This window comes from Bubalus kerabau, chromosome 9 (assembly GCF_029407905.1).
Source record: "Bubalus kerabau isolate K-KA32 ecotype Philippines breed swamp buffalo chromosome 9, PCC_UOA_SB_1v2, whole genome shotgun sequence".
Lineage (NCBI taxonomy): Eukaryota > Metazoa > Chordata > Mammalia > Artiodactyla > Bovidae > Bubalus > Bubalus kerabau.
Genome location: NC_073632.1, coordinates 24,518,102 through 24,662,280, shown reverse-complemented (window position 1 = coordinate 24,662,280; position 144,179 = coordinate 24,518,102). Strand labels below are relative to the sequence as shown.

Sequence of the window (144,179 nt, the reverse complement as noted above, 5' to 3'; positions counted from 1 at the left end):
CCACACACAGAGTGGCATGGCTTACTCTCAGCACCCAGCCTGGCACGATGCCTATTCCATACCCTTTCTGCCAGTAGGGTGTGAGCACTTTCACTCCAGGACATGATTTTCAGCCTTTGAAATGTTTGTGAAAAGTGTATAATAACATGGGAATTTTATGTTATAAAGTAAAATGGAAGAAAACATGAAATTCATCTTAAAATACTATTTCCTTTTGCCCCATTGAAAAGTTCACCCTTCCTCCAAGTGCTTATTTTCATCATGAAGCAGATAAGTGTGTTTTAAGATATATCACCTTTTAGTAGAGCTTTTGTTTACAATTGCATTTTGAATAAAACATAAGCTCTTTCATGTAAAGTCTTCCTTTTTCTACCTCAGCCCCTAATATTAATTCATTGCCTGGCACATAGCAATTATCCAATATAAGTTCACTGAGTGTATGAACCAAGAAAAAACGCTGCCACGAGGCTAATTTAAAAATTAAGGTACACTTTCATTGTTTGTGTATTTCAAATACCATTTTTAGAGGCATGGATCTAGCTTTAGTTTTTTAGGCCTTCAGTGGCCAGCTGGCTTGTTTTTATGAACCCACATAAATTATACTAAATAACATCTATTTTTCTTTGGAGAAGTCTATTATAGCTCAGAATCATGGGTCTCTTTGTCACTGCATCACCAATCCAAACACATTTAAGCTCCTTAGCCTAACGTGGAGCTTAATGTTTCTTCTTCCCAATCATTTCTGTTGCTTGTCTATTGCACTCCTGGTAGGGTTATATTACCTCAGACAGTATTGTCAGACACGGTCTCCCCAGAGCCTTGCAGAAAAAGGCTATTGCTTTGCTAACGTAGGATCAAATGTCTCTTTATACACAGACTTGAAAAGCACTGTCTGTTTGGGTACCACATTACATTGTGTATGCAAGTCCAATTTGCCCGCAGTTTTCAGCTGCTCATCTCCTTTGGTGATATTGATTTCTAGAGCGATTCTGCTTATTGATTTCAGACTGTTTTCCTGAGGTCTATTTTTGTTTGTTCTCTTCAGCATTTATGGTGTACGTCCTAACTTAGCTTCACATTATTCTATACACCCTTTAAGAAAGTCTTACAACCACTTTGAAGTAGGTTGTTTTTTTTTTTTTTGCCTTTTGCAAATAGACATGAACAAATCACAGGAAGGAAAGACAAACCTCTCTGGAAGGAGTGAATTTTTGGCACAAAGAAGATTAGGAAAATGTATCAGGGAAGCCGGGGTGGGGACAGTGATTACAAAGAAAAAATATGTCCTCAAATGCCCTTGGGTAAATCTCAAATCTCAGTTTACAAATTGTAAAGGAGAAGGATAAGAAAAAGTTTTGCCTTCCCTTATTCACTACCTACCTTACAAAGTTATGTTCAAGTGAGATAATGAATGTAAATATTTCACAAAGGTGAGTCTAGCTCAAAATAAAGAAGCAGGGAGTGTGTTTGATATGTTTCCGCGCAAATCTAAATAAGAAAGTGTTAACAATGCAATAATCACTAATGCTGATGGCCAGTAGAAATTTTCTTTTTTTTTTTTAACAGTTTCTTTCAAGCAAAAGAATCAAGAATTCAAGCATGAGAGTTCTCTGTGTACTTAGTAAAAATGCATGAGATTCACAGAGTTAAATATAGCTCCTCTTCGATGTGTCCTACCTCCTACAAATTAAAATGATCTGTGAGGACTTAAAAGTACCAGATCAGACACAGTTTGAATCTCAGCATCACAGCTTATTGTTGTCGTTCAGTTGCTAAGTCGTGTCCCACTCTCTGCAACTCCAACTATCTCCCAGTTTGCTCAAACTCACATCCATTGAGTCAGTGATGCTATCTAGCCATTTCTTCCTCTACCTCCCCCTTCTCCTTTTGCCCTCAATCTTTCCCAGCATCAGGGTCTTTTCAAAGGAGTCAGCTCTTTGCATCAAGTGGCTAATTATAGTAACCTGAATACTCTTGGAAGAATTACTTACCTATAGTTTCCTTATTATAATATAATGCAGGGTATGGTGTCAGCATCTGTTCCAAGATGAAATGAGACATGCAGCCCAAGGACTGAAAGCAGGATCTGCTTCCAATCAATGCATGCTATTATTAGTTTTCCTTTAAGATACATTTACTGTGAGTATTCCTTTGATAGTTAGCTACCTATCACTTGAAAAAGAGCCTTCTTCTCTTTTCCAGGTTTGTGTGTTAAATGCTAGAAGTAAAAAGATAAGTGAAATTGAATCCTTGCAATCATTAGCTAGGACGTGAACCTTTTCATTTGTACATCTCCCTGAATAACACTATCTGGTACATAGTCATACTCAATAATATTTTAATTAAATGAGTTAATGTCTCATAGTGCTTTTGGCTGAGCAGCGGAGACGATTATATAAAAAAATTTGCAAAGTGCACTGTAATAAGTGTCATGATTTAGGAGTCTACTGTCTCAATTTCATTTTATTTCATCATAATGTGCCACTGTTGCTTACTTGAATTTCTTTGTTTTTATTTTCCTTTTTATGACTTTACTGCTATGGGTTCTTAGGCTTTTCCAACATTTGCAGTCTTTCCCAATTTTGTACCATGTAAACAGTTCATTAATTTTGTATTTATTCCCTCTGCCTGATGTTGAATAAAGATAATTTTATACAACCATTACTAACACCCATCTTCACTCTGTGACTGCCTCCTCCTCACCTATTAAATGCTGCATTTATCATATGCTTTGATCTCTGGCCTCTGAGCAAGTTTGAATATTCACAACGATGATTTTACCAAGAGCAATTTCATAAGCATATTTTCTAATAATATACTTAGGAAGAAATATAGGAGACCTACATCAGCATGTGCATGTTGTGTGAATGAGTGTGTGTGTGTGTGTGTGTGTGAAAGAGAGAGAAATTCAGTCAAATTAAATCTGAATCAAATTTGAAAGATTTATATTTGATAATAATGACATAATAAAATGGTTTAGAAATTACTTTCTAAAGCAGAATATACATTAGAAAAATATTCGAAAAAATATTCAAAAAAATAATAATTGACTAATGTTTTTTGAGTACATAGTCAGGTACTGCTCTAAGTTTTTTATGAGTAAAATCAACCTTTGCATGAGATGAGTCTAGAACTTTCTTTCATCCACAGATGTGGATGAAATCTGAGGCACAGATCAGTTAAGTAACTTGAGCAGAGTCACAAAGCCAATGAACATATGGCAGAGTTTGAACTCCAGTCCCCACATCCTGGCACCAGGGCTCATTTTCTTCCAGAATGGGACTTTTGTTTGTCATAACTTTGCCTGCCAGAGGCCTTTCCTCCTGTCTCTGTTACTAGCACTTTGATTGTGCCGTGGGCACCATCCCAGACCCACTGAAGAAAGTCTCAGTAGAACTGTTTATCAAGCTTCTTGACCTCTCTTTACAAAGAGAGATGTGCATAACTTGAGAGCAAACTTTCTCCTTCAAACTTTTATCTTGACTGGAGGTCTATAAAGAATGAAATTACTGGAGTTCATTCAAGATAGCACCCTGAAGAAACTCTATTAATTCCAGCCTTTAAAGTCTTTGGAGTTTCTCTGATTTTTGACTGTCCAAAGTCTGGTTCTTCATTTCTTCCAATTCTTGGAGATTGTTGAATAAGGCCATGAATTCTGATCATATAAGTTATTCAGTGCCCAACGCTAGTGTGTACAGGCTTGTGCAAAGGCAGCTTAGTCCTTGACATCCACTCAGCAAGCTCCTTTTTGTCTAAATTAGTCATGGTCTGTACCTATTGCTTGTGATTAAAGAACCCTAATGAGTAGAATACAATGAAGGATACAATGGATATTATAAACTGAATTGTGGTCCCCCAGTGTTTTTGAAGTTCTAACATCCAATGGGATGGTATTTGAAGACAGTTTTTTTAGAGAAGTAAAACCTCATTTCAGGTTGAGAGAGGTCATAAGTATAGGGCCTTAATCTGATAGAATCAATATCCTTATAAGAAGAAGAGACACCAGAGACCTCTCTCTCTGCATGAACATAGGGGAAAGGCTACTTGAGGACATATAAGAAGGCAGCTGTCTACAAGCCAAAAAGATACATCTCACTAGAAGCTAACCCTGACAGCACCTTGATCTTGGACTTTTAGCTTCCAGAATTATAAGAAAGCAAATTTCTGTTGTTTAAGCCCATGGTACTTTGCTATGGCAGCCTCTCAGGCTAATATAGTGACCTTGAACCCTTCCTGGATTGGTGGGATGTGCTGTGTCTTCTGGCTATCCAGAGACTAATGTCTACCATGTAAGGCTATTTTGGTTATCCCTCTCAGAGTGTATCATTGTGTGCTAAGCGATGAGGAGTCAGAGATGAACAAAGTAGATGCAATTTCTGCCCTCATGGAGGTATACACAATATTATATATAAAATAGATAATTAATAAGAACCTACTATGTAGCAGGGGGAGCTTTACTCAATATTCTGTAGTGGCTTACATGGGAAAAGAATCTTTAAAAAGAGGGAATATATGAAACTGGAGCCTATTATACAGAGTGAAGGAGTCAGAAAGAAAAATAACAATATAGTATATTAACGCATATATATGGAATTTAGAAAGATAGTAATTATGACCCTATATGTGAGACAGCAAAACAGACACAGATGTAAAGAACAGACTTTTGGACTCTGTGGGAGAAGGTGATGGTGGGATGATTTGAAAGAAAGGCATTGAAACATGTACATTACCATATGTGAAATAGATCACCAGTCCAGGTTCGATGCATGAGGCAGGGTGCTCAGGGCTGGTGCACTGGGATGACCCTGAGGGATGGGATGGGAGGGAGGTGGGAGGGGGCTTCAGGATGAGGGACACATGTACACCCATGGCAGATTCATGTCAATGTATGGCAAAACCCACTACAGTACTGTAAAGTAATTAGCCTCAAATTAAAATAAATTAATTAAAAAAAGAATGAATGTATGTATAACTGATTCACTTTCCTTTACACCTGAAACTAACACAGTATTGTACATCAACTATACTCCAATATTTTTTTAATTATGTAGTGTTATCTTCATAATTTATTAAAGTAGCAAAAAAATTTTATGAAGTAGCAAAGTGAAATTCTCAATTGCTGTCAATTCAGAATTCCTCTGACTTCTCTCTATGTGTTTTCCCTGTATGTGAACAGCTCCTCTCTTCCAGGATGTGTTTCTTTCTGGCACCATTTGTCAGTTCTGGCTTCTTACTCTCTACTGGCCTCCCTCTTACTTGTTTTCATTTATTTTCAAACTTGCTTCCTCTGATCACTTTCCCATTTCTACTTGCCCTCCTTTTTGGTTATAACATGATAACGTAGGTGCAATGTATATTTCAAATGACTTGATTAAGAGGTATATCCATTCTTGTTCATTTAAAAGCTGATAAAGTCATTTAGGTAAAATTCTATCTGATAGAAAAGGGCAAGCCAAGTCATATTTGATTTTCATTCTTATTGACTAGTGAACCATGAATTAAAAATAATGTTTCCTCAGTCTCATAACAACCTCAGAGCTTCACTCTGAAACCACTGATATTCCCACTATCATGAATTTAGAAAGTTAAATTTAGTTGCCACTATTAAAAATTGTTTAATGCCTTACTTAAAAAACTCTCAAAAACCTCAATTTCTGAATCTTCTTGAGGAACCACATCCTGAAGAGGCCCTTGATGATGGTCAACCAGCAGCTGCTTTGTGTGATATACAGCCTTCCCTTTCTCTTTATCCAACAGGTTTTATTAGATTGCCTGCCTCTGCTTTTATCCAACTGTGTCTCATGGTTGGCCCCATTAAGTATGTGACATCCTAATACTGATCTACCCAAGAGAATATTTTGTATAGTATATAAAATGACTGCTTAAAGAAAACCACTGCACTGAGTTAAATCTTTCAAGATTATTTTAATAGAGTAAGAGTTATTTTAAATTAGAATCAATTTGTATCAATATTAATTAATCACCTGCCAAATTTATGGCACTTTCCTGTTTTCTAAATGCCACCAGAGAGTGTCAAACAATCCCTAACTAAGAGTCTGGACCTAATGTTATCTTGCCTCAAGAAGGACTCTCTTCAGCATCTCAATCTTATAGCTAATTCTGCTCTGCTTTTCCATCCCAAGTTCCAAGAGCTAAGATCTTGCATTGTTTCTGGTGCCAAGACCACAGTTTGCAGCTCCATCTAAGCAACAAGCCTCTCCCTTCCTGGCCTTCTGCCTTTACAACAATTCCAGGATTGATGGCCCACCTACTCTCACCAGTTCTTGTAGGGACTAGCTTCTTGCCTTTGAAGTTATGTACATACACTTCATACACTATTCCTTAATGGGAGTTTAGGCATCTTTAGTGCTCCATGTTCTTTCACAAGTGGAGCTGGTCAATGCATAACGCCAGATGAAAGCAAAGTATAGCATTGATTCTATTTTGTGTAAAGTTGTGTGGGAGCCTGTGACTATAGTTTTATTGGAAAGGCGGTGTCTCTCCCCCAAGCTGGATCTTGAGACATTTGGATCTTGACACAATGATACAGAAAGTCATCATACAGAAATGACCTTTATTTGTACAGAATCCCACATGGCTTCATTAAATACATAATGTCCCAAATGTTAGATAGCTCCAGAAAAAGATACAAAGGTGGGTAGGCCGTCAGGTAGACCTCCAAGTAGGCCTTTAGAAGGTCTGGCTTGCTTCCTGGGCCAGCAAGATAAAAGCCTTCCCTAGTGATTAGAATAGCAGAAGAAAGAAGCTGCAGGACACTTCCTTTCTTTTTTTTTTTTAATGCAGTGACAAAGCTCAGAGTTAATGTGACAGTATATAAAGTTTTTCCCTATGGTTGACTGGCATGTTTTTGTTCTTTTTTACATCGATGAGCAAGGAGTTAGAGAAGAGGCAGAAATATTTTTAAGACTGCCTTCTCTTAGAGCTACAGGGATCAACCAAAATCAGTAACATAAGCATAGGTCAATACTTCCTCTGACATCCATAACAAAGTAAGTATACATATTGTGTTCACTTTACAGGTGAGGAAGCTAAGGCTCTGAGACATTAAGCAAATTGCACAAGGGCATATGCCCAGCAGGAGGACATACAGGACTTGAACTTGGCCTCTATTCCTTATTGATAGGAATCCTGAATAGGAACACCTGTCTGCCTAATATTTCATTTTCACTACTGTGGAAGGAACCAATGTTCCTACCTCAACCTACTAGGAAAGCCTATTCTGTAAGTTTTTCTTCACTTATCAGTCATTCATACTAACAACTATGTCTCCATTCTGGTCATTTCATCAAACTAATGTTGTTTGGATACAATATTGGACATTAGAAAGAAGATGACAGGAATGATTGTAATGTTTCTGTCTAATTTCTAGAGACCAAAATGAGAATATTCTTTGCTTAAAGTCATTAACTGTTTGCTTTAGGAGGTAGTGGAGAGATTGGATTGCAGTTTCTTAACGATAGGAGTAATTGTCCTGGAACAGAGCAATGAGTTCATTTGTTCATTCAGAGCAAAGATATATTTGTAAATGATAAAATATTTTATTTATTTTGCTACTTGTGAAAACAGCCCATTGAAAGGGACTACTTATAATCTGTAAGCAAAACTTCCCTGCAGCTTTTAGGTATATCTATGATAGGTCTTGCTGCTGTTTAGTTTCTAAGATGTGTCTGACTCTTTTGCAACCCCATAGACCGAAGCCCACCAGGCTCCCCTGTCCATGGGATTCCCCAGGCAAGAACAATAGAGTGTGTTGCCATTTCCTTCTCCAGGGGAATCTTCCCGACCCAGCGATCAAACCCATTTCTCCCGCACTGGCACTTTCTTTACCACTGAGCCATAAGGGAAGCCCATGATAGATCTGCACTATAAGAACTGTTACAGTGAAAGTCAAATTTAAAGGATGTTTTAAAATCTAAATGTAAATCCCTGAGTGAATTTTGTCCATTTTGTTCACAGTTGTTACCAGCACTCAGAATATAGGATGGTGCATTTTAGGCAATAAATGTTGAATAAGTGAGTAAAACTTCAGAAAACTATTAAGTCATAGGCTGTTGGAGCATGAGTTGTTCACTAGAGCATGCAGATGAATAATTAAGTCCTGTGATGGGATGTTATTATTCAGAATTTATTTTTTCTTTTACTGCAGTTAGCATCAAGCATACATCTGACTTAGCCAAAATCAGTATTGGTTTCCAATGCAGTTAAGCCTCTCAGAGAATCCTCTTTCTACTCACATTAGATGTCCATTTCCAATATGGTCCCTCCTTTCATTTTACTTTATAGTTTCTAAGTGTAAAATATGTTTAGAAGAAAGCATTTCCAATTCATATTAAATGTGGTATAGACACCATAACTTTTTATGCTTTTGGTAGAGATGAACATATAAATGCAATACAAGAGAAACAAGAAAAAGAAACACTCCTGGTTCATTTTCATCTAAGAGAGAGGAAGAATGGATGCACTGCGGGAGCACCAAGTACATGGTGGCCCCTCTGTTGCTGCAGGGCAAGCAGACGCCTGTGCAGTCTGCATATCTGACCACTCTTGGGACTGAGTTTGTGATACCTCAACACATTTATTCATATTATTTAAAAATATTTAGTTCTATGTATTAGAGTGTCTCTCTGGACAATAACAGCTACTCAACTCAAAATGGTAGTGTTGAGCCTTAAAGGATTATTTACTAAATGCAGATGTTTTAATTCAGTTCAGTCACTCAGTCATGTCCGACTCTTTGCAACCCCATGAATTGCAGCACGCCAGGCCTCCCTGTCTATCACCAACTCCCGGAGTTCACTCAAATTCACGTCCATCGAGTCAGTGATGCCATCCAGCCATCTCATCCTCTGTCGTCCCCTTCTCCTCCTGCCCCCAATCCCTCCCAGCATCAGAGTCTTTTCCAATGAGTCAACTGTTTGCATGAGGTGGCCAAAGGACTGGACTTTCAGCTTTAGCATCATTCCTTCCGAAGAACACCCAGGGCTGATGTTTTAATTACAGGTTCATTAAGTTTCAAGGGAGAACTTTGAGAAAGAACAAAAAGAGTCCTCAGGATGTCAGGTTTTTTCATTTTATGATAAATCTAACAGGAAGGATTTATCATGCTGAGATAGTAGAGGTGATCATACAAAGATTCAAAATAGAAAGCACAGAAATTCATTATGTAAGGTATCTAAGTCCTTCAGAGATTTATAAACACTAGTGCGTAACCTGCGGAAGGTGAGCCACCGCTTTCTGTGCAGGTAGCCTGGTGCGTGCATGCTTGGTCGCTCAGTTGTGTCCAACTCTTCTGGGACCCCATGGACTGTAGCCCACCAGGCTCCTCTGTCCATGAGATTTTTCAAGTAAGAATAATGGAGTGGGTTGCCATTTCCTTCTCCAGGGAATCTTCCTGACCCAGAGACTGAACCTGAATCTCCTGCATTGGCAGATTCTTTACCACTGAGGCACCTGGGAAGCCCAGTCAGCTGGGCTTAGTGGTATTCACCCACTAAATGAAGGAAACTAAAATTTATGAGAAAATAGTAGAAATTACATTATGGTCCTCATGCTATGTGGCTTACTCTGATGTCACATTCTGTGCAATTTCTAAATTGCCAAAATGGAGTATATAGACAATACGTAACTGTTTATCTTGACAATATCATTTTATATAATATATGCATCTTCAATTGTTTTAAGTCAGAGTTGTTTATGGATCAACTGCTTTCCTATCTTCTATGATACAGTTTATAACAGCAAGTATCCAGTAGGTGCTTAATAAATATAAATTTGTGGAATCAACAACCTTTTCCGACCAATCCATTGTTACTCTATTTTGATTTTATTTGAACATCAACACTACTAATGTGGCAAAAAATTAAAAGTACTCCCATGAGCTCCTTTAAATTTTTTCACTCTTGTATTCTCAGTTCTTCTGAGAACATCAAGATTACATCTAAAGCTTCCTGAATCAAGAACATGGAGCAGCACTGTGTTCTTTTTATTACTGAATGTCTATTTGGGAAGGGGGAAAGACAAAACTGTCTGTTCAAGGTGAATCTTGTTCTATTACGTGTTATGAACGTTTCTGAGTCTCTGCTAAGGCCCATGAATTCTTTGATAGCCTCCTCTTTGTTACCTGCTTCTAAGTTATCTAATTCTGATATAGCTTCAGAAACATCTTCCTGATATTTTAAAAGTCTTTACTGGGTGCTGAAGTTTTTCCTATATGACACCGGTGATAAAGACCCCACCCGCCAAGGCAGGAGATTTAAGATACATAGGTTCAATCCCTGGGTTGGGAAGATCCCCTGGAGGAGGGCATGGCAACTCACTCCAGTATTCCTGCCTGGAGAATCCCCATGGACAGAGGAGCCTGACAGGTTATGGGCTTCATGGGGTCACAAAGAGTCAGACACCAGTGAAGTGACTCAGCATGCAAGCACACACTGGATGCAGGGTGGAGGACTTCAGGGGGCTTCTCACCTGTTGGACAGGTCCTGAGGAAGGAGCTTCTCCAGAAAGAACTCACTGCATTATCTCTGGAGGTTGATCCTGTGACCTTTTATGGTGACCCGTTTCTAAACCTCATCTAGTTATCTCAGGCAGGTGGACATCAGCATCACTTGACAAGACAAGGCGGAAAACAAAAATGAGAAGAAATTAAGGGATTTAGGAACTCATTTCAAAACTATCAATAAGGCAGAGAGGTTGTGGGGCTTAGTGAGGAAGGTGCTAGGTCTGGACCAAAACACTTAGGCTTGAATTCTGCCTCTGCCACTGATTGGTCCTGGTGTCCTTGGACAAGTTCATTGAGCTTCTTTAAGTCTCACCTTCCTTATAAAAACCACTTTCCTTATAATAACCACAGAGTGTTATGGCCTCTAAGTGACATAGTCTATGCAAAGTCCTGGTACTATGTAGTATTAAAGATATAAGATATCTTATATACAAAGTCCTAGCTTGTATTGTCTTTTATGAACCAGACGAACCACTGCCTGCTTAGTCAATTCTCACCCACCTAGGCATGATTCTTGCAATTTCTGAAAAACATGTCTTTTAATTACCAAAACAAGTTGAAGGTTTCCAGTTTCCTGATGAAAAAGGCTGAGCACTGAAGAATTGATGCTTTTGAACTGTGGTGTTGGAGAAGACTCTTGAGAGTCCCTTGGACTGCAAGGAGATCCAACCAGTCCATTCTAAAGATCAGCCCTGGGATTTCTTTGGAGGAACTGATGCTAAAGCTGAAAGTCCAGTACTTTGGCCGCCTCATGCGAAGAGTTGACTCATTGGAAAAGACTCTGATGCTGGGAGGGATTGGGGGCAGGAGGAGAAGGGGACGACAGAAGATGAGATGGCTGGATGGCATCACTGACTAGATGGACATGAGTCAGTGAACTCCGGGAGTTGGTGATGGACATGGAGGCCTGGCATGCTGCGATTCATGGGGTTGCAAAGAGTCGGACACGACTGAGCGACTGAACTGAACTGAACTGAATTTCCCGATAGCTCTAAACCTGGCTTTCATTATGTTCACCAAAAGCAAACCTTGCACAAGATGCACCTACAGATTCATGGGTGCTTTTAGTTGTTACATAAAACCTGAACAAAGGAGATGCATGAATAATGCCAGCATTCCTGTTCATCAGCTTTGTCCTCAGAGACATTTACTATCTTCACAACATTTATTGGAAAGTCAGAGCACTGCCTGCAGTTTCTCATCTTCCTGGAGAAATGACTACGTTCTATGTGTTTAATTGCTCTGTAAGACTTTCCTTTCTCTCCTGGGAGGGGGAAAACAAGTCCAGCACGTAAGCCACGTTGAGCCCCTGTTTCGGAAACACAGTGCTGGGGGAAGGAAGTGCCTTTGAATACTTCACAGGCCCAGCAGCTCTGAAGCTCTCCAAAGACAGTATTCTGTCTAGAAGGCATCTAAAATGGCCTGTTAGCAAGATCTAAGAGAATGGCACTTCCCTCTGGTTGTATTTAAAAATATGAAGACTGCAAAGGGAGTTGGCTTTTCAAAACACAGCAGAGAACATTCTGTCTCTTACTTTCCCTAAAGTTTGATTTGGTTGTGTTGAAAAAAAAAAAAAAAAAAGAGAGAGAGAGAGAGAGAAAGAAGCAAACCTATTTTGGGGATGGAATGTTTCCTTTCTTTCTTTTTTTTTTTTTTTTTTAAGATTGCTGAGTTCTGTAGTTATCCGTTCACAAATCTAACACCATGAACCCATCCCACTGCTGTCTTGCTGAAATCCTTTTAATCCCCCATCCCTTAATGGGTACATTTGAACAAAAGTGGTTTACTTTATCACCTCCCTGGTTTTTCTCACCAAGTTCACCCTATTTGAAATCCTTTTCTATTTGTTTCCATCTATCAAGTTTTCAAAGATTTAAGTTCTTCCCAAACTACTCTGGGACTTCCTGGGTAGCTCAGCTGGTAAAGAATCCACCTGCAATGCAGGAGACCTGGGTTCGATCCCTGGGTTGGGAAGATCCCCTGGAGGAGGACATGGCAACCCACTCCAGTATTCTTGCCTGGAGAATCCCCATAGATAGAGGAGCCTGGCTGGCTACTGTCTATGTGGTCATAAAGAATTGGATACTACTGAGTGACTAAGCACAGCACAGCTCAAATCTACTCTAAAAATCTCGAGCCAAGGTGGGCCCTTCTTCATCTGAAACTTGGTACTTGACTTGCCTGTATTTTTCATTTCACAGCTATTTATCACATACTACATTAAGGGGTGAGGCTTCCCAGATGGCACAATAGTAAAGAATTCACGTGCCAGTGTAGGAGATGCAAGAGATGCAGGTTGGATACCTGGGTGGGGAAGACCAGCTAGAGTAGGAAATGGCAACCCAATCCAGTATTTTTGCCTGGAGAATCCCATGAACAGAGGAGCCTGGTGGGCTACAGTCCATGGGGTTGCAAAGAGTCAGACATGACTGAACACACACACACACACACACACACACACACACATACGTTAAGAGACAGGTCTGAGATTTTTTGCAACACTATTAAATCTGCCACACAGTGCAATTTTATCTTCCAGTCTGAATGGTAGTTATCTAGGTCCTACTCTACCTTATACAAACAAAGTTTCTTAGCATTTGTTATTTTTTGCTATTTATTTATTTGGCTGCACCAAGGAAAGTAGTTGCAACACGGGGGATCTTTGACCTTTGTTGTGGTATGTGGAATCTTTATTGTAGCATGAGGGCTCTTAGTTTAGTTGTGGCCTGTGGAATCTAGTTCCCTGATCAGGAATCAAACCCAGGCTCTCCACACTGGGATCACAAATGTTATTCACTGGACCACTAGGGAATTCCCAGCATTTGTCATTTTTTAAATGGGTGGATATCACTTCATATTGTCCAAGTTTTGTTTATAAACCTCATTTTTATTGTCTATTTGGCAAAGGGTCAAGAGGATTGGACACACACTCTGATTTGTTGCTTAACTAGTTTCCATGGTATCCATATAAAAGCTGATGTCTCTTAGAATCCTTGCATCTTTGGAAAACCTGCCAAGACGTTTGGTCCTGCATTGATCATAGGCTCAAACCACAGGTCTGTGTGTTCTTCTAATGAAGATGTTATATTTACCCCCAAACACATAAAGAGATATTAGAGAATCAGAAGGAATCATGAATGTCAAGCTAATTAACTATTAAGACTTTGGGGCAATAACAATAAAATCAGGGCTGTAAGCTTTAATCAGTAGAACTAATTCATTGCTCTGAAAGAGAGTGCTCCATACTAGTGTGTCTCAATATAGTTCTTGTTAACAGTATTTATTTGTCTATCTGGATAAGTTATTAATGATTCAAAGACGGAGATTTGATGGAAACATTTAGCTATATAATTATTAAGTAAATCAGTATGAGGATAAATTTATAAGTTATATTGATTGAAAGCTTGCAACCTGGATTTTGTTTTTATTATCCCAAAGCCCTAAGAGTTAATTAACTTGACATTCATGATTCCTTAGACTCTCTAACATCTCTAATTTTTAGGGTAAATATAACATCTTCATTGAAAGTGTCTGGAGACTACCAACTGACCCAACCCCCATGTTGGGCTGGAAGGAGTCAGCAGCCCAAGAACTGGCAATGCCTCAGATATGACTGCCTCTCACCTCAGCACCTGGAGTGAACAGTTCACAGTCTAAGCACCCCCCTGTCTCCAACTTCACCTCCGTCCACCCAAATAAACCCTCATAGCCTAACTATCACTAACTTTCTGGAGGTAGTAGTACTAACTATATGGCCTATTTCCTGGTTATAAGAGTATTTGAGAGGCGCTGGACACCCAGACTATCTCTTCCTCCACAGAGGTTCTCTTCCTGATGCAGTCTGATGGATGGTTACTGTCATTGCCTCTTCTCTCTTGTTTTTCTCCACAGCACACATCACTAGATGAAAAAGTTATGGTTCAATAGTTATCTGTTTCCCCTGACTTGAATATAAATTCTACGGGGACAGGTGTGTGTGTGTGTACATGTGTCTGTGTCTATGTGTGGAAAGGGTGCGGGGGGTGGTCGGTGAAAGTCAGTATTCTGAATCTCCAGTGTTTAGAATAGTGTCTGCACATAGTAGGCACTGGACAGATACTGAATGAATGAATGAATACATGTATCAACATTTCCCTGGAGAGTTTGTCTGCCGATAAAGTCAGGGTTCAGCAGAGGAAGGCCTTTCTCGGTAATTCTTGAAGTCCATCTCATCCATTTCAAGATGCTCCTTAGTTATTTTTTTAAATGCCTGTGTTTGTTTCAAAAGCCAGTCCCAAATTTAAACTCTTTGGGCTCTATGGTAAGAAACAAACCAAGAGAAGGGCAAGCTTTAATGTTTGTAAATGCTGATTGCAGTCTTTTTGAAAATAACTAGACATTTAACCATTTATCTGTCTATTCGGCCATATATCTAGTCAACAAATTTTCACTGATCACATATTATCTACTGCAAAATGTGTTAGATGCTGCATATATCATGGTGAGCAAAGCCAGAATAGTAGCTATCTTCATGGAGAATTTACAGACTAGTGAAAATGATTTAAATCGCCAACCCTGATACAATGACTCAGCAGATTGAATAAGGTTACTTAAAGTATATTTTGCATTTTGATGACAAAATAATTTTGTACTGTTGTATCATTATCCCTGTCATTCTCTAACCACCCTAAATAATATCTAGCACAGACCTTTTATTTATTATATTTCTAAACCTATAACACCTCATATTTTTCTTTTCACTTACTGAGTGAAAGAGTCATGTCTGATTCTTTGTGACCCCATGGATTATACTGTCCATAGAATTTTCCAAGCAAGAATACTTGACTGGGAAGCTATTCCTTCTCTAGGGGAATCTTCTTGATTCAGGGATCAAACCCAGGTCTCTCGCATTGCAGGGAGATTCTTTACTATCTGAGCCACTAGGGAAACCTTGGTATACTCATTTACTGAGTAGTTATGTTTACTATTATTTTCTAATAAGCTGCATATCTCTGTCATAAATTTACCAAATTATTTTGTAATTATTTGCTTATTTGTCAGTATTCTCTTGTTCAGTATTCAAAATAACATATATTCTTATTAATTATTAAAGCTCTAACACAGAAATCACTCTCTAGATACATAGGAAACTACATAAATGTTAATTGATTCATGGATAAATCAATAAATGATTGAATGATGGAATTTCAGCAATACAGAATGATGGGTAAAGCTTGAAATTAGATATGGTCATTCTTTAACAATTTTAATCATTTTTCTTAGCCACTCAGTTGTGTCTAATTCTTTGCAACCCCATGGACTGTAGCCCTCAGGCTCCTCTGTCCATGAGGATTCTCCAAGCAAGTATACTGGAGTAAGTTGCCATGCCCTGCCCCAGGGGGTCTTCCCAACTCAGGGATCAAACCCAGGTCTCCTGCATTGCAGGCAGATTCTTTCCCACCTAAGCCACCAGAGAAGCCCAAGAATACTGGAGTGGGTAGCTTATCCCTTGTCCAGGGGATCTTCTCAACCCAGGAATCGAGCTGGGGTCTCCTGCATTGCAGGTGAATTCTTTACCAGCTGAGCTACCAAGATATGGTCATTCTTTGACAATTTTAATTATATTCAGTAAATATGCATTTAATATTTAATATGAATTTTATCTTCCCAGTTTTCTTATAATTTCTATGCTTATACATATATGAGAAATTTGAGCTTCTCTACCCTAGGGCTGGTGGCTCCAATTGTAAGTGATGGTAAGAGAAAAATACACTAAACATCTAAAATGCTGCAACATAATCTCTTAATATACTTTCAAATCTCTATTTCTGAATTTCATCTCCATTTCCGCAGAGGGTGATTGAATTTTCATTATACTAGTCCAAAAGACACTGCATTGTATGTTTAAGAATGACCCTCTCTATGCTTACCAAATTCCTTTGTTAAGGTTTCTATTTTGTTCAGTTTAGGACCTAGTCAACTACATAATTTAACCAATATTTGCTGGAGACTGAGATACAGCTGTCACCATGAGGGGCCACGGTGAGAAAATGTATCAGATAAATTTCACATCAGAGAAAATATTTATTTCAGAAACTTCCAACTTATTTAATATCTTATAACATGAATGTCAATTTCCATTGTCAATTTTTCCACCTGAGAAGCTGCCTTTTGGTAGGTGAATTAGCTGTCATTATTTACGTTTGTCAATTTTCATATAGTATAAGTAATGTGGCTATTTTACACAGTATAGGTAATGTAGTTTGTTTAAGTGCTGTCGGATTCTTTAGCTACTCCATGGACTGTTGCTGGCCAGGCTTCTCTGTCCATGGGATTTCCCAGTAAAAAATACTGAAGTGGGTTGCTGTTTCCCTTCTGAGGGCATTTTCCCAACCTGGGGATCCAATCCATGTATCTTGCATTGCAGGTAGATTCTTTGCTACTGAACCATCAGGGCAGCCCAGGTAATGTAGTCTCAAAATCAGTCAAGCCATTTCAGTCACTCAGTAGTGTCTGACTCTTTGCAACCCCATGGCACAGCATGCCAGGCTTCCCTGTCCATCAAATTCCCAGAGCTTGTGCAAACTCATGTCTATTGAGTCAGTGATACAATTCAAGCATCTCATCCTCTGTTACCCCTTCTTTTCCTGTCTTCAATCTTTCCCAGAATCAGGGGCTTTTCCAATGAGTCAGTTCTTTGCATCAGGTGGCCTAAGTATTGGAGCTTCAGCTTCAGCCTCAGTCCTTCCAATGAATATTCAGGACTGATTTCCTTTAGGATGGACTGGTTGCATCTTCTTGCAGTCCAAGGGACTCTCAAGAGTCTTCTCCAACACCACAGTTCAAAAGCAATTCTTTGGTGCTCAGCTTTCTTTATAGTTCAACTCTCACATCCATACATGACTTCTGGAAAAATCACCTCTTTGACTAGGTGGACCTTTGTCACCAAAGTAATGTCTCTGCTTTTTAATACACTGTCTAAGATGGATCATTGAAAAAGCAAGAGAGTTCCAGAGAAACATCTATTTCTGCTTTATTGACCATGCCAAACCCTTTGACTGTGTGGATCACAATAAACTGTGGAAAATTCTGAAAGAGATGGGAATACCAGACCACCTGACCTGCCTCTTGAGAAATTTGATAACAGGTCAGGAAGCAACAGCTAGAACTGGACATTGAACAACAGACTGGTTCCAAATAGGAAAAGGAGTATGTCAAGGCTGTATATTGTCACGCTGCTTATTTAACTTATATGCAGAGTACATCATGCGAAATGCTGGGCTGGAAGAAACACTAGCTGGAATCAAGATTGCCAGGAGAAAAATCAATAACCTCAGATATGCAGATGACAGCACCCTTATGGCAGAAAGTGAAGAGAAACTAAAAAGCCTCTTGATGAAAGTGAAATAGGAGAGTGAAAAAGTTGGCTTAAAACTCAACATTTAGAAAACAAAGATCATGGCACCTGGTCCCATCACTTCATGGGAAAAAGATGAGGAAACAGTGGAAACAGTGTCAGACTTTATTTTTTTGGGCTCCAAATTCACTGTAGATGGTGACTGCAGCCATGAAATTAAAAGACACTTACTCCTTGGAGGAAAAGTTATGAACAACCTAGATAGCATATTGAAAAGCTGAGACATTACTTTGCCAACAAAGGTCCATCTAGTCAAGGCTATGGTTTTTCCAGTGGTCATGTATGGATGTGAGAGTTGGACTGTGAAGAAAGCTGAGTGCCGAAGAACTGATGCTTTTGAACTGTGGTGTTGGAGAAGACTCTTGAGAGTCCCTTGGACTGCAAGGAGATCCAACCAGTCCATTCTGAAGGAGATCAGCCCCAGGATTTCTTTGGAAGGAATGATGCTAAAGCTGAAACTCCAGTACTTTGGCCACCTCATGCAAAGAGTTGACTCATTGGAAAAGACTGATGCTGGGAGGGATTGGGGGCAGGAGGAGAAGGGGACAACAGAGGATGAGATGGCTGGATGGCATCACTGACTCGATGGATGTGAATCTAAGTGAACTCCAGGAGTTGGTGATGGACAGGGAGGCTTGGCGTGCTGCAATTCACGGGGTTGCAAAGAGTCGGACACGACTGAGCGACTGAACTTAACTGAACTGAACTGAAGCTGGTCATAGATTTTCTTCCAAGGAGCAAGTGCTTTTTAATGTCATGGCTGCAATCATCATCTGCAGTAATTTTGGAGCCCAAGAAAATAAAGTCCCACTGTTTCCATTGTTTCCCCATCAATTTGCCACGAAGTGATGGGACCAGATGCCATGATCTTCATTTTCTGAATGTTGAATTTTAAGCCAGCTTTTTCACTTTCCTCTTTCACTTTCATCATGAGGCTCTTTAGTTCTTCTTCACCTTCTACCATAAGGGTGGTGTCATCTGCAAATTTGAGGTTATTGAAGTTTCTCCCCGAAATCTTGTTTCCAGCTCGTGCTTCATCCAGCCTGGCATTTTGCATGATGTACTCTGCATATAAGTTAAATAAGAGGGTGAAAATATAAATCCTTGATGCACTTCTTTCCTAATTTGGAACCAGTCTGTTGTTTCATGTCCAGTTCTAACTGTTGCTTCTTGACCTGCATACAAATTTCTCAGGAGGCAGGTCAGGTGGTCTCGTTTTCCCATCTCTTGGAGAATTTTCCACAGTTTATTGTGATCCACACAGTCAAAGGCTTTGGCATAGTCAATAGAGCAGAAGTAGATGTTTTTCTGGAACTCTCTTGCTTTTTTGATGATCCAACGGATGTTGTTTGATCTCTGGTCCTCTGCTTTTCTAAATCCAGATTGAACATCTGGAAGTTCTCAGTTCACACATTGTTGAAGCCTAGCTTGGAGAATTTTGAGCATTAGTTTGCTAGTGTGTGAGATGAGTGCAATTGTGTGATAGTCTGAGGAATCTTTGGCATTGCCTTTCTTTGTGACTGGAGTGAAAATTGACCTTTTCAAGTCCTGTATTCACTACTGTTTTCCAAATTTGCTGGCATATTGAGTGCAGCACTTTCACAGCATCATCTTTTAGGACTTGAAATAGCTCAAATGGAATTCCATCACCTCCACTAGCTTTGTTCATAGTGACGCTTCCTAAGGCCCACTTGTTAAGTCTCAGAATAGTTAGAAAATTACACAGAAAAATTAACTTTATTGCTTCTTATACTTCCTGCTCATGTACTTTTGATCTTTTTAATGGAAACTATCAAACATAAAAAAGTATATAAAATAGATAGCATGGATAGTATGGTAAATCCCCAAGAGCCAATAAACTTATTTTCATGATTATTAACTTTTGACCAGTGTTGTCTGTTCTGTACTGACACTAATTTCTCTGCCTCTTACTCCTGCTACACTGCACATTGTGAAGTAAATACATGATTTCATCCCTAAATATTTGCATATATAACTCTAAAATATAGGCACCAACTTATTATTTTGACAAAAATCACATTATACTAAAATTTTTAATAATTTCTTAATTTTAATGATCATATTTTCAATTGTTTCATAAGCATCATTATCTTTTTCTTTGTTTAAACCAGGATATCTTGTGGCTCAGACAGTAAAGAATCTGCCTGCAATGTAGGAGACCCGGGTTCAATCCTGGGTTGAGAAGATCCCCTGGAGAAGGGATGGCAACCCTTTCTAGTATTCTAGCCAGGAGAATCCCATGGACAGAGAAGCTTTGTGGGCTATGGTCCATGGTGTCGCAAAGAGTTGGACACAACCAAACAACTAACAACTTACACTTCCCTTCATAAACAAGTTACACACACTGAAATTGATTAATGTGATCCTTAATTTTCTTCTGCGTTATAGGTTTTGTCTCTTGTAACTATCTTCTCTTGCAATCTATTGTTAAAGAAACCTTATCATTTGTTCTGTAGAATTTGAAAAGTCTGGATTTTGCTGACTGCATTGCTATAGTTACATATTTCGTATTTTCTGTCCCCTCCTTTTTTTTTAAATAAATCAGTGGCTGGATCTAATAGGATTTAGGTTCCACATTATTATTTTTTTTTTCCAAAAATGTCAGTTTTGTCTTCTATCATGAAACATATAATGTCTGATTATCTCTATTGTTTGTAATGTCAGGAATTCTTGATGCTCAGTTTTCTAGATCAATTCATTTATTTGTAGCTGTGAAAAAGGAACATTGTAAAATCTAACTTTTTTCATTTATTCACTGAAATATTTCTATAAAGAAAAACATCTTTTTTACTATTTGTTCACTAAGTGGAACAATTGGTATGGGGAAGTCAGCTTAAGCTAACATTTATATGCCTAATTTGTTTACTTACCCATTTTCAATATAATAAATTAGTTTATTAACATCTATCCATAGCAACTATTTTGCTTTCTGTTTCTGGTGTCTAAAAGAACTAATAAGTTTAAGCATATTTGGTATTTCCAATACATTGCAATTATTGTTACTGTTAATCAAGATATCCCAGTTTGGGCCAATGGGAAACTTTTCAAATTGCCTTTGAATCTCTTAGACAGAGCCCTAGAAGACTTTGATGGGTTCCTTGCTGTTTGATATAACAAGAGCATATGGAGTACTTTATGTCTTGGTGTTGAAATTAGCCCTTACTCCAAATAACTCTTGTTTCTTTCAATGGGAAATAATGTTCAAAAAATCTAATCTACACACTAGGGGTGCTCATAATAATTAGTTTATATTTATTTCCAGCCTCTTCAGTGGACAGAGAAAAGGAATTGAATGCTTGTATTTTTAAAGATAAACTAATAAAGAATAAGTATTGACAAATTTAAATGACACTATAGAATTTTTACTTAATCCCTTCTATTTTACATCCGTTTCTCCTTTTTCCCACACTAATCCTGACAGCCACTCTGGGAAAGAGTGAATTTGAATATCACATGCTTTACTTTATCCCATGCTACATACATGATATTCTCAGAATAAAATGCCAGTGTTGCCAGCAATAATATGATAATTGAAACAGTTAATTTTTAATACTTTGTTTGCCTTTAGGGTATGTCTCTTTATAGATGACATCCAATTACTCAGTTTCAAAGGCAATTGGAAAAGGTGGTTTCTATGTGGTTATGCTACAAACTAAAGAAATATTTGGATTTATTTGTTTTAGTTTATAATTTTAGGGATGGCTTTTCAAATTTAATTTTGTTTTATTTGTATTCATTAATGTTTTAGAGTCAATTAAAAAATAAATAATGAAGCATAGTTGCTAACAAGGTCATTTCTATTTTCTGAATTCATCTACAGCTAACCATTAAAATATGCTATAGTTTATCCTTTCATTTTTAATGTTAGTATATATTTCAGATTATATATATATATATATATATATTATATATGTGTGTGTGTGTGTGTGTGTGTTTCATCTCTTCTCAGAAATATATTATTTTAGTAGAATTTAGTACTTTGGTAGTCCTCTTTCACTAAAATTTTCTATTTTACTGGCTTTCTTGAATTGTTTTTGCATTTTAACAAGAAGGGCTGTTTTGTTTTGTTTTTTCCAATGGTAATTTTTATGGTAGTCCAGTACCCTTAAAACATTCTTGCAAGTGAAAATGTCAACCTTCTAGTTTTGTCCTATTCTTTTCAACCCCTTGGGCTGTAGCCCGCCAGGCTCCTCTATCCGTGGGATTTCCCAGGCAAGAATACTGGAGTGGATGGTCATTCCCTTGTCCAGGGATCTTTCCAACTCTGGGACCCAACCCAGGTCTGCCACAATGGGGGCAGATTCTTTGCCATCTGTGCCACCAGGGAAGCCCTTAGTTTCCTCTTTTTTTATTTAAAGTTTCACTTGGATAATCAAAATTAAACTAAACTAGTAGCTTCCTTTTTCCATTTGAGCCTAATATCACAGTAGATATGGTTCTTTTGCTTTCAGCTGTTCTTTTTTTTTTTTTTTTAAGCTGCCCTCTTTTTATTAAATGATTCAGGTAGATTAAAGAAATACTTAGCTTCTACCTCTGTTTCCCCAGGTAGAACACAAATATGTAACTTATTTTGCTATCTTTAATATAGCAGATTACTGGGAATTTACTGTAGAAGGAAAAAAAATCAATTTATGATTTAATTTTCTCTTTTACACATTTCCAGTGTAAGGAAAACTATTTTATAATATGTTATAAACAGAATCAGAAAAGAAGAGAATCTAAAGGAAAAGGACAAAAGGAAATATATACCTATTTGAATGCAGAATTCCAAACAAATCATATAAGTTAAGAAAGCCTTACTCAGTGATCAATGCAAAGTAATAGAGGAAAACAACAGAATGGGAAAAGCTAGAGATCTTTTCAAGAAAATTAGAGATACCAAAGGAACATTTCATGCAAAGATGAGCACAATAAAGGACAGAAATGGTATGGACCTAACAGAAGCAAAAGATATTAAGAAGAGGTGACAAGAATACACAGAAGCACTATACAAAAAAAAATCTTTATAACCCAGTTGACCACGATGGTGTGATCACTCACCTAGAGCTAGACATCCTGGAATGTGAAGTCAAGTGGGCCTTAGGAAGCATCACTACAAACAAAGCTAGTGGAGGTGATGGAATTCCAGTTGAGCTATTTCAAATCCCAAAAGATGATGCTGTGAAAGTGCTGCACTCAATATGCCAGCAAATTTGAAAAACTCAGCAGTGGCCACAGGACTGGAAAAGGTCAGTTTTCATTCCAATCCCAAAGAAAGGCAATGCCCAAGAATGCTCAAACTATGACACAATCACACTCATCTCACACACTAGTAAAGTAAAATTCTGCAAGCCAGGCTTCAGCAATACGTGAACCGTGAGCTTCCAGATATTCAAAGTGTATTTAGAAAAGGCAGAGGAACCAGCAATCAAATTGCCAACATCTGTTGGATCATTGAAAAGGTGACAGAGTTTCAGAAAAACATCTACTTCTCTTTTATTGACTATGCCAAAGTCTTTGACTGTGTGGATCTCAACAGTGGAAAATTCTGAAAGAGATGGGAATACTAGATCACCTGACCTGCCTCCTGAAAAACCTGTATGCAGGTCAGGAAGCAACACTTAAAACTGGACATGGAACAACAGACTAGTTCCAAATTGAGAAAGGGGTACTATCAAGGCTGTATATTGTCACCCTGCTTATTTAACTTATATGCAGAGTACATCATGAGAAATGTCAGGCTGGATGAAGCACAAGCTGGAATCAAGATTGCCAGGAGAAATATCAATAACCTTAGATATGCAGATGACACCACCCTTATGGCAGAAAGTGAAGAGGAACTCAAAAGCCTCTTGATGAAAGTGAAAGAGGAGAGTGAAAAAGCTTGCTTAAAGCTCAACATTCAGAAAATTAAGATCATGGCATCTGGTCCCATCATTTCATGGCAAATAGATGGGGAAACAATGGAAACAGTGAGAGAATTTATTTTTCTGGGCTCCAAAATCACTGCAGATGGTGACTGCAGCCATGAAATTAAAAGACACTTGCTCCTTGGAAGAAAAGCTATGACACACCTAGACAGCATTTTAAAAAACAGAGACATTACTTTGCCTACAAAGATCCATCTAGTCAAAGCTATGGTTTTTCCAGTAGTCATGTATGGATGTGAGAGTTGGGCTATAAAGAAAGCTGAGTGGGGAAGAGTTGATGCTTTTGAAGTGTGGTGTTGGAGAAGACTCTTGAGAGTCCCTTGAATTGCAAGGAGATCCAACCAGTCAATCCTAAAGGAAATCAGTCATGAATATTCATTGGAAGGACTGATGCTGAAGCTGAAGCTCCAATACTTTGGCCACTTGATATGAAGAACCGACTCATTTGAAAAGACCCTGATTCTGGGAATGATTGAAGGTGGAAAGAGAAGGGGATGGCAGAGGATAAGATGGTTGGATGACATCACCAACGTGATGGACATGAGTTTGAGTAAGCTCCAGAAGTTGGTGTTGGTTAGGGAAGCCTGGCATGCTGCAGTCCATGAGGTCTCAATGAGTTGGACATTACTGAGCAACTGAACTGAACTTAACTGATATCAGAATAAAATAGATAGCTTGTAGATTCTTGGTGGTCAGAAGGTAAACATCCATCTGAATTGGTCCTTCTTATTACAAATGTATAGGTAATTACCTTCTCCTAAATGTTAAAATCCTCTAAATAGTTTTACACTTTTGGTATTTGTCAGATGACATCCAGGTTTTTTGCCTTTGTTCTTGTATTCTTAAAAGTTAATCTCATAATTAACAAGAAGCAATTATAAAGTACTTTATAACTCACAAGAGATACAGAATAATAACTGAACTCTGCATGCCTTTTATAACCTGTATCTTTTTATGCTGAATAAAATAAAATTACCCTGGAAACTAATGGATAGCTCCACTGTGATGAGTTCAATAATTTGAGCATTAGGGTGAGGGATCTCAAAGGAGGAAAGTATAAAAAGCATCTGAACTGATACACAGGGATAGAGATTGTGTACCATTCAACAAAGTTCCTTTAGGAATGGAGCATATTTACATTTTTATAGTTTATTGAATTGTAGACTCCTAACATTTGTATGGTGGAAGAGAGAGACACAAAAGCTCCCCCTGTGCTTCTGCTGAATTCGGATATTGTGTGTGTGGTCTAGTCAGAGTCACCATCATTTGGTTCCTGCCATGTATTAAAAGCTAAAAAGCAGATATTAGACTTCTGATGGCAAACACACAAAGTGCATTCTGTGATTCTTTTCTTTTCAGAATGAGAAATAATTTTTTTGATCTGTTTAGTTATGTAAACAACAGGTAACAGAGCGTAAAAATACCTATAGAAATAAAGAATATATTTTTCCCTGTGCTTTCACCATGTATGCTGTTTGAAGCATAATGTGTGTGGCACACGTGAGGCATTGGTTAGAGGAAACGTTTATGCAGAAAACATCTGCCTCTACCTCTGTCACTGTCTTACACATTTGGGAAGGAGACAAAAAATCCCTTTTTGGAAGACATTTTCTGTAACACTTCAGTGTTTGCACTAACAATTTGGTTCTCATCTTTCCCAAATGTTAACCAAAGAAATGTTTTGGCTGCTGCAGCTAAAAAAGCAGAGCGTTTTCATCTTGAACGTGAATGCCGTTGTGCTTCATTCCTGAGCAGAGATTTGCGTTGCCAGTGTCCTGGTCGGCACCGAGAAGGAGCTGAATTCTTCAGGGCTCCTGTTATCTTGGGTTGCACGAGAATGGAAGGGGTTAGAGTCCTGAACTTTGGGCATATCTGAGCCTTAGCAGGAAGCTGAAATGCCCCAGGCTCCTTGACTAAGTCCTTCTGGGCTGGTTAAAACAGGAATTTCCCAGACCCTACACTCTGTTCCTTTCGGTGATTTTTAATTTTTTTTTTTTTTCTAAAAGCCACCTACTCACAGTGCAGTCGAAATGAAGGTGATGTTTTCAGAGAACAACATGCTCTGTAGCTGGGAAGTTCAGCAGCCCAGAGATGGAGCTCACCCCGGAGCAAGCTGGTACACAGGGAGGCAAAGTGCCGGACGCTAGTGACCAGCTCCTGGGTTTACCCTCTGGAGACTCGAGTCATCATTTTGCAACTCCTCTCACATTACGGCCTTTGTTGATCGTCCCACTGACTTGACTTTAGGTTATCTCCATAGCTCATTGCTCCAGCCAATGGCCTTCTTTGGTTGACGATGTCACACATCAAGCACCCTTCCTGGGACTTTTCTCTCTGTTTGGAGAGATAGACAGGCAGGTTTGCCCCAGGTCTGCCACTGGATCTTCCCCCAGACACATCCTTTGGTCAATTAATTCTTACAGAGGCCTTCTTTCCACATCTAAAGTGGTCTTATGCACTCCTCAGCATACCATCTCGTAACAAGTTTTCATATTATTGTAATATTAACTTATTCATTTATTTAGTTATTTTGTAAACTTAAGCCCCACCCTACAACATAAATTCCATGCTTTGTTAAAGGAAAGTCTACATCTAACTTATGCATTTCTGTGTCTCCATTGCTTAGATAATATGCACTCAATAAATATTTGTTGAATTGTGTTTTTTGCCTTTTTGGAGTAAGTGTAGCTCCAAAAAAGTCATTTAAAAATCAGTTCAGTTCAGTTCAGTCGTTCAGTCATGTCCGACTCTTTGTGACCCCATGAATCGCAGCACATCAGGCCTCCCTTTCCATCACCAACTCTCGGAGTTCACTCAAACTCATGTACATTGAGTCAGTGATGCCATCCAGCCATCTCATCCTCTGTCGTCCCCTTCTCCTCCTGCCCCAATCCCTCCCAGCATCAGGGTCTTTTCCAATGAGTCAACTCTTCGCATGAGGTGGCCAAAGTATTGGAGTTTGAGCCTCAGCATCAGTCCTTCCAATGAACACACAGGACTGGTCTCCTTTAGGATGGACTGGTTGGAACTCCTTGCAGTCCAAGGGACTCTCAAGAGTCTTCTTCAGCACCACACTTCAAAAGCATCAGTTCTTTGGTGCTCAGCTTTCTTATAGTCCAACTCTCACATCCATACATGACCACTGGAAAAACCGTAGCCTTGACTTAGATGGACCTTTGTTGGCAAAGTAATGTCTCTGCTTTTAAATATTCTATCTAGGTTGGTCATAACTTTCCTTCCAAGGAGTAAGTGTCTTTTAATTTCATGGCTGCAATCACTATCTGCAGTGATTCTGCAGCCCCCAAAAATAAAGTCTGGCACTGTTTCCACTGTTTCCCCATCTACTTCCCATGAAGTGATAGGACCAGATGCCATGATTTTAGTTTTCTGAATGTTGAGCTTTAAGCCAACATTTTCACTCTCCTCTTTCACTTTCATCAAGAGGCTTTTGAGTTCCTCTTCACTTTCTGCCATAAGGGTGGTATCATCTGCATATCTGAGGTTATTGATATTTCTCCCAGCAATCTTGATTCTAGGTTACTTTAGGTATTGATTTTAGTTGTCAGTATATAACTTATGTGAATATCATATGCTCTTTGGCTTATTTCAAAGTAAAATCAATGAGTCACACAGTAATTGATGCAGTTTGATAAATACAGATTGTAAGAACTCATTACCTGCATTTTAAGTGGGCTTCAGTTTTTCACGGTTGACTGTGTGGATCATAACAAACTGTGGAAAGCTCTTATGAGATGAGAATACCAGACCACCTTACCTGTCTCTTGAGAAACCTGTATGCTGGTCAAGAAGCAACAGTTAGAACCCTGTATGGAAAAATTGATTAGTTCAGGGTTGAGAAAAGAGAAAAATAGGGCTGTCTGCTGTCACCCTTTTTATTTAACCTATATGCTGAGCACATCATGAGAAATGAAAAGCTGGATGAGCTACAAGCTGTATTAACATAGGCAGGAGAAACATCCACAACCTCAGATATGTGGATGTGAAGTTGTTCAGTCGTGTCCAACTTTTTGTGACCTCATGAACTGTAACCTGCCAGGTTCCTCCATCCATGGGATTTTCCAGGCAAGAGTACTGGAGTGGGTTGCCATTTCCTTCTCCAGAGGATCTTCCTGAACCACGGATTAAACCTGGGTCTCCTGCACTGCAGGCAGACTCTACTATCTGAGTTACCAGGGAAGCCCCAGATATTCGGATGATACCACTCTTATGGCAAAAAGGAGAGAGGAACTAAAGAGTCTCTTGATGAAGGTGAAGGAGGAGAGTGAAAGAGCCAGCTTAAAACTAAACATTAAAAAAAAAAAGAAAAAACTAAGATCTTGTCATCTGGCTCCATTACTTCATTGCAAAAGGAAGAGGAAAAGTGGAAGGAGTGACAGATTTCCTCTGCTTGGGCTCTAAAAAAACTGCTGATGCTGACTGCGGCCATGAAATCAGAAGAGATTGCTTCTTGATAGGAAAGCTATGACAAACCTAGGCAGTGTGTTGAAAAGCAGAGCTATTACTCTGCCGACAGAGGTCCATATAGTCAAGACTGTGGTCTTCCCAGTGGTCACATGTGGTGTGAGAGCTGGACTGTAAAGAAGACAGAGCACCAAAGAATTGATGCCTTCTAATTGCGGTGCTGGAGAAGACTCTTGAGAGTCCCCTGGACAGCAAGGAGTTCAAATCGGTCAATCTTAAGGGAAATCAACCCTGAATACTTATTGGAAGGACTGATGCTGAAGCTTCAGCTTCAGTATTTTGGTCACCTGATGTGAACAGCCAATTCTTTGGAAAAGTCCCTGACGCTGGGACAGATTGAGGGCATAAGAAGAGGGCATCAGAGGTTGAGATGGCTGGATAGAATCACTGATGCAATGGACATGAACTTGGGCAAACTTCAGGAGATGGTGAGAGACAGGGAGGCCTGGTGTGCTGCAGTCCATGGGATCGCAAAGAGTCAGACGTGACTGGGTGACCAAACACCAATAACAAGAACCCTCAGGAGGAGGAAACTCTGGGAGAAGCTTCTTCTGGATTCCTCAGATTTAATTCCCCCTATTCTGTGACTTTCTAGAATTGATCATTACACCCTTGAATAAGTTGGTAGAAGCAACTAGGGTTTCTTCCCTCCTTCACAAAGGGTTTTTTTTTTTTTTTTTTTTTTTTTTTTTTATGTTGATGTAAATGTTGTTCTAAATTGTGAATTAGCAGGGTTGAGTGTTTAGTTGGTAATTTGGATATGTGACCCAAGTGACCAGATGGCACCTGAGTGACTTATAGGAATCTCAATTATACCCCACCTCATGAAGGGAGGTTATCTTCAGGCGCCTTTTCTTTCCAGCTCTATGTAATAATCCCCACTTTTCAAACATGCAGCCATGCTTCATCAGAAATGGTGACTAGAAGCAGCTGACTTAGCACCATATTAGACTCACAGGCCCCTGGGGTGAGTGCTGTAGTCCCTTCCTTCCTGTGAGCACTGATATTGCATGAAAGTGTGAGTGATGCCACCCACCTGAGACCCACTCTCTTATTCTCCTGGCCCAAGTGTTTGGGAAATGATAATGAGTTGGTTAGAGCATTTGCTTAAAAATGTGGGTGTTGTTCTGCCCTTTGTCACTAGGAATAGATGAAAGTTTCATAAAAGACTAGCTACAAATATGCAACCAAATCTATGACCTGATCATGAATGATACCTACCTTCTCATCTAAGATATCTATTTGAATAACTAAATTCCAAAATTTCTTGTGAATGTAACTGCCATAGAAATCTAAATAAGTTGACTTATAATTTTGGAAGACATGAAATTTTCCTTTTAACCACTAATTTTGCCTATCCCCAAAGTTTGGCAAATTAAATTAAGGCATACGTTTTATCAAGAAATGTGACTTGGGAATTAACACAGTATTTAAATTCTAAATATTTGTTGGCAAAGAAAATCTCCAAAGTCTTAGTTAAGATTACGCTTTTGAAAACTGGAAACTTTATTTCAAGTTCTGACTAAACCCCATGCTAGATATATGAATTTAGGAAAAATATTTAACTTATTTAATTTTACCCACTTCAGCTTTAAAAAGAACTCCCCTCACTTCCAACACTCTAAACCAGAGACCAAATCCAGAATATATTAATAATGGGATCCCTCCACAACTTTCTCCCACTTTCCAGAACACTTCTGCAGCTGTATAATCAAACAGATAAAATCTGTATAACCAAAAGACAAAATTACATTGTCTTACTATATGGGACCTCTGACAACTACCCCACAATGACCAAAGCAACTGCTCTATCACATCTCGATCACAAACATCACTATGGGAACATCACTATGGGAACTTCACTTTGGGAACTGTGACACAATGAATCATTGTTCTGTACACCTGAGACTAACACAATATTGTAAACCAACTATATTGCAATAATAAAAATAATAATTGTACCTGAACTGTTATACTTTGCTACAATGCATTGATCCCATTGGTTAATATGAAAGAAGTGTATGGTTTCATGATTGATTATATTTCAACAGGTGAGAAGGGATGGAAAAGGGACAGCTTGATGCAAAAACTGGGTCTATGAATAAGGAAATAATTTAGCCAGAGAAGCAAATCATCAATGGGAGAAATCCTTGGAGTTGGAAGGACCTATACAGACAAAATGATTGATGACACAGGATGAAACAAATACTGGCTGTTTATTTGTATTTTCTCTGAGCATAATTTCTCAGCTTATTCTCAGAAGTCAAAATAGGCTGGTAGAAGTCTTAGAAGATACCAGGTGAACTAAGAAATTAATTTTCATTGGTCTCTATATCATGAGTGATTCAGTGAAGAGGTCCATCTGGCTTAAATTAGGCAATCTATTTCAGAGTACCTAAGAAGAGCTCTGAAAAATACATTTTGTAATCAGAAAAATATAAAACTGCTGCTACTTTGGAAATAAAAAGGACTAGTCATGCTTATGAAACATCAGTAATTAAGAATGATTTCTTTAAAATTGATTGGCTATTCATTGAGTTTGTGCCTTTCTGTATGGAAGCAAATCTGATAGCTCCCCTTACTGCTATCATGCCAGTGTTCACATCACATACCACAGTCATACGGTAAAAAAGGAACTTTTCAAATTGAAATAAACTGAAAAACAGTTAACTCTATGTAGTTCTAGTCTCCAGAATAAATTAAACTTTGAGACTTTCCCGGAAGCTACTGACTTCTTAATAAACAATTTTGTTCCTGACTTTCACAGTAATGATGCCAAAATGTGGAAAAGCCTTAGCAAATACTATATATATTTGAAAAAACCCTGCTTATTTCCTACCATCAAATGGCTAACTGTAAGCTGTAAGGTAAATTTTGCTATGTTACAGGGATCTTTCTCTTTAACTTTCTTTGTCTTTTTTTTTTCCTTCTGTTAAATTTGGTGTTCAACTTCCTCTAAAGCCTAGACTCCCTGGTAAAACTTTTTCATAAGGGGTCTACTTTGCTCTTCTAAACAATCTTGCCTCTCTAACTCTTCCTTTACGTGGAAATTGTAAAGATAATAAACATAATAGTTCAATATTTTACAATGTTCTAAGAGAATTATATACTCTAAGGCAATATGGGTGTTAATATATGTTAGAGGAGAAACATGATTCATCCTAATGCAGGATGTTAATGGGGCTTGGTTGTATTATTCCTTTATACAAGTAGAAAATTAATGGTCAATATAATAAAAACAAGATACCTTTTATACCAGTTTGACAAACTTTACTATAGGACCTAATATCAGAATACTTGCAGAAATGTACCATTATTATTGATGGGTACACTTAATATAGGGATATTCATTCTCATTTATAACTGAAGCAATTTTAATCAAAATCCCAAGTAGATAATTTAGAAACTTGACAAACATATTTTAAGATTTATATAAAAGAATAATGTATAACAAATAGATAAGTCAATGAAAAACTAAAACAAAGAATGAGGAATTGCACAACCAGATAAAATAATTTACTCAAAAATCTATGACAATAACATTCTATAACAGTATTCTTTAACAGAATATTCTATAACAGAATGATTTGAGGCAGAAACAGAAAAAACAGAAAAGTAGAGCAGAATACTAATCTCAGAAACAGAGCTACATAAAATTGGAAATCCATTAATGGTAAAACTAATGCTACAGAAATTGAATAGAGTTTGTGAAACTGGCTCAGATATGAAGAATATCAAAGTGAGGTTCTTATTTCATACCATATATAAAGAGGTTTACATGTAAAAAGTAAAAGTATAAAGCTAATGGAAGAAGATTTGTGAGAGTATCTTTATATACTTAGGTATATAGTATCTTTATGTATTCTATACTTTCACAAATCTTCTTCCATTAACTTTATACTTTTACTTTTTACATGTAAACCTCTTTATATATGGTATGAAATAAGAACCTCACTTTGATATTCTTCATATTTGAGTCAGTTTCCCAAACAAATTAAGATTGCTGGGAGAAATATCAATAACCTCAGATATGCAGATGACACCACCCTTATGGCAGAAAGTGAAGAGGAACTCAAAAGCCTCTTGATGAAAGTGAAAGAGGAGAGTGAAAAAGTTGGCTTAAAGATCAACATTCAGAAAACAAAGATCATGGCATCTGGTCCCATCACTTCACAGGAAATAGATGGGGAAACAGTGGAAACAGTGTCAGAATTTATTTTTGGGGGGGCTCCAAAATCGCTGAAGATGGTGATTGCAGCCATGAAATTAAAAGATGCTTACTCCTTGGAAGAAAAGTTAGGACAAACCTAGATAGCATATTAAAAAGCAGAGACATTACTTTGCCAACAAAGGTCTGTCTAGTCAAGGCTATGGTTTTTCCAGTAGTTATGTATGGATGTGAGAGTTGGACTGTGAAGAAAACTGAGCGCCGAAGAATTGATGCTTTTGAAGTGTGGTGTTGAAGAAGATTCTTGAGAGTCCCTTGGACTGCAAGGAGATCCAACCAGTCCATCCTAAAGGAGACCAGTCCTGTGTGATCATTGGAAGGACTGATGCTGAGGCTCAAACTCCAATACTTTGGCCACCTCATGCGAAGAGTTAACTCATTGGAAAAGACCCTGATGCTGAGAAGGATTGGGGGCAGGAGGAAAAGGGGACGACAAAGGATGAGATGGCTGGATGGCATCACCGACTCGATGGAAGTGAGTTTGAGTGAACTCTGGGAGATGGTGATGGACAGGGAGGCCAGGCGTGTTGTGATTCATGGGGTCTCAAAGAGTTGGACACAACTGAGCGACTGAACTGAACTGAACTGAACTGAAGTATCTTTATGACATAAGAGTGAGGAGTTATTTTTTTAGAAAATCCAAATAGCATGAATCAGAAGGTAAAAAGTTGATTTGTTAATATTTAGATGAAAGCTTTCAGGTCAATAAAGGACTGCACAAGCAAAATTAATATATAGATAACTATGTAGGAGAAAGGCAATGCCAAAGAATGCTCAAACTACTGCACAATTGCACTCATCTCACATGCTAGTAAAGTAATCCTTAAAATTTTCCAAGCCAGGCTTAAGCAATACATGAACCATGAACTTCCAGATGTTCAAGCTGGTTTTAGAAAAGGCAGAGGAACCAGAGATCAAATTGCCAACATCTTCTGCATCATCGAAAAAGCAAGAGAGTTTCAGAAAAACATCTATTTCTGCCTTATTGACTATGCCAAATCCTTTGACTGTGTGGATCACAATAAACTGTGGAAAATTCTGAAAGAGATGGGAATACCAGACCACCTGACCTGCCTCTTAAGAAACCTGTGTGCAGATCAGGAAGCAAAAGTCAGAACTGGACATGGAATAACAGACTGGTTCCAAATAGGAAAAGGAGTATGTCAAGGTTGTATGTTGTCACCCTGCTTATTTAACTTATATGCAGAGTACATCATGAGAAACGCTGGCTTGTAGGAAGCACAAGCTGGAATCAAGATTGCCAGGAGAAAAATCAATAACCTCAGTTATGCAGATGATACCACCCTTATGGCAGAAAGCAAAGAACTAAAGAGCCTCTTGATGAAAGTGAAAGAGAAGAGGGAAAAAGTTGGCTTAAAGCTCAACATTCAGAAAACAAAGATCATGGCATCCAGTCCCATCACTTCATGGCAAATAGATGGGGAAACAGTGGAAACAGTGGCTGACTTTATTTTTCTGGACTCCAAAATCACTGCAGATGGTGATTGCAGCCATGAAATTAAAAGAGGCTTACTCCTGGCAAGGAAAGTTATGACCAACCTAGATACCATATTCAAACGCAGAGACATTACTTTGCCAACACAGGTCTGTCTAGCCAAGGCTATGGTTTTTCCAGTGGTCATGTATGAATGTGAGAGTTGGACTATAAAGAAAGTTGAGCGCCGAAGAATTGATGCTTTTGAAGTGTGGTGTTGGAGAAGACTCTTGAGAGTCCCTTGGACTGCAAGGAGTTCCAACCAGTCCATCCTAAAGGAGATCAGTACTGGGTGTTCATTAGAAGGACTGAGGTTTAAGCTGAAACTCCAATACTTTGGCCATCTGATGAGAAGAGCTGACTCATTTGAAAAGATCCTGATGCTGGGAAAGATTGAGGGCAGGAGAAGAAGGGGACGACAGAGGATAAGATGGTTGGATGGTATCACCAACTTGATGGACTTGGGTTTGGGTGAACTCCAGGGGTTGGTGATGGACAGGGAGGCCTGGCATGCTGCAGTTCATGGGGTTGCAAAGAGTCGGACACAACTGAGTGACTTAACTGAACTGAACTATGTAGGAAAAAATATTTGCATTCTTCAAAACCAAAATGGAATTTATCTATTTTATGTATGGAATCCTTCCAAAACCAAGGGATAATAAGGAAGTATAAATATTAAGTATAAGTAAAGTATTAGTCACTCAGTCATGCCCAACTCTTTGTGACCCCATGGACTGCAACCCACCAGGTTCTAATGGCCATGAGATTTTCCAAGCAAGGATACTGGAGTGATTTGCCATTTCCTTCTCCAGGGGATCTTCCCAACCCAGGGTTTGAGCCCAGGTCTCCTGCACTGCAGGCAGATTCTTTATTGACTGAGCTACAATGGAAGCCCAATAAGGAAGTATATCTAATAGAAAAATTAAAGGAGTCAAACTGTTAGAAAATTTTAGCAGGCAATTCGTGGATGGGGAAACATGTAGTTAAAGTAGATACTAAAACTCAGTAACAAACTTAAGAAACTCAAACTGAAATGAGATAACATGAACACCTATTGGATTCATAAAAATAAGAAGGTAGGAAACAGCAATTGTTGACAAGAACTGTAGCAAAGATAATTCTCATGTCCACCTTGTGGGAATGTGAGTTGGAATAAATCACATTTTGGGGGGAAAATTAGTTTTCAGAAATCAGTATGGCAATATTTGGCAGAAATAAGAATGCTTGTAATCTAGGTCCCTATGATAGCTCTTCTGGATATATAAGCCAATGAATTCACATACTTATTTTAAGGAATATAAACAAGAATATTTGTTATGCTTATATTCAGTGTGGTGTAGAGGCAAACTGCGTATTTTGAAGGTATATTTCATGTGAGGAAGGAGTAAGTAAAATGTGGCCACTGCATTTTTATAGTATGCTCTGCAGTAATTTGAATCAATACATCAGCATACCAAATATGCATACAACATGGTTAGATTTCAAGTTTTAGTGAAAAAAGCAGCAGTGAGATTTACAGCACAGTACAATTCAAAATAAAACAGTACTCAGTCATATCTAACTCTTTGAGACTCCATGGACTGTAGCACTCCAGGCTCCTCTGTCCATAAAATTCTCTAGACAAGAATACTGGAGTGGGTTGCCATGACCTTCTCCAGGGATCTTTCCAACCCAGGAATTCAACCCAGGTCTCCCACATTGCAGGCAGACTCTTTATGGTTTGAGCTACTTGAGAATCCAATATAAAATGGTGCTACTTATTATATAAAGATATATGCATATATGGGCTTCAAGGAGACCCTAGTGGTAAAGAACCCGCCTGCCAATGCAGGAGACATAAGAGATTTGGGTTCAATTCCTGAGTCAGGAAGATGCCCTGGAGGAGGGCTCAGTAACCAATGCCAGTATTCTTGCCTGGAGAATCCCATGGACAGAGGAACCTGGTGCTCTGTAGTCTATAGGGTTGCAGAGAGTCAGACATGACTGAGCCACTAACACTTTCATGGGGCTTGATAATGAGGAACAAAAAATGAAATAAAACAAATGGAGGAATGACACATGGGCCAGTGATGAGAACATGCGATGAAATGAAGAATATGATCATCATCATACACCTCAATATCTGAGCGCTACACTCTCCTCATCACAGATCACTTTGACTTTCACTGTTTCAACTCATCTAATGTGTTAACGAGAGAAGCCCCTCCCTTAATACTCCCCAATTGACTCTCTTTCTCTGTTTATCTGTGTCTCTGTTTCTCTGTTTTTCTTTCTCTCTGTCTCTCATCACGGATAAACATAATGTGGATTTATACAAACACTGTGTATTGTCTGGTCCCAAGAGATAACTAAGCATTGGAATTTCCAATCACATAATTCAGTTCAGTTCAGTTATCAGTCGTGTCTGACTCTTTGCAACTCCATGGACTATACACACCAGGCCTCCCTGTCCATCAGCAACTCTGGGAACTTGCTCAAATTCATGTCCGTCAAGTCAGTGATGCCATCCAAGCATCTCATCCTCTGTCATCCCCTTCTCCTGCCTTCAATCTTTCCCAGCATCAGGGCCTTTTCAAGTGAATCAGTTCTTCCACAGGTGGCCAAAGTATTGGAGCTTCAGCTTCAGCATCAGTCCTTCCAATGAATATTCAGGACTGATTTCCTTTAGGATGGACTAATTGGATCTCCTTGCAGTCCAAGTGTCTCTTAAGAGTCTTCTTCAACACCACAGTTCAAAAGCATCAGTTCTTCAGCTTTCTTTATAGTCCATCACTCACATGCATACATGACTACTGGAAAAACCATATCTTTAACTAGATGGACCTTTGTTGGTGAAGTAATGTCTCTGCTTTTTAATATGCTGCCTAGGTTGGTCATAGCTTTTCTCCCAAGGAGTAAGTGTCTTTTAATTTCATGGCTGCAATCACCATCTGCAGTGATTTTGGAGCCCAAAAAAATAAAGTCTGCCACTGTTTCCACTGTTTCCCCAACTATTTGCCCTGAAGTGATGGGACCAGATGCCATGGTCTTACTTTTCTGAATGTTGAGTTTTAAGCCAGTTTTTCACTCTCTCATTTTCATCAAGAGGCTCTTTAGTTCTTTGCTTTCTGCCTTAATGGTGATGTCATCTGCATATCTGAGGTTATTGATATTTCTCCCAGCAATCTTTATTTCAGCTTGTGCTTCATCCAGCCCAGCATTTCTTATTATGTACTCTGCATATTAGGTAAATTGTCAGGGTGACAATATATACCCTTGACATACTCCTTTCCCGATTTGGAGCCAATCTGTTTTTCCATGTCCAGTTATAACTGCTGCTTCTTGACCTGCATACAGATTTCTCAGGAGGCAGAAATCTGAGAATGGTCTCAAATGGTCTGGTATTCCCATCTCTTTAAGAATTTTCCACACTGTGTGGTGATCCACAAAGTCAAAGTCTTTGGGATAGCAACAAAATAGACATAGATTTTTTTTTCTGGAGCTCTCTCACTTTTTTGATGATCCAATGGATGCTGGCAATTTGATCTCTGGGTCCTCTGCCTTTTATAAATCCAGCTTAAACATCTGGAAGTTCATGTACTGTTGAAGCCTGGCTTGGAGAATTTTAAGCATTACTTTGCTAGCCTGTGAGATACGTGCCATTGTGTGGTAGTTTGAACATTCTTTGGCATTGCCTTTCTTTTGGATTGGAATGAAAACTGACCTTTTCCAGTGCTGTGGAAAACTTCTGAGTTTTCCAAATTTGCTTGTATATTTAGTGAAGCATTTTACAGCATCATCTTTTAGGATTTGAAATAGCTCAACTGGAATTCCATCAGCTCCACTATCTTTGCTCATAGTGATGCTTCCTAAGGCCCACTTGACTTTACATTCCAGGATGTCTGACTCTAGGTGAGTGATCGCACCATCATGATTCTATGGGTCATGAAGATCTTTTTTGTATAGTTCTTCTGTGTATTCTTGCCACCTTTTCTTAATGTCTTCTGCTTCTGTTAGGCCCATACCATTTCTGTCCTGGATTGTGCCCATCTTTTGGATGAAATGCTCCTTTGGTATCTCTAATTTTCTTGAAGAGATATCTATTTCTTTCCCATCCTTTTGTTTTTCTCTATTTGTTTGCATTGATCACTGAGTAAGGCTTTCATATCTCTCCTTGCTATTCTTTGGAACTCTGCCTTCAAATAGAATCACATGCTTGGATTCATTCTTGGGCTCATGCTTGAATCATTGGTTTGGGCTCTTGCAAACCATCAGAAGTGATGTGAGGGTTCCTGGTTGAAAGAACCTTTGGAGTCTAGTTAAGATAGGCTTTAATTGTCTCCCTGAATAATTTTATTGTTCATTTCCATTCCTGTGGTAAAGAGGGAGTGAACATTATACTGACCTCCTTTAGAAGGTGTTTATCACTATTATTATCTTCATATGACCTCAGGATGACAAGGTCTGTGTGGTTGTATACATTGATCACTAACCAGGCTCTTTTTGGCATAAAACTCGTTTTTCTTACTATTGTACTTTATATTAAAAATATAATCCCTCTAACTCTGCCAACTCTCCAAGACCCATTTGGGCTTTTGAACTTGGATGTGCTACTGTGCTCAATTACATATTCATCTAACTTTCATTGATATGAAATTAACAGTGAGGGCATTTTTACATAGAACTGTCCCCAAATAGATAACTGTTCCTAATCTCTTTTAATGCTCTCTTAATTGTTTTTAACTGATGACTTTTTAGAATCAGATACAGAGTATCCAATTAACCTTAACAGGAGATGACCCTCTTTAATCTGAAGTGCTAGGCTCTGTTCTGAATTTCAATGAAGAAAAGAAGGAAAAGAAAACTTCTCTTCTCTTTAACATCTTAATGCAGATACATGCCTACATTTTTTGCCAGTTAATAGGAAAGAGAAAACCAAGGATTTGAAAATAAGGGTTTATAAAATAGATCCCAGGAAATTCAGTGCAACATAAATTCTGGCTTCTTTTTGTGACTTTATAAATTGGAAGGATGATTACCTGATCAAGCTTGATCATATAAAATAGCAAACTTTTGGATCTGATCTACTTCCATTTCCTTGAGAAAGAAACAACGACTTACTGCATCTGAGTTTCCTTAATTATAAACTAGGCATCTTTTCAAGTTTCTTTGAAAGATCAAATGGGATAATACATTAAAATATTTATATATACACATATATACATATAGCACATATCAAGTACATATGGTACAATAAGTAGCATGATAGTTTTTCATCCTTTCAGTGTCTTGATATGCATATTAATTTGCCACTTTTGAGAGTTTATGTTGTACATCAGAAGTGTGAAGTAAAAAACTGTTAATTAATGAAAAATTTTGAAAAGTGACACTTTAAGTAATGGAATATCTCCAAAATTTACTTTTATGGTAGGTCATTACTTAGAGAACATGGTGAAACCATCCAATCTCTATATATAAAATTCTGAGAAGTTCCTATCAATCTCTCTGATATTTAGTTAATGATTATTACCACTTGTTTAAAATCACACTATAACAAGAATATCTCAGAATTTACTTAAATCGCCTTGTGAATAGTATGTTTTATTCCAGTGAGTTTTCTTAAGAGCATGAAATTATTTCCACTAAGTTTTGATTTTCTTTAAAACAACCATTACATGAAAATGAGTTACTTACAAATAAACTAGAAACTACTTGCATCAGACATGAGCTATTTGTAAATATTAAGTAAATGAAACATATTACAGGAGGAAAGCAATACAGAGTCAATATTTAAGCACTTGCAAATATAGAAACAGTGGAAACAGTGCCAGACTTTATTGTTCTGGGCTCCAAAATCACGGTAGATGGTGATTGCAGCCATGAAATTAAAAGATGCTTACTCCTTGGAAGGAAAGTTATGACCAACCTAGATAGCATATTCAAAAGCAGAGACATTACTTTGCCAACAAAGGTCCATCTAGTCAAGGCTATGGTTTTTCCAGTGGTCATGTATGGATGTGAGAGTTGGACTGTAAAAGAAGCTGAGTGCTGAAGAATTGATGCTTTTGAAGTATTGATGCTTTTGAAGTGTGGCGTTGGAGAAGACTCTTGAGAGTTCCTTGGACTACAAGGAGGTCTAACCTGTCCATTCTAAAGGAGATCAGTTCTGGGTGTTCATTGGAAGGACTGATGCTGAAGCTGAAGCTCCAATACTTTGGCCACGTCATGTGAAGAGTTGACTCATTTGAAAAGACCCTGATGCTGGGAGGGACTGGGGGTAGGAGGAGAAGGGGACGACAGAGGATGAGATGGCTGGATGGCATCACCGACTCGTTGGACATGAGTTTGGGTAAACTTCGGGATTGGTGATGGACAGGGAGGCCTGGCGTCGCAAGAGTTGCAAAGAGTGGGACATGACTGAGCGATTGAACTAAAATATACAAATATATGCTAGGAAGTGATTTTCAATAAAAATGTGCAGTGCATGTATTTACAATTTGAGGAAAACTCCTGTTGGATTGGACCAGTTAATTGCCATAATGAATAATAGGAAAATTTTTGCTTCCTGGATATCAATGGGATATTTTCATATAATGAGCTTCCTAGTAGAAGGCATGATTTCTTAATAGTCTTTGACTGACAAAATAACTATTTAAATTTTCCAAATCAAAGAGCATTTTTAAAAAAGCCTCTTTATCTCTTTCCCCTTACCACATTTATTCAGGATTCTCAGCACCAGAAATTTATTCTTTCCCTTCAAGGTCTGGAAACCCCTTGTTAAGATACAGGTGTCCCTGGTACTAATCAATAATTATTCATTAGCGTCCCACCATTGGCCATGTCATTAATTGCATTCATCTAACTAGACACTTTTGGAGAAGGCAATGGCACCCCACTCCAGTACTCTTGCCTGGAAAATCCCATGGACAAAGGAGCCTGTAGGCTGCAGTCCATGGGGTCGCGAAGAGTTGGACAAGACTGAGAGACTTCACTTTCATTTTTCATTTTCACGCATTGGAGAAGGAAATGGCAATCAGCTCCAGTGTTCTTGCCTGGAGAATCCCAGGGATAGGGGAGCCTGGTGGGCTGCCATCTGTGAGGTCACACAGGGTTGGACACGACTGAAGTGACTTAGCAGCAGCAGCAACTAGACTCTTCAGGTCATGTTGAGAAACACTTGTTCACAGGTCTCTTAGATTTCTGCATGTCTTGAAAATGAAGTTGGCTGGCTTTGTTCTGGACAATCCTTTCAGAGAAGGTTGTATAGTAAATTGCCTTTGGAGATAATGTCTCTCATGCTTTCAGTCCAGTATAGTAAAGATGTTGTGTTCTATCAGAACAAAGGTCAGCAAAGTTTCCTTGTAGCTCAATGGCAAAGACAGGTTTCTTCAACTTGGAGCTTCTCAACAAAACCCCATTGCGTGTACAGCATCCACCCAGGTTACTTTATATCATTTTCATATGACTTGAGGGTCAAAAGGATCTGATGCAACCATTACATTTATGCCACTTGTTATGCTGTGATAAAGTCTGTTGTTTCCGATCCAGTAGCTCATGTTTTCTATCAGCATCCATGAAACTGAGGCAGGCTAACTTGTTGACTTCCAAATATGATAATACCACAGACTTTCACAGTCTTGTCAGGCCATAAAGGAGATACATTGTGATGGGAGGTGAAGCAAGGAATAGTTTTAAAATATAGCGCAGTCTAATGAGATGGACTTTCAGTGGTTTCCCTGGATACAGAAAAGGCATAGAAAGTGAGAGATATTGAAAACTCAAGGGCAAGAATTTGAAGCAGCAATGTTTATTCATAAAAGGATGGAGGGAGAGTGCATGAAAGGATGACCCATCTTATTTATTTAAGTTAGTAATCAAATGTTTTTTAATTCCTTACCAGGAGCTTATTATGTTCTGACACCCTGATATTAGAATATGAAAATATAAACGTTCTATTACCAGTTTATGTCCCTGAAAAGGCATGAAATAATTTATACTAGAATAAGCAAATAATTTTTGTTGTTGTTGTTAATGAAGAGAATATTGAAATATTGGGTTGGCCAAAGGTTTACTTGGGTCCCCACATAAGCTATTACAGAAAAACTCAAATGAACTTCTTGACCAATCCAATAAAACAATGCCATTAAAAAAAATGAGGAGTGATTCAAGTTGAACTTCCAAGTGAATAAATATTAATCAAAATGCTTGCGTGTTCTAAGCATTCCCCACCCTTTCACTTTAATCAGCTAGAGCATTTCCTTTGAAATCTGAGTCAGATTCTGTGCTGCACTGCTTGGAAGTCCTCCAGTTGATCTCCAAATCCCTCAGAAATACACCCAGATTTACTCATATTGACTTACAAGACCCACCACAGCCTTGTGCTTTGTTGTCTCTGACTTCATCCACAACCACTGTCCTCCTCACTCTCTCCTCTCCAGCTGCTTGGGTGCCTTTTGCTTCATCAAACATGACAAGATTTCTTTCATCTGGAAGTATTTGCACTTGGTGTTTCCTCTGCCCTGGCCACATCTCCCCTAGATATCCCCCTGCCTCCCAGGTTTCTTGTTAAATTGTACCTTTTGAGCAAGGCCTTCCCTGAGCACCGTGCTGCTAAGTTGCTTTAGTTGTGTTCGACTCTACTGGACCCCATAGACGGCAGCCCGCCAGGCTCCCCCGTCCATGGGATTCTCCAGGCAAGAATGGCAAGAACACTGGAGTGGGTTGCCATTTCCTTCTCCAATGCAGAAAAGTGAAAGTGAAGTCATCCAGTCATGTCCAACTCTTTGCGACCCCATGGACTGCAGCCTACCAGGCTCCTCCGTCCATGGGATTTTCCAGGCAAGAGCACTGGAGTGGGTTGCCATTGCCTTCTCCACCCTGAGCACCATATATATTAATACAATAGCACTATTTCCTTAGCTTCACTCTCTGTCCTTTTTATGATCTATCATTGTTTTCATCACACAAAACACTACAAGGCATGATATGTGTACTCGTCAATTTGCAATATGTAAGTATACGAACATCCACATCCACTTCTACATCACTTCCTCGGCCATATGAATGGGAATCTAAAAACCTGCTTCATTCACACATGTGATTAAGTTACATTTATCAGTAAGCAGTCAATCATTATGTCCTCATTTACATTTTGGTGTAAAAATTAGCTCTCAACAAGGGGTCTGATATTTGACAGATAAAAGTGAGTGAGGTTGCTCAGCTGTCAGACTCTTTGCAACCCCGTGGACTATATATAGCTTGCCAGGCTCCTCCATCCATGGGATTTTCCAAGTAAAAATACTGGAGTGGGTTGCCATTTCTTTCTCCAGGGGATGTTCCCAACCCAGGGATCGAACCCTGGTCTCCTGCACTGCAGGCAAACTCTTTACATCTGAGCCACCAGGGAAGCCCCCATTCAACAGATAAAGTGACCATAAAGTTTCCTGTTCAAATAAAACTTTTTCAGATTTAAAGGACACAATTATAATCTCATTAGGACAGAGATCATCTTGGATTGTCCTAAGAAAATCAAGGTGCAAAGTCATCCTGTTTATACGTGATTCAGTGTGAGAAATTCAGGGAAGCCGCTTCTCTCAAAATTGGCCCACATTACCAATATCTGCCCTTCTGCCCACAGAAAACCTTTCCTTTAAGACTTATCGCATACTTCCTTCCCTCCATGAAACCTTCCTGTGTACTCTTACACTCTCAGGCACCAACAGAGATAGCCATTGTCTCTTCCAGAGCTTTTGTACATACCTTTGTTCATGAGTGAGCCCTCATGACCCAGGCCAGGGCCTGCTACTGCTACTGCTAAGTCACTTCAATTGTGTCTGACTCTGTGCGACCCCATAGACGGCAGCCCACCAGGCTCCCCCGTCCCTGGGATTCTCCAGGCAAGAACACTGGAGTGGGTTGCCATTTCCTTCTCCAATGCATGAAAGTGAAAAGTGAAAGTGAAGTTGCTCAGTCGTGTCTGACCCTCCGTGACCCCATGGACTGCAGCCTACCAGGCTCCTCCGCTCATGGGATTCTCCAGGCAAGAATACTGGAGTGGGGTGCCATTGCCTTCTCCAAGGCCAGGGCCTAACTCCCATTAGATACTCAGTAAGTCTCCATTGACTGGATGAATTCAGAACTTGAGGCTCACTGGGTCCTGCATGTCTTTACATAAGATGGGACATATTTATCCAGGAGTGGGCCCTGGCTTGGATATCAAATCACAGCTACCACTCACAGGTTGATAAAGAGATGGGAGTCAGAGATCTTCTGATGCATCACATGATCCTGATTTTATTATGCTGTATAAAGATTCTAAGATTTATGTCTGAGATAGTGACTATATAACACAATTCCATGGGAAAGGAGAAGTGTTTTGGGTTTTTATTTCTTGGTTGTTGTGTGTTTTTGTGTGTGGAGGCGGAGGGCAACTTTACTACTCCTTTCTAGCAGCCAGTTGAGTTGCCTATTTTACTTCCCTGTGGAACATGGCAATTAACCACTGCCTAAAGCCCTCCAGTCTGGCCTCTAGGAACTCTTTTAACACCATTACTTCTTCAATTTTCTCTGTTAAGCGAGTCTTCACAGTTCATTAACTGAGTACCAATCTTCTTGTAGCTGTTTTTGCAGGTTTTTCTTAAACCTGTAACATTTTAACCTTTGGGCATTGGAAATTCATCATATAGCTTTTGGTTCCTATTTTGTTGATGTCTTCATTTTTAGAAAATTTTCCTTAATCGGGACCTCATTAATTTTCAGGAGGCTTCTTTCCATTTCTAGCAAAAGGAAAATTCTTCACAAAAGAAATCAGTCCACAAACACTCATTTGACAGAAAAAAGATTCTGAAAAGTAGAAAATCTGTAGCGAGAGGTACAGAATTGGAGAAACTATGCAGCAAACATACCAAAGCACAGATCATCGAATAACTGCTGCGTATGTTGAAGCAGGCACATTATTTTTATGATTTTAATTAAGTACTCATATACTTTTTATAAATTTTTTTCAATTAATGATTTCAGACAATTTTATACATTTCATGCTTTCTGCCTTTACAAATTCTTCCAGAAATACTATATATATTGTGGATTTGTTCACCCTGGTTTCAGACTAAAGAATTTATCTAAGAGAATACTATTGAATATACTTGATAAACACTTTGTGGCTTATAAATAGCTGATAACTATTCCATAGAGACCCTATATTTAAGAGCTTTTTCACCTCATTTGAGACTAGGGATGCTCAAGTCAGCCATCACTGGCCTACAAGACTATGGAGTACATTTGCCTTTAAATTCAGGGCATGTGACATATTTCTTTTGGAAATGTCTTAAAGTCTTAACTCATACTAGAATAGCTAGCCCAGCCATAACAATACAATGTCTTGAAGGCAGTAAGGTAAACTCTCAAATGTGTCTCAGCTGAGGTATCATGTCTTGTCTCCAACTCTGGGATATCCATAGGAATGGGTAGACTCGCCACTTGAAGCCCCTTTGTGGATGAAAACTTCCAGGGCTTAACCAAAAAGGAAGGAAAATCAACCTCACTTTTATCTTATTTCCCTTTTTTTTTTTTTTTTTTTTTTTAATTTCTCTCTCTCATCATGAGTGGGAGGCCACTCATGGGAGGCCTCCCCTGCCATCTTATTTTTCTCTTCCACTTCTCCTCTGAGGACCTCTCTTTGCCATTTATGTGTCAGACTAAATCTCTCCCACCCAGTTCTCAATTTCCCCATTGCTCATGTCATTTAAAAAAATTCTCTTTTGAGACTATATTCAAAGGTAGTTTTTAAGCCAAGTAAGCATAGTTATCTTTCAGTTAATAACAGCTCATTTATTATCAACCTTGTGTGATTTAGGCCAGTGGTTCTCAAACTTGAACATGCATCAGAGAGAGCCACCTGAAGGCTTGTTAAAACTCAGAGGTTCTATTTTAGGAGAGCCAGGGTGGGGCATGAAAGTTTGTATGCCATACAGGTTCCAGCCAGTACTGATGCTCTTAGTCCAGGGATCACATTTTGAGAACCACTGGCTTAGGCAGTGCTGTGAAGAATCCTCATTACAGTTGGTTTGGAGAGATAGAAGTGCTATCTTCAACTTCTACTTAGGTTTCTGGTTTATTGCATTATTATCAAGATGTCCAACTTGGGGAATCTGAAGGCTTGGCTAGTCTGGAATAATATTAATCCAGTGTCACTTCTGGTGTATGAACAATGGCAGTGTGGACTAGTATGTTAGTTGGGAATGTATTTTTTTAATACTTTGAAGTGGAAACTATTAATACTTGGCCATTGCAAAGGATTGTCTTTCTCTATTTTCATGTACCTACTGTGTGCTTGCTACTTAAATTTGAGAATCTATAGAATACTGTTTAGAAAAGCAGGGATTTGTATTATTTGGACCAAAGCTAAACAAAAGAAAAAATAAACAAAAATTCAGATAGCTTGTCTTTTATCTATCTTTGTACTTAAACTAAAATAAAGAAGGGAGTGTAGGGGAAGTATTAGGCTGTGTCTTTTTTACGTAAATTCAGCTTTTCAGCAACATCACCCCTCCTTGGAAACCATAGCCTGTGGGCTCAACATTATAGCCTTTATGGTCTGGTTTCTCAATCATCTCCTGTTTTTCTCTCCCTTTCTCTTTCTCTCTGTTATTTATGTATTTCTATGGTGACTCAGTTTTCAGTAACTTAATATTTTATTGTAATTTCAGAAATCTGGATGAGGCTTTGGAATTAGGTCTCTCAACCATTAAACTGTCATGTGCCACAAGGGACATCAACACTCATCAAATACCAGCTGATAAATGCAAACTGAGCTACTTGTTGTAAAATAATAAAAGTAAGTGTTAGTCGCTTAGTCGTGCCTGGCTCTTTGCGACCCCAAGGACTGCAGCCCACCAGGCTCCTCTGTCCATGAGATTTTCTGGGCAAGGACACTGGAATGGTTTCCCATTTCCTTCTCCAAAATAATGAAAAGGAAGTACTTAAAATATTTGGAGAATCATGGAGGAATGTATATTTCTAATGTTCTCTGGCAGTGCAAGATTGGCAATTTTCTCTCTTTTATTGCATCCTAATTTTTAAATATAGCTTAATTTGGAATGGATTTCAGTACTTAATAGCTCAATTAATTTACTGACTAGGGCCAATAGGATAGAATGAACTCTAGTTTCTTATTTTTAAAAAGAAATTTGTTTCCAATAACACCAAGAACTAAATATACTACTGTAAAAAGGACCTGCTAACTAAGGCTTATATCTGGTTACTGCTTAGTCCCCCTTTGGGTTGTTTAAGGGGCATCCATGTCAACATTACCTTTCTGAGTGGATAAATACAGTGCTAATCTGTACAGCTTTCAGTTTAGCAAGTTAAAATGACCTCAGTCAATGATTTAAATGATACGCTTCCCCTCATCAGTCTGCTTAATATCATCCATTTTCCAACCAACTAAATTCCCTCAAGTTTTCAAATTATCCTTTCATTTTTAAAAGACTCATGAGTTTAAGGTTTTAAAAGAATAGCAGCACAACCACCATCATCTATCCCAAACTGCGATTATTAAATATAGCCACTCTTGTACTCAGATGGCTAGCGCAGAGAAAAAGAGGGAGGCAGTGAGAGGAAATTGGATGTGTTAAGAATCTTATCCATTAGTCATACCTTTTTTTCACCTTGTTCTTATCACCGCGTGAGGCCTTTGCATGCTCGTTTTTGAAGACAATGACTAAACAAAAATTGAGGTCCAGCATATTACTGTTAAGGAAAAGCAAGTTTTAATAAGCTGAATTACACCAAAATTTTAATTTTTTCTGTTTATCTTGTAAATTTGCCAAGGTCATGGCTACAAGTTAAAGCTGAGAATTTGTGTAATCATCTAGATTATCAACCTGAAAATTTTTCCAGTTAGTTCTGTGGGGAGAGTTTAACTTGAAAATTATTTTTAATCCAAAACTACCATTCCATTGCTGTGTAATCAGTCTAGGGGATCCATTCAAAAGGTCCCATAGTTATTATCTCCTGTTGAGGACAGGCATAAATGCTGTATGTATCTCTTCTCATAGTTTGTCATAATTTAAAAGTGCTACTAAGGTGATGAGACATGTATAAATTAAGCATAGCAATACAAGTTTGCTTCAAAGAAATAAATGAAATGTCTTTTTTTTTTTTTAAATAAAAGAAAGGATTAAATTTTTAGGTCCATGAAAAGGATATGGGGCATTCCCTACTTTACTTTCATATACATACTTGTATGAGGCCTAGAAATTACTATAAAATCATTCAAACTTCATTTTGTGATCCTATTTAATATAAATAAATAAGCAAACAAATTTCTTTTACCATGTAACATATTTGCAATCATGTTGAAGTTTAGTGTCATGAATCAAAACTGAAAACTGGAAAACTAAAAATAGAAAATATTTTTTTAAAATCAGAATAATGATTTCATGCTCTTGTTTATTTAAGAGAAAGAAGGTGAAGTGGAAGCAAGCTTTCCTACAATTTCTTTCTGACTTCTATTTTCTCTTTTAAAAGAAATGCTAAAAATATATAGAGTCATATTACTAAATCTCTCCAAGAAAGAAATGTACACACAACAATACTGTTGCTCTTGAATTCTTCAGTGAGAATTGAGAGGGTATATATGTATAACTGGAGAAGGCAATGGCACCCCACTCCAGTACTGTTGCCCAGAAAATCCCATGGATGGAGGAGCCTGGTGGGCTGCAGTCCATGGGGTCACTAAGAGTCAGACACGACTGAATGACTTCACTTTCACTTTCCACTTTCATGCATTGGAGGAGGAAATGGCAACCCACTCCAGTGTTCTTGCCTGGAGAATCCCAGGGATGGCGCAGCCTGGTGGGCTGCCGTCTATGGGGTCGCACAGGGTCAGACACGACTGAAGCGACTTGGCAGCATATGTATAACTAATATACTTGGCTGTACAGCAGAAACTAACGCATTATAAATCATTTATACCCTAAGAAGTTTTTTTTTTTAAAGAGTTAAGCAGATATCAATAAAGTAAAACTGAAACTTTAAGTGCACTGCTATGTATTTTCTGTCTGAGATAACACATCGTAAGCACATAATGAGTGTCTGCTAAACTGAGTGAATGTCCAGACTTAGTTTCTAACCACTAAAACCTGTAGGACGCAGGGAAGAAGCAAAGAGAGTTGGTTGAAAGAAGAAAATGGCATTTCACACAGATAAGAACATATCACATAGTCCCATTTAGGAAACGGTCTTCTACCCTTCAAATTCCCTCTCTTTCAACCACTCATCACAGTAATTGATGTCTCTTTGCAAAGATTAGATTTGTTGAAGACGGCCTTGACCAGATGGTAGGACTGAGGCCATAATGATGATGAGTCTTCATCGAATTAATTCTTCACTTATTGTAGCCCCACACATCTGCCCTTTGCAATCTAAAAATTTAAAACCATTCCTCTTTGACCTTCTTGAATAACAACACTTCAGTTGATACTTAAGTAATGATTCTTACCATGGTTTGTTCTTGATGAGCTTTAAGTTGCTGTCATGACCCAACTTTAATTGCCAAACACAGGAGCCAGTTCAATAGACAATTTGACCTGTTTTCTAACTTCAGAAAGGATGGCTCAAGGTCATCCTCATTTGAATTATCATTTTTGGCAGATGTCTTCCAAAATTAAATTAGTTTAGAATATCAACTATAATTGAGGAATTTTTTTTGTGACAATATTTTAAAGATATGCTCACAGAGACTCTATTAAGCTTGCTTATTTTGTGGATAATGTTTAATTTTTTGTTGAACTGCCATATATATATATGTTATAGGGCCAAAGCAATACTTCCATACTCTGTGTCTCTAGAACTTTGGCAGGAGGATTCTTCATTCAAGTTTCATATCCTGGAGTAGAGGAAGACACGTATTCAAGCAAAAGTCCTAGTTCTATCCACAGGAATATCTACAGTCATCTTTATGAAGACAGTTGTCTATTTTTTCAAGAAAGATTTTCATGTAAGCAACCAAAATTATAAGAGAATATAAACTTACAATTCTTCAGTTTGGCATTTAAAGTATCTTTTCATTAAGAGTTCAAAAATAATGTGCTGCTAGTGAATGTAAACTCAAGCTGTTAATTATAGTAAGTTTTGCCTGGAAAATCCCATGGACAGAGGAGCCTGGTAGGCTGTAGTCCACGAGGTCACTAGAGTCGGACACGACTGAGTGACTTCACTTTCACTTTTCACTTTCATGCATTGGAGGAGGAAATGGCAACCCACTCCAGTGTTTTTGCCTGGAGAATCCCAGGGACGGGGGAGCCTGGTGGGCTGCCGTCTATGGGGTTGCACAGAGTCGGACACGACTGAAGCGACTTGGCAGTAGCAGCAGTAGCAGTGTAAACAAATTAAAAACAAAATAAACTATGTGTAATCCCACTTGTAAAGCAAGAAATGGTCCATAGAATTTTGTCTTACTGTGATACTCACCATTATCATTTAAAGCACCCCATTTCTAGTGCTATTTTGACTTTGGCAGTAACAAGGTTACAATAAAATGAAATCTCATTCAATTAATTAAAAACATATTGCAGTCCAACATATTGTATTAACCTTAAAGAAATAAATATGTAAACAAAAGAGGATACAGAATGAAAGACATTTATGAGAGGTTATTTGATCATTCTGCCATGTTATTATCCATGGAAAGAGTATTGCTGCTCAAAAATATGAGTATTTGTAGTCCAAGGAAAATCTATCACCAGAACAGGAGACCAAGCTTCTAAATATCTTTGAGGAGGACAGTGGTAGATGGTCTATTTCTGGGTGTTTAGATAGTACACTCATCAAGCAATCTTCAGATTTTATTTTGACTATCCATGTAGCTGTTCCACAGAGAGAGACTATGCTAACCATTAAATGTAGACATTTAGTCTACTTGAAAGAAGTGTTTTTTTTAATTATAAATGAATATAATATAATTCTGATTATGTACATCCTTTCCCTCGAGCTTGCTTAGCTTGAATTTATCCCAGAGAGACTTATTAATTCTCAGTTCTTGGTAAAATACAATTTCTGGTCATTCAAAACTGAGAATGAAATCTTGGACATAATGATCTGCCTTTGGAGGCAGCTTCCCAGATATTAAAAGATGGAGTTATATTAGTGATAGAAGGGGTGGCAGAGAGTGTACATAGTGGAAAATACTTGAGGTGTAAAATCAGGCATCCCTTTCTGGCATTTTATAGACCACAACACTATAGTATAGTTGTGGGGGGAAGGCATAAAATATGATAATCTCTATAATCTTGGGAAGAAAAAGCAACAGATTAGTTAAATAGCCAAATCTTCTAGCAATGTAGTGCTGTTCAACATTGCATTCACAGTGTAATCACCAAAGCGGCCAGTGCTTAAGAGGTAGGAGCTTCATCACTGAAGGACTGACATGGACCTAACTAGATGCCAGTTCTAGGGCTGCCAGGGGAACAGAGAGGGGAGAAAAGCCAAAGCTGAGATTCTGAAGGAGGAAGCGGAGAATGACAGTAGATGAGAAAAGTTGGAATTTGAACTAATCACCAGTGTCATAAGGCTCAGTGAAGCGTATTACTGAGGGAAGGATGTTATTCAGAGTGGACTGGGAAAGACTCAAGGGCCTCATACTCTGGAGGTTCACATCCATCTTCAGCAGAAACTATGACCTTCTTTTTTAAAAAAATCATTTTTAATTGAAGGATAGTTGCTTTACAGTGTTGTGTTGGTTTCTGCTACATTATCAGCACGAATCAGCCATAGGTATTTGTATTCCTCTTGAACCTCCCTCCCACTTTCCTCCTGAAACTATGACCTTCTAATGTGCAACTGTATCCAGTCACAAGTCACTTGGGGCATCATCAGGTATGTGATAGCAAATTTCAATGCCAATTCGAGTGGGCCATAGAGTATCTAGAAATTTGGTCAGCCTTTATTCTAGGTGTGTCTGTGAGCTTGGTTGGGGATGAGGTTAACATTTCAATTAGTACTCTGAGTAAGACAGATTGCCCTCACTAATGTAGGTGAACCTCATTCAATTAATTGAAAACCTATAGGATCTTCCTGCTGAGCTGTGGGGTCAGGACTTCAGGCAGAGACTTGACAGTGACATGCCTCAGTGGGCCTGAAATACAGGACATGGATCCAAAGAGGATTATTCTTGAGTTCTAAGATGCCTTGCTAAATTTTGGACTTGCTTAGGACCCATTACCCCCCTTTTCCTTCTTACTTCTCTCTTTTGAAATGGGAAAGTGATAGCTTACAGTGAACAACGTCAGATTCGTGATCTCCGAAGAAGAAGATTTAGCTTTGGGACCAGGTTCCAGACTTGACCACTCAAGAGCTTTTGTGTAGCAGAGTTTTATAGAAGTGAAAAGGGACAAAGAAAGCTTCTGACACAGACATCAGAAGGAGGACAGAGAGTGTCCTCCTTGCTAGTCTTATAAAGGCCTCATATACTTTTATCAGGCCCACTCCAACAGCATACATCTTAAATTAACAAGTTTGGAACTAACAATAGAAAGGTCTTACCAGACCCACTCCCACAATATAAGTCTTAAGATAACAAGATTAGTCAGAAAATTCTTGTTAAGGGGAAACATGTCCTTGAGCAAGATACATTGTTATACTGACTAAGACAAAGAGATGTAGGAAAAAAAAGTTTGTCCTCTTCTCCTCCTTGTGAACCCCAGACCCCTGTCTCCTTCTTGAGGTCCCTAGACCCCTTCCTCCTCAAGGTCCCTAGACTCCTTATCAGCCCACCTAAGGATGAGCTCTCTCAAAAGTATAGACTTTCTGATGTCTGTCCCACTATTGTATTTTGGAAGAACACAACTTATCTGGTTTCACAGGTTCATAGCTGAAGGGGAGTTTTGCCTGAAGGTAAATAACACCTTGAGTTTCACCCTTACCAAATTTAGATGATATATTTAGATGATACTTTGGACTTTAGAGTTAAAGTTGTAACAAGTTAAGACTCTGGAACAAGTTAATTTGGACAAGGCAGGGGTGGAATGCTTTGGACTAAATTGTATTCTCTCAAAATGTGTGTGTTAAAGCCTCAATTCCCAATTTGGAATTAGTTTCCATATAAGAAGATCCCTTAAGCACTTTCTCTCTGTCATGTGAGGACACAGTGAAAAGTTGACCAACAAAGAGACATCAACAGATTCAACCCTGCTGGAATCCTGATTTTGGACTTCCAGCCTCTATAACTATGGGTAAATACATTTCTGCTGTTACATTACTCAATTAATGGTATTATTTTCATGGAAGCCTGAGATAAGGCAAGGATACATTGCCCAGTAGACAGCTGGACAGAAAATACTGAAACTCAGAGAAGAGAAAGAGCATAATGATGTAATCAGGGAAGGAGGAGAGGTATTATGTAATGGTATATCAGTGCTCATGTAGTCAGAAAAGTGAGAGAGGTAGAGTTTCCAGGTAGGTAATTGGTTCAAGGGAAAGTTTTAAGCCAGGAGAAAGCTTCAGATACACTTGAAAAAAGTAAGTCAAATAGCTAGCTAAAGGGGAGAGTTTTTAAGGAAAAACATAAAGGGCTTAAAGGTAGTTTAGAGCCACTGTGTAATGATTCATGTATGAAGATGATGCCTGCATTTCTGAAGCACTGTGCATTACCTGGTTTTTACCTGTGGACGTAAATTTCCACTGATCCTGTGCTCTTCCATATTACATTTTGAAGGTAATATGGTTGGACCATTAAAATTTTTCCAAATCCCAAGGTACTCTGATCCAATTGCACGTTTTGAACATGCCTGACATAGATGAAAGACAGAGTCTGTTGCTATATATAAAAGGGTATTTACTAGTAGAAACAGATATAAAAACTGTGTCCTTGATTTTATTAATAAAACTATTTAATTCAGAGATCACCAAAGTGGGTTCACAAACTCCTCAGGCATATACAATATGAAAGCCAGTGCCAGAAAAATAGCCATGCTTTTATTTCTGTTCATTTAATCTCACATTTTGGTGAATATTCTGCAAAATGACTAACATTAGCAATTCAGTTCAGTTCAGTCACTCATTCGTGTCCAACACTTTGCGACCCCATGAACTGCAGCACGCCAGGCCTCCCTGTCCATTACCAGCTCCCGGAGTTTACCCAAACTCATGTCCATTGAGTTGGTGATGCCATCTAACCATCTCATCCTCTGTCATCCCTTTCTCCTCCTGCCTCCAATCTTTCCCAGCATCAGGGTCTTTTCAAATGAGTCAGCTCTTCACATCAGGTGGCCAAAGTATTGGAGTTTCAGCTTCAACATCAGTCCTTCCAATGAACACCCAGAACTGATCTCCTTTAGGATGGACAGGTTGGATCTCCTTGCAGTCCAAGGGACTCTCAAGAGTCTTCTCCAACACCACAGTTCAAAAGCATCAATTCTTCTGCATTCAGCTTTCTTTATAGTCCAACTCTCACATCCATACATGACTACTGGAAAAACTATAGCCTTGACTAGACTGACCTTTGTAGACAAAGTAATGTTTTTGCTTTTTAATATGCTGTCTAGGTTGGTCATAACTTTGTTTTCAAGGAGTAAGAGTCTTTTAATTTCATGGCTGCAACCATCATCTGCGGTGATTTTGGAGCCCCCCAAAATAAAGTCAGCCACTATTTCCCCATCTATTTGCCGTGAGGTGATGGGACCGGATGCCATGATCTTAGTTTTCTGAATGTTGAGCTTTCAGCCAGCTTTTTCACTCTCCTCTTTCACTTTCAAGAGGCTCTTAGTTCTTCTTCATTTTCTGCCATAAGCGTGGTGTCATCTGCATATATGAGGTTATTGATATTTCTCCCGGGAATCTTGATTCCAGCTTGTGCTTCCTTCAGCCCAGCATTTCTCATGATGTACTCTGCATAGAAGTTAAATAAGCAGGGTGACAATATATGGCCTTGACGTACTCCTTTTCTTATTTGGAACCAGTCTGTTGTTCCATGTTCAGTTCTAGCTGTTGCTTCCTGACTTGCATACAGGTTTCTTAAGAGGCAGGTCAGGTGGTCTGGTATTCCCATCTCTTTCAGATGCGACGGCACAGGAGTGACCAAGAGGAGCTACCACACTCCCAAACTCAGGGGCAGCGGCCTAGAGGAACATTAGCAATTATGTGCATATAATTATAAATAAGTATATGCTTATGAGCCTATGTTTAAGATACTTACTAACAGATCTGTACAACATAAAAGTTTGAAGGCCATTGCTTTAATCAACTGTATTATTCTGCAGGTGAAAGACTTGAATGATTTGAATGATCTTGAGTGGCATTTCTCAGGATTTGAAGAGAGCTGAAGAGCTGAATGATAAAGTCAGACTCTTTCTCAGAGAGCTCCTTCTGAAGACTCACAGGTCTGAGAGGACAATGAAAAGCAGGGTAAGCACTTAATCCTCTCTCCAACTGATAGATAATGAGGGTTTGACCTGGAGAGGGGCTCAATAAAGACTGAGAGAAAAAGGACTGAATGAAGAAATAATTAACAGCCAAAGTATGCTGGGTGTGTTGACGGATTGAATGAGAAGTGTGAATGGAGGACTCTAAGGTTTTTGACCAGATAAAGTTATCTGCAACAGAAAATGCAATTAGGAAATGTTAAGAGGTAATATATAATTTGTGCAGTTATAATGAGAAGCTCATGTGTTTGGTAGGTGAAGCTACACAGAGAAGAGCTGGGATCTGAGGGTCAGAGGAGCGGTCTGGATTGATGTAAGAATTTGAAAGTCAGAAGAGGTAGAATGAAAGGGTCTAGGAATTAAAAAGTGTGAGGATATAAAGTGAAAACCAGTAGCAACAGGAACAAGCACACTGGATATATTAAGAGTATTCTTACGTCAGAGAGGCAAAGGCAAGGCACTTTTATTTATCTGAAAATGATGTGGCTTGAATTTCTTAAGTGAACGGTTGAGGTAGAAAATGAAGACTCATAAGTGGTGATATTTTTTAATCTTTGAAGGCATCTGTTATGCAACATGGCATCATTGAGATGTGAAAGTAAACTTTCATTATGAAAAATTAATGGAGTGATAATTTGTGTTTTACAAAGAATAATAACTTTAATGTTGAAATTAAATTAATTATATGTGAATCTATCTTATAGAAAATATTGGCCATGCTTTGTTAAGATAAATGAAAAATAGCTTAATCCAAATTTTATTTTATCATATTCTGAGAAAAGTATTATGTATTGAAAAAACAACAAATACATTATTTCATCTCAACTAATTAAAAAACATATCATTTTTTCATATTTTGACTCTTCTAATAGTATTTTCCTTCATCCTGAATGTTCTCCCTGAACATTTCATCCTAATTGAACTCATCCCAGGTTGAACTCAACCTGCAACACCCAATTAACAATTTCTTCAGAAAGCTTTATTGGCTTCCTTATATGTTATCTCTTGTATCTATACTTTTATAGAGCATTTTCTTTTATATATTACCTAATTTATCATATTTTACAGTAATTATTGTTTTCTTTTGTTGTAGACTGCATTTACTTATTTACTTAACAGAGTAGTTTTTTCCTTTTGACTCTTGGATACAGAGGATTGTGCTAATAATATTCTTTAGTTTAAGGCATATCATCATCATTTTCCCAGTTGACTCTCCTCTCCTTATGCATAGATGATATTCTCAAGTATCTGTGACATGTATTTTCTTTATATTATTCCAAACACAATATAGCACAAAATATGCATATTGTAGAGGTTTCTTCTTTTGCCTCTAAGCACTGTATTTTCAAAAAAATATATTCTTATTATATTACATATATTGTTGAATCTGCAACTTTGTGAGTTCCAAGTATTCATAGCATGCCCCTTCCACATTTTTCTGAAGGACGCCTGTTTTACCCCTAGTTTGGAGTTAACACAGAGACTGATGAAATACATGTTTTTGAATATATCCTCTTATAGATATAGTTGAAATATTTTTCAACAGTTGGATTACTGGGCTCTAGAATATGTATAATTTTAATGTGAATAATTATTATATTAGCCTCAAAACTAAAACTGGAATAATAAATATCTTATATTGTTACATCTCTACAAATACATGATAACATAGGACTCTAATTTTTGCCAAACATGTTAGCTGTTTTGGTTTTATTCTTCTAATCATGAATGAATTTGAGGATGGCACTTGGATTATCTTGTGTTGACTTATTTTAGAGTTCTGTTTTCTCTCCAGTTGATTTGTAGGTGCTTAGATATATTTCAGATATTGTGTGTTTGTCAGTAGTAGACACTGCATGTGTCCCAACTCAGTACGTCTCCTGTCTGTTAGCTTTGTTCATAATGTCCTTCATTGAAGAAGAAATCATTAATTTTATGTAATCATCATTAAATACTTCCCATTATATTTTCATATACTGTAGAAAATGTATTCACTACATTTATTTTAGAAAATCCAGCCAGATTTCTGACTAGTACTTTTTGCAACAATCTTGTAACACTTGAATTGTTTACATTATGAACATTTGAAATGTCCCTATAAGGGAACATAGATTTTCTCTCCATTAATCTGGAAGCTCTTTTCTATAATAAAATTGAATTTTGTAATGCTTTCCATATCTCTGGTATATTCTTTGTTAATTCGTAGATACTTTAATATTTTTACTGCTATTACAACTGTATCTTGCTTTGGGATATATTTTCTCGTTTGTTGTTGCCTGCGTTTAGAAATGGTATTTATTTTTATACATTGACCTTATTTCAGAAAATACACTGAAATTAATTCCAATATGCTATTAAAGCTGTTGGATTTTTAAATTTTATCATCTCTAAATGATAGCTCTATGTCTTCATTGTCAAAACTTACACATTATTTTCTTTTCCTATGATATTTTCCAGGACCTCAGTACTCTGTTAAACAATATAAGTAATAATGGTCATCTTTGTCTTGGTCTATGTTTTAACAAGGGTCTATATTTGAATGCCTTTTAAAAGTGAAGTGTTATGTTATTGGGTTTTTTTTAGAGATTTACCAGATCAGTGAAATGCCCCTATGATTATAAACTCTGTTTCCCATTTTATACTATGTGCTGATCCATATCAGATGATTTTCTGCTTCTGTTAAAGTAATCATGAGTTCGCTGCTTATATCTGTGGCCAATTACACTGATATATTTTCTGATATTCAATCATCCTTGAATTATTGGGGCAAATGATGCTTAATTCTGATGTATTATAATGGTATGTTACAATCTGATAACTTCAGATGACCAATATTTCTTAAAAATGTGTGCTTCTATGATCATACTGTAATTTACCCATTTTGTATTATCTCCATCCAGGATTGGAATAAAAGGTCCAGTAACCTCATGAAAAAACAGTGTTTAGCATATTTCTCTGTCTCCCCCTATCTCTCAATCAGTACATAAATTAAAAGGTATAGTTCTTCATAATGATATTATCTGTATATTTGTATATGTAAAGTTTTGATATTATGTGCTTTCCTAATCGGAGAAGGCAATGGCAACCCACTCCGGTACTCTTGCCTGGAAAATCCCATGGATGGAAGAGCCTGGTACTGCAGTCCATGGGGTCGCTAAGAGTCAGACAAGACTGAGAGACTTCACTTTCACTTCTCACTTTCATGCATTGGAGAAGGAAATGGCAACCCACTCCAGTGTTCTTGCCTGGAGAATCCCAGGGACGGCGGGGCCTGGTGGGCTGCCGTCTATGGGATCACGCAGAGTCGGACACGACTGAAGCGACTTAGCAGCAGCATCTTTCCTAATATTATCTAGTGTCATTTCATTTTAAAGGTATCCTTTGGTAATGTAATTTGTTGTTTTTCAGTTTCTCAGTCATGTTTGAATCTTTGCGACCCCATGGTAATGTAATAGATCATAAAATAGGTAATATTAATATACTTAATCTCTGACGTTTTAGGAAAATATTTCCTTCTAAATAAAACTATACTGCTAACTATGTGTTTTTGACAAGCAAAACTTCATACTAGATAGTGAGTTCCCTATGCCTCAAGGGTTATGATATCATAGACTTTCTATCTTCAGTTTATGGAGCAGTATAGGAAGTGCTTGATACAAACATGTTAGATGAATGATTGAATGAGTGGAGAAATGGTCATTGTTCCCCAAAAGTATGTTCATTTGGCTAATGAAATTTAGAGTGGAATAGGCACTGGCCAATAGATTGACTTAAAAAGCATAGACACATGGAAACTCTACAAGAAAAATTCTATAATTTCCTCCTCTCTATTAAGCTCCACTTCTGAAATAGTTGATATATTGAATGGGGTATTTAACAGAAATAGTATTTTGCTTATCAGAAGAAAGTCTATTTTTTTTAAGGTTATGCTGTTTCTATTTCCTTATTTATTGGCTGTGCTGGTTCTTCCTTGCTTTGTGCAGGTTTTCTCTAATTATGGTGAGTCGGGGTTATTCTTGGTTGTGGTGCTCAGGCTTCTTATTTTGATGACTTCTCTTGTGGCAGAGCACAGGCTCTAGGCAAGCAGGCTTTAGGAGTTGTAGCTCATGAGCTCAATAGTTGTGGCTCATGGGCTTAGTTGCTTCATGGCATGTGGAATCTTTCTGGACCAGGGATTTCTTCTCTGTTGTTTTTCAATGATCTTTATAATTTTTGTTCTATTGGTTGAATGACATGGAAAGTTGCTTTTGCAGAAATTTTTATGTTTTTGTTTTTTTTTTCTTTTTCTTCTGTGAACATTAAGGGTCATTTAAGGGTCCTTAACATTAAGGAGCGTAACATTAAGGACTCATTGCTGCTGCTGCTGCTGCTAAGTCGCTTCAGTCGTGTCCAACTGACTCATTAAGTGTCCTTTTTTGTCTCAGAGTAGTTGCCATTTCACAAAGCTGGCATTTCCATTTTGTAACATGGCTTTCATGAGAGGGAGTCTGCTGCTTTTAGTCACTGATGGAATGTTTCATTAGATAATGTTAGACATAACTTTATACATTGTCCTCGCTGCAGGGAAGCAGTCATATTCCAGGGCTCTGGATCTGATTCTTTAGTGCATAAAGAGCAGGCTTCCTATGGAAGGACAGATCTTTAGCTGAGCTTTTGCTGGCTGTTTTTTAAAAAGTTAAAGATTAAATTCAAATGAATTTTTGTATCTGCAAATCTCTTTTAGAGTTGTACTCGCAGGTCCTTCTCATGGATGAATTCACAGAAAGATGTGAAGAAAGAGTTTCAGAAGCTCCTATCAAGTATAGACAGACATAGTGATGTCTGATATCTATGTGGAGGCTTACATTTATCATTATAGTTAGAACAATTGAGTCTTTCTGTAAAATTTGATGTCAATGAAAGGAAAACATGTAAGAACTAGATATAGACATGTTTTTAACTTAAAAACAGCAACTTCTATTTTACCTTGTAAATCCATTAATTTCTCAACTCTATTGAGATATAATTGACATATTGTATAAATTTAAAATGTACAACATGATGATTTGATGAATGTATTCTTAAGGAACCTGCAATTATACCTACTGTATATGTGAGACCTTATGCTTCCCTTTGGGAGAAGGCAATGGCACCCCACTCCAGTACTCTTGCCTGGAAAATCCCATGGATGGAGGAGCCTGGTAGGCTGCAGTCCATGGGGTCGCTAAGAGTCGGACACGACTGAGCAACTTCACTTTCACTTTTCACTTTCATGCATTGGAGAAGGAAATTGCAACCTACTCCAGCATTCTTGCCTGGAGAATTCCACGGACAGAGGAGCCTGGTGGCTACACTCCATGGGATTGCAAAGAGTAGGGCACGACTGAGTGACTAATACTTTGACTACATTTGAAGTAGGCTTTGTAAGAGCAGATCCTATTAGGAACAAGAAAACCTTTTTTTTTCTTTTTTGTGTTTTTGTATTTTATGCTTAATTTTCTTAAATTCAATCCAGAAATTTTAAATATTTTGTATATATATCTATATAGAGAGACAGATACATAGGGACTTCCCTGGTGGCTCAGACTGCAAAGAATCAGCCTGCAGTGCAGATCTGGATTCCATCCCTGGGTCAGAAAGATCCCCTAGGGAAGGGAGTGGCTATGCATGGGTGCATACTAAGTGGCTTCAGTTGTGTCTGACTCTTTGCGACCCTTTGGACTGTACCTTGCCAGGCTCCTCTGTCCATGGGGATTCTCCAGGCAAGAATACTAGAGTTGGTTGCCATGCTCTACTCCAGGGGAACCTTCCTAACCTAGAGATTGAACCGATGTCTCTTGTGTCTCTTACATGGGCAGGCATGTTCTTTACCACTAGTGCCACCTGGAAAGCCCGTATATATGTATATGGTGGCTCAGACAGAAAAGAATCTGCCTGCAATGCAGGAAATGCTATTTGACCCCTGGATCAGAAAGATCCCTTGGAGAAGGGAAGGGCTACTCACTCCAGTATTCTTGCTGGAGAATAGGAACCACATCCTATTGAAGTATTCGAAAAGAAGCAACCATGGTCCCCATCCTCCAGACACTTTCTATGCCAGATATTAACAAATGTACAAGGTTTCTATTTTATGGATCTTGATCAATATTTCTATTAGCAATATTATAGGCCAAGACACACAATGTCTACAGAAAATATCTATATTATAGCTAATATTAGAATGTGTCTGATGAATGATGAGGCTGTGCATCAACTGGGCCTGCTGTTTATGTTTTCAAGCAAAAAAGGAAGGAAACTATACTGCTAAGTAGCATCTCTGTGAAGAATTTTACTCTATGGTCTAGAGATAAATCTACTTTTTTTCCTGGAGATCCTAATCTCTTTTTAAAAAATTAAAATATAGTTAATATATAATATTGTGTAAGTTACAGGTGTACAATATAGTGATTCATTATTTTTAAAGATGCTCCATTTATAGTTATCATAAAATTTTGATAACGTTTCCCATTTTGTATAAGACATCCTTGTAGCTTAGTTTACATCTAATAGTTTTACCTCTTATTTCTAGTTACCAGTGCAGAGAGGGAAGTGTGGAGGGGCAATATAGAGCTAGGGAAGTAAGAGGCATTTATTTATTCCCTTAATATCTATTTCTCCCTCATTTTACACACACAAATACATACACACGCCACAAAACTCTAGGAACACAATTAACAATGCCTGGTGCATGAAAAATGTGGAAGTGTTAGATGCTCAGTTGTGTCCGACTATTTGCAACCCCGTGGACTGTAGCCTGCCAGACTCCTCTGTCCATGGAATTCTCCAGGCAGGAATTCTGCAGTGTATAGTCATTCCCTTTCCAGGGGATCTTCCCAAACCAGGAATGGAACCCAGGCCTCCCACGTTGTGGCAGACTTATTACCATCTGAAGCACCAGCGAAGCCCAGATGATAAATACTGAACACATTATTAAATGAATTGTTTGCATATTATTTCATTTCATAGATAAATAAGCCTTACTCTGCTTAACTCTACAGTTGGACAATGCTCTAATAAGTAATGTGATGTTTGGTGAGTTTTTGTTATCTATCAAGTTATGTCCATAAATTTAGCAAAAAAATTATTTGGATAACATTATCAAATTTTGAAAAATTCTCTTTAACAGGATAGCTATCATTAACCTCTTTATAAAAATTTGTAATCAATTTATACAGATTTTCAAACTGTCATTGGAATACTCTATACTAATTTATACTTTTACTGTTTTGCATATAAATGGCTATTTTAGTAGAGTCTAGCCAGGAAAAATATTGATTTTTTTTAAAGCTAGAGTAATTAAAAAAAATTTTATTCTAAATAGGAAAATAGCAAACTGTATTCTCATGTTTTAGTGATGTTTTGTAATTATTCTGCTTTCTCTATTGAAGCTTTATAGTTTAACTGCTGTTTTCTTCACAAAACATAAACATATAGAGATGATACATGTGTGTATATTCCATAGCTAAAATACATGCATATTAACAAAATGTCCACCTTTATAAATAATAAAATTTAAGGAATATATGATATTTAAGAAACACCTTATATTTAAGTTGTGCAGTTTTTCTTATATGTAAGTTGAAACGCCAATACTTTGGCCACCTGATGTGAAGAGCTGACTCATTTGAAAAGACCCTGATGTTGGGAAAGATGGAAGGCAGAAGGAGAAGGGAACGACAGAGGATGACATGGTTAGATGGCATCACTGACTCAATGGACATGAGTTTGGGTAAATTCCGGGAATTGGTGATGGACAGGGAGGCCTGGAATGCTGCGGTTCATGGGGTGGCAAACAGTCGGACACAACTGAGTGACTGAACTGAACTGAACTGTATCTCTAACTGCTAAAATAGCATGGAAACTTGTTTTTTTATCATTGTTATTTTTTTTAGTAATATTTTTCATTAATTTATTTATTTTTTCTTTTAGAAATTTTTTAAAAATTTTTATTGAAGGATAATTTCTTTACAGTATTTTGTTGTTTTCTGTCAACCCTCAACATGAATCAGCCGTAGGTATACATATCCCCTCCCTCTTGAAACTCCCTCCCATCTCCCTCCCCATCCCACCCCTCTAGGTTGATACAGAGCCCCTGTTTGAGTTTCCTGAGCCATACAGCAAATTCCCATTGGCTATCTATTTTGCACATAGTAATGTAAGTTTCCATGTTACTCTTTCTATACGTCTCATCCTTTCCTCCCCTCTCCCCATGTCTATAAGTCTATTCTCTATGTCTATTTCTCCATTGCTGCCCTATAAATAAATTCCTAAGTACTATTTTTGTAGATTCTATATACATGCATTAGAATACAGTATTTATCTTTCTCTTTATGATTTACTTCACTATATATAATAGGTTCTAGGTTCATCTGCCTCATTAGAACTGACTCAAATGTGTTCCTTTTTTGGCTGAATAATATTCCATTGTGTATATGTACCACCACTTCTTTATCCATTCATCTGTTGATGGCCACCTAGGTTGCTTCCATGTTCTAGCTATTGTTAATAGTGCTGCGATGAACAATGGGATACATGTGTCTTTTCCAATTTTGGATTCCTCAGGGTATATGCCTAGGAGTGGGATTGCTGGTTCTTATGGTGGTTTTATTCCTAGTTTTTTAAGGAACCTCCATGCTGTCTTCCATAGTGGCTGTAACAATTGACATTCCCACCAACCGTCCAAGACTGTTCTTTTTTCTTCACACCCTATCCAGCATTTATTGTTTGTAGACTTTTTCATGATGGCCATTCTGACGATGTGAGGTGATATCACATTGTAGTTCTGATTTGAATTTCTCTAATAATGAGCGATGCTGAGCATCTTTTCATGTGTTTGTTAGTCATCTGTATGTCTTCTTTGGAGAAACGTCTGTTTAGGTCTTTTCCCCACTTTTTGATTGGGTTGTTTGTTTTTCAGGTATTTATTTGCTTGAGCTGCTTGTATATTTTGGAAATAAATCCTTTGTCAGTTGTTTCATTTGCTATTATTTTTTCACAGTCTGAGGGCTGTCTTTTCACCTTGCTTATAGTTTCCTTTGCTGTGCAAAAGCCTTTAAGTTTCATCAGGTCCCACTTGTTTACTTTTGTTTTTATTTCCATTACTCTAGGAGGTGGGTCATAGAGGATTTTGCTTTCATTTATGTCATTGTGTGTTCTGCATATGTTTTCCTCTAAAAGTTTTATAGTTTTTGATCTTATATTTAGGCTTTTAATCCATTTTGAGTTTATCTTTGTGTATGGTGTTAGGAAGTGTTCTAATATCATTCTTTTACGCATAGAGGTCCAATTTTCCCATCATCGTTTTTTGAAGAGGCTGTCTTTGTCCCATTGTATATTCTTGCCTCCTTTGTCAAAAATAAGATATCCATAAGTGAATGGGTTTATTTCTGGCTTTCTGTCTTGTTCCATTGGTCTATATTTTTGTTTTTGTGCAAGTACCATACTGTCTTGATGACTGTAGCTTTATAGTATAATCTGAAGTCAGGAAGGTTTGTTCCTCCAGCTCCATTCTTCTTTCTCAAGACTGCTTTGGCTATTCAGGGTCTTTTGTGTTTCCATATGATTTGTGAAATTCTTTGTTCAAGTTCTGCAAAAAATGCCATTGTTAATTTGACAGGGATTGCATTGAATCTATAGATTGCATTTGGTAGTATAGTCATTTTCACAATATTGATTCTTCCTACCCAGAAACATGGAATACCTCTCCATCTGTTTATGTTGCCTTTCATTTCTTTCATTGGTGTCTTATAATCTTCTGTGTACAGTTCTTTTGTCTCCATAGGTAAGTTTATTTCTAGATATTTAATTTTTTGTTGCAATGGTGAATGGGGTTGATTCCTTAATTTTTCTTTCTGACTTTTCATTGATAGCAAATAGAAATGCAAGTGATTTCTGTGTATTGATTTTGGATCCTGCAACTTTGCTAAATTCACTGATTAGCTCTAATAATTTAATGATACTGTCTTTAGGGTTTTCTATGTACACTATCATGTCATCTGTAAACAGTGAGAGCTTTTTCTTCTTTTCTGATATGGATTCCTTTTATTTCTTTTTCTTCTATGACTGCTATAGCTAGGACATCCAGAACTATTTTGAGTAATAGTGGTGAAAGTGGTCACCCTTGTCTTGTTCCTGATCTTAGGGGAAATGCTTTCAGTTTTTCACTATTGAGAATAATGCTTGCTGTAAGCTTATCACATATGGCCTTTAATATGTTGAGGTATGTTTCTTACATGCTCATTTTTTTAAGAGTTTTAATCATAAATAGCTGATGAATATTTTCAAAGGCTTTTTCTGCATCTATTGAGATTATCATATGGTTTGTATTTTTCAATTTGTTAATATGGTGCATCACGTTGTTTGGTTTGGGTATATTGAAGAATACTTGCGTCCCTGGCATAAATCCAACTTGATCATGGTATGTGAGCTTTTTGATGTTTTGCTGAATTCTGTTTCATAAAATTTTGTTGAGGATTTTTGCAGATATGTTCATCAGTGATACTGACCTGTATTTTTCTTTTTTTGTGCATTGTCTTTGTCTGGTTTTGGTATCAGGGTGATGGTGGCCTCATAGAATGAGTTTGGAAGTGTTCCTTCCTCTGGAAATTTTTGAAAGAGTTTTAGAAGGATAGGCAGTAGCTCTTCTCTAAATGATTGATAGAATTCTTCTGTGAAGCCATCTGGTTTGGGTTCTTTGCTTTTTGGGAGATTTTTGTTTACAGCTTCAATTTCAGTGCTTGTAATTGTGTTGTTCATAATTTCTATTTCTTCCTGATTCAGTTTTGGAAGATTGAACTTTTCTAAGAATCTGTCCATTTTTAACAGGTTATCCATTTTATTGCCATATAGTTGTTCTTAATAGTCTCTTATAATCCTTTGTATTTCTGCATTGTCTGTTGTAACCTCTCCTTATTCATTTATATTTTTGTTTATTTTTTTCTTCTCTTTTTTCCTTGATGAGTCTGGCTAAAGTTTTTTCAATGTTGTTTATTTTCTCAAAGAACAAGCTTTTAGTTTTATTAATCTTTACTATTGTTTCTTTCATATCTTTTTCATTCATTTCTGCTTAGATCTTTAGGATTTCTTTCCTTCTACTAATATTGGATTTTTTTGTTGTTCTTATTCTTCTTTTTTTCAGTTGTTTTAGGTGTAAAGTTAGGTTGTCTATTCGATGTTTTTCTTGTTTCTTGAGGTAGGATTGTGTTGATATAGATGTCCCTCTTAGAACTGCTTTTGCTGCATCCCATAGGTTTTGAGGTATCATGTTTTCATGGTCATTTGTTTCTAGAAATTTTTTGATTTCCCTTTTGATTTCTTCCATACCCTGTTTGTTATTTAGAAATGTGTTGCTTAATCTCCATGTGTTTGTGTTTCTTGCAGTTTTTTTCTTGTAATTGATATCTATTCTCATTGTGTTGTGGTTGGAGAAGATGCTTGATATGATTTCAATTTTCTTCAATTTGTGACCCAAGATGTTGTCTATCCTGGAGAATGTTCCATGTGCACCTGAGAAGAAGGTATATTCTTCTGCATTTGGATGGAATTTCCCAAAGATATCAATGAGATCCATCTCATCTAAGATATCATTTAAGACTTGTGTTTCCTTATTAATTTTCTGTTTTGATGATCTGTCCATTGGTGTGAGTGGAGTGGTAAAGTCTCCTACTATTAGTGTGCTACTGTCAATTTCTCCTTTTATGTCTGCTAGTGTTTTCCTTATGTATTGAGATGCTCCTATGTTGGGTGCATAGATATTTACAATTGTTAAGTCTTCCTCTTGGATTGATCCCTTAATCATTATGTACTGTCCTTCCTTATCTCTTATAATCTTCTTTATTTTAAGGTCTGTTTTGTCTGATATGAGGATTTCTACTCCAGCTTTTCTTTGCTTCCCATTTGCATGGAATATATTTTTCCATCCTCTCACTTTCATTCTATATGTGCCTTTAGGTCTGAAGTGGGTTTCTTGTAGACAGCATATATATGTGTCTTGTTTTTGTATCCATTCAGCCAGTCTGTGTCTTTTGCTTGGAGCATTTAATCCATTTACATTTAAAGTAATTATTGATATATATGTTCTATTGCCATTTTCTTAATTGAGGTTGATTTTATAGATCTTTTTTCTTGTTTTGTATTTCTTGATGATATAAGTCCCTTTGATATTTGTTGTAAATCTGGTTTGATGGTACTGAATCCTCTTAACTTTTGCTTGTCTGAAAAGCTTTTTCTTTCCCCATCAATTTTGAGTGAAATCCTTACTGGGTACATCTTGGTTGTAGATTTTTCCCTTTCAATACTTTAAATATATCCTGCCATTCCCTTCTGGCCTGCAGAGTTTCTGCTGAAAGATCAGCTGTTAAGCATAAGAGGTTTCCCTTGTATATTACTTGTTGCTTTTCCTTTGCTGCTTTTAATATTCTTTGTGTTTAGTCTTTGTTAGTTTGATTAGTATTTGTCTTGGTGTGTTTTCCTTGGGTTTATCCTGTATGGGACTCTGCATCTCTTGGACTTGATTGACTATTTCCTTTTCCCTGTTGGGGAAATTTTCAACTATAATCTCTTCAAAAATTTTCTCATACCATTTGTTTTTCTCTTCTTCTTCTGGGACCCCTATAATTTGAATGTTGGTGCATTTGATACTGTCCCTGAGGTCTCTGAGACTATCCTCAGTTCTTGTCATTCTTTATACTTTGTCCTGCTCTTCAGAAGTTATTTCCACCATGTTGTCTTCCAGCTCACTGATTTGCTCTTCTGCTTCATATATTCTGCTATTGCTTCCTTCTAGAATATTTTTAATTTCCGTAATTGTGTTGTTTGTCTCTGTGTGTTTATTCATTAATTTTTACTAGGTCTTTGTTAATTGATTCTTACATTTTCTCTGTTTTGTTTTCAAGTTTTTTGTTTGTTTGTTTGTTTGTTTTTTAATCATCTTTACTATTATCTTGAATTCTTTTTCAGGTAGTTTGCCTATTTCCTCTTCATTTATTTGGACTTGTCTTTGACTTTGAGCTTTTAAATCAGGCATGAATATTTCAGTTTAACAAGTGATTTAAAATTTTACCTATATAATTCATTGTATCACATAATAAACATACTTATAGGATACATGGAATTTTACCATAAAATTCTACCTCCTGTGGAATTGATTTATCCTAAGCAAATGCCATTGATTGTGAAATCCTGCTTTTTGATCAGAGTACCTAAGTTATATGATGATTTGCTAATAAGTTTAAAAGTACTATTAAGGAAAATTCAGCTATATATCTTTCTTAAATACAAAAAAAAATCAACACTTTGTCACAGGTCTTAGAAAGAGTACATTTTGTTTTATATAAATTACAGCTCAATAAAGACAATTTAAGAAAAACACAGAAAATCATTGTGTTTAAGCTTTTCAGTATTAATTGATTAATTTTTGGGTGCTATGCTAGACATTGGGATGCAAAGGTGAGCTATCAATATTAGCAATGAAAAAGACACTTTCTCCTTCTTTTCCTGGAATATTTATTTTTTTGTGGGAGAGATGTTGCACATATCATTCAAATACTGACATTATGAAAAAGAAGCTTATAATTCCTATAAATAATTTGATGGCAAAGAGAGGCCTGTAGGAACAGAGGCATCGTGAACTGATGAATAAATGGTGGTCTGGGGAGATTTTCAGATTATTGTTAAGATAAGAAGAACAATCATATGATTCAGCAATCCCACTCCTGGGCATATACCCAGAGAAAACCATAATTCAAAAAGATACATGCACCCTAGTGTTCATTGCAGGTCTATTTACAATAGCAAGGACATGGAATGTCCAACCTAAATCCATCAAGAAGATTTAAGAAGGTGTATATATTCCATATATACCTTGGAATAGCACTCAGTCATAAAAAGGAATGTGATTTATTTGCAGAGATGTGAATGGATCTTGAGACTGTCATACAGAGTGAAGTAAATCATAAAGAGAAAAACAAATATCATATTTTAATGCACATATGTGGAACTAAGAAAAATGATATGGATGAACTTATTTGCAAAGCAGATATAGAGAACAGAGAACAAACATATGGATACCAAGTGTGAAAGGAGGGTGAGATGGATTGGGAGAATGGTACTGACATATACATTACTATGTATAAAATAGATAACTGACAGGAACCTACTACACAGAACAGGGAACTTACACAGTGTTCTGTGGCAACTTAAATGAGAAAGAAATCTAAAAAAAGAGGGGATATATGTATACATATAGCTGATTCACTTTGCTATACAGCAGGAACTAAAACAACATTGTAAAGCAACTATATTCCAATTAAAAAAAAGATTGGAAATATTAAAGAGAATGAAAATTAAAGAGGAGCAGTGTGAGCATCCTAAAGAGAGACCCTCATGCACAACCCCAGTGATCTAAGTAAACCAAAATGCTTGATAAACTGAAAGATGACCAGGGGGCTGGGACTGCAGAAAGTGAGCAAGAGAACAGCATGAGATATGAGTGTGCAGAGCCAGACAAGGCTGTCTTTATGAGTTATGTGAAGAAGTTTGATTTTTATCCTAAGAACATTGGGGAGCTCCTAAAGGATTCAGCATAGTTGTTGGTGGTGGTTTAGTTGCTAAGTTGTGTCCGACTCTTGAGACCCCGAGGACTGTAGCCTGCCATTCTCCTCCTGTCCATGGGATTCTCCAGGTGAGAGTACTGGAGTGGGTTGCCATTTCCTTCTCCATTCAACACAACTCAGATGAATTAAATTTTCATGGGCCACAGTGAAGGCAGGTACAGTGAAGAGAAGTGAATGATGGAGCAGATATTTAGAAAATAAAAGTCTAGAGTAAGGAGATGATAAACCTTCTTTAGACATCTCCCAAATTAAGAGAATGAAACATTGGAGGTCTCATGTCAGGCTGGGCTTCAGTGGTAACTATTCTGTTATGAAACTAGAGAACATGCTTCAGAAGACATATTCTGTGTTCTCTGAGCAAAGGACTCTGGGTAAAGAAATGTGTTGCTAGAAACTGAGGTTTTCCTATATATTATGCACTATTTAATTCAGCAGAAATCAAGAAACGTTTTCTTTGAAAATGTGTATAGATCACATTTCTAACTATCAGACTTCTCTTAATTTCAACTATCTGCTAACTTTATGTATTAAAAAATTTACCTGCATTTAATATAAATTAACTCTGATAGCTTAAGCTAAAAACACAGCCCTGTTGCAGGAAGGACTAGCTGTTGAGAAACTAGATTACATGAGTTCCCAATCTCTCCATCTCTTCCTTGTATCTTCCAGGGTAATATGTGTTTTTCTTTTCACAGACACTCCTCAATTTTCTTAGTGAAATGTGACCACTATCAAGTTTATATGTTTGATAACTTGATAACAGTTTGTATCAAATGCCCAATTCTTGTCTCATTAGCCACAACTAGTCTATTATATGTCAAATGCCTTCTGGGACTCCTGTTGTCTGGGGAAATGGAAGCTGTTGGCAGTTAAGAGGGTAAACTGGAGTAAAGTATTAGTCACTGTCATGTCTGATCCTTTGTGATCCCATGTCTATCCATGGATTTCCCCAGACAAGAATACTGGAGTGGGTTGCCATTTCCTTCTCCAGGGAATCTTCCTGACCCAGGGATTGAACCCAGGTCTCCTGCATTGCAGACAGATTCTTTACCATTTGAGCTACCAGGGAAGCCCTAATAAACTGAAGCGAGAGGATGTTCCAAAAAGTTTTTTTATATTACACATTAATAGCTTTCTTTCCCCTGCCTGCCTGCCAACTCACTTCGGTCATGTCTAACTCTTTGCAACATTCTCACCTCCTTCATGTCTTTATTTAAATGATATCACCTTGGTAGGCCATCTCTGAAATAAGGAATACAGTAACAGTGCACACCCTCACCACTTGTATTCAACACAGTATTGGAAGTCCTAACTTCAGCAATTAAAGAAGACAGGAAACCAAATTGGAAAGAAAAAATTATAAGTGTCACTGTTTGCAGATGACATGAGACTATACATAGGAAATCCTAGACATCACCAGAAAACTACTCAGTTCAGCTCTGTTCAGTCGCTCAGTCGTGTCTTAACTCTTTGTGACCCCATGAATCGCAGCACACCAGGCTTCCCTGTCCATCACCAACTCCTGGAGTTTACCCAAACTCATGTCCATCAAGCCGGTGATGCCATCCAGCTATCTCATCCTCTGTCGTCCCCTTCTCCTCCTGCCCCCAATCCCTCCCAGCATCGTGGTCTTTTCCAATGAGTCAACTCTTCACATGAGGTGGCCAAATATTGGAGTTTCAGCTTCAGCATCAGTCCTTCCAATGAACACCCAGGACTGATCTCCTTTAGGATGGACTGGTTGGATCTCCTTGCAGTCCAAGGGACTTTCAAGAGTCTTCTCCAACACCACACTTCAAAAGCATCAATTCTGTGCTCAGCTTTCTTCACAGTGCAACTCTCACATCCATACATGACCACTGGAAAAACCATAGCGTTGGCTAGACGGACGTTTGTTGGCAAAGTAATGTCCCTGCTTTTTAATATGCTCTCCCAGAATCAAGATTGCCTGGAGAAATATCTATAACCTCAGATATGCAAATGACACCAACCTTACGGCAGAAAGTGAAGAGGAACTAAAAAGCCTCTTGATGAAAGTGAAAGAGGAGAGTGAAAAAGTTGGCTTAAAGCTGAACACTCAGAAAGAAAACTACTAGAACTCATCAATGAATTCAGTAAAGTTGCAATATACAAAATATACAGAAATCTGTTGCATTTCTATACACTAACAACAAGCTATCAGAAAGAGAAATTAAGGAAGTAATTCCATTTACCATTGCATCTGAATACCCAGTTTACAGGTGACCTCTCAAATTATCTAAGTCTCCTTCCTGGATACTGATTTTCTTCCTAGTATTCTTGACTTTAAAACATGTTTATCTTTTTCTATTATATTTTAAAAGTCACTATTATATAAGTTTTCTGACAGAACTTTGTTCGGTTTTGTTTATTTATCTTCAGTGTATAAAACAGAGCTTGGGACATAGAAGAATTTTAATAAGTAATCAATGAATAACTGAGCCAATGAATGAATTTACTTTTCTCCACTCAATGAATCCTAAATGCATATGCTTTGGATGTGTGTGTATATATATATATATATATATACACTCTAATATCATTTAATAATAACTCATCATTTGTCATGTCAATATAAATTGAAACCACACGGTGGCAATTTTTCAGTAACATCAAAATTTACAAACAAAAGAAATAAACGATGACAAAGATGTGAGGACATCGGTAGTGGCTTTCATTGCTTGTAGGAGAATTTAAATCAAAAGATTTAAATGTGCTTCCTTATTGACCTAACCATTGTACTTAAAGAAAAAGTATATTCTAAGGATATAATCATATTTGAAAATCTTTATTTTCAGTTATATTAGACCCAAAAAGATTTATAATTGCAACACATTTGAAACAACTGTTTATCCATAAAGGATTCGTAATGTTTATTCTGTGCCATAGCTGGAGTGTGATTCTATTATTGAAAATGTCGTGAATGTTAAATGATAACATGGAAACAATTTCCATATTTTGTTAAATGAATCAAAGCAAGTTACAAATTAATTTGCACAGTCTGCTCTTTAAAATAGACCATGGCCCAATAGTTTTTGATCACTGTATTTCTTCTGAATTTAACCTTACAATAGGTAAAAATAAATTCCTGTCTCACAAACAAAAAGCATGTGGTAAATGTTACTGTCAGTCATTTTTCAGTTATTTAACACAGCTGAATGATCTTCATTTGAATCTCGTGGTGTCTTCTCTTCTAAGACATTTCATGTTCTAGCTTTTTCCATTCTTGACCTTTTTTATCTGCTTTTTTTCTTTTTTAATTTCTCCCATGTCAGGAGTAATCTCTAAAAGCCCATTACTGAGTCTTTCCCGTCTTTCTCCTTGTCTCCAATGACAACAGAAATTTATTCATTTACTCATTTATTCATACATGAACTCTTTCAACACATATTTATTACTTAAATATTCCAGGCATGGTGCTCTATGCCAGAATAGAGTCTGAATAATTCAGACTTGACTGCTATTAACTGATTAATTGTGTCCTCTTCAAATGCATATATTGGAGTCCTAATATATGATAGGATTTGGAGATGGGGCCTTTAGGTGGTAATTAGGTTTAGTTGAGGGTGAGGCCCTCATGACAGCTTTAGTGCCCTCATAAGGACAAGCACCATATCAAAGAACTGTGCTGCTTAAAATGATGTTGGCAAGTCCTCTTCTCATCCTCCTATCTTTTAGTGACCCTCTGTACCCTTTCTTTATAGCTCTTCCTTCCTTCCTTCTTTCCTTCTTCCTTTCTTTCCCTCTTCCTCTTTCTCTCTTTCTTGCATTCATTTCTTCTTTGTGTCTTCCTTCCTTCCTTCATTTGTTTTCCTTCCTTCAGGAGATTTAAACAAAAAGACCTTAATTATTGTGCAAATTACTGTACTGTTAAGTAGGCAGTGTTTGGTGAACTGATGACTAGAGAACTTCATCAAGTCATCATTTAAGACCCACAATGTCCCTGAAAAATCTAGTTCTTCCCTGCAAGCCAGCAGCAGAACTCAGATAGAGTCTTCTGGACCATACAGGGTCAGATTAATGTCCTAATTAGCCATAGGAAGGAAATGAGGACTATCAAAGGCCTTAGGATTCTCATAATTTCCTTAAGCAAATGGGAGAACACAGAAGTATGACTTCCTGAGTATCTGAGGGGTATTTGGCATTGAGCATTGTGTCAGGTGGCAGAGATGAAATACTTTGGGCCATAGAAACTGGCAGGGCCATGAATCTGGAAAGAACATGAGGCAGCATAATTAAGCTCCTTAAAATGTCTTACATACCTGGGACTTACGGTGAATATCACACTCATGATTATGTTCAGATGTTTGAGGATAAACTCATTTAAGGAAACTATCAGATCTCCAGCTATCAACGAGGGAGTGAAGTGGGTAGAGTTTGAGTTAGAGAATCACAGAGCAGTTAGAAGCTTGAACTTGGATCAAAGAGACAATAGCTTAATAACCCTCATCCTATCATGGGGTTTACACATTCAAATTTCCAGTCCAGAACTTTACTCTGAATGCCACACTTATTTATCTAATTGCCCACTCAGTCAAGATTCATGTTTGAATGTCTAGTAGAAATTGTGCATATAAAATGTTCAAAACTTTACTGATTCTCTCCTATAAGTTACTTCTCCTATATGCTTGTCCATCTCAATAAATGGCCTTTTGATTCTTGCTTCTAAAGTCAAAAGCCCTGAATTCATTCTTGAAATCTCCTTCAATCTCCATGGATAGTTTATCAGGAAATCATTCTAATTTTGCTTGAAAATATATCCAGAGTGTAACCTCATCTCACCAGCTCCAAAGCATTATTATTTTTACCTGGATAACTGAAATAGCCTCTTCATTAATCTGCCCTGCTTTGACATTGTTCCCACCTCCCAAGAGTTAAGTCATTCTCTTAAAACATAAGCCAGATCACCTTAGTCCTCTGCTCAAAATTCTTCCAAGAGTTCTCACCTGACTCTGAGTAAAAGCTTTAAGACCACCAATCATCATCTCTGTTCCATCAGCTCTCTGATCTCATCCCCAACTTTGCTCCCTTTCCCCCAGCCCTTGATATTCCCCCAGTGTGCAAAGCACTTTCCTCTATCAAAGAATTTGCGATTTCTGTTATGTCTACCTCAAATGGTCTCCTCTAAATCTTTCTAGAACAGTGTCTGGCACACTTCAGTTCAGTTCAGTTCAGTCTCTCAGTCATGTCCGACTCTTTGTGACCCCATGAATTGCAGCACCCCAGGCCTCCCTGTCCATCACCAACTTCCGGAGATCACTCAAACTCACATCCATCGAGTCAGTGATGCCATCCAGCCATCTCATCCTCTGTCATCCCCTTCTCCTCCTGCCCCTAATCCCTCCCAGCATCAGAGTCTTTTCCAATGGGTCAACTCTCTGCATTCAGTTTTAGCATCATTCTTTTCAAAGAATACCAGGACTGATCTCCCTTAGACACTAGATAAAGATTTATTGACTTAATTAGGGAGTCATAGAAGAATTTCCCAAGAAAGTAACATTTTATCCAAGATCAGAAAAATAGAGTACTAAAAATGAAATGGGGTGGGCGTTGATTAGGAAAGAGAAACATTGGTGGAGGGAATAGCATGTGCAAAGGTCATGAGGCAGGAGTGCACATGTTTTTGTGTATTTGAAATATGCTAAAGAGAAGGGGAGTAAATATAAAGCTGAAGAGATAAATGTGCTGTGCTTAGTCACTCAGTCATGTCCAACTCTATAATCCCATGAACTGTAGTATGCCAAGCTCTTCTGTCCATGGGGATTCTCCAAGCAAGAATACTGGAGTGGGTTGGCATGCCCTCCTCCAGGGTATCTTTGCGACCCAGGGATCAAACCTAGGCCTCCTGCATTGCAGGTGGAGATAAATAGAAACACAATTATATGAAGGGATAAAACTAATACATAGAAATGCATGCTATACCTTTCTAAAGAAAATTGTTATTACTTGCCTTACTGTTCTCTCAGACAACCAAGAATTAAATATTTGGAGTACCCTGTAGTTCTCCTGTTGCATATATTTAATCATCTGATCCTATAAATCTGATGACCTCTCTTTTCATAAACTCTATTGCTTGTATTACTACTATGGATTCTTTAATTCAGCTCTGCATCCCCTTTTCTTAGACTATTTTAATAGCACTGATGCTTCACTGCTTCTGAATTCCCTTCTTTATCTGAAGCATACACAACTGCCTCTGGTAGATTCTTTATTAAAAAATATATATATATGATTCTGTCTCATCTAGCTCACTAAACTTCAGCAATTCTACTTTTACTAAGTCAACATTCCTGATTTTGGCATTCAAATTTCATCAGCAAGCATTCTTAGTCTACCTATCTGACATTACTTCTCTACCATGCTGCATTCTCTACCAGACTGGATTTCCCCAGTCTAATGCACCTTAATAGAATTTATCAAATATGGTACATATTTCATCCATCTGGTCATCTATTGAACCATATTTATTGAACATATCTATGCCTCTATGTGTGTTGTTCAAAATATCTGATATCCTACTCTCCACTTTCATTTGTTAAATTACTGCACATTTATCAAGATCTTTCTCATATAGCTCCCTTTATAAGGCCACTATATAAGTTCAGCTTTGGTTATCCTACTGATAATAGTATATTTACTCTTTGAATCCCCATAACATTTTATGCTTTCTGGCTATATTATATTCTGATTTTAATGTAGTTATTTATTTTATTTATTAAACAATTTAGTGAGCATAAAATTATACTGCAAATAGAATTTCAAAGTAAATGTAAGACTTCATTTTGACATTATTATTATTGATATTAATCTTCTTGTCTTACTGCTCACTGCAAGTCTGAAAGTTCATTGAATATGCATTATAATGTACTCTTTGTCTCAGTGTTTAAGGTAGTTATTATGGTGACACAGATATAAATAGCAAATTAATAGATGTCCTTTTAATTGAATTAATACCACAACTTATGTTGAAATAAAAATACATATTAATTGAGGTATAACCAATTTACAGTATTTTATATGTTTCAGGTATGTGAAATATTGATTCACAGTTTTGTATAAAATATGTTTACATGTGAAAATTACTTATTTCAGAGTCTAACCTCATCATCAGAAGTATGTTTTATAGGTTCTGTTTATAAGGACTCTGGTCGTTCATCTTTTTAAATATTTAAGTATCAATTTTTCTCACTTCTTGTACAAGAACAGAATTGAATTGAGAAAAAAATGGTAATGTTTTATGCTCCAGTGGAGATAGAAAAATCTATTGTCTTATATATAAAGAAAACATTTTGGGGGACAAAAATAGTTTGTATATTAAAGAGGGTGTTTTATAATCTAAGAATACTTATAAAGACCATGGTTTGAATTCACTGCTAAAAATTCTAACAAAAAATATGAAGCCACATGCTACTGAAAATACAATGCCCAGGAAAGTTGTCCCACTTCACTTAAAAACAAACAAACAAACAAACAAACAAAAAACAGCAAGAGACTGCAGGTGCTGGTGAAAGGGAGTAATTCAGAGTTACTACTAATGGGTCGGAGAAGGCAATGGCACCCCACTCCAGTACTCTTGCCTGGAAAATCCCATGGATGGAGGAGCCTGGAAGGCTGCAGTCCATGGGGTCGCTGAGGGAAGAACACGACTGAGCAACTTCCCTTTCCCTATAATCCATTTATAAGAGCAAGTGAAGCTCTTTCCAACAGGTTAGCTCTCTTCCCCTGACTATAAAATACATAAGTCAAAAAACTTCTTTGCATAAAAGCTAGGTTAAGCGGTGGCTCAAAACTAGTAGTTACTGCATTGAAATAACATTATCATTCCCTGGGGAGCTTTTGAAACTTTCAATGCCCAGGATATATCTCAAACCAATTAAATCAAAATCTCTGTGGATTGTACCAAGGTATTAGTATTATTTAAATCATATCCATCAATGTATAAAAAGAATAATGTGCCATGACCAAGTGAGATTTACTCCAGATATGCACAACTGGTTCAATATTAGAAAATCAATAAATATACTTTGCTATTTTTAATAGTCTAGTGAAGAAAAAACACATGAGCCTATCAATTGATTCAAAATAAATCATTTGATGAAATCTAACACACATTCAAGATAAAAACTCTCAGTCAACTAGAAATAGGAGGTAATATCCTCAAAATGAAAAAAATTAAAAAATTGTCTATAAAAAAGTCTTAAATGGAATGATGATGAAATCAAAATGCTTTCTTTTGATTTTATCTTTCAGATAAAGATGCATAGGGTAAAATTTGAGTAGTGAATATTAACATTTAAAGTGAATTGGGAGGAAAGTAAATAGCTATTAAGTGTGTTGTGTCATCATATGATGTTTGTAGTTCATACTTTCGTAATCTGTCAGATATTGTCTTCATTTATTCTTCTGTACACATGTGCAGTGTGTTAAGTAAGAACCTAAGAACATGTATTTGAAGGAAGGTCTGACTGTGAGGCTTTCAGGAACATTGACTGACGGCGTTCTTTTTGCATCCAAATAGTGCTGTTAGAAATTGCACTGAGGTGGCTGAAGGTGGGTTCCAGGGATAAAGAGTTATAATTTTGCTCCTTTTCAAGCAAATGGTTTCCTGTTAATAACAAATCTGACATCGAAAAAACAGCATTGAGGCTAATTTATTTTTCTGACATCTTGTTCTATTTTTAGGGGTCAGTTTTATTTTCATGGTTCAGCTATTGGTATTTTTTTGAATCCCTCAAGTTATTTAATTTCTTATAAACAGTAGTTTAGGTTTCTATAAATACTATAAATGATAGTTTCCCCAGCCTTTCATTAAATGATATTATTCACTAATGTTTCCAATTGTTCTGACATGAAATTGAGTGAGTGAATGAGTGAGTGAGTGTATGTGTGTGTGTGTGTGTATTTGTGTGTATGTAAAGGAGAACTTTAACCTTGCTAGTGGTGGGTACCCTCTTTTATTTTACTCTTTTCTGGTTACAAACCCACTGTTAACATTAAAAAGGTGCTTTAAAATAAAATGTCTATAAAGATTGTGCAGTAAGAATTTTTCTTTTTTGACTATTTTGAGTCCCCAACTTATTCTTTAAATGAAAATCAAGGTGCAAAACATATTGAAATTAAAAAAAAAAAATTAAATAAAATTTAAAAAAGGTGAGGGCAAGAATATTTTGTCTCATCACTTTTATATAATATTGGAAGTCTTAGTCTGTGTAATAGGGCAAATATAAAAATAAAAGCATACAACTTGAAAAAGAATAAATATTTCCAGATGATATAATTATCTATGAAGTAAATCCCAAACAATCTATAACAAAATCAGAATTAGTAAAAGAGTTTGATAGTGTAGTATGATACAAGATGAAAACACAAAAATCAATAGGTATATTAGTGAAAAAGTGGAAATAAAATTTTACATTGTTGTAATTGTTTAGTTACTAATTTGTGTCCAATTCTTTTGTGATCCATGGACTTTTGCCCTCTAGGGGATCATCCTCATCCAGGGACTGAACCCACGTCTCCTGCAAGTGAATTCTTTACCACTGAGCCACCACGGAAATCCCAAATTTTAAATACAATATAATTTAAAGTCACTCCAAAAAATAAAATAATGTACAGATTTAAAAATTCATAGTAGCCTGTACTAAAAATTTTAAGTGCTGAGGAAATAGATTAAACTATATTTAAACAAGTGTAAAGGCATATCACGATTATGTATTAGAAGAATCAGCATAGTAAGTAAAAGATGGTATTTACACCTCTCTATAAATATCTATATGTATATATATATATATATATGCTCAATGATTTTCTATTTAAATTCCAGCAACTATCTTTTTGAAATATAGACAGTTAATTCTAAAACTCATATGAAAAAGCAAAGGAAGTAGAATAGCTTAAATAATTCTTTAAAAAAGAATAAAGCTGAAAGATTCTAACTACCCAATTTTAAGTCCATATATAGCCATACTAATTAAGGTAGTATTGTATTGGAGGAGTGACAGACACATTAATTGATGATATAGAAATAGACTCACACAAATGTACTGAACTGATTTTTGAGAAAGGACCAAAAATAATTCAATGAAGAAAGAGCAGTATTTTAATAAATTATTTAAAAATACATTTTCATAGACAAATATTTGAATTTGTCTTAAATTTCACTCCATATAAAAATTAACACAAATGAATAAAATATTTAAAATATAAAATCCTAAATAATCTAGAAGAAAACATAGAAGAAAATCTTTGTGATGTAGAGTTCAGTGAGGAGTTATTGAACACGACACCAAAGATGCAATCTAGAAGAAAAATGATAAAGTACATTTTTTCAAAATTAAAAATATATTTTCTATAAAATATCCCATTAAGAAGATGAAAAGTTAAGCTACAGACTGGAAATAATACTTGCAAAACACACAAGAAATCAAAAAATTCTATCCTAAATACAAAAGAAAAATATATTTTACCTAAAAGGATATGCAGATGTGAAATAAGTAAATAATGGTCAACACCATAAGCCAAACTAAATCACAAATTTAAGCCACGGCAAGATAATACATCCACCTAACAAAATGGCTAAACCAAAAATACTGACAATGCCAAGTGCTAACAATGATGCAGAAAAACTAGTGCCTTCTTAAGCTAGTGGGGATGGAAAATGATACGGCCAGTCTGCAAAACACTTTGACAGTTTCTTGTGAAGTTATATATGCACTTGTCATACTACTCAAGAATCACTTCTGTGTGTATATTTATTCTAGAAAAGTAAAAATAGCTATTCATTCAAAGCTCAGGAGACCCCAGTTCAATTCCTGGGTCAGGAAGATCTACCGGAGAAGGGATAGGCTACCCACTCCAACATTCTTGGGCTTTCCTTGTGGCTTAGCTGGTAAACAATCTGCTGGCAATGTGGGAGATCTGGGTTCCACCCCTGGGTTGGGAAGAACACCTGGAGAAGGGAAAGGCTAACCACTCCAGTATTCTGGCCTGGAGAATTCCATGAACTGTAGTTCATGAGGTAGCAAAGAGTCGGACACGACTGAGCGACTTTTACTTTTTCATTCAAAGCTCTGTATACCAGCATTCATAGGAGCTTTGTAAGAGGCAACAACTGGAAACAACCCACTTGTCTCTCAGTGGGTAAATGGATGCACAAACTGTGACACATACAAACTATGAAATAGTATTCAGCTATTAAAGAAATAAACTTGATATATACAACATCAACCAGGATAAACCTAAAGGGCTTTGTTCTGAGTGAAAAAAAAATCTCAAAAGGTTACACTTTGTATGATTATACTTATATAATTATTTCAAAATTAAAAATTATCTTCATGGAGAGAAAGTAGCCAGGTTTAGGATTAAAGAAGGGTCAGATTATGCACTGGTCAGAGCAAACACCCACTTCCAATAACACAAGAGAAGACCCTACACATGGACATCACCAGACGGCCAACACCAAAATCAGATTGATTATATTCTTTGCAGTAAAAGATGGAGAAGCTCTATACAGTCAGCAAAAACAAGACAAAGAGCTGACTCTGGCTCAGATCATGAACTCCTTATTGCCAAATTCAGACTTAAATTGAAGAAAGTGGGGAAAATCGCTAGACCATAGAGGTGTGACCTAAATCAAATCCCTTATGATTGTACAGTAGAAGTGAGAAATAGATTTAAGGGACTAGATCTGATAGACAGAGTGCCTGATGAACTATGGATGGAGGTTCATGACATTGTACAGGAGACAGGAATCAAAACCATCACCAGGAAAAAGAGATGCAAATAAAGCAAAATGGTTGTCTGAGAAGGCCTTACAAATAATTGTGAAAAGAAGAGATGCAAAAAGCGAAGGAGAAAAGAAAAGATATACCCATTTCTATAGAGAGTTCCAAAGAATAGCAAGGAAAGATAAGAAAGCCCTTTCTCAGTGATCAATGCAAAGAAATAGAGGCAAACAATAGAATGGGAAAGACTAGAGATCTCTTCAAGAAAATTAGAGATACCAAGGGAATATTTCATGCAAAGATGGGCTCAATAAAGGACAGAAACGGTATGGACCTAACAGAAGCAGAAGATATTAGGAAGAGGTGGCAAGAATACACAGAAGAACTGTACAAAAAAGATCTTCACCACCCAGATAATTATGATGGTGTGATTACTCACCTAGAGGCAGACATCCTGGAAAGTGAAGTCAAGTGGGCCTTAGGAAGCATCACTACAAACAAAGCTAGTGGAGGTGATGGAATTCCAGTTGCGCTCTTTCAAATCCTGAAAGATGATGCTGTGAAAGTGCTGCACTCAATATGTCAGCAAATTTGGAAAACTCCACAGTGGCCATAGGACTGGAAAAGGTCAGTTTTCATTCCAATCCCAAGGAAAGGCAATGCCAAAGAATGCTCAAACTACCGCACAATTGCACTCATCTCACATGCTAGTAAAGTAATGCTCAAAATTCCCCAAGCCAGGCTTCAGCAATACATGAACCATGAACTTCCTGATGTTCAAGCTGATTTTAGAAAACACAGAGGAACCAGAAATCAAATTGTCAGCATCTGCTGATCTTCAAAAAAGCAGCAGAGTTCCAGAAAACCATCTATTTCTGCTTTATTGACTATGCCAAATCCTTTGACTGTGTGGATCACAATAAACTGTGGAAAATTCTGAAAGAGATGGGAATACCAGACCACCTGACCTGCCTCTTGAGAAACCTGTATGCAAGTCAGGAAGCAAGAGTTAGAACTGGACATGGAACAACAGACTGGTTCCAAATAGGAAAAGGAGTACATCAAGGCTGTATATTGTCACCCTGTTTATTTAACATATATGCAGAGTACATCATGAGAAACGCTGGGCTGGAAGAAGCACAAGCTGGAATCAAGATTGCTGGGAGAAATATCAATAACCTCAGATATGCAGATTACACCATCCTTATGGCAGAAAGTGAAGAGGACCTAAAACCCCTCTTGATGAAAGTGAAAGAGGAGAGTGAAAAAGTTGGCTTAAAGCTCAACATTCAGAAAACGAAGATCATGGCATCCAGTCCCATCACTTCATGGCAAATAGATGAGGAAACAGTGGAAACAGTGACAGACTTTACTTTTGGGGGGCTCCAAAATCACTGCAGATGGTGATTGCAGCCATGAAATTAAAAGATGTGTACTTTTTGAAAAGAAAGTTATGACCAACCTAGATAGCATATTTAAAAGCAGAGACATTACTTTGCCAACAAAGGTCTGTCTAGTCAAGGCTATGCTGTTTCCAGTAGTCATGAATGAATGTGAGAGTTGGACTGTAAAGGAAGCTGAGCAGCGAAGAATTGATGCTTTTGAACCGTGGTGTTGGAAAAGACTCTTGAGAGTCCCTTGGACTGCAAAAAGATCCAACCAGTCCATCCTAAAGAAGACCGGTCCTAGGTGTTCATCGGAAGGACTCATTTTGAAGCTGAAACTCCAATACTTTGGCCACCTGATGTGAAGAAATGACTCATTTGAAAAGACCCTGATGCTGGGAGGGATTGAGGGCAGGAGGAGAAGGGGACGACAGAGGATGAGATAGCTGGATGGCATCACCGACTCAGTGGACATGAGTTTGGGTAAACTCTGGGAGTTGGTGATGGACAGGGAGGTCTGGTGTGCTATGGTTCATGGGGTCGCAAAGAGTCGGGCATGACTGAGCAACTGAACTGAACTGATTACAAAGGATAAGCAAAAGAAAATTTCTTTTTGGCAATGAAACAGATTTGTGTCACGGTTACAGCAGTTGTTAGATAAATCTATTCATGTGATACAATTTCATTTCACTGCACTGTATAAAACATCAAAAATGAAAGTATGTAGAAATTGCTGAACTATACATGAAGTTTTTAGTTTAGTTAATAGTATTATACCAATGTCGATATCTAGGATTTGAAAATGCATTTTGGCCAACTAAGATGTTATCGGAGGGGAAAGATGGGTAAAAACTGCATGAAAATTCTACTATTTTTGTAACTTATTATGAGTCAATTATCTTCAAAAAGAAAAATTAGAAAAAAAAAAATGAAGCTTCCATTATTTCCAGTTAGGTCTTATGGCTAGAAATAACAGGGGTATCCTTCCCCTCAAGGGGCTCACAGTAAAGCTGCTGCTGCTGCTAAGTCGCTTCAGTCGTGTCTGACTCTGCACGACCCCATAGACGGCAGCCCACCAGGCCCCGCCGTCCCTGGGATTCTCCAGGCAAGAACACTGGAGTGGGTTGCCATTTCCTCCTCCAATGCATGAAAGTGAAAAGTGAAAGTGAAGGCGCTCAGTCGTGTCCGACTCCTAGCGACCCCATGGACTGCAGCCCACCAGCAGTGTTGGCTTTTTAACTAGAATAGTAAACATAGGAGGGGAAGCAGGTTTGAGAGTGGGATTTTGGAAATGCGTGTAAAATCTAAGTGTAAGTAGAGGAGATAGTTGGATGGGAGTAAAATTCAGAAGAGAGCATGCATATACAGGTGGGAGTCATCAACATAGGATGAGAGTATCAAGAGAGAATATTTTATGAAAGATGACTTGGAAAGATACCCTCATAATAGCTGGACTGTCCTCTTCAACTGCACAGCCACACAAGCTTGAGATGGTGTCTCCTCTCCTTCCATTAGCGTATTGGTGCTGTGGCAGAGGTCACAAACTCAAATGCCAAGAAATAACATAAATTTGTGATTTGAGTGCAGCAGAAAGAGGATAGAAGACCAGAGGGCCACTGGAGAATGGTCAGAAGCCTGCCTGTGTAAAGTCTTTAAACTCAAATTTTGTGCAAACGTGTTTCTACTAGCCAAACAGAAAAAGACTGCAGCCAGATTCTGCCAAGAGCTGCTGATTTGCTAATTCTGTCAGGCATGTAGCTGACTGGCTTACTAATCTCTGATTAATTGATGATACATTCACTGCTTAATATGTTATCTGTCTAGGATGCTTATATTTCTGAAAAGCGTTTCATGAGATGCAATATTTTAGCTCGGGAATTTCACATCAAGAAGCACTATAAGATGGCATAGGAGAGTTCTTTCAGCAACTCTATCTAAATTACAATGCAAAGAGAAAATAGTGTGAAATGCCAATCCTTATTTAAAAAATAAGCCCATATAACACAAAGTGAAAGTGACCCTTGGAAATTCTGTTTATCATCAGTTATTTTTTTAGACATCTTTTTGTTGACTGACTTATTATAAACGCTGTGTAAGTACAAGCAAATCTTCTTCCTTGCACATGTTAATCTTTAAGACAGAGATTTCCATTATCAATTCAGATAGCGAGCTAATCAACTAAAAAGCATTTGACACATGGAATATGAGTCAGTCAATTTTACAATTATTATTGGAATCAGATACTTCACATTTTATGTTAATATTAGTGTTTCAGGTGACAGTAATTAGAAATAAATTATTTCTGCAAAGATTCATCTCAGCACATAGCAAATCAGGGGCTAGGAATAAGCTAATTTTTTTAAGGAAATCAGATTGTAGCAAATATCTAATGAGAAGCATAATACTGTATAATATATTAAGAAAGATAAATGTGATATAAGATGAAGTCTGAACATCAGCATGGGTCTTCATAAAAGCTCCTTATGCTGATTTACAAGCTTCTTTACCCTGTCTGAGTTGGTTCATGTCTGCATTGCTAAGCATATATGCTTTTTTTCATCTATTATGCTCTAGCTATGTGATTTTCTTTTTCTATTATTTTTAGACATCTTTTTATTGACTGACTTATTAGAAATGCTGTGTAAGTACAGGCATACCTTCTTCCTTGCACATGTTAATTTTTAAGACAGAGATTTCCATTTATTAATTCAGACAGCAAGCTAATCAACTAAAAAGAATTAATATTCTTTTTGGTTAAACTTAATGGTAAAACTGTTTTAGCTTTAGAGCCTTTACATCAGCTGCTTCCTTTGCCTGGGATCCTCATTCCCCAGATACTTGAACTTTTAACTCCTTTCTTGTCATTCAGATTGTTAATATTATTAAGATATTACTAACTCAGTGAGTTCTGTCTAGAACAATTAAAGTAGTCACCTGATAGCTCTCTATAACATCATTTTATTTTAATTATCTGCATGCACTGATCACCAGCCTATATTTTTAAATTTATTCATTTGTGGTTTTTCTTCCATTTGAACCCATCCCTGCATGAGTGCTGGCATATAATACAAGCTGTATGTAGCAGGCTCAATGGTGTCTTCAAAAGAGATAAGTTCTAATCTCCAGAATCTGTCAATGTGACTTTATACAACAAAAGCTATGAGAAATTAAGGATGTTGAGAGGAGGAGTTTACCCTAATCTATCTGGGTTAGCCCTAACCACACACAGAGAAGAAGGTGATGTGAAGTTAGAGGCAGGACTTGGAAAGATGAAACCATGAGCCAAGGAATGCCAAGGCAAGTCTGAAGCCACTAGAATCTCGAAGAGGACAAGAATTCTTTCCTAGACCCTCCAACAGCAGCACTGCCTTGATGCAAACTTGAATTCAGACTTCTGGCCTCCAGGACTCAAGTTCAGTTCAGTTCAGCTCAGTTCAGTTGCTCAGTGTATATATATATATTGAGCAAAGGAAATACTACTTCCCCCCAACTAATATAATATGATTAATGAAGAAATATTAAGCTGACCTTTATATATTTCCATAAAAATAAAGGCATATCATTATAGAAGTGGCAAAAATAAGAGTTGTCCAATATCAGAGGTGGAAAGAAGGTAACTTATTTAGTCTCAGACTTCCTCTGAACCACACACAACCTCCAAAAATATGAAAGTGTTTGTAAAACTCATTGAATTTAGAAAATAAAAAAATAGCATCAATGAGCCCTTACTGGAATATTATATTTGAGGGTGAAGTTCAACTAATCAAGAGATTAATGATAATAATACAAATATTAGGAATGTAAAATAATAAATATTTGGTATAAGAAATGCTTTCTAACTATGGCTCAAAATCCTGAATCAACAAAATAAAGATTGATTTCAATAACATTACAATGAATTTCTGATTAGTCAATCACAAGATAAATTACTTTATGTGAAAATTATTTTCCGTCTTATCACAAACAAGACCAAATATTTCAAATCTGTAAAGATTTTACAAGTGTTGATAAGGATAAAATCAATAACCTCATAAACAAATGGGCAAATTATGTGACTAGGCAGCACACAAAAAGGCAGAAACAACTTATCCATGTATATAATTAAAGATGTCCAACCTTGTTAAAAACAGAGAAGGACAGTAAAATTGCACTGAAATATCATTTTCCCCTGTTAGTGAAGTGAAAATCCAAAAAATTTGATAATACTCCCATTTGTAATATTTTGAATATCAGGAACTTTTGTACATTGCTGTCTCAGGAAAATTTTGTGCACAATCCAAGGAAGAAAATTTGTAAGAAAATGTATCAGAAAAAAATTAAGAAATAAAATGAATTAGTAATCTGCACACCAAATTCACTTTGGGGAATTTATTTTACAGGTGTACTTCCAGAGAAAGAAAAGTAAATATTGCCATATTTTTTGTAAAAATAAAATATTTTAAACTTCCTAAGTGTTCATTAATAGGGACCTGGTTAAAAGAGTTAAGACACATCAATATAATAGAAAACTGTGCAGTTATAGAAATTTATGACTCCGCAGTAGTGACATGTTGTAAAATAATAGGCATATATTCTCACATATATTGTGAAATGATAAATATAAGATGAAATAAAAGTGAGTATAATGCATTATCTTTGACATTTTAAATACAATGTGTAGTGACGTGGACCTCTTTGTCTTATTTGTAACTCTGTGGGCTTCTTAAACCTGGGTGTCTATTTCCTTTCCTAAGTTAAGGAAGTTTTCAGTCGCTACTCCTTCAAATGAGTTATCTGCCTCTTTATTTCTTACTCCTTCTTCTAGGACCCCTAGAATATGAAAGTTTGTATGCTGGATGTTTTCCCAGAAATAACTTAAAAAGGATCCTCATTTTAAGTTTGTTTCTTTTCTTGCTAAGGAAACAAACAAAAGCTAAGATTATTTGCACTACTCTGTCTTCCATTTCACAGATCCATTCTTGTGTATCATCTAATCTACTGCTGATTCCTTCTAATATATTTTTAACTTTAGTTAATGTATCTTTCAGGTCTGTTTGGTTCTTTATATTTTCTGGTGGTGGTTTAGTCACTAAGTCATGTCCGACTCTTGTGACCCTATGGACTGTAGACTGCTAGGCTCCTCTGTCCATGGGATTCTCTAGGCAAGAATACTAGAGTGGGTTGCCATACCCTGCTCCAGGGGTCTACCCAGAACAGAGATAAAACCTGCATCTCTTATATCTCCTGCATTGGCAGTCTGGCACCATGAAGTGATGGGACCAGATGCCATGATCTTAGTTTTCTGAATGTTGAGTTTTAAGCCAACCTTTTCACTCTCCTCTTTCACTTTCATCAAGAGGCCTTTTAGTTCCTCTTCAATTTTTGCCATAAGGATGGTGTCATCTGCATATCTGAGGTTATTGATATTTCTCCCAGCAATCTTAATTCCAGCTTGTGCTACATCCAGTACAGCATTTCTCATGATGTACTCTGCATATAAGTTAAAAAGCAGGGTGACAATATACAGCCTTGTCATACTCCTTTCCCAATTTGGAACCAGTCTGTTGTTCCATGTCCAGTTCTAACTGTTGCTTCTTGACCTGCATACAGAATTCTCAGAAGACAGGTCAGGTGGTCTAGTATTTCCATTTCTTTAAGAATTTTCCACAGTTTATTGTGCTCCACACAGTAAAAGGCTTTAACATAGCCAATGAAGCAGAATTAGATGTTTTTCTGGAATTCCCTTGCTTATTCTATGAACCAACAGATGTCAGTAGTTTGATCTCTGGTTCCTCTGCCTTTTCTAAATCCAGCCTGAATATATGGAAGTTCTCAGTTCACATACTTTTGAAGCCTAGCCTGAAGGATTTTGAGCATTACTTTGTTAGCATGTGAAATGAGTGTAATAGTGTGGTAGTTTGAACCTTCTTTGAGATTGCCTTTCTTTGGGATTTGAATGAAAACTGACCTTTTCCAGTCCTGTGGCCACTGCTGAGTTTTCTAAATGCGCTGGCATATTGTGGCACTTTCACAGCATCATCTTTTAGGACTTGAAATAGCTTGGTTTGAATTCCATCACCTCCACTAGGTTTATTTACAGTGATGCTTCCTAAGGACCACTTAATTTCATACTCCAGGATGTCTGGCTCTAGCTGAGTGATCACATGACCGTGCTTATCTGGGTCATTAAGATATTTTTTGTATATTTCTTCTGTGTATTTTTGCCACTTCTTCTTAATATCTTCTGCTTCTGTTAGGTCTATACTGTCTCTGTCCTTTATTGTGCCCATCTTTGCATGAAATGTACCCCTGGAATCTCTGATATTCTTGAAGAGATGTCTTATCTTTCCCATTATATTGTTTTTCTCTATTTCTTTGCATTGTTCACACAGGAAAGCTTTCTTATCTCTCCTTGCTATTCTTTGAAACTTTGCATTCAGAAGGATATATCTTTCTTTTTCTCCTTCGCCTTTTGCTTCTCTTCTTCTCTTAGCTATTTGTAGTGCCTCCTCAGACAACCATTTTGCCTTTTCTGTGTTTCTTTTCTTGGGGATAGTTTTGATCATTGACTCCTGTACAGTGCTATGAACCTATGTCCATAGCTCTTTAGGCACTCTGTCTATCAGATCTAATCTGCTGAATTTACTTGCCACTTCCACTGTATAATCATAAGGAATTTGATTTAGGTCATACCTGAATGGCCTAGTGGTTTTCCCTACTTTCTTTAAGTCTGAGTTTTACAATAATGATTCATTATCTGAGCCACAGTCAGGTTCAGGAATTGTTTTTGCTGACAGTATAGAGCTTCTCCATTTTGGGTGCAAAGAGTATAATCAATCTGATTTAAGTGTTGACCCTCTGGTGGTGTCCATATGTATAGTCATCTCTTGTGCTATTGGAAGAGGGTGTTTGCTATGACCATTGCATTCTCTTAGCAAGTATAAGAGGTCAGGACAAATGTCTTCTCATCCCTTGGCTGGATATATATCATTATACCTTTTTCCCAACCCATAGAATTTATAGCACCAATCTGAATCCTTATATAAAACTGAATTTTGGGTGATAATAATGTGTCAATGTAGTATTATCAATTGTAAAAACAGCACCATTCTGGTAGGGAATGTTGATAATGGAAGAAGTCATGCATGACTTGGGAAAGGAGGTATATGGGAATCTCTGTGACTGTGACTCAACTCTGTTATGAATTTAAACTTACTCTAAATAAAGTCTATTTTTTTTAAAAGGATATGCTTTGTAGGTAAGTTCAAAAACAGAAATACAATTACAGATGTGGAAAATAAACTTATGGTTACTGGAAGCTAAAGGGGAGGGGATGGATAAATTGGAAGACTGACATTGAAATATACACACTATTATATATAAAATAGATAACTAGTAAGAATCTACTATATAGCACAGGGAATCCTACTTTATACTCTGTAATGGCTTGTATGTGAATAAAATATAAAAAATAGTGGATAAATGTATATGTATAACAGATTCACTTTGCTATATACCTGAAACTAATACTATATTGTAAATCAATCATACCCCAATAAAAATTTGAAAAGAAAAGGATACTATCGAGTATGCTGTTTATTACTTGTGGGTCATGCAAGTGTATTTTGTCCTAAACTTTAGATTACACATCCCAATATGACCTGGATTTCTAGATCCATAAAATTTCATTTACATGGCTGATCTTTGAATCTTTATGCAGTTTATCTCCCACACTCTGGAGCCTGAGTTTCTTGCTAAGCCCTCTGTGCCCTTTGCCATTTCCTGTTCGACTGTCTGTCAATGAGATATGAATACTAAACTGGACCAAAGTGATGATCTGGGGAATAATCAGAAGGTCAAGTTACTTTTGAAAGTTAATATAGCTCTGGGACCAAAACATAATGTATACTGTTATCCATATTTTGTGATGTAAACAGTTTCTCACTATCCTTCTGAAAAGTAATCTTAGCCAAATCAGTACCTGCATATGTTGGAAGTTAAATTCATATCTTAGGAAAGATACCATCCTCGCACAACTTCTACAATTGAAACTACTACTTAGTAGTCTTTACTAATATTAGGCTACTGTCACCCATAAATCTGTCCACATTTTTAGGGTTTAGACTGCTGAACTATATGGAGGTGGTAAGAACTACCACATCTGTCATCTTAAAAAAATTAGGGTGATAGTGAATAATCTAGTCCTTCAAAAATGTGTTGTTTCATATTTAATATTATTTTCTGGGGAAGTGGAAAGTTTTAGAGGTTTCCAATGGCCCTTCTCCACTATAACTGTAACCACATGGAAAATTTGGAAGTATCACATTCTCAGACCTTAGACTATAATACAAAGCAACAGTAATCGCAACAGCATAGTACATGCAGAAAAAAAGACACAAAGATTAATGGGACAGAATAAAGAGGCCAGAAATAAAGCCACACATTTATGGTTGATTAATCTATGATAAAGGAGGCAAGTCTGTATAACAGAGAGAAGACAATCTTCAATAAATGATGCTGAGAAAACTGAACAGCTATATGTAGAAGAATGCAATTAGAACATTACCTAACACCATATAAAAATGGACTAAAATGGATTAAAGACCTAAATATAATACCTGAGACCATAAAACTTCTTGAAGAAAGCATAGGCAGAACACTCTTTGACATATATTATAGCAGTATTTTTTTTTTAATTTGTCTCCTAAAGCACAGGAAATAAAAGCAAAAATGAACAAATGGGACCTAATTAAACCTTAAAAGTTTTTGCACAGGAAAAGAAACCTTTGACAAGACAAAATATAGCCTGATGAATGGGAGAAAATATTTGTAAATAATGACCAATAAAGGGTTAATATCCAAAGATATAAATAGCCTATACAACTCAACATCAAAAAAAAAAAAAAAAAAAGGCAGATTAAAAAGTCTGTAGAGACTTGAACAGGCGTTCTTCCAAAGAAGACATACAGATGGCCAACAGGTATATGAAAATATAATCAATATCCTTAATCAGCAGAGAAATGCAAATTAAAACTACAATGAGATATTACCTGATGCCTGTCAGAATGGCTATCATCAAAGACCACAATAAAGATGTGGGCAAGTATGTGGAGAAAAGGGAATCCTTGTACCTTGTTGGTGGGAATGTAAATTAGGGCACCACTATATATGGAAGTTTCTCAAAAGACTAAAAATGATGATCTACCATGTTGTTGTTGCTGTTCAGTCACTAAGTCATGTCCAACTCTTTGCGACCCCATGGACTGCAGCATGCCAGCCTTCCGTGTCCTTCACTATCTCCCAAACTTTGCTCAGACTCATGTCCATTGAGTCAATGATGCCATCCAACCATCTCATCCTCGGTCATCCCTTTCTCCTGCCCTCAATCCTTCCCAACATCTGGGTCTTTTTCAATGAGTCAGTTCTTTGCATCAGGTGGCCAAGGTATGAGAGCTTCAGCTTTAGCATCAGTCCTTCCAATGAATATTCAGGACTGATTTCCTTTAGGATGGACTGGTTGGATCTCCTTGCAGTCCAAGGGACTCTCAAGAGTCTTCTCCAACATCACAGTTCAAAAGCATCAATTCTTCAGCACTCAGTCTTATGAACCAACAATTCCAGTCTTCAGTTTTTGTTTGTTTCTTTGTTTTCTTTTTTTTAATGGACAATAGAGCAAAGTGATTCACCCTTTTTTTTTTTAAAGGTGAAATGCTGCAAAGGAAGGATATGCAGCAGTTTTTCACTATTTACAAAACACTGTTGAGAGTGGAAGTGGCAACCATCAGTAGTTGAGGAAATGTCTTGCACATGAGATGGCCACAGAAGTGTGTTTCCTGCCACTGGCTCAGAAAGGCCACACACAGTTCCTGGGTGAGTGAGAGAGTTCCTCTAGTGGAGCACCAAAAAGGTTCAGTCTTGTTTCTTCATATGTTGTCTCATCAAAGGACGTATACAGGAGGAGTACTGACTGATGATGGGAATACTGCAGGTACGATAGGTCCCTGATTTCATCTGTCTCCTTTAAGCAGTATCAAGCATTTTACTGGTATGAGCTGCAGACAGGTAAAACCTGGCTCTGGAGGAAATCCTACCATAACTACACCAATATTCTGCTTCAGCATCTCCTGAATTGTTGTTCTGGTCTTACATAGTATATCACTATAGCAGGCATGTTTCTGTAAGTCATTTCATACTTTCCTCTTCTGTCACTCAGTTCTGGCATTTCTGCTTTACTCATGTGGATCGTCAGGTTTCAGACTTTCTGTGGGACATCCTAGCAATGTGTTACCACTGCCTTGCCAATGTGTTAAATCATGATCATAGGCGAATATGCCATATCAATACAATTGCTATCCAACTTATGTTCTTTACTTCTTGGTCCACCACCTTCAGGATAGTTTCTTTCATGCTCTCTTGGGCCTTTTAAGCAGATTTTGCATTTCCTTTGGCATAGACTCTTTTGTCCTATGGCTAGCTCAGTACTTACTGTACTGGTATTTGACCCTCTTTATTAGTCTGTTTTATCTTCCCAGATGGCACTAATGGTAAAGAACCTCCTGCCAATGCAAGAGACATAAGAGATGCGGGTTTGATCCCTGGGTTGGGAAGATCCCCTGGAGAAGGAAATGGCAACCCACTTCAGTATTCTTGTCTGGAAAATCCCATGGACAGAGGAGCCTGGCGGGCTACAGTCCCTGGGGTCACAAAGAGTCAGACAGGACTTAAGTGACTTAGCACAAGCACATTATTCTGTTTATTTGGAGGGAGATAAGGGTAGATCCTTGGGATGGAGGGTGCACAGGTGGAAATACTGACTTTGAATGAAAGCACCTAACTCATTTGAATCCTCTGCATGATCTCTAAGCAGAGACTCCTTTAAAACAGAAACACAATCTTCAAACAAAGGAGTGTGACTTACCCCCACTACTAACAGGGTTTGGGGGGAAATGGAACTTCAAGGTTCTCAACTTCATCTCATCAATTATCTTTATTCCAAATCTCAGTGGAATATGCCTTTATTATTAGAACTCGGACCTTAGTCTAGGAGATCTACTGGGCTGAAAATTGAATTTTCTTTAATGCTTCACTAGTTTTATGATTAAATTTTGAACCTAGTCTTCTAGTCTGTCTACTCTCTAGTGACAGGCAATTAAATACTTCTTAAATGCTGCCAAGTGTCACTCTGGTATTCAAATTTTGCCTTGGATTGATAATTAATCACCTGAACTTGTCATTATCTCTCTTCAGCTAAAACAAAACTGCCCTAAGTAAAGCCTTCTCAATTCATAATTCTTACACCTACTATTGCCCTTTTGCCACTAGGTTACATATATAATTACATGGTTAGTGTGTCCTCTTTCGCCAGCACTGTGCCCAGTTCAATACTGGTGACAATTTTAACAGTTCAAATAGCAAAGACTTTGTTTTCCAGTTACCACCAGCGTTGGAGTCCTGAATGCTAGATAGCCTTTATAAACAAATTGCCAAAATAATAGCCATTTCATACTAGTATTTTCTTCTTAGCCCTCATTTCATCTTAATTCAATAGGCAACTGTATATTTAGTACTCAGTGCCAGTTCTGTTCATGCATCTTAAGTCATTAAGTTGTCTGTAGTTTATTCTAATAGGTTTCTTAGGTAATGCTTATGGGAACAGTATTCTTTGAATTCTTACATATTAATAACAGCTTGTCTGTGTCCTTTATAATTGAAAGTCACTTTTCTTAGAAATAAAATCATTAGCTTACCATTTTATCCTTGAATACATTAACTGTTTTTCTCCATTTTCTTGTTGTTTAAGTATATAGCTCTTGAAATCCTTGTGATAATTTATGCTTACTTATAGAAAATAAATACTAAATTTTCTTGATGGAAAATTTACTTTTATTATAATTATTAAGAATCTAGTAATTTTATTTGAATATGTAATGTGGTATTGATACCTCTGGAGCAAACAACTTTAGGTTTATGATATGCTATCTCAATTTTTAGTTTCAAATATATTTTTAATTATTATTTGGGGAAAGTTATTTTATTACTTTGCTTTGATCTTCAGCTCCAAAACTCTTATTTTTTAATTTAGACTTTCTTTTCCAATCTTTCATGTTTTCCTTTCTTCCTAATACTTTTATTTTTCTTCAAGCTTTTATTTTATTTTAAAAAGTTACACCTTTACAACTTCTATGTCTTTTGAGGTATCAGTGTTTATTCACTTTTGTATTCTTTCTAGTTCATCGCTATTTTCTAAATAATAATTTTTGTTTCTCATTTTTCCTGAGTACTGAGACCTCTTTTCAAATTTTTCTTTTATGTTATATTTTTTCATGTTTTGTATAATTTTTAAATGTAATTTAGCTTAGCTTAAGGGCATATCTTTATGACATACTTTCATTGTAAGATTGCTATTTGTATTTTTTTCTCGTAGTAATTTTATACTGTATATTTTCACACAGATATTAGACTTCACAAGCTTTTAGGATGAAAGCATATTTAAAGAAAGCTTTGATCAGTTCAGACTCCGCCTCTGTTGATTTCTATAATGAACAAAAGTATGGCAGCTTATTTTCTGAGATATTCTGACTGTAGGCTGCTTCCTCACTTTGGTTTAAATCTTTTTTTTTTTTTTTGCTTTTCCTTTTCCTTTCATCCTCAGTTTTGATTCTTTTCTCAGAAGCTTTCTTTCACTCTTAGGCCCTGTCCAAATAGAGTGCTAATGGGTCAGTTTTCAAGTTTACAGAGGTTGCCCTGCTCCAGCAGTTAAATATCCCATTCTTAGAACAATTTGAAGCATCTCTTGGATTCTTCTGGGAGACATTGGTAAATGGGGTTAATGGAATAAATTGTGGATATATTACACATTTTAAAATGTATTTACATATAACGATAAACTTATTTCCAGATATTTTGTACCAGTCTAGACAAGTCTATCAGCATGGAATAGCAATTTCCGGGTCACCACACCCTTGCATGGACTGAATGTTGTTCTTTTCCTGTCTTGACAATTTAATTAAAGGTCATTTTTCAGTGTCTTGATCTGCATCTCAAATTGAATCTCACTCTATTAAAGCACAAACAAATGTGCTTATATGCCTAAGTTAAATGATGAGCATGAGTGGTTTTTTTTTTTTTTTTTTTTTTTTTTTTTGCTTGGTTTGTTTTTAATAATAAAAAAGTAGTGTGCTTGGTTTGAAAACTTGAGAGGAATTTTATTATGGGAACTCTTAGACATTAGATGGGAGAAGGCAATGGCACCCCACTCCAGTACTCTTGCCTGGAAAATCCCACGGACGGAGGAGCCTGGAGGGCTGCAGTCCATGGGGTCACTAAGAGTTGGACATGACTGAGCGACTTCACTTTCACTTTTCACTTTTCTGCATTGGAGAAGGAAAAGGCAACCCACTCCAGTATTCTTGCCTGGAGAATCCCAGGGACAGTGGAGCCTGGTGGGCTGCCGTCTATGGGGTCGCACAGAGTCGGCCACGACTGAAGCGACTTAGCAGCAGCAGCAGCAGTAGACATTAGATGAAGTGTCAAAACCCAGGTTGGCTGTGACTGGTTTTCTCTCTCTATTCAGATAGGACAAAGGAATTTTTTCAGGCTATGGTCTTTGCACTCTGCTTTTTTGCTCTCCTACTCGTCCCTTCTCTTGCTAATGATGCTCCTTAATTCTTCCACATAGTTTCAATAAAAACTTCATCTTTTATGCCACATAATCATTTTTTTTTTGTATTAACCTCTGTTTCTCTATCATTTCACTTCACCCCCAATATATAAATGTGGATGAGCACACACACAGACACACACACACACACACTCACAGATATCTTTTCTCATAAGAAATTTGTTTTAAATTTCAGCTCTGAACCCCACAATCCTAGCACAGAAGCTGAAGTTTCATGTTACAGGTTAGAAGAAAGAAATACAATGATTTTTCTGAAATAGTAAAAATAGGAGTTTTGAATATAGTGCCTGTGCTACTTGCTACTAGCAAACTGGCAGGAAGAAAATTAGAAATTTCCTTTTAAGTTTTCTAATTAGAAATTAGAAGGAAATTATAATATACTCAGAAAATTATTTTCCTGACATTGTGCTTGTCATTTTTCATGCTATGCTGTTATCTGTCTTTATCAATAATTCAGTGAAATAGAAATCATTATCCCCAGTTTGTGCTCACTCACTCAATTATGTCTGACTCTGTGATGCCATGGACTGTAGCTTGTCAGGTTCCTCTGCCCATGAGATTTCCCAGGAAAGAATACTGGAGTGAGTTACCATTTCGTTCACCAGGGAATCTTCCGGACACAGGGATCCAATTCATGTCTCCTACACTGGCAGGTGGATTCTTTTACTACTGAACCACCTAGGAAGCCCATCACCAGTTTACCAGAAAGGAAACAGACTTGGAAGCATGTGAAATTCCCAAAGAAACAAGTATCAAATCACTCTTACACATTTTGAACTATATCTTAGACCTGTCTGAGTCTTCACAGCCTATGACTTTTTCTCATACTATCAAACTACAGAGAACATTTTTCTATGAGATCTTTATTAATGATGTTATTTGGGTCATGGTAAGACAGTGTCTCTGTTTTAGCTTACTGTGTTTTGTATTGGATTATTGAAACATTTAGTTCAGATTTTTCCATAACATATTACAGAAAACCTGAATGAAGCTTTTTGGCCAATCCAATAGTAGGGAACAAACCCAATCTCTATTTCCTCCCATGGGCATACTTCTCTAATTATCTTGTATGAAAAAGGAATTTTCAAATACTGCTCATGGAGATAATTGAGACAGTCCTTAAGTAAGAGGATTTTTAAACCTAAGTCTTGTGTTTCACACTTAAAATTTACAAGGATTTAGGGTCTGTGGACTTCAAATATTGTTAAAATTACTTGCCTTATTAAAATGCATGTTAAACTACATATTAAAAAGTAGAATGATTCATAAGTATAATAATAACTTGATATTTTAAAAATCTGATATAAACAGGTCATATCTTGCTTTAGTTTAAATCTGTTCTGTTCTCAAGTCCATGAGTATTGCCTGTGAAGAGCAAGGAGGAATAATTGAGTAGGTGTGTGTTGGGATGGGCTTTGTGCTTCTTTTGCAAACTTGGTTTTTCTTCCAGAAGTCTGGTTAACTTTTATGCTCTGTCTACTTCTAAACTAGGCCTAGAGAGTTTAACATGACATTCTGATGAGACATTGCATAAAATTTGATAAATTTACCATTAGTTGAAGATGCTCCTCTTTCTTAACACACTCCTCCATTCTGCAACACAAAGGCCTCGCTTTAGTTTAATAATTTAATTAATTTCAGTGTATAGTAATAAAGGAAAGGAAGAAGTTTTTTCATATTATCATGATGAATGCTTGTAGATTTATGTTATTTTAATTGTTAAAACTAAGTTTTATTGAGTCCATTCAATAAAAAATACTTAATAAAAGAAATTACCCACTTTGAGACCACCAGTTTGAAACTATGACAATAAGCAAAGAAGAAAACCAAAATGCCTGCTAGCTTTATTCTTTCCCCACATTTTGCTTACATGGGTTTGATTATGGAATTCATTATCTATTTATTTTTGAAATGAATTTTAGCAGAATTAAAATGATCATTTTTATGAAGACAGTATTGTATTTAAGACCACTCTTCTTTCCCTGCATTGCAACTAGTATCATAATGCTGTTCATTCAATGTTCTGGTGAAAAGAGCACTTCAGTCACCCCTGTTACATATTGGGCATTTAACCAAAAAATAATACAGCAAATTTAAAATTCTCAATTAGTGTAATTTAGTAGTGCCTCTCCAAGTAATTATATTTATCTTCTTAAATCTATATAAACGAGGAAACCAGACTGACTAGAAATTGTCTTTTATTCTTATGTCCCTGAAATCAGCCCAGCATTCCTGACTTAGATTTTAATAGTTTAGATACTCAGCCAAAGTTATTTAAACATTTTGAAACTCACTTTTTTGACACAGAAAATTTTGCTTAGACTTACTCCAGCTTTTGTCTTATATACCAAATCCTTCTGATCTGTCCTTCATTAGAAGGCATGAGTTTATTTTCAATGGATATTTTAATTGTTAAATTGTATACATGTCATATCAAATATTTTAAAATTATGTAATATCATATTATATTACTACAATAGTACATATAAAATTATATAAAATTCCAACATATTTATAATTTAATAAAATAATTATATAAATGTTTTATATACTGTACTCTTGCCTGGAATATCCCATGGACGGAGGAGCCTGGTAGGTTGCAGTCCATGGGGTCTCTACGAATTGGACACGACTGAGCGACTTCACTTTCACTTTTCACTTTCACACATCGGAGAAGGAAATGGCAACCCACTCCAGTGTTCTTACCTGGAGAATCCCAGGGACGGGGGAGCCTGGTGGGCTACCGTCTATGGGGTCGCACAGAGTTGGACACGACTGAAGCGACTTAGCAGCAGCAGCAGCATATCATATATATATGTATACATGTACACATGTATATATGTGCATGTATATGTACATGTATATGTACGTGTACATGTATATATGCATAATGTGTTTAGTATTCAAATGAAAAGAGAAGGCTAACATATATTATTAGATATTAAAACCTTTGACGTAAGGTGAATAAATGAAAGACTTCGAGGAACAAGTTTCATAATCTGCTTTTCAGATGAAGAAACTGAAGCTCATAGAAACTGAAACACATAAACAGGATCATCTAGCCAGTTGGAATAAGAACCTCACTTATAGAAACAAATTAGTTTGACTTAAAAAACTTATGCTTTACCAAACCAAGTCATATAATAACATAATGGGTTGGATTAACAAAAAATTAATAAAGTGTGCTGTGTATAATGCATTGCTCATTCTGCATTAGAGTTTTATTTAAAATAAAACCAGCATTAATTCTGTTTTCATCTAATCATAAAATTCTCTGATAAGATTTGGAGTGTGAATTAGCTAGTACTAACTGAAGAACAGAAAAGAATATCAAAGCAAGATCTTTTTTGCTACCTCCTAGAATAATGGAAAAAAAAAACAACAACAAATTAAACAAATGGAACCTAATTAAACTTTAAAGTTTTTGTAAAACAAAGGAAAGCATAAACAAAACAAAAAGACAACCCAGAGAATGAGAGAAAGTATTTGCAAAGGAAGCAACCAAAAAGATTGCTCCAAAATATACAAACAGTTCATGCAGCTCAATAACAACAATAACAAATAAAGCCCTGTTGAAAAATAGGCAAAGATCTAAATAGGTATTTCACCAAAGAAGACATACAGATGGCCAACAGCCACATGAAAGATGTTCAACATCACTAATCAGTAGATAAATGGAAATCAAAACTATAATGAGGTATTACCTCATGTCAGTCAGAATAACCATGGTCAAGAAAATTTATAAAAAAAATAAATGCTGGAGAGAGTGTGGAGGATAAGAAACACTTCTAAATTGTTAGTGGAAATGTAAATTGGCACAGCCACTTTGGAGAACAGTATGGAAGCTCCTTAAAAAAGTAAAAATAGAGCTACCATATGATCCAACAATCCCATTCCTGGGTATATACCTTCAGAAAATTGTAATTTAAAAAGCTACATAGACCTCAGTGTTCATTGCAGCAGTATTTACAATAGCGAGGACATGGAAGCAATCTAAATGTCCATCGACAGGAATAGATAAAGAAGATGTGATACACACACACACACACACAATGCAATATTACTTAGCCATAAATAATTCCATTTGCAGTACATGGATGAACCTAGAGATTGTCATACTGAGTGAAACTGTCAGACAGAGAAGGACAAATACCTTACGATATTGCTTAGATGTGGAACCTAAAAATAATGGTACAAATTAACTTATTTACAAAACAGAAACAGTGTCACAGGTGCAGAAAATAACCTTATGGTTACCAAGGGTGAAAGGAGGGAGAAGGATAAATTGGGAAATAGAGATTAACATATGCACACCATTATATATAAAATAGATAACTAATAAGGACCTACTGTGTGGCAAGGGTTCGTTTTGTTACAATGAATGTGTAACATTATTGGTAAAAGACAAAATATCAGTAAAATGTAAAAATATCTTTAAATAAAATAATTTGAAGAGTGACAAAATATATAGAGATAAAAATTAGAAATAATTTACTGGGATAACATCAGCACAAGTCTGCATTAATGTCAATCAATCATTCCCAGTTTCTTTGGGGTTAAAGCCTCTTTGTTTGGAGGAAGTAGAATTGTGACCTTCATGTCAGTCTAGATAAACTGCTTATATCATCACATTTCTGTGGCTCTAAATTTTATTCTCCTTTTTCACCGTCTCATGCTTCCAGCCTATTGCTAATAGCAGAGACTTCTGCTCATGCAGAGATTGCTAGTTTTCTTTGATGCAGAGGACATCTGCTTTGTTTCCAAAAGGGATCAACAACTCTTTCTGTTGTCCTGTTTTGGTTTCTAATTTTAAGTTCATGAACCCTTGCTATATCATGCATCTTCAGGAAGGGAAGCTTTCTTGAAAAATTTATTCGGAAGGTGGATGTACAGTGTTGGGCTGACTATTTATAAAAGGTATATTGTGATACATTCTATTTGTTATATTGAACATTTCCCATGAAGTTCTGCTCTGCTATTCTTTGAATACCCTTCCTTCACTGATTATCCACTACAGATATTTGTTAGATACTCAACCCTGAGACTGAATTTATTTTAGCCCTCTAGGATTTTGCTGTTTCACTTCTTGATAGCAAGTTACACCAAGGTTTGGGTTGCCTTGACTTTCAAGTGTCTTTCAAGATTCTAGAGATAAAATCATGCTGAAATGATTTAGTAGAAATTCTTTTTTGTTTTGATGATTAATACTGGACATTGAGTAGACCAGGTTAGGAATACTTGGCTGATTTCAGGTGACATTTGGACATTAGGGAAAAGGATAATTTCTCTTTTTCTCTCTATTTCTTTCTCTTTCTTTTTTTCTGCAAATATTTTCCCGTGTGTTCCAATGTGGTAGTTGAGAAGGCCAATGCTAGTCTGTTTTCTTTTCTGACTGAAAACAAGTTTTACCTATGTGGGAGCTTGTAAGGTATGCTTTTAATTTGGAAGCTGCAGAAATGTTACCAGGATCTATTTAGTTCAAATCTGGGTGTGTTAATTTTTTTCATTAGCCCTATATAAAATTGTATATCCATTTCCATTAGGAGAAACTAGCATTCCTATTCATGCAAAATGTCTTTATCATTTCTTTAATTTGCTATCTCATCATCTTTTACTATTTTTCTTCCTAAAAACTATTACTTGAATGTTAGGGTTTATGAATCTGTCCTTGATATAAGTTATGGGAATTTCAAAACTTTTAAAATTTATTGTGAAATTTCCTAGGATATGCCTTTCAGTTTATTCTATTACATTTTTGCATGTAGAAATTATTTTTTGTCCCATGCAATGTATTATGCTTCTTTCCATGGGAGCTCTTAATATCACATATGCATTTTTTTCTAGTGCCTCACTAATATCTAACGATTATAATATTTAGTTTTATTTTCCTCCTTCATACCCACAAGTCCTTGCAAATGGATATGCCAGCCATATCTATTTGCAAGTCGCTTCAGTAGTTTCCGACTCTTTGTGACCCTATGGACTGCAGCCTGCAAGGCTCCTCTGTCCCATGGCTTCTCTGGGCAAGAGTACTAGAGTGGGTTGCCAGTGCCCTCCTCCAGGGAATCTTCCCGACCCAAGGATCAAACCCAGGTCTCCTGCAGCTCGCACATTGTAGGCGGAGTCTTTACCGCTGAGTCACTGGGGAAGCCCTGCAAAAGGGTATACGGAGCTTTTATATTCATCTTTACTGTTTCCTACTAGGTATGCTGTCAAGTATCGCATGTGGAGGCCACTGGCAGAAAATGATAGTTCAGTTGCAGAACCAGAACTTCTCCAATGGTTCTCTGGTGACATGGGGACAGTGGGTGGCTTCTCTGCTTCCAGGCTTTTTCATGTGTAAATGGGGGTGGTGTGATCCTGTAAGGCATAAGGAGGCAATTAAGTTCACCTGGATAGGTCCTCTCCAGGGTTTCCATCATCAGCTCCATCAGGCGGAGTCCTATAGCCAAGTGCCTACCAATGTGGCGGGTTCAAACTTTCACTTCATACCATCAAAGCAATGCTCTGACACGTGTGACAACTGAGTATTCTTTGGGTTTTTCTCCGGACTTTACGGGAAACTTGGGAATCTTTGATTTTCTTAGATATTCCAAATAATTTTCCTCTGGATACTTTCGTGTTCTGCGATGCACTAAGGTCCACCTCCTTCTGATTTATTTTCAATACTTTCAGATTTAGAAGACAGGGGAGTTAAAAATGTAAATTTCTAATACTTCCTCCTGTAAATAAGCTTTTGATGATCCCATTTCCTTTACATGCTAAAAAAACCACTTCACAACCAGTATATGAGAAACTACAAAAGAATGGCTTATTGTGTGGAAGGAGGCCTTCTTGAAACAATGATCATGATGATAGTGTCGGTAAAGACATCTATTGTCAAGGAGTCCAAAAAAAGATAAACACACACAAAAAAAATCTGTAGAAAATAGACCTTGAATCACATTCACTCATGTATTTATTTATTCAATAAATGTTTCTTTACATCCATTATGTACTAGGCACTTTTTTTTTTTGCTGAGATATAAAGATAAATAAGACAAAACCCCTTCTCTTAAATGTCTAATAGTTTAAAAGTTTTGGTGGCATTAGTTGTAGCAATAGGTAGTAACAGTAAGCAGCATTTCTTGTGCACCAAAAATATTCAGTGTTCTCTTTTAAGTGTTCTGTATGTGTTTTCTCATTTCACATTACCTTATTTAATGTTCAAAATATTTCTATGATACAGGACTGTTATTACCCTCATTTTTCAACTTAGAAAACAAAGGCATTTAAAAATCAAGCAGCAAGATCACACCTGTATAGGTAAAAGTGAAAGTGAAGTCGCTCAGTCGTGTCCGACTCTTTGCGGGTCCCCATGGACTGTAGTGTATCAGGTTCCTCCATCCATGGGATTTTCCAGGCAATAGTACTGGAGTGGGTTGCCATTTCCTTCTCCAGGAGATCTTCCCAACCCAGGGATTGAACCTGGGTCTCCCTCATTGTACACAGATGCTTTACCATCTGAGCCACCAGGGAAGTCTGTTAGTTACTATGACATTTAGCGGCCTCCGAGAGAAGCAACCCCACTTCCAAGGAGCGGCAGCTGTGCTGGAGCAGGAGGGCCCAGAGGAGCTACTCCATGTTCAAGGTCAGGAGGGGTGACCTCGTCCAAGGCAAGGAGCAGCAGCTGTGCTTTGCTGGAGCAGCTGTGAAGAGATAGCCCATGTCCAAGGTAAGAGAAACCCAAGTAACATGGTAGGTGTTGTGAGAGGGCATCAGAGGGCAGACACACTGAAATAATAATCACAGAAAACTAGACAATCTGTTCACATAGACCACAGCCTTGTCTAACTCAATGAAACTAAGCCATGCTGAGTGGGGCCACCCAAGACAGACGGGTTATGGTGGAGAGGTCTGACAGAATGTGGTCTACTGGAGAAGGGAATGGAAAACTACTTCAGTATTCTTGCCTTGAGAACCCCATGAACAACATGAAAAGACAAAATGATAGGATACTGAAAGAGGAACTCCCCAGGTTGGTAGGTGCCCAATATGCTATTGGAGATCAGTGGAGAAATAACTCCAGAGAGAATGAAGGGATGGAGCCAAAGCAAAAATAATACCCAGTTGTGGATGTGACGATAGAAGCAAGGTCCAGTGCTGTAAAGAGCAATATTGCATAGGAAGTGATCAAACAGGAGATGGCAAGAGTGAACGTCGACATTCTAGGAATCAGAGAACTAAAATGGACTGGAATGGGCGAATTAAACTCACATGACCATTATATCTACTACTATATCTAAGGGCAGGTATCCCTTAGAAGAAATGGAGGAGCCATCATGGTCAAAAAAAGAGCCCAAAATGCACTACTGGGATGCAATCTCAAAAATGACAAAATAATTTCTGTTCATTTCCAAGGCAAACCATTCAGTGTCATGGTAATCCAAGGCTATGCCCCAACCAGTAACACTGAAGAAGCTGAAATTGAGAGGTTTTATGAAGACCTACAAGACCTTTTAGAACTAACACACAAAAAAGATGTCCTTTTCATTATAGGGGACTGGAATGCAAAAGTAGGAAGTCAAGAAACACCCAGAGTAACAGGCAAATTTGGCCTTGGAATACGGAATGAAGCAGGGCAAAGACTAATAGAGTTTTGCCAAGAGCATGCACTGGTCATAGCAACACCCTCTTCCAACAACACAAGAGAAGACTCTACACACGGACATCACCAGATGGTCAACACCGAAATCAGATTGATTATATTCTTTGCAGCCAAAGATGGAGAAGCTCTATACAGTTGGCAAAAACAAGACCAGGAGCTGACTGTGGCTCAGATCATGAATGCCTTATTGCCAAATTCAGACTTAAATTGAAGAAAGTAGGGAAAACCACTAGACCATTCAGGTATGACCTAAATCAAATCCCTTATGATTATACAGTGGAAGTGAGAAATACATATAAGGGACTAGATCTGATAGACAGAGTGCCTGATGAACTATGGATGGAGGTTTGTGACATTGTACAGGAGACAGGAATCAAGACCAATTCCACGGAAAAGAAATGCAAAAAAGCAAAATGGCTGTCTGGGGAGGCCTTAAAAATAACTGTGAAAAGAAGAGAAGTGAAAAGCAAAGGAGAAAAGGAAAGATATAAACATCTGAATGCAGAGTTCCAAAGAAGAGCAAGGAGAGATAAGAAAGCCTTCCTCAGCAATCAATGCAAAGAAATAGAGGAAAATAACAGAATGGGAAAGACTAGAGATCTCTTCAAGAAAATTAGAGATACCAAGCGAACATTTCATGCAAAGATGGGCTCAATAAAGGACAGAAATGGTATGGACCTAACAGAAGCAGAAGATATTAAGAAGAGGTTGCAAGAATACACAGAAGAACTGTACAAAAAAGATCTTCATGACCCAGATAATCACGATGGTGTTGTCACTCACCTAGAGCCAGACATCCTAGAATGTGAAGTCAAGTGGGCCTTAGAAAGCATCACTATGAACAAAGTTAGTGGAGGTGATGGAATTCCAGTTGAGCTATTTAAAATCCTGAAAGATGATGCTGTGAAAGTGCTGCACTCAATATGCTAGCATATTTGGAAAACTCAGCAGTGGCCACAGGACTGGAAAAGGTCAGTTTTCATTCCAATCCCAAAGAAAGGCAATGCCAAATAATGCTCAAACACTGCACGGTTGCACTCATCTCACATGCTAGGAAAGTAATGCTCAAAATTCTCCAAGCCAGGCTTCAGCAATACGTCAACCGTGAACTTCCAGATGTTCAAGCTGGTTTTAGAAAAGGCAGAGGAACCAGAGATCTAATCGCCAACATCCACTGGATCATGGAAAAAGCAAGAGACTTCCAGAAAAAACATCTATTTCTGCTTTATTGATTATGTCAAAGCCTTTGACTATGTGGGTCACAATAAACTGTGGAAAATTCTGAAAGAGTTGGGAATACAAGACCACCTGATCTGCCTCTTGAGAAACCTATATGCAGGTCAGGAAGCAACAGTTAGAGCTGGACATGGAACAACAGACTGGTTCCAAATAGGAAAAGGAGTATGTCAAGGCTGTATACTGTCACCCTGCTTATTTAACTTCTATGCAGAATACATCATGAGAAACCCTGGGCTGGAAGAAGCACAAGCTGGAATCAAGATTGCCAGGAAAAATATCAATAACCTCAGATATGCAGATGACACCACCCTTATGGCAGAAAGGGAAGAGGAACTAAAAAGCCTCTTGATGAAATTGAAAGAGGAGAGTGAAAGAGTTGGCTTAAAACTCAACGTTCAGAAAACTAAGATCATGGCATCTGGTCCCATCACTTCATGGCAAATAGATGGGCAAACAGTGTCAGACTTTATTTTTGTGGGCTCCAAAATCACTGCATATGGTGATTGCAGCCATGAAATTAAAAGATGCTTACTCCTTGGAAGGAAAGTTATGACTAACCAGATAGCATATTAAAAAGCAGAGACATTACTTTGCCAAAAAAGGTCTGTCTAGTCAAGGCTATGGTTTTTCCAGTGGTCATGTATGGATATGAGGGTTGTAGTGTGAAGAAAGATGAGCACAGAAGAATTGATGCTTTAGAACTATGGTGTTGAGAAGACTCTTGAGAGTGCCTTGGACCACAAGGAGATCCAACCAGTCCATCCTAAAAGAGATCAGTCTGGATGTTTATTGGAAGGACTGATGCTGAAGCTGAAACTCCAATACTTTGGCCACCTCATGTGAAGAGTTGACTCATTGGAAAAGACTCTGATGCTGGGAGGGATTAGGGGCAGGAGGAGAAGGGGGATGACAGAGGATAAGATGGCTGGATGGCATCGACTCAATGGACATGTTTGGGTTAACTCTGGCAGTTGGTGATGGACAAGGAGGCCTGGTGTGCTGCGATTCATGGGTTGCAAAGAGTCGGACATGACTGAGGGACTGAACTGAACTGAACTGAACTGACTAAACTTATAAAAACATTAAATTGAGAAGAAAGTAATAAAATAGACTTGAAAAGTCATCTAGGTGACACTTAGTATATAAGAAAGACCTCTGCTATGGAATAGACTCCTATGAGAGTCCTCAATAATTCCTGCCATGATCAACACAATGTTAATCCCATTGGGTTAGCTGAGAAGATTTGTATTGGAAGGAGTGTAGTTTGGAAAAAAACAAAATTAACAGAAGAAAATTGTCCCATTGGAGAAGATCACAATAAAACATGGAATGGAAAGGTTTACTGTTTTACACAGATCACTAACTTTGAACCCTCAAACATAGGGACAATTAATTTTTAAAAATTCTTTCAAATGATAAGGATTGATACAGCAATTCTTATAAATTACACATAAGACTGATGAAAATACAAAGTAGTTTTAGTTAAAAGGAGAAAAATTTAATCATATGGAATCATAAAAATCATTAGGAATCCTTGAAAAAACATCTTATTTCTATTTTAGTGAATAAAGAAAAAACATTATTGTAGTTTTAACATTTGTCCACTTAAACAAATATGGGTAGCATGAGCTAGCAATTCTTAGGTATGTTTAATAGTTTAGTGTTCTGTTATTGCCAACAAAATAAATTTTTGTTAACTTTCTTAATTGCAACCATGTTTCTTTTACATCTATTCAATACAACATGTAGCAGAATAAATTGTCAAAACAAATGGACCCAACAAGCCATGTCTGTTATAAATCATGTTTGTAGAAAATCCTGGGATTTATTTTCATATATTGCCTTTCATATATTGATAGAAAATGTAATAAAATTGAGTTTCCTTTTGGGAGAGGGCTTTTAAGACTCTCAGGCTTGATGTTTTAAATTTTTCATAGGTTTATTCTTAACTGTTTTCTTGAATGGTGAAAACTAAATCACTTCAACTTCAGTATCCATAGCTCTTTATTCCTATGTTCATCTCTATATAAATTTATTTATAATTATCATGGAATGGCACAGCAACCCACTCCTATATTCTTGCCCGGAAAATCTCTATAGACAGAGGAGCCTGCAGGGCTACAGTCCATGATTGCAGAGTCAGACATGACTGAAGTGACTTAGCATGCATGCATATATATTACGTATGTATTTATGTTTACTTTTTTCCTTTCAACTTTTGTGCAGGTTTTTCATTCCCTTAGTGTTCTAAGTTTTTCAACACCATGTTGAAGTAGTGAGAAGAGATTACCTTGGGTTATTCCCAATCTTAATATGTTGTCATTAAGTATAATAGTAGATGTATTTTTCCACCAGATTTTCTTTATTAAATAGAGGAAATTTTCACCTATTGCATATTTGCTAAGATTTTAGGATTGTGAATGAGTGTGGAAATAAGTCAAATGCTTTTTCTGTGGCTACTGAAATTTATAAACACACACTTAATTCTGTTAGTGTAGTGTGTGTTACAAGAATTGTTTAATTTTGAATCAACTTCGTATTATTGGACATTTTAAAAACATTGCTGGATTTGCTTTGCTAAATTTTTGGCAATTATTTTACTTTTATTGCTAAGAGTAAAGTTAGTATGTAATTTTTTTTATAATGTTCCTATATAGGAATTATATGGGACTCACATAATACATTGGTAAGTATTAACTTCTGCTCTATTTTCTAAAGCAAAAATATATAAGATTTGTAACATTTCTTCCTTAAATATATAATAGAATGTATCAGTGAAGAGATCTGGGCCTGGAGTTATTGTTACAAGAAGATTTAGTTATGAACCCAGTTTATTTAATTTATTCAATGTACTTTAAAGTGCTCAATAAATACATGTCTGTTTTATTTAATGAATTTAATAATAATTCCATTAAATAAGTATACAACTGTTCTTTTGTTTATTTTAATAAATTGTTTTACAGAATTTTCCCATTGCATTTAAATTGTCAATTTTATTACAATAAAGCTATGCATAATATTTCTACAGTATTATTTTAATTTTAAATTTTAATGACTTTTAAAAATTTCTAACATTAGTACTTTGTGATTTTGACTTTTTTATTTTATACATTTTAACATATATTTAAATGATTATAATAATCTAGAAAATGAACTTTTGACTTTGCTAATTTTCCTTATTGAAAGTATATTTTAAATTTCATTGACTCTGCACTTGGTTTTTATTATTTCTTTCTCCTAATTTCCATGAAAAAAATTATTTAGTTTTTTAATCCTAACTAAAATCTTTCTTTATTCTATCTGTATTTATTTCAATTAGTGAAATCAATGTTTTTAAATCTTTCATTCTAATATGCTTTTTAATTTGTCCTTTGCATTTTGTGCTCCTCCATTTTTCTCTTCTCAATTTTTTAATCTATATTTTGCATTGATCTATTAATGGGAAAGTTATGACTAACCTAGATAGCATATTGAAAAGCAGAGATATTACTTTGCCAACAGAGGTCCGTCTAGTCAAGGCTATGGTTTTTCCAGTGGTCGTATATGGATGTGAGAGTTGAACTGTGAAGAAGGCTGAGCGCCGAAGAATTGATGCTTTTGAACTGTGGTGTTGGAGAAGACTCTTGAGAGTCCAACCAGTCCATCCTAAAGGAGATCAGTCCTGGGTGTTCATTGGAAGGACTGATGCTAAAGCTGAAACTCCAATACTTTGGGCACCTCATGTGAAGAGTTGACTCATTGGAAAAGACCCTGATGCTGGGAGGGATTGGGGGCAGGAGGAGAAGGGGACAACAGAGGATGAGATGGCTGGATAGCATCACCAACTCAATGGATGTGAGTTTGAGTGAACTCCAGGAGTTGGTGATGGATAGGGAGGCCTGGTGTTGTGATTTATGGGGTCGCAAAGAGTCGGACACGACTGAGCAACTGAACTCAACTGAACTGAACTGATTAATGCTATGTGTTTAAAAATTTTCCACTTTTATGTTCTTTACTAGCTTTTTAGTTTCGGTTATGTTCTTAGTATCATTAACTTACTGGTTACCTTGGAAATTATAAAATACAATCTTGAATTGTTGGCAAGATGGCAGTGTAGAAGGACATGAGCTAAACCCTATACAAAAACACTAAAATCATAACTACCATCACCAGCAATAAAAATGTTGGAACTTTCCAAAAAAATACCTGACACCTAAGGACAAAAAAGAAGCCACAACAGAATGGTAGGGAGGGAGTAATCATGATAAAATCAAATCTCATACCTGCATATCTCACAAACTGGAAAATAATTATACCATAGAATTTCTCAGGAGTGAAAGTCCTGAGCCCAACATCAGGCTTCCAAGCCTGGTGTCTGGCAATGGGAGGAGACCCCAGAGAATCTGACTTTGAATGCCAACAGGGTTTGATCACAGAAATTCCACGGGACTGGGGGAAACAGAAATTCTTGGAAGGTAGACACAAGGTCCTGTGTGCACCAGGATCCAGGGAAAAAAGCAATGACTTCCTAAGAGACTGGTCCAGACCTGCTAGTGGGTGTGGAGAGAAGGGAACCTTCCTACACTGTTGCTGCTGCTGCTGCTAAGTCGCTTCAGTCGTGTCCAACTCTGTGCGACCCCATAGATGACAGCCTACCAGGCTCCGCTGTCCCTGGGATTCTCCAGGCAAGAACACTGGAGTGGGTTGTCATTTCCTTCTCCAATGCATGAAGGTGAAAAGTGAAAGTGAAGTCACTCAGTCATGTCTGACTCAGCGACCCCATGAACTGCAGCCTACCGGGCTCCTCCATCCATGGGATTTTTTGAAGTACTGAAGGGGGTTGCCATTGCCTTCTCTGCCTACACTGTTGAATCTAAACTGGTACACCCACTATGGAGAACAGTATGAAGGCTCCTCAAAAAAACTAAAATAGAACTACCATATGATGCAGCATTCCCACTCCTGGCCATACACCCAAAGAAAAACATAATCCAAAAGAATACATGCTCCCCAATGTTCATTTCAGTGCTGTTTACAATAGCCAAGATATGGAGATAATCTAAATGCCCCTTGACAGAGGAATGATAAAAGATACAGTACATATACAAAATGGAATATTAATCAGCCATAAAAAGAATGAAATAATGCCATTTGGAGCAAGATGGACAGACCTGGATGTTATCATACTAAGTCAGAGGAAGACAAATAACATTTCATATCGCTTGTATGCAGAATCAAAATAAAAGAATATGATACAAATGAATTTAATAAATATTGAACTTATGGTTACCAGGGGGGAAAGATGGGGAGAGGGATAGACTGGGAGTTTGAGATTGACATATACACAGTACTATTTAAAATAGATAACCAACAAGGACCTAGTATATAGCACAGAGAACTCTGCTCAATATTCTGTAATAACCTAAACAGGAAAATAATTTGGAAAAATAATTTGTTGTTGTTTAGTTGCTAAGTCAAGTCCAACTCTGCAACCCCATGGACTACAGCACACCTAGCTTCTCTGTCCTTCACTGTCTCCCAGAGTTTGCTTAAATTCACATCCGTTGAGTCAATGATGCCATCCAACTATCTCATCCTTTGTCGTCCCCTTCTCCTCCGGCCCTCAATCTTTCCCAGCATTAGGGTCTATTCCAGTGAGTCGGCTCTTCACATCAGGTGGCCAAAGTAAGATGCATGTTGTGGAGAAATTAGCAAGATGGCACCAGTCAGGCTCTCTTGCTCCACACTCTCATGACCTCTTGCCCCACATTCTGTAAACAATGACTTTGCATGGTTGTTATGGCTGAGATTACTTATAGCACTGTTGCATGCGTGTCACAAGGTGCTTGCTTGGTCGCAGGTTACTTTGTGCCATATGCCTGTATGAGCTTCGCCATGAAGGCCCTGGGTGTTGCTGCACTGGGGCTACATTGGAGAGACATCATGGTTATGTTATATGAGGTTATGTTCTGCCTACGTTATGGTTATGTTATGGCTGCTGCTATGGCTGCTGCATCAGCCAGGAGAGAGGCTCTGTTATGGCTATTGTGTCAGCCAGGAGACGATAACGTGTCTGCAGTTCCTATGGCCCCTCAAGCCTTCTTCCAGCCTCTTAATTCACACCTTGCCTACCCTGGGTTCAGGTTATTTTTTATCTGAGAGTTCGGTAACATAAGAACTTTGTCTTTACTAATACTGTCTAAAGGCAGAATATTTCCTATTTAACAATGAAATAAGTTACTCACCAATCAACAGAATTATAGCAATGCCTGTGTTTTTCACAGTGTGATTTTAATATCCCAAATTCTTTGGAATAAAATTTATTAATAATTAATTCATTTTGATGTTGGGAAAAGCATACTCCAACAATTTCTGGCTCAGAAAAAAATGTAAATGCTTTAATAAAAGGAAACACTGTGGTTATTTTTGCAATCATATGACTTTACTGAGATATGCTGATTTGGGTTATTGCTTTGTGAGGTTTTACCATGTATCTTAGAAGGACTTTGTTCTCCTGATCTATAGAAAACATATGACCTGCTAAATTATAAGACTCAGGCTATCCTTGAAACATATAAATGAGGGTCTTCAGTTTTCTTTGTCCTTCTTAAAGATCCTTGTGGAAGGAAGGAACTAGTCAGGGTTTCTCAGCCTCAGCACTATTGACATTTTGGATGGAATAATTACTTTTTGTGATAGGCTGTCCTGCACATTATTAGTTGTTTAGCAGCATCCCTGGCTTCTACCCACTGCATGCTAGAAGTGTCTGCCCATCCCAATGTGTCAACTAAAAATGACTCCAAACATTGCCAAATGTCTCCTAGAAGGTGAGACAGCTATAAAATGACCCTCTGTTTTGTCAAGTCAGGAAACACTTTGCTAGAGGATATAACATGGTTCCCATTAGAGATAACATTGCTGGAGAATGTAGATTCATAGCAGCAGAATGGTAGAGTAGGTATGGCATAGAGTAGTAATAGGAGCAAGAATTTAACATATGCAGTACTTAGTATCTGGTAAGCATTTCTATAAGTTTTTACCTATATTAAATTACTTAACACTCTCAACAAGCTTATTGATTAGGTCTTATTATCTGTATTTTACAGTTGAGGAAACTGAGGAATCAAAATTCATTTGTTCAAAGTCACACAACTAGTAAGTGGTTTCAATCCTAAGGAACTTATTTCCAGCATAGGAGAGTGTTTGTTTTTAATATATTTTTATTTAGAATAGTTTGAGAGTCACAGAAGAATTGCAGTGATAGTACAAAGAGTTCCCATATGCTTCATATAATCCTTTCTATTGTTTCCCTAATTTACTTTAGTGAGGTGCATTCATTCTAAGTAATGACTACATATTGTTATACAATGAGCAAGAGTCCATATATTATTTGACCACTTTTGATTTTACCTAATGTACTTTTTCTCATCCAGAATCTCACTCAGATACTACATTACATTTAGGCATAATCTTGTATTAGAGTTCCCTACACTGTGGCAGTTTCTCAGATTTTCTTTGTTTTTTGTGGGTTTTTAAAAATGTTTTTATGTTTTGTGTGTATGTGTGTGTGTGTTGTGTTTTTTTCCTGGAGAAGGAAATGGCAACCCACTCCTACTCTTGCCTGGAAACTCCCATGGGACAAAGGAGCCAGGTAGGCTGGTCCATGGGGTCGCAAAGAGTTGGCCGCGGCTGAGTGACTTTATTTACTTACTTACTTACTTTTTGTGTTTTTACGGTATTGAGGTGTACTTGCCAGGTTTTTGTAGAAGGTAGGAGAAGGCAATGGCAACCCACTCTGGTACTCTTGCCTGGAAAATCCCATGGACGGAGGAGCCTGGTGGGCTGCAGTCCATGGGGTCACTAGGAGCGGGACATGACTGAGCGACCTCACTTTCACTTTTCACTTTCATGCATTGGAGAAGGAAATGGCAACCCACTCCAGTGTTCTTGCCTGGAGAATCCCAGGGATGGGGGAGCCTGGTGGGCTGCCATCTATGGGGTCGCACAGAGTCGGACATGACTGAAGCCACTTAGCAGCAGCAGCAGCAGCAGCAGCAGCAGAACGTCTTTATGCTTTCTCAGTAGTATACTGAGATCCTGAACTTTGGGGATGGAGAACACAGAGGTAAACTGACCTTTTTGACATACCATATCAAGAGCACAGGCTGTAAATATGCATTATCAATGTTAATAACTTTGCTCATATGGTTGAGATAGTGATTGTCAGACTTCTGTAAAGTCACTCTTTTTTTGTTTGTTTTTTTTTTAAGTGTAAAATTAATCTATGTGCAAACTAAAATTACAGAGTGGGAAGTTATGCTCCACCATAAACTTATGTAGTTCATGTATGTAAATTACTTGGAATTCTACATGCACCATTAATCTTTCAATTCTTTATTTTTTCCCATCATTTAGCTATATTAATATGAGCTCTTGTTTATTTTATTTTTAACATAAATTTATTTATTTTAATTGTAGGCTAATTACTTGACAATATTGTATTGGTTTTGCCATACATCAACATGAATCTGCCACGGGTGTACACGTGTTCCCCATCCTGAACCCCCCTCCCACATCCTTCCCCTTACCATCCCTCTGGGCCATCCCAGTGCACCAGCCCCAAGCATCCTGTATCATGCATCAAACCTGGACTGATGATTCCTTTCATATATAATATTATACATGTTTCAATGCCATTCTCCCAAATCATCCCACCCTCTCCCTCTCCCACAGAGTCCAAAAGACTGTCCTATACATCTGTGTCTCTTTTGCTGTTTTGCATACAGGGTTATCATTTGGGTTATAATCCACTATTATTTTACTTCTTTTGTTACTCAAATTGCTCCAGCTTTGACATTGAGAGCTTTTTTAGTTGGTTCCTATTTCCATTTGATATAAACTCCCATCACTCTGTGTGTGTGTGTGTATGCGTGTGTGTGTGTTAAACACTTCCTTATTTTATGGCATTATAAGATGTCCCCCAGGTTCATTGTGCATAGTCATTGACTCAGACCTAGAATCAGCCAATTCTTTTTTAATTTAGTTGGAGAATGGTATTAGAAAGCAAGATCCAGGTACTGGGTTTGCTCATTGCTACTAGGGAATTCTAGGGAATGTCTTCTTCTAGGCCCTCTCAACTAATAGAGCAAGGGAATATATATGTATGTACTAACCCATGCATGCAGACTGTTTTATGCCAGTATCAGCATTTTGATAATGATTCTCTGACTTAAGAATGCCTGAAGGCACTGGGTCATTGCTGATTGATTTTGATTTTATCTTTCAGTTGTGTCCTACGCTTTGTGACCCCATGGACTGTAGCCAGCCAGGCTCTTCTGCCCATGAAATTTTCCAGGCAAGGATACTGGAGCAGGTTGCCATTTCCTCCTCCAGGAGATATTCCTCACCCAGGGATAGAACTTGCATCTCTTATGTCTCCTGCGTTGGCAGGTGAGTTCTTTAGCACCACCTGAACCTTTCCCATGCTACCTGTGATGAAAAGACACAGACACATTCCCAACCAGAGACAACGTTGCAACTGGACCAGCCCTTGTGGGTCTTATTATGATTGCAGGTGCACCTCAGCAGCAACCATCAGAGAACCTTGAAAACCCAAAGATCACAGATCCTGGAGAACATGGCATGCCTGGGACCACACAGTAAAGAGAGTGAGGCTACTGGGGGAGAGAGAGAGAAGGAGAGGGGCAGAGAGTGGGGAGAAGGGCATGAACCTAGGGTTCTGCCTTCATTAAGAGTGAGGTGACTAGGGTTTCACACGTTCACTCAAGTTTAATGTATTAAAGCTCAACATTTCATGAGAAAACAATCTTTGGGTGGTTAATTTAATGGAAGCTAAATTGTTTAAAAGCTCATGGTGTGCACGTGAATCAAAGTAAAGAAGTACAGGGAAAATACCATGTAAGTAAATGGAAAATCATGGCCTTCCTTTTCAGTTCTGCTTGCAAAATTTTGGTCATTCTGTCTCACAAACCCTAGCCTTTTTAGTGAAAGTGGGGCACAATCCAAAACTTACCTTCTAGAAAGAATTGCATTAAATGCCTGCTGCTGCTGCTGCTAAGTTGCTTCAGTCGTGTCCAACTCTGTGCGACCCCATAGACGGCAGCCCAACAGGCTCCCCCGTCCCTGGGATTCTCCAGGCAAGAACACTGGAGTGGGTTGCTGCTGGGAGCCAGCATATTGCATATTGAGTGCATATTGCATATTGCATATTGAGTGCATATTGCATGTTGAGTGCAGCACTTTCCACAGCATCATCTTTCAGGATCTGGAATAGCTCAACTGGAATTCTATCACTGCCTGTAGCCAGCATGAGGAACTCCGCCCATTACAAAGGTCATGAGGAAGGAGGCTCAGCATACACAAAGGCGGGATTGAGCCTCAGGAGTCCCCCTGGAAATTCTCCAGCATCTACCCTCAAAACCAGAGTCTGCCTACTTTCTGCTTTGTGCTTTGACCTATACCTCTGACTTTATGGGGGGCTGTCCCCCACTATCTCTCTCTGAAAGAAAGAGTTAACTTACAGCTCCAGTTAATAACGTGCCTGGGTTTGATAGTGTTTCAACCTACAAACTCCTTTGGAAGTCCTCTAGCCTGCCTGAATAGGTTTTTCCAGCCACATGTGATTGCTCATAGCCTCCCAACTGTGAGAGGCAGGAGATGTTCTAAACTGTCTAAACACAGATTCCTTTGAGCAGTTAAAAGATTGATTAGAAATTGTATTGGTGAAGGGATTTTCACTTGTTGGGCCAATGTTTGCTGCTAAGTTTCCATAGCCCTTACCTACTGTGTCCCTGGCAGTGTATTGATTAATATAATTGGTGTAAATAGTAGCTTTAATGTTTGTAACCTGGGACCCTTGAGTTAATTCTTTTTCTTGTTATAGCCCACCACACCTTTGCTCTGTAGGAATGCAACTTTATCTAATGCTTTTGGAGGGTGGCGCTTGATTAATCACCTTTAGAGAAAAATAAGTTTTCTGAAGAAAGGGTCTTAAAATGTTAACAGGCCTCTGGGCCAGAAGATGATGCAAATCACCTAAACTTTTGCATATGATAAGTTTGCAGGAAGAAAGCCTGGCTTACTGCATGACTCTACCCCTTCCCCCATTATCCTCTATGCATAACTTAAGGTATAAAAACTACTTTGGAAAATAAAGTGCGGGCCTTGTTCACTGAAACTTGGTCTCCCCATGTCGTTCTTTCTCTTGCCTTCTGGCTGAATTATTCAGCCTCTTTTCTTCACTGAATTTTCCTACTGAGCTATCCTTATTTCACCACTCTTTATATCCTTAATTAACGTTTAAATAAGCAGTTGTTTCCTGATCCTCGCTGACGCCGTCCGTCTTCGAATTCCCTGGATCCACCGGGGCTGGACCCCGACAGGTTGCCACTTCCTTCTCCAATGCATGAAAGTGAAAAGTGGAAGTGAAGTCGCTCAGTTGCGTCCGACTCTTAGCAACCCCAAGGACTAGAGCCTACCAGGCTCCTCCGTCCATGGGATTTTCCAAGCAAGAGTACTGGAGTGGGTTGCCATTGCCTTCTCCACATTAAATGCCTACTTAAGTCAAAATACAGGAAAAAAAAAAATCTAAAGCTTAAGAGTCAATATGAATTATCATATAAATCATAAGTGTCATCTTTATTGCTATCTTGGAAAAAAAAGTTTATAATTAAGAAAACTTTTTCAAGATTTGATAAAGACCATAACTTAGCTCATAGACAGAAAGAAAATTAAGTCGAATAGGTAGTCTAATTGTCTCTTCTAGTGCAAGTAACTGAGACAATGGTAGATCACAAATAGAATCAGTTTACCAAAGAAACATCGTGACCTGAGAAGAACAGGGACCAGTATCAGTCTTTGGGGATAAACATATTTAGCAATCAGAGATTACCTCAATATATTATATTACACCTCTTCTTTGAACCCAGTGTTTTAAGACGAATATTTTAATTATTTTTATTTTAAAAATTACTTGTAGCTATTGGTACAATCAAATGACAAAAATGCATGACTCCTATTTTGATATTTATTAACATATTGATAGCAATAAAATAAATAATAAAGATCAAGATGACTGTAACAAATTCACAGGTAGTATTTCCATGACTCATGGGTTTTTTAGGCAAAAAAGGATATAGAATGTGTTAGTTATCTTGGGTGAGGAGACTACAGAGATGGGGGATTGGTTAGAAGATTTATCTGGAGGAACCTATTGCTGATCTGTGAGTCTACTCTGTGTGTGTGTCCTCCATATTAAGCCTTGTGATAGGTGTTCCTATGTGACATCTTAGCATATATAAAATATAATCCTTATAGTTGGAATACTGAGAAGACTAGTAAGAAAGAGAACTGATCCTGTTTGGAGCCACAGTATAGAGGTGACTGACCTGTAATCAGCCTTTGAAATAAGATTGAAGATTGATTAGTAGAATTGATTGAATGAATTTCCAAATTGGGCTTTACTTGCAAACAATTGACTATATGCACATTCATTACCTAGAAGACAACAGTGAAGTCATGAGATTATTGGAATTTTCATTCAATTGTAGGGGAGCATCAATTCATGAGAATGACTTTTAAAGGGCAATGAGTGACAAAATAAGTTTAAAAAGTAAATGTTTCAGCTGTTTCTTTCTGCTTTTCTTCTACTTTATGAGACATTCCTATCCTATTGTTCAACATATAATTATAAACATTAGTAGGAAGTATTACTAATTTTATATATATTTTCAATTAAAAAAATTTTAATATTATTTTTCAATTAACATTTTAACTTTGGAAATATGTCTTTATGTAATTTAGCTCTAAAGGTGATAAGTTCATTTACTTAAATCTCTGTTATTTAAATATGATATAGATTCCTTTTATTCACTTCTTAGATAAGAACCTGAGAAAGAAACATATTCTCTTCATAAACAAGAAAAAAAAATTATTGACAGTGTAATATTGAAGCTATATCATCATTTTAAAGTCTATAGTACCCTAAAAGTGATAAACACAAACCTACTATAAACATTAGGAAATCAGTCCTCATTAATGTTCCTAAAATGAGGTTGGCTTCATAACTATAAAAAGATAAAATGGTAATAATTCATAAAAATTTGGATGATGAAAAAATAAAAAATGAAATTGGCCATTTAATAACAAATAATTAAAAAGAAGAATAAGACAAGAGAAGGAAAATGCTGAAGCCAAAGCTCTTTTCTGAGATAATTTTTTTAAAAAAGATATGTGTAAGAGATGGAAAGAAAGAAATAAAGATAAGTGTAAAACAGTGGTATGATATTGTAATATAATTTCAGAGAGAGAAAACTAAACAAAAATAGGAAAATCCTTATTTTGTGTACTTATGTTTTGGTTACAAAAACAGAAGTAAATGGGACCTTGTTTTAGAATAAAAGGAGAAGGACCAATGAAAAGACTGCATGACTGTTTCGGCTAGGGCCAGGAATGTGGCCAACTTCAGACAAGGAAGGCTACACAAGGAACTGAAATGACATCCACATTTTCTCTCTGCCCTTCATCCTTACTTTTTCATCACATCTTCTTCATCTCTGTCTTTTGGGCCACTGGTTTTCTCTGTTTTGGCTTTGGGGTAAAGTAAAAGGTATGGTCACCATTATCTCTCAAGTTTACATTTTATAGGTCAGCTACCCGTGGGAGATGAAATTTCTCTCTTCATATGAATTCAAGGGTCTTAGGAAAGGGATTCTGATTGGACTACTGATTTTGGATACATGCAGCTTGACCCATCAGCTGCGGTCAAACGGATATGGTTGCAGTGAATAAAAGCATGGTGAGTGCGAATCCCAGTGCAAACTTTGTCCCTATTACTGTGGGTTAGAGATGTGGTAGGCATCAGGGAAGAGGAAGCTGTGACCTGGAAGGACTCCACAAGTACCTACAGTCAGCTGAGAAAACATGCTTGTCATGCACATGATTGCCTTAAGGAAAAGTTTTCCCTCCTTGATTCCTCTCTCTCCATATTCACTCTAAGATGGCTTATTTATCTTCCTGACCAATGTTCATTTGGTTATACTTGGGATCCTGCCTCAAGGCTGCTGTCCTTCTAATCAGGAATGATGCTAATTAGCTATACCAATTCAGTTCTTTTATTCAGGACTTTTTTTTCCCTCAAGAACAGTGAAAAGGCAATCACAATAATTATAAACAAAACAAAAACCACACACAAAGAATTTAGTAAGAATACAGCAAAAGAAATCTGTAGTAATAACATTTCTGATGAGCTAACTGTGGGACATGGCCACCTAGAAAATGAATGCAAACCTAGATTACATTAATTGACACAAACCCAGGTCAGTTTTCAGAAGATGAAAGGTGATGTCATCACAAGCTCCATAGGTCAGAAGACAGGGGCGTATGATGCTTGGTTCTGAGCACAACTTGATACAAGAGATCTCTACAAAAAGAAGCATGATTAGAAAGATATGATTTGAATACTGAAGGCGAGAAAGCATGTGATATAAGACATTTTGAAAAGAGGTTTAGGAAGTTAAGCCTGGAATAAAGCATTTGATAGGGAAGGGAAAATATGCCCACTATCTTTGTGTACTTTAAAGTCTATCAGCTGAAAGAGCAATTGACATTATTTTCAGTAACTATGTAGGGAAGGACCAAACCCACATGTGTAAGAATGGAAACAGCCTTACTTTCAGCTATGATCATGTGTAATAGGGCTGATTAACAAAGGAGTGGGCCACTTCAGTAGTGGTCTCTCAGTATGCAGATGAGAGGCAAAATAACCATCTTCATTGATGCTGTGGAATAAAGTACTTTGTGATTGCAGTTAGGATCTAACATTAAAAACCAAAAGTTTGAGTGCTGCTGGGAGACCAGAGAGATCAACTGGTAATAGCACAGACTGCAGTGCTGCTAGAAGGGAGAAAGGTCATCTGTGGCCTCATTTCCAGAACATGAAGAAAGACCCATGTTCTCAGGATGCACACTGGGTGAGTAGCTGGTATAACCTTAGAAAAATCCCCTTAGCTTCCTTGTTTTAGAGTGAGAGAATTGGACTGGATGATATTTAATATCCACTTTGCCCCTAAATTTTTTTAAATGCAGTTTATTTATATTGCAAATCTCCCCAAACAATAGAAACTCATCAACATCCTCATGTTTGTTGGCTATGCATGAACTGATGCATTCACAGAGCCTTTATTATGGCTAGGCATTCCATCAGTACTATCTCCTTGTTTTGGGGAGCTCTGCTTGAGAAACTGGGCTGTTATAAAAATAAATGTAGAGCAATATACTCATATTTATGAAACTTTTTTCACAACTCAAAAGAGTATATTTCGAAAGGAATTTTGTGAACATTTGTTTTAACTCTTTCACTTAATAAATTGCCAACATCCACTGGATCATTGGAAAAGCAAGAGAGTTCTAGAAAAACATTTACTTCTGCTTTATTGACTACTTCAAAGTCTTTGACTGTGTGGATCACAACAAACTGTGAAAAATTCTTCAAGAGATGGGAATACCAGACCACCTGACCTCCTGAGAAATCTGTATGCAGGTTAAGAAATAACAGTTAGAAATGGACATGGAACAACAGACTGGTTCTAAATCAGAATAGGAGAACATCAAGGCTGTATATTGTCACCCTGCTTATTTAACTTCTATGCAGAGTACATCATGAGAAATGCTGGGCTGGAAGAAGCACAAGCTGGAATCAAGATTGCTGGGAGAAATATCAATAACCTCAGATATGCAGATGACACCACCCTTATGGCAGAAAGTGAAGAGGAACTAAAGAGCCTCTTGATGAAAGTGAAAGAGGAGAGTGAAAAAGCTGGCTTAAAGCTCAACATTCAGAAAACTAAGATCATGGCACCCAGTCCCATCAGTTCAGTTCTGTTCAGTCGCTCAGTCATATCCTACTCTTTGTGACCCCATGAACCTCAGCACGCCAGGCCTCCCTGTCCAGCATCAACTCCCGGAATACACCTAAGCCCATGTCCTTTGAGTCGGTGATGCCATCCAACCATCTCATCCTCTGTCATCCCCTTCTCCTCCTGCCCCCAATCCCTCCCAGCATCAGGGTCTTTTCCAATGAGTCACCTCTTCGCATCAGGTGTCCAAAGTATTGGAGTTTCAGCTTCAATATCAGTCTTTTCAATGAACACCCAGGACTGGTCTCCTTTAGGACGGACTGGTTGGATCTTCTTGCAGTCCAAGAGACTCTCAAGAGTCTTCTCCAACACCATAGTTCAAAAGCATCAATTCTTCGGTTCTCAGCTTTCTTTACAGTCCAACTCTCACATGCATACATGACCACTGGAAAAACCATAGCCTTGACTAGATGGACCTTTGTTGGCAAAGTAATATCTCTGCTTTTTAATTATACTGTCTTGATTGGTCATAACTTTCCTTCCAAGGAGTAAGAGTCTTTTAATTTCTTGGCTGTAATCACCATATGCAGTGATTTTGGAGCCCAGAAAAATAAAGTCAGTCACTGTTTCCACTGTTTCCCCATCTATTTGACATGAAGAAGATAGGGGAAACAATGGAAACAGTGGCAGACTTTATTTTTGGGGCTCCAAAATCACTGCAGATGGTGATTGCAGCCATGAAATTAAAAGACACTTGCTCCTTGGAAGAAAAGTTATGACCAACCTAGACAGCTTATTAAAAAGTAGAGACATTATTTTACCAGCAAAGGTCTATCTAGTCAAAGTTATGGTTTTTCCACTGGTCATGTAATGATGTGAGAGTTGGACCATAAAGAAAGCTGAGCGCCAAAGAATTGATGCCTTTGAACTGTGTTGTTGGAGAAGACTCTTGAGCATCCCTTTGGACTGCAAGGAGATCCAACCAGTCCATTCTGAAGAAAATCAGTTCTGAATATTCATTGAAAGGACTGATGCTGAAGCTGAAACTCCAAAACTTTGGCCACCTGATGTGAAGAGGTGACTCATTTGAAAAGACCCTGATGCTGGGAAAGGTTGAAGGCCAGAGGAGAAGGGGAAAACAGAGGATGAGATGGTTGGATGGCATCACCAACTCGATGGACATGAGTTTAAGTAAGCTTCAGGACTTGGTGATGAACAGGGAAGCCTGGTGTGCTGCAGTACATGGGGTCACAAAGACTCGGACACAACTGAGCAACTGAACTGAACTTAATAAATAGGAAAACTAAGGCATAGATCATCAACCAAAATCAAATATTAGCAAATTTCATTTTAGCTATATTTAAAAACAAACTGAAAGCAGAGCTTTTTATAAGAATAAGCAGAATACATCATAGTCCATAAGGTTGCAAAGAGTGACACAACTGAAGCAGCTTAACACACGCTCATCCTACTCTCATCCAGGATGTGACCACTTGTCAGTGAACTCTCTCCTTGCTAAGCCCACGATGGTCATGCATAGTAGAATCATGGTCAGTGGCATCCCATCGTCTACTTTTTCTTAGGCTCAGCAAAGTCCACACATCCCAACACTTTTGCAGCCAGGCAGCAAGTGCCAGTAACACTTCTCCTGTGGGCTGAGACAATGAAATCCCTCATGACTCTGTAGTTTTCTTTGTCCCTAAGGGAAGGTAGCACATTTGGAATTATCACTTTGCTCTTATTTCGGTTCAGTTCAGTTCAGTTCAGTCACTCAGTCGTGTTCGACTTTTTGCAAAACGATAACTTCGGTTAGGTTTCAGTCACTTTGAAATACATTACTTAAACTTTAGCTTGTTGGCACATTTCCAGAAAATTATCTCTTTAAGCAGTTTGCCATGCTTTTAGTATAAGTGGTAATGTGCTCACATTACCTGATACATTCTTGATAGCAAGGAAATATATAATGCGCAGGGACGTTTGGACCATCATGCCTTATAAAAAGGCATTATGATTATATAAAGCAGCTTAGATTATATAAACTGGCTTAAGAACTGGATGGCTGAATGGGTTTATGTAAGCCTGTACCCATTTAAAACCCTTGGCAATGTCTTGCATCACTATGGCATTGTATCTGAGCTGATGGACTTGTTTAATTGATTATGGAATTTCTATTCTTCACTGATTGTTTCATCCAATTTTTTTTCTTACCTTTCCTCATTGTGATAATCATCAGGCATAACACTACCTCTTAAATTAGCCAAAGAAAGAGAAAGGCAACACTGTGCATTGTTTCTGGGCTTTTAGAACCACTGTGAGATTTATTTCCGTATCTTTTTTTCCTGCCCTGGTGCTGTGGGAAGCATATACATCAAGGTGGATTCTCCATAAATCTGGGCTGAGACTAAAAACAACAGAGCCTGCCTCCAACACATTAAACATGTTGCATAAGCAAGAAATAAGCTTTGACTGATATAAGGCATTGATATTTTGGAATTGTTTGTTACCACAGCAAAACCTAGACTATCCTGAGCAAAACGTTTCCAGATGTATTTAGGTAGAGTAGACCATTCCACAGATGAAACACCTAAACTTTTAACTCTCTCATTGCTCTTTTTCTTTCCCAAGCAGATTGTAGTCTCTCAGACAATAGGAATTGAATCTTTTCTTTGTAGTACTTCTGTTGTGCCCAGTAAAAAGCTTAGTCTTTTTATGTAATCCACTGCTTGTACTATTACTACTAGTATTAAATTGAGTGGCATTTGTAGCAGAGTGGCTGTGTTCTGGAGATTTTAAAGATGAGATTCTAGAGATGAAGGCAAAACTGGATAATTAAAATAAGTGCTATTAAAAGAGAAAATACCTTTTAGTAGCATAAAGCTTTCATTCCTTGAGGGGATTTTGTTGTTATTATTAGAGTCTAGATTTAACCTGCTAGGAAAGTGGAGCCTATTTATAAACTTAGGAGAATTCCATGGAAGCAATTCAATCCTGATGGAAGAGTTTCCAATGCACTTGAAAATAGGAATGGCTAACCTAGAGTACAAGGAGGGGAGATGACAACCCACTCCAGTATTCTTGCCTGGAGAATCCCCATGGACAGAGGAGCCTGGTGGGCTACAGTCCATGCGGTCGCAAAGAGTCAGACACGACTGAGCAACTAGGCTCAGCACAGCACAAACTAGAGTATGGAAACTGGTGACAAGGATTTTTAAATGGATACATTCAGGCCAAGTGAAAAGAGATTCTTCACACATACACCATCATCCTTATGTAAATAACTAGGTAACTTCATATCTTAATTACATCACAGTAAGTGCTGCTTTGAAGAGTTCACCTGTTGATAGCTCTGGGGAAAGTGTAATTGCTTTAAATTACTTCAAAGTGCATTTGATAAAGTCTTAATGGCAAATTAAAATTTTTGCCCAAAGTAATATTTTGTACTAAACATAGTTTCACGTTTTCATTCAGGGATAGGTTTGACACTGAAAAAAAAACTGAAATAATTAATACATATATTCATTGCAACTCTAGAGCTGGAATCTGCGAGCTCTATGTAATAAGGACTGTATAAAATGATGAGAACTGACTCTGGTATCATAGAACAGTGTTTGTTCTAATGTATTCCATCCAGATTATATCAGGATCTTCCAAAATTAACAAGATGTGGATCACTTCTAAAAATCAGAAAAAAATGGAAGGATATTTTCAGCTAAAATGATGAAGATACAGTAAAAATTAATTCTGTTCAAAAGCAAATATGTCAATAGTGTGTTGTCAAAATGGACAATACATGCATATTATCTTGTAAGAGCCCAGAGTTAGGCAGACAGCAGAAAGACCACAGTGTAATATGTGCTATAATGGAGATGAATGTTCAGTACTATCAGTACAGTGATTTGGAAACAAACAGATGTTACAAGATGTTACAAGGTGGGATGGGGAGAAGAGAATGGAACAGACAAAACAAGGTTTTGTGTTGTCCATTCATTGTCTAATAATTTAATGTGTACCTCAGATTCTGATAACTAAGATCAAAAATTCCAACATTATGAAACAATAACAATAAAAAACAAGAAAGATATATTGTTTTCTATCAATGATGACATGATCTTGGAGATGCCTGACACCAAATTGGGATGATAAAATGCCAGGGTTCTTATAAGTCTCTATTTTTTGAAATAAAAGACTTCTGGGAAAAAAAGATCACATTACATATTTCCCTACAAGAAGAAATCTAAGATATGGAGTAGGAAACTAGAGGCTATTTGAAGAAAAAAGGTCAGATTGTAATTTGTTTTACCCAAGGAAACAAAAAAATGTTTCCATGCTCCATCAGGATTAAAGAAATAAGCTGTGCATCTGTGACAATAATTTGAATTACACATTTTAAATATTAGGTTAAAAAATTAACAAAGTAGGAACAGAGGATAAGGGCAGTATGTTGCAGCCTCAGAGTTTAGAAATGAGGAAAATTAAATTTTCTTTAAAGTAAGTATAAAGAATGAGTTGATATAATGAATATTACTAAAAGAGAAAAAAAATTGATTCTTGGGGGACATTGAATGGTTGGGAGGTATGTGAACATATACAAGAATAGGGAAGGAAGACAATAGCCATGCAACGATGATTCAGGGAAGAACCAAATTTAAAGTGGTTTAATAGTAAAGTGAGCAGATTGGTTTCATCATGATGAGCAAGGCATGAAGTGACTGATGTCATTAGCATTGAAAAAACACAAGAATCCAAAGTGTGCAAGTGCCCCTCTTTATTCTTGTTCCATACATACCAAGAACACATTTTGACTTCAACATGAGCTGCCCATTAAAAGAGAATCTCAGTCAAGCTAATGTAAGGCAGTTATATTTTTTGACAACTATATTTCTCATTGTAAGGTATCATGCCATCTTTTTAAAACTTTTTCAGGAATATTTCATATTCCATGCAATGCTAACTTCAAGGCAGTTACAGTTCAAGGATAAACATATAGGGAGAACTATAAGTTATGCTTCTCAAAAAATAGTTAACATTTCTTTAGCATTTGGGCAAAAAGCCAAAAAAAAAAAAAAAAAGGCAAATTGACAGCTATCTCAAGGAAACAACAACCCATTTTGATATCCCTTGTGTTAACTAGAGGGATGAGGAGGGAATGTTCTTGTAGTAAAGAGACACTCCAGCTAGGAAAGATTAAACATAGAACATAAAAGCTATTGCTATTTACTTTGATACCTATTTCAGTAGATGTTTGAAAAGTAAACATATTAGAACTCTGGGACTCCTCTCAGTATCCCATTAGACCTGTATTCAGGTTTATTTCAAACTCCAATGTACAAATAAAACCCTGGAATCCTCTGTGATCACAAAGAGAGCAGGAATGGGGGTTGTGGAAAGAGCTTCTCCATCACTGAGTGAGTTAAGGACTGCGTGATGTCTCCATTCTGCCAGCATTGAGCCCTGCTCTTAGATAGCTTAGCCTGCTGTGCATCTGATGTAAAACCTGGGGCCCTACTCCTGCAAGACCATTGCCATAGGCTTCTGAACTCAGTATTCTGAAAACAGTTCTCATCAGAGAGACTGCCTTGTCTACTGAAATGAGAAATACCCTAGGAGGCATGAGGTGGTGTGGACAGTTGAGAATGGTTGCTTCGGTTCTGCTGTATGGATCCCTGGGTAGCCCTGGCCACTCTCACTGGGCTTAGGCAGGGCAGTGATGCTTGGAGATCTGAACATAACCTAAACTGGTGACCCTCTTTTGATGGTGTCTTACCTCTTCCCTGGTGACTCAGACGATAAAGAATCTGCCTGCAGTGCAGGAGACCTAGTTCAATCCCTGGGTTGGGAAGATCCTCTGGAGAAGGCAATGGCTACCCACTCCAGTATTTTTGACTGGAAAATTCCATGGACCGAGGAGTCCAGGGGGATACAATTCATGGAGTCACAAAGAGTCGGACATGACTGAGCACTAACACTTTCACTTTCAAACAAAGTGAAGTAACTGGGGCTTTGCTAATGGCTCAGACAATAATCTGACCGCGGTGTAGGAGACTCAGGTTCGATCCCTGGGTTGGGAAGATCCCATGGAGAAGGGAATGGCTACGTAGTCCAGTATTCTGGCCTGGAGAATTCCATGGACAGTGGAGTCTGGCGGGCTACAGTCCATGGAGTCACAAAAATTCAGATATGACTGAGCAACTATCACTTTCACTACTTTACTTCTTCTCAGTCTCTGGTCTCACAGTAACTTAAGAAAATGCTCAGCTTGCTTTATTTGGTGAGATAAAAAATGTGAACCATATGCCATTAAGACAGGAAAAAAAAAAAGTAATGATTTTAAAGTTCTAGAGCCTTGTAAAGCCATTAGCAATGAACTGAGAACTGCCCAGCAAATTATAGCTTCAGAGCTGGAAGGGCCCTTTGAGAGCCTCTTAGTTCAAATCCCCCATTTTGCACATGAGAAAATGGATCTTCCATAGCTTCAGCTTGAAAGAGAAGATAGGAAAAAGCAATTTAATTCATTATTGACTGTATTAAATTTGAGTGGATAGTAAGATGCCTAGTGAAAGTGAAAGTTGTTCAGTCATGTTTGACTCTTTGCAACCCCATGGACTATACAGTCCGTGGAATTCTCCAGGCCAGAATACTGGAGTGGGTAGCCTATCCCTTCTCCAGGGGATCTTCTTGACCCAGGAATCGAACTGGGGTCTCCTGAATTGCAGCCAGATTCTTTACCAGCTGAGCTACCAGGGAAGATACCTAGGGGGCAATATTAACTGGATATTAGGCAATGTGATCACAGGAATAGACTTTCTTCTAGTTCTATATGGTATATGTTCTGAAACAATTTTCCCAAGCTGTGATAACTTTAAATATCACATATTTGTGCTGCCAAGAAAGATTGTATCTCTTTATTATATATTGGGAACAAGAAAGTTAAAACAACATCACTCCTAGATTTTCCACTGGATTTTCTTCTCAGCATTGTATCCATGAATCTGTAGTAATCCTACCTCATCTATGGGCTACCCTTCACTCTGTGAGAGGTTATTTACTCTCTAGAGCTTTTGGGAAAGTCCTGTTTGTGAAAGCCTACATCCTTCACGTGGGAAGTCAGTAGCTATGGATATACAGCATGCTGGGGGTCTGTGACTCCAACAGACAAATCTGTACTGGTACTTAGAGTTCTGGAGTGGCTAAAGAGAACTACAAGACAGAAGGGGAAATAAAACCACATATTTGTGTCTTTCCCCAGTGCTCAAGGAAAAGCTTCCTAAAATAAAGTACTCTTGAAACTTCCTTTTATGGAAATTTCCTGGCCTCTGGTGCAACTTGACTGTAAATACCCAGTGGTTCCCAGGTGGTACAGTGTTTCTGCCTGCCAATTCAGGAGACATGGGTTTGATCCCTAGATCTGGAAGATCTGCTGGAGAAGGAAATGGCAACTCATTCCAATAGTTTTGCCTAAAAAATCCCAGGGACAGAGGAGCCTGGCAGGCTATAGTCCATGGGGTGGCAGAGAGTCAGACATGACTGAGCACACACAAACACATTCAATGATTCCCAATTCTGGTTGCCCATTAAAAAGCCTTGAGTTTTTGTGTGTGTTTTACTTTGATTTTTGTTTCCCCCCCTCCCTTTTTTCTAGTTGATTTACAATATTGTGTTAGTTTCAATATTCAGAGGGTTTTTTTTTTCAGATTATATTCCATTATAGGTTATTATAAGATATTGGGTATAATTCCCAATGCTACATAGTAAATCTTTGTTGCTTATCAGTTTTTAGTTGTTTGTATCTATTAATCCCATACTCCTAAATTGTTCCTTCCCTACCTCTCCTTTGGTAACCATAAGTTTGTTTTCTATGCATGTGAATCTGTTTCTGTTGTGTATGTACATACATTTGTATTATTGTTTAAATTCCACATATAAGTTGTATCATATAATAGTTTTATTTCTCTGTTTGACTTGTTTCACTAAGTGTAAGTATTCTATAGGTCCATCCACATTGCTGCAAATGGAAATAGTTCATTCTTTTTATGACTAATTTCCATTATATACATATGTATATGTGTGCGTGTATGTGTATGTTTGCAAGTGTGTATATATTTATAATTATGTATATCTCTCTCTCACATCTTAAACCAATTTTTCTGTTGATGAGCACTTGGTTTTCTATCACATCTTAGTTATTGTAAATAGTGCTGCTATGAACATTGGGGTATATCTCTTTTTGAATTAGAGTTTTTGCTTTTGCCAAATATATACCCGAGTGGAATTCTTGAATCATATGGTTTGATAGCTCTATTTTTACATTTTTAAGGAACCTGCATACCATTTTCCATAGTGACGGCACCAATTTACATTACCACACCCTCTCTGCTGCTGCTGCTGCTGCTGCTGCTGCGAAGTCACTTCAGTCGTGTCCGACTCTGTGCGACCCCATAGACGGCAGCCCACCAGGCTCCTCTGCTCATGAAATTTTCTAGGCAAGAGTACTGGATTGGGTTGCCATTGCTTTCTCCAGGACACCGTAAAGGAAAGTGAAGTAGCTCAGTCGTGTCCGACACCCTCTCCATCATCTAACATTTACAGAGTTTTTGATGATAGCCATTCTGACCAACGTAACATGATATCTCATTCTGGTTTTGCCTGGCTTTTCTCTAATAATTATCAATGTTAAGCATCATTTCATGTGACTGTTGGCCCTCTACATGTCCTTATTTGTACAGTTATCTCTTCACATCTTCCTCATGTTTTGACCGGGTTGTTTGTTTTTTCTTGATTCTGAGTTGCATGAAATTTATATTTTGTATAATGTATATTTTGGATATTAACCCCCTGTTGGTCAAATCATTTGCAAATTGATTTTGTTTGAAATCTTCTGTTTTTGTGCCTCATTATCTGTTTCCTTATTTAGGATTGGGAAATTTTCAGCCATGATTTCTTCAAATACAATTTAGGTCCCCTTCACTCTCTGTTCTTTCTGAAACCCCTATTATGGATAGGTTGGCACATTTTTTATTATAAAATAGATCTCATATGTTTTCATTTTTCCTACTTGTTTTTCTTTCTGCCATTTTGATTCATGATTTTCATTATTCTATTATCCAGGCTATTTATTTGTTCTTCTGTATTATTTAATTAGCTATTCATTGCTTCTAGATTGCTTTTTATCTCAGAAATTGAATTGTGTATTTTTGGTTTGTTCATCTTTATATTTGCTAGTTCCTTTTTCCAGTCATCTGCATTTATACTGATAATATGGCTTAATTTAGTTAGCATTTTTATTACCACTCTTTTGAATTCACTTGTCCAGTAGACTGGTGATCTCTGCTTCATTATTTATTCTTCGAGGGGATTTCTCTTGCTCTTTTTTTTTTTTTTTTTTTCTCTTGCTCTTTTAATTGGGAGTAGTTCCTCTGCCTTTTCATTTTATTTAACTCTGTCCCTGTGAATTTAGGAACAATTCTAAGTTATCTATTGAGGTCTCAAAGGGATGTTTTATGTAGGAGTCCTTGAGTATACTGTGTATGTTCGGTGTTATCAGTGTGAGGGCTGGTTTTTATGTGGGCCATGTCTTTCTTCAGGGTGTGCTGATTGCCATCACCTTTAGATGAGGTGTGGTTATTACTGGGGTATCTAAAACCTGTGCAAGTGTGAGGCAAAACTTCCTCTCTGCTCCCTGACTATTGCTTCTGTTAAGGGTTGGGTCTGTCCCCTAGTTGGAGTAGTACCCATGAGGGTCAGTCTCAATCAGGCTCCATCCCTCTTGAGTGGGTTCCCTGTACTAAGAAAGGGGAGTGCTGAAAGAAGTGATGTCCATTCACTCACAGAGGTCTGATGCATGACATGAGTAGGTGTTTGAGGCTCATTCCCCCTGCTGTGGTTGTCCCAGGTCCACTGCACGGCTATGGTGTGGTGTGGGCAGGGCCAAAGAACATGCAAAGCTGGACCTAGTTGTCAGGGCAGGGCCCTGTGGCTTCAAGAATTGAGGCAGCCACACTGCTGCCAAAGATCTGGATAAACTTCCATGATGATGTCAATCCCTGATCCATCATCAAGCTGCGGCTGGTGGGCAGACCTGTATTACTTGCTCAACTGGGAAATGGACCATGGGACGCTAGTCACTCCTGAGGCACTGCCAGAGGAAGCACTGGCAATGGCCACCTTACACCTACTTGGACCACACCCCAGGCCTCTGGGCCATCTTTGCATCCCTAGATCGAGTCTTCTGCCAGGGTCTATTTGCTACAGATCCAGCATCAAACTCTACCATGGGAATGGGCAGTAAAGAACCCATCTGCTATTGCAGGAGATGTAAGAGACATGGGCTTGATCCCTGAGTCAGGAAGATCCCCTGGAGAAGGGCATGATAACCCAATCCAGTATTCTTGCCTGGAGAACCCCACTGGCAGAGGAGCCTGGTGGTCTACAGTCCATAGGGTCACAGAAAGTCGGAAACAACTCAAGTGACTGAGCACACATGCATGGGAGGAGGTCAGCTGCCATTTTGATCTGATCTGTGGTTCTGTTTTATAATGCAAAGGCTCAACTTGCATCCACATAATTGAAAACAGTATCTTTAAGGAGGTTTTGTTGTTGTTCAGTTGCTAAGTTGTGTGCCATCTTTATGAGGTCGATCAAGCAATTAAAAGTTTTAAACACTCTTCTCAGGTGATTTTTAGGTACAGACAATGGGAATCCACTCCAGAACTCTTGCCTGGAAAATCCCATGGACGGAGGAGCCTGGTAGGCTACAGTCCATGGGGTCGCAAAGAGTCAGACACGACTGAGAGACTTCACTTTCACTTTAGGTACAGACAGGTTGAGAAACACAGTCTTGACATGTCTTGGGAATGAGACAAGGCTGGATGATTGTTCTAACAAAATAATAAGTAGGAGACGTAGATTTGATCCTGGATTAGGAAGATCCCCTGGAGGAGGGCATGGCAAGCCACTCGAGTATTCTTGCCTGGAAATCCCCATGGGCAGAGGAGCCTGGTGGGCTACAGTCCATGGGGTCACAAGAGTCAGAGAGGACTGAGAAACTAACCACAGTACAGTCACTTTTAGCAATCCAATTTTTGAGAACAAAGAGGAATTTGGGGGCTGTGGGTCCCACAGTACAGTTTATCTTGTACATGGGAACACCAAACAAATACCCTCAAAGGTTTCTCACCCAACTTCATGCACCAATTAGCATGGGCTGTAACCTTATTTCAATATTTTTCAGATTTTCCAAGGGGTAAAGTTGCATAAATCAAATTTGTAAACATTCCCCACCAAGCCCCATCCCATACACACAAATCTTAGAACATTAAATCTCAGAGACCAGATCATCTCACTAGAGTACTTTGAAGCCCACATAAATAATGTATATTTCAGAATGAAATTCATGTGAAACAACAAAAAGTGGTGAAATCCCTAGTCACCAGAGAGAATGTGTCAGAATCATTTTTTAAAAATCACTAGACTGGTCAACTAAAGCGAGTCCATGGCAATATTCATGACCTCTAGCTCTTGATCTGGTTTTCTAACTAGTTCATACTTACGAAATCATCTCTCTTCCCAAAATGGAGTTTGTCTGTCCCATTATGAAGCATTGAAGCGTAGTTCCTTTACTTTTTAAAGTCCACATCCCCTTGCACTTGTACACTGTGCTTCCTTAGTCCTGTGGAGAGTAAATAGACAAGCTCATTGCTAAGCCAAATGCTTCTTACTGGCTACTACATAAAGAGACATCCAAATTTTTCAATGGCCTTTCTCCATTAATTTCTTGTCCAAGAGCCGTTTTTATCTCTGGTCTCTGTCTCAATGGAGATCTGGATAAGATGGGGAAGAAATATTGTTTGTTTTGACTTTGCTTTTTTGTTTTGTTTTGTTTTGTTTGTTCTTCTATGCCCACTGAAGGCAAGTTGCTCACATAGCCAGGAACAATCATGTACAATAGAAATTCACACAATAATCAAATTGTGGACAGATATTACTAATTATAGCCAGATTTACACAATTTCGTGTCTTTAAATATAGAATGAGATGTTGATAATTAGTTACACATTTATCATGATGTCCTTTGAAGATTTCTCTGTGTAGAGCCAAAGAATCTTTGGATAAAGATTAAATAAAACAAAACAAATAACTAAAACAAAGAAATTACAGGGGAACAGTTTTTGTGTACACTTCTCTTACCTTCCCAAATTGAAAGAAAGCACTCTGAAGACAGGAGCTATCCCTCAGTCTATATTTGTGTAATACCTAAGGATTATATAGTGTCGGACACATGGCAAATACCCACTAAACATTAATGAGATCATATTTAATTTTGTTTTGTATTATACAAATAAGTTATAAAGCATTGTTTTTCAATGTGCTAATATAAGTATATTCTGGTTTCCTTAGCATCCTGAGGAAGATTGGAAAGACGATCCTTTTAGAACTGATGGGTACAGCTGTTATAGGGATAATGCCTGAATGGGTACCATTGAAAGGGAACTTCAGGTCTAAGCATACCAATATTTAGGTAGCTTTATCATATACAATTATTTTTTCTAGAAATGTTGAGATCATTTTTGTAAATGTTGTTTTGGAAATTGTTAGGCTCCAAATTTTCCCTTTTGAATATCGCTGTCTATGATTTCTTGGAAAACATTGCGATAGGGAAATATGTAAGCAAGAAAAGTTACTGCTACAAATCATTCATTCATTCAAATTTTTTTTATTTTTAATTTATTCTTTTATTGAAGGATAATTGCTTTACAGAATTTTGTTTTCTGTCAAACCTCAACATGAATCAGCCAAAGGTGTACATATATTCCCTCCTTTTTTATTGACATTTTACTCTGTGCCATGTATTATTTCAGGAAGCTTAAGCTACATCAGAAAACAACACAGAGAAATCTCTGTCACCATTGAGTTTGCCTGGTAATTAAAGGAATTTTTTCTAAGTGTAATTAAATTTTGATAAATACTAATCAATTTTTGTAGTTGACAAACTGTTAACTAATTATTTTGCAGATGTTTAGCTAAATATTCATTAATTTTAGTTTTGCAGCTTTCTTTTGCAATTTAAAGTATATATGTATATAAACACACTGGCACTCACTGCATATATTCATATGTATGATTATATTATTTTTATTGCTGTTTCATTGCTAAGTAGTGTCTGACACTTTTGCAACCCCATGGACTGTAGCCTGCCAGCCTCCTCTGTCCATGGGATTTCCCAGGCAAGAATACAGGAGTGTGTTGCCATTTCCTACTTCAGGGGATCTTCCCAACCTGAGGATAGAACCAAAGTCTTCTGCATAGGAAGCAGATTCTTTACTGATGAGCCACCAGGTAAGCTAATTATATTATACTTATAATATATATATATATATATATATATATATACATATTATACATAGATAAGCTATTTTATGTATTATATACATTTAGCAGGACTGGAAAAAGTCAGTTTTCATTCCAATCCCAAAGAAAGGCAATGCCAAAGAATGCTCAAACTACCACACAATTGCACTCATCTCACATGCTAGTAAAGTAATGCTCAAAATTCTCCAAGCGAGGCTTAAGCAATACATGAACCGTGAACTTCCAGATGTTCAAGCTGGTTTTATAAAAGGCAGAGGAACCAGAGATCAAATTGCCAACATCTGCTGGATCATGGAAAAAGCAAGAGAGTTCCAGAAAAACATCTATTTCTGCTTTATTGACTATGCCAAAGCCTTTGACTGTGGATCACAATAAACTGTGGAAAATACTGAAAGAGATGGGAATACCAGACCACCTGATCTGCCTCTTGAGAAACCTCTATGCAGGTCAGGAATCAACAGTTAGAACTGGACCCGGAACAACAGACTGGTTCCAAATAGGAAAATGAGTATGCCAAGGCTGTATATTGTCACCCTGCTTATTTAACTTCTATGCAGAGTACATCATGAGAAACCCTGGGCTGGAAGAAGCACAAGCTGGAATCAAGATTGCCTGGAAAAATATCAATAACCTCAGATACGGAGATGACACCACCCTTATGGCAGAAAGTGAAGAGGAACTAAAAATCCTCTTGATGAAAGTGAAAGAGGAGAGTGAAAAAGTTGGCTTAAAGCTCAACATTCAGAAAACGAAGATCATGGCATCCGGTCCCATCACTTCATGGGAAATAGATGGGGAAACAGTCAAAACAGTGTCAGACTTTATTTTTTGGGCTCCAAAATCACTGCAGATGGTGACTGCAGCCATGAAATTAAAAGACGCTTACTCCTTGGAAGAAAAGTTATGACCAACCTAGATAGCATATTGAAAATCAGAGACATTAGTTTGGCATTCTAAAGGAGATCAGCCCTGGGTATTCTTTGGAAGGAATGATGCTAAAGCTGAAACTCCAGTACTTTGGCCACCTCATGCGAAGAGTTGACTCATTGGAAAAGACTCTGTTGCTGGGAGGGATTGGGGGCAGGAGGAGAAGTGGAAGACAGAGGATGAGATGGCTGGATGGCATCACCGGCTCGATGGATGTGAGTTTGAGTGAGCTCCGGGAGTTGGTGATGGACAGGGAAGCCTGATGTGCTGCAGTTCACGGGGTCACAAAGAGTTGGACAAGACTGAGCTACTGAACTGAACTGAGCAGTTATATATATATTTTTCTTTTTACCTTTCCTGGGCTCCTGAAAAATCTAAAAGATTCTAGATATTCCTCCTGTTTCCTCCTAATGGTAAAATGGTTCTGATTTTTGTTAAATGTTCTGAATTAGAGAAATGTTGGTTGATTCAGTGCTGAATATGTTTAATAAAACATAATGAAGAAAAAAAATATAAATTGGAATAATGTGATAGGAAGAACACTCCTGGATATCTCTTTTCCATTACCCACACAGAACATTTCACTTCTGACACTTGCCCAAGCCAAGCAATCTCTACAACACCAGTATATGTATAATTGTCTTACAATTCAATTTTGACACTAACAGAGTTAGCTTATATCCCACAGTTTAAGAGCTCTGTCCCGCAAGACTTCCCTCCACTTCAGACTCCACTTGCAAATAGTAAGTCTTCAAGTTACCCAAAGCTTCTGTACAAATTGACCACAAATCAGATGTGTTCATGAATGTCCTTCTTATTTTTATTATTTGCTAGAAGAGCTTACAGAACTCAGGAAAATACTGACTTATATTTACAAGTTTATTATATAGTAAAGGATATGATTGGTAAAGGGTATAGTGTACAGTCAGGTGAAGAAATACATAAGGTAAAGTTTGGAAGGTTCCTGAATGCAAGAGCTTTTGTTGGGTTGTACCATTCTCCCACCAGATGGATACATTCACCAACCTGGAAGTTCCTCAACCTTGTACTATTTGGATTTCTATGGAGGCTTCATCAATGTAGGTATTGACTCAGTCTCCAAGCCCTTTCCTCTTTGTGGAGGACTTGTAGTGAGACTGAGAGTTACAAGTTCCTAATCATGGCTTGGTCTTTCTGATGATCAGCTCCATCCAGAAACCTACCAGGAGTTACCTCCTTACAAGAAAAGACATTCCAATCATCCAGGAAATTCTGAAGGATTTGAGAGTTTGATGTCAGATGCTCCTATCCTCAGGAAATTACAAAGATCTTAGGAGCTCTATGTCAGAAATTGGGGCCAAAGACTAAATATTAGAACAAAAGATTATGCTAAAACCCATATTTACAAAGATTGTAGGAGGTCTGTATTAAGAACCACAGCATATATTTATGTATCTGTGTGTATGTAAATACAAATATTAATGTATTTTTTGATATTTCTTATTAATTCATACTGTGATATAATGTGATAAAAAATGGTACAGAATCACCAAGAAAATTCACATGGAAATTTCCATTAAAGATCAAAACTTTTAAACTTTAAGGACATTTTGATATCAATGAAACTGTGATAACAGAACCTGAGTGTAACTTTCACTATTTATAAAATTAGGGAAAACACACTAGAACTTAATTTATTTGTCACCTACTAAGTTGAGAAAATGAATACAGCAGTAGTTAATATTTGCTATTGTAACAAAGTACATCTTATTTAAATTTAAGAAATTGGTGAGAAATAGTCCATATGGAATTTATTTTATCCATCACTTTTGAGCTTTACTGAGGCCTACAAAAATAAAAATAAAAATATATATTTGCCATGACATTGGTTTTTTACAGCCATTCTGAGGGAGGTAGAGCATGACAGCAACAGCATTATTTCTTGTTGCTTGAAACCTTAATAAATTCTGCAGACATATCCAGGGTTTAAAGGTTTCTATAGAATGACTGGAGGTGTGCTTATAATTGGCATGTCTACTACCAGATGGAATTCCCCTACTTCAGAGAAGTAAGTGTAGAACTCACTGTGTTTCTGAAGAGAATTTAGAAAACTTCTCAAAACCTGAAACTCTGTTCAAATGTTCCACTTTTAAGATAATAAGATATTTTTGAATAACTTTTTTTTAAAACTTTCAAATAGAGTTATAAGATAGTTCATTGGTCCCAAGTTATGTGTTACATTTCTTTTTGCTTGAAGTCTGAAGAATTGTATGCAACCTCAGGAAGCCAGTGACCCTGGAATAGCAATCCATAGGAGTACAACCTTATGTACAAAAACAATGACCATCATAAATGCATTAGAGACGCTTCTGTTCACCAGAAGTGTTGTATGTGATCACATCCAGCAAAAAGTGCTTCTAGGAAAGACATTCTGGTTTATTTTCACTTTACTGTCATCACACTAACAGGAATATCTAGCAAATATAAAAAAAAATTTATCAATACATTTTATCTTTTATTTTGTTATATTAAGAATTATACATACATATAACAGTGGAAACAGAGTCAGGCTTTATTTTGGGGGGACTTCAAAATCACTGAAGATGGTGATTGCAGCCATGAAATTAAAAGACGCTTACTCCTTGGAAGAAAAGTTATGACCAACCTAGACAGCATGTTAAAAAGCAGAGACATTACTTTGCCAACAAAGGTCCATCTAGTCAAGGCTATGGTTTTTCCAGTGGTCATGTATGGATGTGAGAGTTGGACTGTGAAGAAAGCTGAGCACTGAAGAACTGATGCTTTTGAACTGTGGTTTTGGAGAAGACTCTTGAGAGTCCCTTGGACTACAAGGAGATCCAACCAATCCATCCTAAAGGAGATCAGTCCTGGGTGTTCATTGGAAGGACTGATGCTAAAGCTGAAACACCAATACTTTGGCCACCTCATGAGAAGAGTTGACTCATTGACTCCCTCCTCATGCTGGGAGGGATTGAGGGTAGAAGGAGAAGGGGACGACAGAGGATGAGATGGCTGGATGGCATCACTGACTCAATGAACATGAGTTTGTGTGGACTCCAGGAGTTGGTGATGGACAGGAAGGCCTGGCATGCTGTGATTCATGGGGTCACAAAGAGTTGGACACGACTGAGCGACTGAACTGAACTGAACTGATAATAGAAAGGAAAAATAATAGCAACAAAGCTGAAGATCACCCATGGCCCCACACTACAAAGATACCTACTATAGATTTTTCTTTTTATATTGTTCTAATCTTTTCCTATGGCTTATTATTTAGATTTAGGAGCCATAATCACACTGTATATAAGATTTTGCACTCTTTATTTAGTAAATTACTATTTTACCCTCAAATTTTCTATAGACACGTGAATATTATCTTTTAGATTTTTCCATTATACCTGGGAGAGTGAGGCAGAGAAACAGACATACAGAATACCAAAGATGGCCTTATTAAAGAATAATCAAAAGAAAAGAGTAGCAGAAAGACAGTAATACTGAAATTTTCAACTCCTGGAGATGCTTCTTTTTATTCTTGTCAGTATCCAAATATATCACTCCTTCATACTCCATCAAAATATTAAATAAATAAAACAAAACTTTCTGTGGTTGTGATAAACACATTCTATTAATAAAAGTTCTTTAGTTATCCCCACCTGTTTGTATTCACACCCCTTGTTTGATGTGGGAGGGACCTATAACATTTCAAACAAATGGAATATGGCAAAGTTTATGGAACAGTACTTTGTGATTACATTATTTAAGACCATAGCAATTGCCTTTGGACTTTGTCCTTTATTGTCTTTGAGGAAGCAAGTGGCCATGTTGTGAAGATCCACATGGCAAGAAACTGAGAGCTGCCTCTTGCTGATAACCAGAAAGAAGTGGAAGGTCTCAATCCAAAATCCTGCAAGGAACTGAATATCACCAACAACATGAGCTTGGAGATAAATCCTTCCCCGGAAAAGACTCCTGATGAGAACCTAGCTCTTGATGATGCAATGATTGAAACCTTGTGGTAGACCCAGTTAAGTTGTGCTCCTGATCCATAGAAGCTGCAAGATTATATACTTGCATTGTTTTAAACTGTTAGATTTGAAGTGATACTGTAACATATGGAAGTAATACAGTGTTATCAACTAAGTTTTAGACACATGCTTAAGGAATAGAAGGAGATAAATACAATATGCATTTAAAGAGATTTCATACTTGCTTGGTATGTAAATAACTTAAAACAATAGAAGCTCTAATATTTAGTTCAAAGTTCTGATTGAGTAAAAAAAAGAAAAGATGGATGATTTTGTCTATATATTGAGGATGCTTTCAAAGAGGTAACCTTGGATATCTGTCAAACAAAAGCAGACTCACACAAGATCAATTTATCCACTAGATCAAGGAGAAATGCCAATTAAAAAGTAATTTGGTCTTTATGGAAGGACATGTGTGGTGGCCAGGAATAGGTGGTCAGGAATTGTACCATGTGTTGAAAATTAACATTTCATAAAATCAGCATTTATTTTTCAACATTTCTCTTTTCACCCTCCATCATAACTCCCAACAGGGCTTCCCCAACGGCTCAGTGAGTGAAAGAATGTCAAAGGAGATGTGAGTTCCAGCCCTGGGTGGGGGAAATCTCTTAGAATAAGAAAATGGCAACCCACTTCAATTTTCTTGCCTGAAAAATCCCATGGAAAGAGTAGCCTGGAAGGCTACAGTCCAAAGGGTCACAAAGAGTCTGACATGACTGAATACTTACACATAATCCATAACACCTCCCAACCCCAACAGTCATGTGTGAGTACACACATATACACACAAACATACAAATATACACACACACATACACATACACACATACGCAAGTACTCTTCTTAACTCTATTTTCTGAATGTGCAAAAGAATAAAAAGCGTCAGTTTTCCAGGGGATTATTTTGATGCCTGGGAGAGGTGGACTATGTAATGATTGGGAATTGTGGCAAGAGATAGGGTAAGATGGTAGGATGAAAATGTCTCTTCCTCCTGTTCTAGAAATTTCAGCTCAATCCACAGAAATCAGAGACTCAAGTACTTGATAGCTAATTAGAAGATAATTCCTAATAGTACCAATATGTTTCCAAATTTATGTGTTTTTAATGTTGCAACAATATCATTATTAAGGAAAGCAAAGGTGGAAGCCCATATTATATTCACATTGACAGACTGATTATCTCAACTTCTGTTGAAAGTTTATCAATTAAACCTCTCTCATGTTAACAAAATGGTGGAATTTATTTACATGTATTTTTTTTCTGTTTGGAGTTGTCTAATGAAAAAAATGACATTTGCATAAGAATTACTTTCCTGTAAGTGCCCTCTTCTAGTATTATACCACATGCAACCTTGACTACCAAGACAAAAATAGACTTTTGTGCAAAAAAATCGATCCCCATGTCTTATGTTTATTTCCTGAGAAAAGCAAAGAATTATAAATATTTAATCTCTGGGAGCCTCTTGGTCTTGAAGAATAAAAAGTCTGAATGTAAAAAATAGAGCAAATGAAAAACTTTTGTATTTTTCTTGTTGAACATGTTGGTTATCTTCTAATTTATATACACAGTTCATTTATAATTTAACTTAAAGGAATTGCACTTTAAGCAATTCTTTCATTGAGAGATTTGTCTTGTATTGTTTATACATTTACTCTGGTGCATGAATAAAACAGATTTTGAAACTATATGAAAATATATGTGTCTAGGCATTTAAAAAAATTGTTAAAGAATAATTTTTAACCTTGAGCCAATGAATGTGCTCTTATTTGTCTAACCTTTCCTAAAATAAGTCAGGACTCCAGGTGTAGTTTTATAAGTGGAGAAATCCTACAAAGAATCTCTGCTCTTGTCCTTTCACTGGGGCAACATTTCACTGCATTCTGTTGTCTCATATTGACTATGTAATTAACTGGCTCCCTGATTTAGAAAACAATGGTGCATTTGTTCAGTTTTCAATAACCCCTTTTCTGTAGGAACAGCATACTCCAACAGTCAAGCGTCTACTCTACCATCTTGCCTGCTGCCGTGGCTACAGTTAATTGGACCAATGCGGACACTTGCTTCTGGCTGGTACAATTATTCTTCTACCTGGAGTTTGGTATACAGACTAAGAGATAGACAAATTCCATATATTTTTTTTCTTTAAATTTTTGTGATTGATTATGCTTTGTATTTTTTATATTGTGTTTTTGAGAGTACTTCTAGGTGTTTAGTCTTTGCTTTTGATATCTGTTATCAATTATGTACCCCTGAGAATCTAATCTTCAGTGTTCATTTTCACTTAGGGATTTGATTACCAGCTTTATTGCTCTCTCCCCTTTTGAGACTCCCTTTTCTACTCCAGGTCACCTCTATCTCCTTACTCCCTTTTCTCATCTCTACATAACTCTGTGAGTCTCTCTGGGTGTTCTAGGCTGTGGAGAGCATTAAGGGAACTGATTACTGACTAGATTGCTCTCTCCTCTTTTGATCTCCCTTTTCTCCTCCTGGTCACCTCTATCTCCCTCCTCCCTCTTCTCTTCTCAATATATCTCTGTGAATCTTTCTGGATGTTCCTGGCTGTGGAGAATTGTTTCAACAAAAATCTAGGGGGGTTATCTTCTATAATGTATGAATGGAGAAGTCTTGAGGCTACTGTAAGAGAAGGACTAAAATCCAGAGGCAGGAGGCTTAACTCCAAAATTTTTAGAACATCAGAGAACTCCTGACTCCAGGGAACATTAATAGATAGGAGCTCACCCAAAAGTGTCCACACCTACACTGAAACCAAGCTCCACCCAAGAGCCAACAAGATCCAGTGCAAGACACACCATGCTAATTATCCAGCAAAACAGGAACACAACCCTGAACGTTAAAAGATGGGTTACCCAAAGCCATGCCAAACCCATAGACACCTCCAAACACACTACTGGGCACTTCATTGCACTTCAGAGAGAAGAGATCCAGCTCCAACCACCAGAACACAGTCACAAGCTCCCCCAACCAGGAAACCTTGACGAGACATTAGTCCAACCCCAACCACAGGGAGCAGACTCCACAATTAAGAGGAACCACACACTTCCAGCCTACAGAAGGGCACCCCAGACACAGCAATCTAAACAAAATGAAAAGGCAGAGAAATATTCAGCAGGTGAGGGAACATGATAAAAACCCACCAAACCAAACAAAAGAGGAGGAGATAAGGAGTCTATTTGAAAAAGAATTCAGAATAATGATAGTAAAGATGATCCAAAATTTTGAAAACAAACTGGAGCT

At 37.4% G+C, this 144,179-nt stretch overlaps 1 long non-coding RNA gene across 1 annotated transcript; it reads left to right on the top strand.

Moving 5' to 3' along the window:
* Positions 1-53,176: 53,176 nt before the first annotated feature.
* LOC129659970 (uncharacterized) lies at positions 53,177-116,603 on the top strand. Its single transcript, XR_008718265.1, has 3 exons — positions 53,177-53,264; positions 55,290-55,434; positions 116,019-116,603. It is a non-coding gene; the product is annotated as an uncharacterized LOC129659970 (long non-coding RNA).
* The last annotated feature ends 27,576 nt before the right edge of the window (positions 116,604-144,179 follow it).